Source organism: Calonectris borealis, chromosome Z (genome assembly GCF_964195595.1).
Source record: "Calonectris borealis chromosome Z, bCalBor7.hap1.2, whole genome shotgun sequence".
In the NCBI taxonomy this organism is placed as follows: domain Eukaryota; kingdom Metazoa; phylum Chordata; class Aves; order Procellariiformes; family Procellariidae; genus Calonectris; species Calonectris borealis.
The window spans coordinates 70,892,345-71,027,188 of NC_134352.1; the positions used below are offsets into that span (position 1 = coordinate 70,892,345).

The 134,844-nt window shown below is 40.9% G+C and overlaps 1 protein-coding gene across 1 annotated transcript; it reads right to left on the reverse strand.

Moving 5' to 3' along the window:
• Positions 1-5,218: 5,218 nt before the first annotated feature.
• GHR (growth hormone receptor) lies at positions 5,219-93,804 on the reverse strand. The gene is made up of 9 exons (XM_075137502.1): positions 93,716-93,804; positions 75,279-75,358; positions 22,240-22,369; positions 19,607-19,767; positions 18,386-18,564; positions 13,320-13,491; positions 11,100-11,190; positions 8,292-8,361; positions 5,219-8,033 (listed from the first exon to the last, which is right to left on the reverse strand). The coding sequence occupies exons 2-9, from the start codon at positions 75,346-75,348 to the stop codon at positions 7,071-7,073; spliced, it is 1,836 nt and encodes a 611-aa protein (XP_074993603.1). The 5' UTR covers positions 75,349-75,358; positions 93,716-93,804; the 3' UTR covers positions 5,219-7,070.
• Between the last annotated feature and the right edge of the window lie 41,040 nt (positions 93,805-134,844).

The following is a 134,844-nucleotide window of genomic DNA, read 5'->3' on the forward strand; positions in this document are numbered from 1 at the left end:
CTGTGATGCAGGATGAACTAAAATAACAGGAAGGTAAACACTAGGTAAATTGGAAATGAAATCTTCTAAAATGTGTATCATTCTGTGACTCTGTAAAAACCTGGATTTTGTAATCTCCAGAAGGGTCATTAGGGTCAGATCTAAAAATCATACAATCTTCTGTGTTAGCTGTACCACATGCTCAACTTAAAATGGTTTGCCTTCTGAAATAACTTCCTAAATTACTACAAATGGAAAACCAGCTCACGGTATCATGCTGTCTACAGGTTTTTGTCTGGAAAAGCCTATGTTCATCTGTAGCATAACTTTTAATAAAATATTTAGCCATATGGTAATTGAAGGTAGACAGCATGTTCCAGCACTTTGTTGCACAGACAGACTGGTACATGCTGTTTCCAAGAGGAAAAAAGCCCCTCATATGTCATTAGAGCCTAAGAGACCTTTGCAGTCATTTAGCTGGTTAGAACAATATTTTTGTTTTAAAAGTCTCAACCATCACCCAAGCAGGAGTGACAACATTAATTTGTAGCACAGCTTGTTTGCTCTTTGTCTAAACACAGATGCTCATTTATGTTGACCTTGTTTAAATTTTCTCAAGCATATACATACGTACCCATGCCTAAACAGAAATCACATACCTAGACTAAATAATTTAACTACATTAATACAAAAGTTTAATCTATGCTACAGGGAAGAAAGTGTTTATCTTCAGGCAGATTCAGATATTCTTATGCCCTGAGTTCTTCAGTAGTCAAGTATTCTTCATTAGAGTGTACTCATATTGGAGTCAGTTTCAGAGAGAACTGAAATAGATTGTGGATTTTGATGATTTTCTTCTGTAAAATTTGAAGTCACTAGAATAATTTTCCCCTCAAAAGATTTTCACTTTACGAATTACTGTTTACTATTTATACTGCAGCCATGTCAGTATTCCAACTATGCTAAAGCTCTGTCCTGCAAACCACAGTGCGAGCCTACAAAAAACATTCTTTGCTTGGAAGCATTTAAGAGAGAGATATTCTGTCCAGTTTAAATAGGATATGACAAAGACAACTGATGAACCTTAGGGATGAAGAGCAATAGAGAAAGAAGGATGAAGTCAAGAGAAGTAATTTTATTGCTTCCATGGGTTCTTAAGTAACCTAGCCTGCATTCCTTTGCTTTCCCATTTACATCAGATTTATCTTGTTGTTGACATACTGATGGGTCAAACTGCTCTAATTTCAATTTTAAGCACAATTATAACAATTATATTCTTATAATTTATTTGTAATTTTGGATCTCTTGTACTTTTAAAGTAATGCTGAACTTCTGACCTAGTTTTCTTCTATTCCTAAAAAAATTAGGGTGGTAGTGAGTGTTTGAACCACACGAATGTGTGCATATGTGTCAGATTGGCAAGGAGCATATTTTCTTAAATACATCTAGTACACCATAAGAACATACTGCTTTGTTAGGGACTATATTTTCCAGAGGTTATCAAATCTTGTCTAATTGATCCTACCCAAAGGACTCCATTTGGACCGGATTTGGTTTGTTTTCTTTTGTTTCTTACTTTTCCCTCCATTGATTATTAGCCCTTCTTCTATGGAAGTTAAACAGTTGGGCATAGTCTTGTGAGAACAAATGCTTGTGTCTAAAGCATCATTTACTACATTATGGAAGCAGGAAGACAACTTGTAAAGGCACATATGCTTCGATTTTCTTGTATTTCTGTTTGTGACAGTGCTCAACTCTCAGTGCCAGGCTAAAAGCATGCGTTTTGCTTCTAAATAGTCATTTAATACATGCCTCAATGAAGTAAATTCAGAAGGTTGTTACAATTGATTGATCGGTGATTGGTAGAAATCAGCTAATTAATACTAATCACATTCTGAAGAAAGTGACACAACTTGCCATTACTTACACTATAAAAACAAGATACTTTGTGTCCCTAGAGCTTTTCATAAAATAAAAAGGTCATTCTTTGGCTGGTCTGTTCTTGTCAAATTGTATGAACTACACTTGAGTAAAATTTTGCATTCTTAAATACTCTAGGTTTACAAATCTAATTGCAGTCAACACAGGTCCTTGCCCAGAATTGCACATTCTTCCATCTGTAGTTTGGCTCAGGAAATTTCACTTAAAAGTTTTCATGGCATTTCAAGGCATTGGCAAGTCTTTCTGATTCCATCAAAAAATATGCCATAACAAAGAAAGAATTCGAACACATAGGTAAAAACTTAGCTTAAGGAATCCCACACAGCTAGGCCACAGATGGAGGACAGGGTACTCATAATGATCGTAACATACTGGGTAACAAGCATATGGCACTCAGACAGCTGTTGAAGAAGGGTTGGACCCACTCATTTGGTAGCACAGTTTCGCTAGGAATCATACTGTCTTTGGTAACTTACCAAGCTTGGGCCTTACTCTTCCAAGGAAAGTACATTTAGCTGGCTCACAGAATTAGTTCCTGAAGAAGTTTTCCATTCAGAAGGGCAAGGTTGGTATTTCCTTTGTTTGTAACTTGAGATTGTACCACTGTACGTGCTACACAGATAGCTGCTGTGAAATAGATCAGAAAATTTAACTTCTTAGTATGAGAAAGTTACCTGACACCATGTGGTTCTATACTTTATGTCTTTCTGGTATAATATTGTAAGGTTTCACATGCAAGTGAAAAAATATGTGAAATACATGTTCTGTTAATTTTACAACTGAAGAAAAAAGTGTGAGGAAATCAGTATCCTGGCACACCTAGGCCTCAAGTGTCTCTTATGGAATAGATTTTATTTCCTTCAGCATGAGCTCAAAAGCAGACCAAGGACAGTAGTGGAAGCATCATTTATAGCATCTGTGACAGGAAGCTACAGAAAGTTGTCAGCTCTTCAACTTTGCTTTTACTCCCACTAAGCCTTCTGCAGACTTTTATTCCTTCCAGTTTGGAGGAAGGGAGTTCAGCTATGTTCTCTCACAATTTGCAGCATGATGTGGAAGGATCCTCAGCTTTCTCAGACTAATTTCAGGAAGCTAATGTATCATTAGTCAGCTAAATTTCATATATTAGGATAAAGAAATTCATAATATGCAAAAGAAATACCAAAGCCTGTAGTGAAAAAAATTAAACCTGTCAAACATTTGTGTCAATTTACTAGATGCATCGATTTTAATAGCTGCATCCGCTTTTCATTACAACTACTGACTACAGTTGTTGTCATCCACACCACTCTTACAGCTCCACCTGCAGCTAATTTCTGTAAAGCAGAGATATATTTTCCCCCACTTCAAAGAAAAGGTGAAAGTAAATAAACAGGTTGATTTGCAACAATGTAATACAAGCTTTTTCTGTATCTGGCAAGCATCATATCTTGAAATAATAGGTTGCTGTGTTCTGTAGGAAAACAACGGATTGCCAGTATAAAACATAAAGTTCAGAGACAACTGCAAGTCTGACACTTGGATTTCTCTTCTAAACACCCACATGTGAACTGTACACAGATTGCAGTCATTAGGCATGTGATTACTTGAGCTGCACTGCTGCTGGAGGTGGGAAGGAGCTCAAGCTGGCTTTTCAGTCGCTTTAAGCTGACCTAGGTGATGGTTACCACCAAAAGAGGTCATTACACTATGTGCTGCAGACACAGATCTACCTCGAGCTGTGTATTCCTCCTGTTTCTCGTCTGCATGAGTGAGCTGCATGAGGAAGCTGTTTTCACCAAGAAGATATTCCTGGGAAGATCACTTTAGCTCCTTTCTCCTTTGCTCTTGGCCATGTGGTCCTGCTTTTCTTGCCTGGTGCTCATCCAGGACTTCGCTCAATCAGTTTAACTCATTAATCAACAAAAGGTAACCTCTGATACTTTGCTTTCATGATTTTGTCAGGTTTTAGAAAGTTGGATCAGCTCATGGAAGCGCCCTGGCAGGCAGCACTGGGCACAGGTAACAGTAGTGGGAGCTGGAGTACCCCACATAGCACTGTCTTCACTGCCATTTCTTAAAAGTCCTGCTGTGAATCCTCTGACTCCCACTGCAGCTCAGGTATTTTTAGAGCCTTGTAAAAGGCATAAGCCTGCTGAAGCTTACTTCTTCAAGCAGGAGGTATAAGCATGCATATTTACTCATCATGATAGTTCATTTGCATTAAGTTCTACAGAGGAAGTTGTTTCTACAGATAGTGTAAACCATAAGAGAACACCAATGCCCCTCTCTGGCTTACCTTGTCCAATAGTTCAGCTAAGGTGAAATTCACATCAACATCAAGACACCTTAATTAACAAATATATTTGGTGTCTGAATGTAAGCAAGATGTCCATCTTCCCATTCTAGTCTGAAGTGTGAGAGCCCTAATCAGCTCACCTGAAGCAGACACCTGTATCTGGTCAGCTAAGTAGCTCTTTAGACTATTAAGTATAATGGTAACTTAGACCTACCTGACACAAAGATGTTTACATTCCTGGAGCTGTTTTCTTCCACTGGGGATCAATTTAACTGCCAAAACATCGCCATCTACCATAACTCAGGCTTTTAGATAAGACAGAATCTACACAAGTCCTGTGCTGTTCTGGACCAGCACCTAGACGCCCAATTACATACCTTAAATGGCACTGGATGTCTGTGTAGAGGAAGCGAATCACACCCTGACTCCCTTGGGAAGAAATGGCTTACCCTTGTCTTGGTGGATTCCTCCCACAGCTCCCTCCCTACCTCTAGAGCGAGAAGAGAGGCAGCAGTACATTACCAAGTTACACACTGGCAGACGTTCAAGATGATAAGGCGTTTGCCACAGAGACAGACTATCTGATGTTTCTGACATTTCAGAGTTCATGTACTGCTAGGTTTTAACTATCACTACAAGTAACTATTGAGGTTTGTCAGAATATCTGATTTGTGGATTCAACTGTAGGTGTAAATCTTGAACTAGTGCAGCTTATTTATTTGCAGCCACAGGCTGTTCCAGCCAAAGGTAAACTGGTCTCCCAAAGTAGTAACACGTCTTGGCCCGTCCTGGGTACAGCATGTCCTATCTCCATCTATAAATTTAGGTCCGTGCTTCTATTTTTAACTATATACATATCAATCAGTGAAAACACTGATCTCATTAGGCATTTCTTCTATTCTAAGGAAAGCTGCATTCTACTTTATTCAATGTGAAATACTTGATTTCCCCTAATAAAATCTCTATTTTCCATTAAAAAAAAAAAATTATCTGCAATCAAACACATTGTGTCAGGACAGATCAAAGACAATACATTTATTAAACTTTGAGAAAAACAAACAAAACACTGACATAAGGAAAGTTAAATAGAAACTGAAAGACACATCTTCTGACCGGCGTATAATGGCTTGTGTGACCAGTAAAGTACCAAAATGACATTCTGAGTTTGATTGAGGTATTTAACTATTTTTGGCAATAGAAACAGAGTAAGAAACTTCTTCCAAACACACACATAGGCATTACTTGTATTAGTGTCTATCATCTATGAAATTTTATATGAAACTAAATAATGTAGCTGTTAGAAAAATATAGCAGCAAATTAGCAGAATATCTAATGCACATTTACCATAAAGTACGTGCTAAACTTAAAAATCCCACCCAATAGTTGGGCCCAGTCCTGTAGCCCTTGGTCACAAAGAGAGCATCAGTGAGTTCAGTAGGAGACATCACGAGCAAGACCTGCATTCACTGCACTTCATACACTTCTGTTCAGGTCAGAGAAGAGAAATGAATGTCCCTATTTCCTTTCTAAGAAGAACCCTGCTATGATGAAACCATGGCCTAGGAAGGTAACTTCTGAAGCAGTAATAGTTCATTGCAAAGCTCCATCAAGTTCTTAATATAGGTAAGAACAAAGACAGCTTTCCCACTGAGTTTCAGTTTTCTCTCCTTTCCTGCTGAAAGTCTGCCTAACATGGTCAGAGGAGATGCTGTTAGGCTGCAAAAACAAAACCCACTTTTGAACAATACTGTATTCAATTCCCTTGTTCCACTGAAGTCTTTTAATCCTGTTACATCTTTAAAAATGAACTGCTGGCTAACTCCTGAAGTCCTAATTTTATTTTTTTAATCAAGACTTTATGTGGCGCAAACTAATAAATCTAGTGATACCTTTGGCAGTAGGAGGGCTTCAGAAGTTGGTCAAATGTGAAGAGATTATGCTGCTAAGTCACCAGAGCTTATTCATGTGTTCTCAAAAATTTTCAGTGAAAGTATAGTTTATATACTGTTTAATACTGTGGTCAACAAAATTTTGCTTATAAAAAGTGTATTATTAGCATTAACCAGAATCTGATGAAGAACAGAATAATTTGCCCCAAAATTTTGTATATTTTAATGTTTTCTACAAAACTTTAAATTGAATGTATATTTCTATATTAGTTACCATAAGAAAGTGATAGAATCAGTTACTTTAAGCTTCTACAATATTTCAAAATTTCTCTACAGGTTTCTTTGGAGGTATAAAATGGCTCTGTAAAAATCTATGTTTTCTTTTTGCTGCAAACAAAACTTTTATAAAACAGAAAACTCCTTTTTAAGATTGCAGCAATTACATTCCTTAGATGGGTCGTCATAATTGAACTACAGTGTGTAGTGTAATAGAAAATGTTTATGTCTTTATGACTAAAATATTAAAATATATTTTATTAATTTATATAAATCAAAATAGAGGTGTTATTTATTCAAGCTACTTTTGTTTTTTCACCTATATGTTCAGTTCCCAATTATTGATATAAAGATCTCTGCCAACAGCACGGTTTTTACTAAATTCTTAGACTTTATACCACCTGATTTTTAGCTTTATCAAAATGCATGATTTACTGTACATTAAACATAGTACTTTCAATGTTTAGTATCACAAAAATCAACACCCACAAGAACAAGACAGTCACGGCTAGTAAAACAGTCTCAAGACAAATTCATAGATAATATTTACAGAACACAATAGGAATATTTTGATGAATATTTTATGTTGCAACATTTCAGATAAAATTATAAGAACCACGAGAAACTTTTAGACTTCATTTTGGTTTCAGCATACAAGCCCAAGCTGACTGCTGTGAAATACTGCACACACCTCGTCAAAGAAGAGCTACGGCATGATTTTGTTCAGCTGGTCTGTGCTCACGTAGCCACAGGACATATTGAATTCCTTGTCTGGCACAGGCAGTGCAGTTGCATTGAGCACAAGGCCTTGTGGAGAGTGAACGATATGAATAGACGTATAGTCTGGGACAGGCATCTCCGAACTTGGGGTTTCTGCTGTTGAAGCTCCAAGATTGACACCGGTAGTGGTAAGGCTCTCTGTGGTGAAGTAAGCGTCCTCGTTACAGCTTTGCTCCTGAACATGCGGCTCATCCTCTTCCTGGGAAGTCACAGCAATACATTTTTTCACATCTGCCTCACAGAAGTAGGCGTTGTCCATGGTGAAGTTTTGTTCTGTGCAGCCTCCACACTGCGCTCTCCCCACCTTGGATTTCTGCCCTGGTGAAAGTACAACACTGCCTGCTGGAGTAATATCACTCACTTGCGCGTAAAAGTCAGTGTTTGTCAATGAATTCTGGGTACTTAGCTGGGTATGGACGGATGGACTAGCTGAGTCAATGCTGTTTGCAAAAGGTGGCCATGGCTGGCTATTTTCCGACTGAGTACTCATACGTGGTTGTTGGGTGTCTGTGTCGGCAAGGCTTGGAAGTGACTCATCATTATCTTTTCTATCAAGGCACAAGAGATCCTCTTCTTTTTCAGTTACCTTTTTGAACTGATCAATATCAGAGATGGCATCACATGTGTCGCTTGCACTGAAGTCCGTCTCTGGAATATCTGGTTCACAACAACTGGCCCGTCCAGAATCATCATCCTTCGCTCCCAAGCAAGTGTGAGGTTTCAGATGATCTTCACTCAGGAGCCTATCGGTATCTGAGACTCTGTTCTTTTCATTAGGGTCTTCTATGTCCAACTCAATAAACTCAACCCACAAGTCGTCATTGTATAGCTGGGTCTTGTAGTTGTCATGGCTGGCTAAGATGGAGTTCACTTCATCTAGCTTTCCTTTCTATAAAGCAAGAAAAAATAGATGTTATAAAGGAAATAATAAAAATGCTTGTGCTTTTTATGATGTTAACTTAAGGAAAGGTAACTGTAGCTGATGTAAGCATTGTAAGGGGTTTTTTATTATTTTATGAAAACTAATTCTGTGGCAACTCCTCCCACATCATAATTTTTTCCTACAAAATTGTTCTGCCTGGGACAACAATTGTCACCTGCTACTACCACCATGATTCCCACTGTAGATTTTAAGGCACAATATTACCTTCAAGAGATCGGGGTCAATCCCTTTAATCTTTGGAACTGGCACAGGAGGCAAAATCAGCATTTTTAACCTGGAAAAAATAAATCATGGCTTTTAATTGACAGTCGTTCTTTTTGAGGAAGTTAGAAAGAAGAGAGCCTTACATTGCGTTTATACTTAATTACTTCAAAACTGAAATGTTAGAAAATTCCTTTTCAAATAGTCCTAAGGAAAAGAATGATTGTTTTCTCTCACTGCAAATAAAAAAAACAAGTTTTCTGCAGCCTTCCTTGTTGAAATCACATACATTTATGTGGGAATCCATGTTGGAGTCTGGTCTTTGATAATTTAATGCTCCATAGAAAGAGAGTAAATTCCTAGAGCTCTGTCAATAGTTTCCCTTTTTCCATAATTTTCCAAGGAAGCTGATACAAGCCTCAGTGTGCAGAGTGATGTTCTCAAAATTTTCTTCTGGGGGACACAGTAGTCTTGCATAAGCCCAATAAATGTAAATAGGGGAACATAAAAAGGGAGTTGGTGAAAAGAGGAAATTATTTTAGAACTAATAAATAAAACAGAAACACAGCTGCAAAAATTTAGGCTAATATTTTGCCATCTCTATGACACTTCTGTTTTCTGAATTATTAACATAACAAGTAATATGTAGTAACGACAGGGTTTTACCGTTGTAGAGAAAGGCTTATGCATGTATGTACTGTGGAAACACATATTATTCTAATCCTTCATAAAGTGAATTTCTAATTCTTTGAGGGGGCAAAAAATAATTAAAAAAAAAGAAAACCCGAATAGAAGGATGATTTTCCATTAATAATAATCCAGCAATAGCAGGTCATGCCTATCTCCTCCATTTTACCTCCCTGCTTGTTTTGCAAACAGATAAACTGTAGTTCCCAAAAGGAAAAGTCAACATTCTCTTTATAATGGATTACTTGCTTATTTTAGAAAGTAAACTGTGGGAATGGTAGATCCAAATCCAAATATTAGTTTTGCTGCATTGTTAGTGACCTTGGTAAGGTCCAGAGAGGATCAGAGGAGTCTTTAGGAGCACTAGAGAGAAATTTAGGCACCTTCTGCTTAACTATGGAAGGCCCCAATTCCCCAGCTGTTTTTGTTTTTGGCAGACCTTCACAGTTCTGCCCAGCAAGCCTCAATGAGAGCCAGAAATCCACTAATTTTCCACCTAATCCCTGGAGGGGCTGTGTTAGCTGTGCACTGGCTGGGCTCTCAGGGTACCATTTTAAGACTTGCACTTACAGTTGAATCCACAAATCAGCTATTCTGACAGGATTGGGCACTGCTTCTAACAAAACAGACATAGGATTTTACCAGTTGCTGCCTGGAGAAGTCATTCAGGAGGGAAAACTACGCTCTGCTCCTTTCTTAGCCTTGCATAATTTAAGCCTGCATCTCTCAAAAGAGTATGGCCTAACCTTATGGCATCTGTCCTAGGGAGCCTGGTTCAGATCTTGTGAGATCAGAATTGAGGAAAATATGAATTGGTATCTTTTCAGATACAGGAGGAGACCAAGCCTGGATATTTTGCATTATGGGAAATCTGTGCAGCTGGCTCTTCTGCAGAATACATTGCCACTCCCACCACATCATGCACCAGTTTGAAGGAAAGGGTGCAGGCCCACAGGTCCGGAAAAACTTTCCAGATGAAGGGTCCTCAGTGGAGAAAAGGCTCCTCCAGCAGTCATGATTAGCATGGAAGATATTAACTTGGAAGATGTTAACATGCTCTGATCAGAGACATGCTTCAGCCCTCAGGATCTTCTTGTGACCAAGCCACTCCTTGCTCAGTGTGCTGACCTTAGTGAGCTCCTGGTCTGACGTGCGAGTTGTTCTTGCCCCATTCTGACACATCAAGCTTTTGTCACACATTGTATCAGGAGCCTTGCTCTTAACTCTGGGACCAGGATGCTATTGCAGGGAGTGGCTTCCTGAAATTAAGCTCTGCCAAAGCATAGTGCTGCTTGCCTGAGTTATTTTTTCAGAGCTGCTCCAACTGCACCATATTGTTTTCATTTCAATGACTTGTCCTTATGCTGGTATGTGCAAAACACCTCAGTGTTGATTTTCAAAGACCACTGACAACATGCATGTGTGCGCTGGGACTTGACCATGGTGTTGCTCCACGGTCTAGGACAGTACTGGTATGGCATCCAAGCTGAATTTTTCTGCCAAAACCTATCCCTGAACACACATATTAGGGGATGAATTAACTTTGAGACCATTTTGTCATTTTTATATACGTGTCATTGTTTCATTTTTACAAATGACACAATTTTATAATTTTTATAAATTACACAATCCTGTGCTTTGTTTTATTTTATTCCTGTTATTTACAGGAGCTGCAGTCTATCCGCAGAGACCAAATACTCCCCTATGACTCAAGCTCCTTCCCTTGGCTTGATGAAGAAATAGTCAGATTAGTGGAATAGTCTAAGAACAAAAACAAATATATAGGCATATGTTTGTGTGAAACTGCTGAAGAGTATGTGGGTAAGAATAGTATTTACAAAATTTAAATGGACTAAAAAACCAATCCCCTTCAAAGCCTAAGTAAATTAACTATGTAAATACTGTAGAATAAAATGTTCTGCAATCCAAAAGGAAGAGGAGCTGTCAACATAATCAGATTCCCGCTGCTGAAGGCCCGGTACGTACATATGCCAGCATCCATGTAGCTTATGAGAATGGGCAACAAGCTCAAAGTAGTTTCTAGTCCCTCAGATTTGAAACAGCTGAAGCACCCTATTTTGTAAGCTACAAGTACATAAAATCTGACAAATAAAAACTCTCTACCTTGGTTGTTTAGACAGCAGGATTAAGATCACTGTTACGGCCAGGCCACATGCTCCGAAGATAACAACTAAGAACCATGGGAACTCAATTTCTGAAACAGAAGAACAAAAACATGTTAGCAGGAATCTGCACCTCTGTTGCATCTTTAATTTCAACCTTCTCTTCCACCTCCTGAGGATTCCAGAGTGGTAAAAACTAATAAGAGAATTTTTGGTTACTTAAATGAGAAAGTTCTGTGTTAAGCAGAAATAAAAATACCCTTTTGGTCTCAATAGTTTCCATACTGCATTTGTGAGTCCACTGAGACTCCTTGCAAAAACAGACTGAGTTTTTAAATATAAACAAGATCGTAGGACAGACAATATATGTAGCAAAACCAGCCATGAGGAACATCCTGCCTGCTTGGAACATGCTACCAGTAGTCCTGACGGCATATAATACCACACCACAGACCATGTTACTGCTTGTTTGCCCAAGCTGAAAGAATATTATTAATAGCATACTAAATCATAGGCAAACTATTCTTCTCTCACAGAAACTAAAATATAGTAGTGTCAAAAAGCATACTACTCCTCTTTCTAAAGGCTGAACATTAATTATGTTGTGAACCACCAACCAACCAACGAAAAAAATTCTCCCTTTTATTTACCTTGCAGGTGGCTACAAAGAACTTAGCTCATTGAGAAATGCAATTTGGTAGTAATGAAGAACAATGCTGATAAATGAAATGTTTTCTCTTTTAAATACTGGCAATTCCATTATACTTAAGCTGACAATGTAGAATATAAAGTATAGAGAAATTTATTCTGGCTGTAGTCTTAGATGCTTCTCATTTGTTCCCAATTTTAAGTTTTCCATACAAACTTCACTTATTTTTTGGGCCAAGGAATACTGGACAGAAAGCTTTAGAATTCTATATATGAACATAAATATATGTTCTTTTGGAGAAAAAAGAAAAAATTCAGGTAACAGTTTTAGCCCTGTGCTCCCAGCGTACATTTTGAGTGGATGTGTTTTCAGGCATGAGTAAAGTCCTATCTGGATATGTCTGTGTTAGGCAGGTCCCTATTTTAATGGAGAACCAGTAACTCCTTCTGTCAGTGAGACCTGCGAATGTCCAGCTGCTTCAAAAAGCTAAAATACTGCATTTGAATTTAACTACTTCAAATTTTTAATACGGAGAAAATTTAAATTTTCATGCTGTGTTCCTAAAGATGGTATACAAACCAAGCAAGAATAAATTCTCAATCAAATCAGATCACTGCTGCTGTGTGAGATGTATGGATATGGATCAACCTGCAGAATCTGGGTTGTAGTGACTGAAGAAAACTGTGTTTGTAGGATGGCCTTAGATTTTCATGGTATTTTAACTTTGTTCATATGAAAACCTTGACAAATTAATGTAGCTGAGGTTAATAAAATAATGCCACATGTCCAGAACATCAGCTGTTCATATAAATTAGGAATTAAAACTAGTAAAATGAATAGTTAAAAAGGGGAATCTAGCAAGATTTTGAAAGATGAGAGTCACGGGTGGTTTTATTTAACACGTTCACTAATACCCTGAAAAATGAAGTGAAGCAGCTTGTTAAAATAATTCGCTGAAGAGCTCATATTTTGAAGAGTTAATTTAGTAGCTCAGAACTGAGAATGCTTTAGGAAAAGGCACTATCTCATTCTTTTAATAGAAAAAATATAGTGCTCAATGGCTGTTTCTTCTTCTGTCTTTAATGGCACTTTAAAAACCAGACAGAAGCAAGAATCACAAAAACACTTGCTGTCCTTGATAGTATCGGGCAGATCAGAAAAGCACATCATTCTGATAACAAACTTAGCAAGCAGTATAACACTTTAACAGAAGTGACAATTCTTCTCTTCACGACTGGAGTGCTCATTTTAGACAATGAAGTATGAGATTTAACTGTATTTTAGGTTCTCTAAGATGTGCAACAGCAGTTATTATTTCTGATTCTTAAAGCTATCTGTATTTTTGCTGTCTGATGAGCTGTGAAACTCAGCCTTGCTGAGTTTACTTCTGAGCTTCTATATGGAACTTGTACATTCTCAATCTCACCAAATGATTTTCATATAGTAGGCTGAATTATCAATCTATTCAAGCATACAACATCAACGATAAGGGGAAAAAAAAAAAACCCACCACCGACAAGACAAAAAGACAGCATGGTTATAAAAACACTTTACTGCACTTCGCTTATTTACCTTCAGCACAATGAACAAATTCAACGCCTGCTTGAGAGAAAGATATGTAAAGGATTTCACTGAACTCCCCAAATTTTTCGGAGGTACGTTGTCTTGATCGGACTCGTATCTCATAATCTCTTCCCATCTTCAGAGAGTACAGTGGAACCATTGTGGAGAGCCTGGGTTCTAACTGTAAAGACAGAAGGACTGTGATTTATTTGTTTGAGTTGTACTGCTTCTTGATTTCAGAATAAACATTTGAAGGCGTTTCTGGTACTTGGAACTGTAAGGATACCACGAGAACAGTTCAGAGAAAATTCACACCATTTACTTTTGACTTACTAGCCGTCAGGCTTTGCTGTGCTTCAGGGAACCAAATGCGGAGAATCCAAGCTCTCTGTAAATACAGTCAGTGAAGAAAAGCAGCTGCCCCCAGTTACATGCCATAAGTAGGTGGTGTGAACATCTCCCACTGATCTTATCAAGTTGGAAATCTTTTTTACCCTTATAACACAACGTTACTGACTTCACAATGCCAAAAACCTTGTTAAAATATCACGGGAGTCTTAAAACTAGTGCAATCTCCACTACAGAATGAATTCTAAAAAGCAAAATTATTTAAAGACCTTCTAACCAGATGTATTGCATCTTACAAATGTATTTATTTGAGGAACATCGCATAGCTCCCAAAATCTTCAACTATATATGAAATGTGATAATGGAGACTCTGTGAGAGCTGGCATCGGACTGTCGGTCTTGAGACTTCTGTATTAACTGCAACATACTTAGATACTGCCGCATATCAAACTCTGTAGGAAGTCACATTAGAGATCTTAATGTGTGAAATCTCTCTCTTCTTCTATTACTCCTCTAAGAATATGTATTTTAGCTCCAACAGCCCAACAGAAGTATATAAAAATAAGCAAAATGTGCTCAAAATAGAAATCCATGTGGCAGATGTTATATTCTACTTTTACTTCAGAATCAAGGACGATACTGGCAAAATTCATCATGGGCTAGAATTAAAACACCTGGAAAACAGTAGCCATTGGGGATTTGAAGGAACCTTCAATAATCCTATAATTACTGTAGCTGCATAATCTAAACTTGAGACACACTCTGTTGGTAGCTACGATCTGTGGAGTTCTCTGATCCCTGGGGGCTCCAGACTGAAATGTTCTGAGAACCGACCAGTCAGATTTTGGAGGAGGCAGTGATCCCAGGCAGACTGCTTTTCTCTGCTAGTGGTTGAGCACGAGATTGTGGAGAACCATTGCTCTACACCACAAAGGTTTTTAACACGTGAAGACTATCCAGTTGGAAAGTGTTGGGAAGGGAATACAATATATACTAGTCCAGTTTACTTATTTCATGCTATGAAGCCACAAAGAAATAGCACACTGAAGTTTTACAAGTAGTGGTTTTTTTTTGTTTGGGGGTTTTTGTTGGTTTTTTGTTTCTTTTTTCTGAGACAGTTAGTGGAGATTCTTAGGGATGCTGGACCACACAAAATTTTATGTACCCCACGCAATGGTGGCACTTGGAAAAAGCAGTACGCAGGCCAAAATAGAGCCCTGAAAAATATGAGGTAAAATTACTGTAGCTGTGTACCTGAAATCGCAAAAGTTCCTAAAGAATAGATAGTTGATTAATCGGCAGGATGTCTCTAGTCCATCAATGAACTAACAAAACTTTACGTAAGACATCTGGATGGAGCAAGACATACAGACTGGGGAACGGAATAGATAAATAGCGTTTGTCATATGGATTAAATAAATTAAAAGCCGTATGAAAGAGACATGATAAAAGATAACTAATAAAAATGCACAGCAGCATATAGCAACCTCATTTAAAGTATGTGAAGGGAGCTTGGAACCAAATTGCTGGGTTGCTGGACGTACTGCGTGCTGTTCAATCAGTGTACACAGAGTGATGTTTGTGACTGCCATACTAAAGACACGTGTGACAAACCTGCTGTCACGCTGAGCTGTGTGACTGCGCTGCCTGCACGAGTCTGGCCCTGTAAGAGGGGGTTAACACAAACTGCGGGGCACCTGTTTGTCACTAGTCAGCTGGAGCCCCCGGGACCCTGAGAGTGCCCACCGGGATGGGGCACCAGAGGCAGAGGCTGGCCCAGGCACGACAGGCAACACAGCAACCAAGGCAACGGCTTTCACCAACTTCAACAGAAAAATGGTGAAAACTGGGAGACGGGCAGTACCAGGGAAAGGTTCAGCGGTACCCTGGGTAGGCATAGCACAGGGTCGCGCACCCATGTCAGGGACATGGAGATATTAGGCTGTGTATCCAATGCAGTGCAGGGAGATGAGTGTCGCATCCCTCAAACGAGTAAGCCCTGTATCTCTCTCAGCCACAGTGCTGTATGGACACAACAATGGTGTTCAGCTCTGGAGTTAGTACTCCGTGCTTCCCTGCCCTCAGCATACTTAACTGCACTGTGAAATGGACGTTTTCCAGCAAAAATTCAACAAGATAATGAGAGCCAGCACAGTCCTCCCTGGTCCAGCACTGAGGACTGAGCTGTGATCACCAGTTTCATCCCATATTAGGTGAATCTGGGCCTGGGTTCTTTGTTTTTTTTTTAATAAGTCAAAAGATCAGGCCAATCTAAAATATGATAAATAACTAAAGGAAAATTAGGCTTTCAGGATTCCCTATCACACGTACATTTTTAGGCACTTCGTAGACAGACACTTCACTATGAAGTCATCATTCTTCACTACTGCTCAGCTAATGTGTGTTTTCATACCTTGTTTGAAAAACACAGCAGCCTCACAGGGTCTGTATAGCTATTGCTAGTCATGACTAGTAAACTTGGATAGGCATAAGGGGGGGACAGAATTTTAGTCTAGTAATGTAATGGGTAACACTTCAAGATAAGAGGGCAGAATTTTAAAAAGATACCCAGCAAGGAGCTAATAACAATGAAATTTTTTCAATCTGTGAGCTAGACTACATTTGGCTCTCTCATGAACACCTGCTATATGAGGGTAGGGATTTTGTTGTTTTTAGGAAGTTTCTCAGAAAATAATTTTGATCCTCTTATCACTATAACTTACTGTTATACTTTACTAATTAATCTTTTAGTCTTCTTTCAATTCGTAAGTTATCTATTTTTAGTAAATTTTTATTTTTAGTAAATGGATTGAAAAAAATGAATGCTATACATGAAAAACCAAGCAGGTTCATCCCAATAAGGGGGAGACTTAGCACAACTAAAGTACTATAAATTAATTTTTGTATCAGTTTTTTGTATCAGTTATATGTACAAAGCATTATGGTATATTTAAGCAGTCAAAGATTAGCCTTTGTGTAAAAAGTAGTAATAACAGTATAACTAGACATTTATCTCTTTACTGCTTCAATACTCATTACAGAAGATATTTGTAGTGAAGAATGCAAAGAGTGAAATCGTTGCTTCAATGCGGTTATTCAGAGTTTTGCTATTGTCTTGGGCCAGACCAAGATTTTGTCCAGAAATTTCTCTTTTATGCTCTGGTAGTGTCTCAGGGAATTACGCCATGTTTGTGCTTTTAAGCTGAAAGGCACAATAACATACAATATATACAGCTGCAGTACAACATAATTTATAGTACTATTTTTCTTAAGGCAAGTATAGTATTCAGCAATTCCTTATCTGTTTTCTGAAAGAAGAAAAGCTGGTCTTCAAACCTTTGCTTTCCTGAGAAGAACTATTCTCAAGGCATGCTGGAATTATTGCTTGTACTGGAGCAAGAACAAAGCTTTATTAGGGTATTTATATGATTGATATCTAAAGGCTTATAAAAAAATAAAAAATGTGCATTTTTAAAGAGGTATCCATATTGCCACCTGTTTTTGTAGATCCCATAAATACTCTGCAGATTTTCAGGTTCTTACAGAGTACTGATTTACTGCCTAAACTTAACTCCTCTTGTAGGCTTTAAAATATAGAGACTGCACAGAAAGCATAGCTTAAACCAGTATAGAGAGAAATTCAGACAAGTATTAGGAAAAAGTTATAGACATTATAGGCCTGTTTGGCTGCAGACTTAATAATAAGGAGTAGGATAAACAGAAAATGCTAACATTGAGAAGGATCAGAGGTGAGGAAGGGTCCAAGGTCTTTCACAGATGAAGGCAGGCAAACCAGTCTGACTATGTTTCAATTGGTAAATTTGCCTTTTGTAGATTAAGACAAATTCACAACAGTATTATCTGCTTTCCTTCTGTCAGTTAACTCAGTTCTTATTAAGAAGAAAGCAAAGGAAGGGTTCTGCTCTGAAATGAGATTCTTATTGCATTGAGCTGGTATTCAGGAAGAGTTCTCCATATGCAAATATGCCATGACACACTGGCACTTAGCCTATGCATTCAGGTAAGCTGGGTACAATTTCTTCCCCGTAATAGGAAAACTAACTACATGAGAAGTTAAGTTATTTTCGAAAAGAAAACTTAAAAGATTTGGGGTATATATATTTTATATTTTCATGGACTATCCATATATATCTAAATTTCCCATTGCTGTCTGGTATGAAATCTGTATGTCTTATCTATGTTGCATTATTTTTATTTGCTTATTGTATCAGACTTTAAATTATAACTCAACACTTCTCTTTCTTTTTTTTTAATCTACTGAAATGATAATTATAAATACTAGAACTTTACAGGTACCCTGAAGAATCTGGACTGACATGGTGACATTTTCCAAACAAAATATTCCTGTTCCAACTACTAAAAATACCATGCACTGTTTCAAATAGCTGAGGTCTAGCAAAACAAGAGAGAAATATTTTATTCTTGAAAAAACTTGTATATATCTGACTATGGCTACACTTTCTAATCTAACACAGGGATTTCAGGGTTTATTATTATCCTGCATGCCAACTATCTTGACACATAAAGTTACAATGTTTGCTAGAAAATGTCAGGAGAATATGGGTATATTGTTTAAGACTTGACTTAAAGTATCATCTAATTAGCAATTACAAACCTGTTGCTTTTCATAGTAGTACAAAAGTGTTAGGGACAGAGCAAGTCTGCACTGTACTGTGACTATTGTATAATAAATATTTGCTTCATACCTCCTTCCATTTTGTCTCATTAACTTCTTTGTACTGCAATTCATACTCCAGAGTAATCCATCCTTTCTGAACATCTGCTGTTGGTGGTGGATCCCATCTTACTTGGATATCCCCATGGATCCCAGTCTGACTAGTATTTAGCAGAGTCCAGTTAAGGTGGACAGGGGGATCAGGTAGTACTGTTTAAACAGAGTATTTGGAATAAAACAGCCAGTTTTCAATGTGAAACGATCATTCTTACTACACACTGTTAAATGATTTCAGGACTAAAAAAGCATTAACCACATATTTGCTGATTAAAATCTAAACCTATGAGTCAATGACAAAGTCAAAACTACAAGTTTTGTAACAAGAAGGCACCCTGCCCTTGGCGGTAGACATGCTCTGCATAAATCTCACCTGAGTGACTAATAAAGAAGACTAAGGATATATTACCTATTACGCTACATTTCCCAATAGCAGCTTATAAAACACCGAGACATAAACAATTCCCCATCAAAATTTAAATTCAGAGTTCTCACTAGAAATAAAAACAATAGTTGGAGTAACAAAGATAGATAAATCAAATATTTGGTAACTAATATAGAAGTACATTGAAAAACTATGGTATCTGAAAAATGAATCTAATTTTGCTCAGCTGAAGAGAGCAGTGGGTAATCTAGTCACTTGCAGGAATAAATTAATTGCATATACATACACCAGCGCTCTGAACAAGCAATAACGTTTGCAAAGTCCCAGACAGTCACAATTCATATTGCAATAAATAAAAATTATAGCTTAGAAATGGTAAACATCCTGATTCTGTAGATTAGTGTTGATTCAGGAACAAAAACCTGTTTTTTTCCAGAACTTTGCAGAATCAAGATTTTAACACTGTCCTTGCTCACACTGACCACAGGTATATAGCATCCATTAGAAAGGGCTCAGAGTGACAGCAAAGGCAAGCTCATCTGCACACATTTGAGAGACCACCGACAGTCAGAAAGAGAAATCACGTATTTGCTTTTATCCTTTAAGCTTTCTTCCAGTCTGGGCAATATTTTCTGGTGGATCACATTACATATGTTACAAAACCAAATCCCTTCCTACATATCATATTTTTTAGAAACTAACCTTTCTGAGAGGGAAAATTTAAATACAGTGTGAGTAATATGAATGCTTATAGCATCACACCTATTGCAATATAAAAATATAGAGGTAAAATGCATAATGGAAGCATACCTATTTCATCAACGCTGAAACATTTTTCATCAAATACTTCATCTTTATTGGCAAGCTTAACACAATACGGTATCCAAATAGAGGTGTAGGACGTGTTGAAATAACAACTGTTTTCTCCTGCAGTGATATAATCAGGGCATTCTTTCCAGTCTTCGTCATTCCTAGAATGACAACAAAAATGTAATATACATGAGAGAGAGATTTATAGAACTTACAAACTACAAATTACAGATGTTACAAGACATTGTTGATAAGGCATAACTTTTATGGAAGTGAGAAAAACATGTCAATATTGATTGTGATTTACAATGAAAGCAAACCACTATCCAAGCAACCTGCATAAATGAGTTTAGGTTCTCATGTACTGTTAGTGGCATTTCTGTGCTTTGGATGCTGCTTCCAAAAGCACAGTCAGAGAGCACATCTTGCCACGCTGGCAGGTGCTAATGACTACCAGCAAGGAGAAACTTAGGTAAATTTGGTACGCATTTAAGCAACCGTGGTTCAGGCAAAGCTAAACTGCAGTAAGATGCCCATCTGTGCAATGAGGTCTGAAACAGTGAAAGCCAGTCCTTACGGCAGATCAGTACTGCACCACCTGCAAAGCCAAGGACAAGGGAGTGCGTTGCCCTGGGGAGCTGAATCGGGGTGTAGGCACGGGAGCATTGATCGCTCACACGGGGAAGTGCCCAAGGGTGGGTGCTGCAGGAGACCTGGCACAAACCAACCCAGGACTGCAGGATGTGGACGAAGGAAAGAGAAATACAGGGCTTTTGAGTGAGGACGGGCTAATTCCTTGGGATACAAAACTTCTGAAACACAGGCTTGGAACTACTAGCAAGAAACCTCTTACACTTTTCCATTCTGACTTTGTTCAATAATTCATAAATGTTCTTTGTAAATAAAAGAATTGCAGCAGGAAATATCACATCCATTTCATCTCTTAAAAAAGACAAACCAGCAGAGTTTTAAAGAGTGGCATGAACTCTTAGACTGAGAAACAGTTCTACTTGTATAGGGTCATTTTCATTCGGCCAAGCTGAAACTAATCAGCAAGTTCAAAACCAAAAAAGTCTTCAGTTAAAGCAAAATGTGAACGACCAAGTTGTTAGAAATAGTCTACAGGAGAAGTGACAGACATTTATTCAGTATTTCTGAAGTCAATTTAGAAGAACAAATCTCATAGTGAACAGATCTGCTGTTGCTGTTCTTTATCTCGGTAATACCTCTCAGCCCAAATACAGACTGAACAGGGATCTTTTCAAAAATTACAGTCTTGGTTTGTTAAAAATACACCGTAAATGCCTTTCCTTACTAAGAGCCATTGAAGCTGTACAGAAGGAGGATTAAGCTAAATCAACTACGCCAAGTGCAGCCTTCAATACTGGAGTGGGTGCTTAAGAAGTAAAAAGGCAGATGCTACATAAATTGAGTAAGAAGCATTTCTGCCACTAAGCACAGGTCTTGTGCTTAGCTGATGAGACCAGACACTTTTCTAAAGGAAATGCTGTAGCTCTGCCAGAGTCAGGACTTGATAAAGGTATACGTGGTTAAGATACTATGACTTGTGTTAAGTAGGAGGCTGGGTGAGATGATAAAGTTCAGTCCTGAGCCTTAAATGTTGCTTGCACATTGAAACAGAAATATTTTTAATGTGGATGTTCAATTCACACCTTTTATTGCAGTATTCTAATTTCTAGGACAAAGATGAAATACGTGATCCACTCAATGTACGTGGTACTGCTTTATTGTTGAGTTGAATTAATTTTTAAAGTTTGTACCCTCATGGTACATGCCACTGACAACTGTCAGCTAAACATTTACACTCTAATAGTGGTTTTAACTTGGATTCCTATATTTCTGAGTGGTCTCAGAATAGTAAGTAAGAAAGCCAGCCTTGCCATTAGGCTTAAGTTTGCTACGCAAATGTATCATCACCAGTAGAAAGTGTCTGTAGATCAAAAAGTTTGAAACCCAGTACATGACATGGAACAGAAACTCACATCCTCTTATTCCTGTGAAAAAAAGGCCTGTTGTCCTTAATATCCATTACTGCTAATGCCGTATGTCCTCTTTCAGCCTAACCATTGTAACAATCTGAAAATTACAAAAGCTTAAGTGGAATGTGCATCAGAATTGAACAGGGCTCAATGAAACACAATCCCCAGTCTCAGAGCAGCCTTTTCACCTGGACCTGCACATTCGGACTTTAATCGAGCAACTCATCAATGGGAGCTTTATAAAGCTTTAATAAAAATTTGAAAGGGGCTTGTATCCAAACTCCACATCTGTGCACAGACATAACAAATCTAAGGTATCAACTGAAGTTCCCTATCAAAAACTCCTTTCCCAAGCCATACAGTGTTCAATTTTGGATTCTGCAACCTGGACCTAAATTTAGTAAGAATGTGTTCTTAATTATCTGCCAACTAATACTTGTCGCTGCAAATTGCTTAATAATTAACAACAATTTTTGACATTGAAAAATACGCACTTAAAACACAGTTTTATGCCCTTAAAAACAGTATGGCTCGTATCATAGAAAAAAATTATCAGCAATAAGCGAACAGGCATAGCAAAATATATGACTTCTCTCTCTTCTCCTCTTTCTTTTGTTCTTTCCATATTATTACCTTTTCATGTACAATAGTTGTATTGTTCCTGGAGCAGTGAGGTTATAAAAATTTCCATCAGTCCAATAACATGAAAATGTCTCCAGTTCAGGTGATCTGCACTTGCTGATTTGTGGCCACCGCAAAAGGTCTGTCAGGAAAAATGACAGGGCACAAAAGGAGACACGTTAAACAAATCCGTAAACCAGACTAACATTTAACATGCTGTTAAAATTGTTAATAAATAATTAACTTTTCCAATTCCTTATGTACAATGAGGCAAGATTTAAATTCTTATGTGCATATATGTAGATGACTATACCTGTAGGAAGCCAAATTTGAAAGATGGGTTGAGGCCTCTTTTGTGCAGGGTAGCATTGTTAGTATCACAGCCTGACACACACCGCGGGGACCTGCCAACCCTATAGCTGTAGTTGAATAGAATAGAATAGACTATTTCAGTTGGAAGGGACCTACAATGATCATCCAGTCCAACTGCCTGACCACTTCAGGGCTGACCAAAAGTTAAAGCACGTTATTAAGGGCATTGTCCAAATGCCTTTGAAACACAACAGGCTTGGGGCATCAACCACCTCTCTAGGAAGCCTGTTCCAGTGTTTGACCACCCTCCCGGTTAAAGAAATGCTTCCTAATGTCCAGTCTAAACCTCCCCTGGCGCAGCTTTGAACCATTCCCATGCGTCCTGTCACTGGATACCAGGGAGAAGAGACCAGCACCTCCTTCTCCACTTCCCCTCCTCAGGAAGCTGTAGAGAGCAATGAGGTCGCCCCTCAGCCTCCTTTCCTCCAAACTAGACAAGCCGAGAGTCCTCAGCCGCTCCTCACAGGACATGCCTTCCAGCCCTTTCACCAGCCTTGTTGCTCTCCTCTGGAGGCATTCAAGGACCTTCACATCCTTCCTAAATTGGGGGCCCAGAACTGCGCACAGTGCTCCAGGTGAGGCCGCACCAACGCTGAATACAGCGGGATAATCACCTCTTTTGACCGGCTGCTTGTGGTCTGTTTGATTAGTTCAGTACAGATATTCCTGAATTAGCCTTGCACTTGCTTTACAGAAAGCGTAGTACTGCAGAGCTCGGTATTAGACCAACACAGCTTAGTATGTACCCAGCTGAGCAGTTTTGCAATGTGTCCACTCATTAAGAGTAGCTACCTTGAACTGAGTTCAGGTTTTTGTATGCGACATTGTGTAGATAGAACCTTGCTCTGAGAGAGATAAGGACAGCTCTAAGCATGTGCCTGTTCTGCCACATGCTGCTTCTATATTCATAATTTCTGTTCTTTGTCAAAACTAAACGATGTAGGGCCACGAAATGACTGCTACAATTAGTCAGCCTCATCAACTCTTGTGAGAAAAATAAAAACAAAAGTTGTGGGTATGACTCACTCCTTTCAAAGTAAATACTTAACTTTTTCCTGATTTTTAAGGGTCTAATGCCAATGTTTCCTATTTGGCCTGGAAAGGGAGATCACATGCACATGGAAGCGTCTACCTCTCTTCACTGACTATCTGGGAAATATGATCATTTATTTAAGAAAATTTCTCCATAAGGCACTTAAAATGTAGTTATTATTCAGGTGTTTATGATTGCTGAAATGATCCTTGGCCAGGAAATGACATGATGCTACTGGATCCTGCATGCGAAATTCTTTGCAAATATTTTTGCAGTATCATGACTCTGAATACCAGAATTTCAGACTAGATATAAGGAAGAAGTTTTTTACGATGAGGGTGGTGAAACACTGGAACAGGCTGCCCAGGGAGGTGGTAGATGCCCCATCCCTGGAAACATTCAAGGTCAGGTTGGACGGGGCTCTGAGCAACCTGATCGAGTTGAAGATGTCCCTGCCCATGGCAGGGGGCTTGGACTAGATGGCCTGTAAAGGTCCCTTCCAACCCAAACTATTCTATGATTCTATGATAATATTTGGCACAAAATATTTACACTCAAAGTTGGAAAAAGTATTAAGGTACAGACATCCACAGGCACCAGATGCTTCCTCCTGCGCATGAGGGTTTTGTAGCCTTCCTGCATGTTGACTCCTTTATTTACGGTTGAGACAGTCACAGCCACTCAACACCAGAGCAATTTGTATTTCTTGTGCTTAATGGTTCAAACTGTGTGCTTTATATTATACGTTGCCAAGCATCCACATCAGGCAGTAACTAATACATGACTATTATGGATTTCTGTTTTGTTCATCCTGTATCATTGCCTCATTCACACTTTGGACACTGAACAAGGCCTGAACCTATGTTTGTAAATAAGAGATTTCGTAAGTTGGGTGGCTTACACCGCCCCGTCCCAAGCATTTAGAATTCTTCTTGCCAACCTAAAATAGCTGATGTTTGATTGGAAAGATTTAAACAGAAAGGTTTTTTTCTCTTTCTTAACCAGCATGTTCCATTTCACTGAACTTTAAATAAATTTCTTTTTAAAATTGAAACGAATTTTGAAGAGTTGCAGCAAATGCAAAAAATCACACTGTTCTTTTTCAGAAAATATTGAAACAAAACATTTTGACTATTGTACCTGATTTTATTTGGTATGGTATATTTGACAGCTTTGGCCTAAATCCCCAAATGCTTTTGATTGACCTTGATTTGAGCTTTTATACATTTTTACATCATTCATCAAACAATTTTCATGTGGTAGAAATCTTGATTAAAAACAGCACATGATCATGAAATTACAAACTGTCATAACATAGATCCAAAATAAAACAGAAGATTCAAGAAGTATTGTAACTTTTTAAATGTATGAATGTTCCAGCTTTCAAACTTGAACTTTCTTTTCTATTTAATTGAAAATCAAATCATTGTTTAAAAACAAAACAAAGAAAAATAAATGAAAGTTTCTGCCTTTACTTCAAAGACATGAGTAAAATTGCCTCAATGGCATAATACCTATAATCAACAAGACATGAGTCTCTCCCTTCTTCTATAAACAGATAGTGTGCAAGGAAGTACATGTTATGGCTTTTCCTGTTTCTATCCTCAGCTACGTGCATCAAGAACAAATATAGCTATTTTTAGTGACACAGGTTAAGAATTTGAGATAATGATATACTGGAAAACCCTCCTAAATTAGAATATTTCTGTTGATGCCTGCACCATATTTATAGCTAGAACATACACTATTTAAAGCCATGCAGACCATGTCCTCATCTCCAGGGGTAAATAAAGTCGCACTGTCACTTCTTAACATGATGAAATGAACTGAATGGAATCAAACTTCACTTACATTTTGAGAGGTCCAGCAGGATCTTAGATATAGGCTCTACAATGTCTTAATAATGAATTCTGTTGAATTCACCAGCTTTATATGCAAGCTAAATTAAAGAGTGAAAGATGTACGAACTCTTCTAGGAAAACGGATCATAACACAGCCAGAAGTGGCATCAGTCACGATGGAGAGGATTACCAGCGCACACAGAATACAGATTAAGACTTGGTCTCTTACACCCTATCTTAAGAGGAACATATCCCTAAGGTCCCACTTTCTTTTCCACTTCCTCGTGATGGGACTCTCAATTGTCTCAGGTGTTCCTTCAACAGGCACAAGAATTTCTGAGCAGGGAGCAGTTTTGTTTGGGATTCATATACTCTTGGTTTACCAGTTTATATATATATACATGTATATAATTTTTTTTTTATGACCAATTCCATTTGTAAGAAGAATTATCTTTTGATTGATTGTTTCCAGTTTTTGTGTCAAGTTTCCAGTCTTCAAGACCCCAGACTGGAGGAAACTTTGTCCTATTGGCTTGTATAAGGTTTGGCACTCTTGGGGTAGATCTCCTGAATTCCTTGTTTCCCACACAAGTCAATTATCAGCGTTGTACAGGACCCTGTGTGAGCTCCATCTCCTGAACAAACTGTACCAGAATGTGATAAAAGAACACAATAGCTCAGCTGAATGCATTTAGGCATAAAGGCAGCAGGGTACTGAAAGTAAAGGCTGTCAAACTGAGAATTTAAATAGACTAAAAAAGCAAAACAAAACATGGATACACACTTGCTCTTTTCCTACCTGATCCAATAAGTTCCGGTCAAATTGTCATGAATAAAACCACTTCCTTCATTCAGGATAATGGCTTGGCTGAATACGCAGCTTCAACAGTAGAAAACATGGAAAAACTGGTAAATCTGTGGCTTCCACTGTGACTACTAAGAAAGTTTGGTAGAAAAGTTCCTAGTCCTGCCCCTGGGTTTAGTCGAAGGTAAATGTTCAGCTGCCGGAACTGTGCTGCAAAAGAGTAAAATCTCTTCACGTTCTGCTCTCGTTATGTTATGACCACAGATTAGCCATGGTCTAAACTCTGTCTCAGCCAGAAGAAACTCTGCCAAAACAGTAGCTAAAACAATAGTGTGGTTTAGGGAAAGAATCAGGAATGCAGATGTGCCATCCCTTCTGCTTACATTTGTTTGTGGGTCACCAGCCCGCAGTTTTCCATTTAGTGTAGTTTCAATGCTATATATTCTTTAATCTTTAAAAAGAGAATACGGTACTGTAACTGCAGCTTACTGGAAGTTATATAGAGATGGACTTCAAAACAAAAAAAATCCTAAAATCTAGAGGTGTCAGAAGGCTAATTCTTTAGAGATTAAGTTCCCTTGTTTTTTTTGCTTAAAAATAAAATTTAACTTTAAAGGGAGCTAGCCTTGAGTGTGGAAGAGTGAGGAACTGAAGTTTCAGAAAATCAGCGAATCGGACAGAATCAGAGAATGGTTTGGGTTGGAAGGGACTGTTAAAGATCATCTAGTCCAACCCCCTTCCCATGGGCAGGGACATCTTTCGCTAGATCAGGTTGCCCAAAGCCTCATGCAACCTGACCTGGAACGCTTCCAGGGATGGGGCATCCACAGCTTCTCTGGGCAACATGGTCCAGTGTCTCACCACCCTCATTGTAAAAAAATTCTTCCTTATGTCCAATCTAAATCTGTCCTCTTTTAGTCTAAAACCATTGCCCCTTGTCGTGTCAGTACAGGCCCTGGTAAAAAGCCTCTCTCCATCTTTCGTATAAACCCTCTTTATATATTGAAAAGTCTCAGTATGATCTCCCAGAAGCCTTCTCTTCTCCAGGCTAAACAAGCCCAACTCTCTCAACCTTTCTTCATAGGAGAGGTGTTCCAGCCCTCTCGTCATTTTCACGGCCTTTCTCTGGACCCGCCCCAACAGGTCCATGTCTTCTTGTGCTGAGGACTCCAGATACAGTTGGCCTTCTGGGCTGCGAGCGCACATTGCCAGCTCATATCCAGTTTTTCAACCACTAGTATCCCCAAGTCTGTCTCCACTGGGCTGCTTTCAATCCCTTCATCCCCCAATCTGTAATATATTTAATCCAGTCATTGAGCTGAGAAGGCTGACGTATAGTCCTTGAACTATTTAACTGGTGGTGATACGGCCAATGCTACATCATGGTGCATGGGCTATATGACTTCCCATGGTAGGATAACATCACAGGGCCACCAGCAGGGATATCATGGCCTGGAGCTTGCCTTCTTTTAGCTTTTCAGGCTTTAGAAATGGGTCTTGTTGCTCTTGGCCACACAAAGATTTTTGGCATGTAGCTTGTAGAACCATCTTTGCAGAATGCATCACCACTTCTTCCATATTTAAGAAGAAATAAATTAACTAGAGACTATTACGATTTTGCTTGAATGCAGACAGAAACCATCAAGCACTGCTGGACAACATCCCAAAACAGCTCTTGATGTTACTGTGCCATACTAATCTTTAAGTCCCGCATACAGCCCTGTCTCAGTCTCTAAGCTCTAGCCACACATTCTATCTCTGTAAGTCCTCTAGTAGCTCTTCGTGCTAAGGAAGGCTGAGAAAAGTGATTGCCCCACAGGCAGTGGGAGTCCTAAAAGGCCTTACCACAGAAATACTGGCATAATTTATTACCGAGTTTATAACTGGGGTGTAACAAAATAGGTGATCATCATCTTGGGGCAAGTCCTACTGCCACCAGAGCTCTAGTACTTCTGCGGGAACAATGGTGATGTACAGAAACGTCTATTACTTGTATGGGACTTAGATACGTGAAATAATAATGAGGATATGAATGATCCAAAAAAATCAAGCTAACTAAACAGAAAATGAAAAAAGAGGATATATTTTTGCTGAACAAGAGGAAGTATTTCTGGTTGTGGTAATTTGGGGAGGTTTATGTAGAATTATCAGTTATCAGAGCTTACGATACCTATCGAACCTAGAGCAAACTTAAACTTACAGAAGAATAACGTGTTCCAATATGCAAATCAGTGATAGAAGAAACCTTATGCAACAGTATATATCTTCATATAATCCACTCTCAAAGCATGCACAATGCGTCATTGCTAGGGCATAATAGAGAAAGATGGAAATGGAAACATAAACAGGGGAACTAACTACATTTAAAATTGGAAACAGTTATGAAGACCTGGAGTGTTATTTACTGTAGTGCAATTTTGTACATTGAAAGTGAATGCTCTATCAATTAGGTTCTGCTCCTGAATCCACCAAGCTCAACAAATGTTGGGCAATTTACTTTAATAAGGGCAGGTTGATTCTTCTGGTACCAGGAAATTCTGATTCGTTCAAATTGTGCAGCAAAATGAACCACATTTGCTGTCAGTGGATGATATTTTAAATAGGTACAGTCTAGTACTAATAAATTGTCAGACATCACATACACAGAGAGCGGGATGCAGTAAGCGGAGACAACAACCAGGTCACTTCCTCATCAGGCTGCCTGCTAGTCTGACTCAGCTTTTGCTCTAGGTACAACCTGTCCATGAAGGGCCAACGGTAAAGTTCTGGAACAACTTTTCGGGGAAGAGAAGAGAACTTTGTTCATATCAGTAATAAATAAGATCCTTTTGCAAAAAGTACTCAACAGAAACAAAGCGATGTTTAGTAACTCTAAGATGCTATATCGCAGTGAAAACTGAAGGGACATGCTGCATAAAAGAACATTTTGCCCATGGAGTAAGTCTAAATATTGACGTAGTTCTTGATAAATACAGGTGTTTTGCTGAGGAACATGAAAGAGGCATATGTTTTCACCCCTGCATTGAAGACTAATTTGGTGACTGCTACTTTCAGCAATAATATGTAGGCATCCCCACATAACAGACAGAGGATGTGCACAGTGTTTTGAGGAATGCCAGAAGAATTTTTCAGCAAGGTTGCAACGTAATCAATGAACAAAAAATAAAAAAACAATCCTGGAGCTTGGTAACACCATTGAAGAGGCAATGGCTCTTCTCTTTTGGGTTGTTCTCTTTCAGAACAAACTTCTCCCTTTTTTTGTCAAGTGAGATGGATACAGTTAAGAAGAATAAAAGCCTTGCAGAAGCACAGCTTTTCCACAGCATCACAGTCCAATGGCTGTGCTGGTTTCCCACACTCTCTGTGCTCCTGAGTGTCCACAGAACAGCAATCGACGTGGCTCCGTAAGGGTACACACAAAAGTTACGTAAATAAAGCTCAGGACTGGGGGAAAAACAACAACGCAGCATCACTGAGTACTATTGCCCATGAGACAGTACAGGGACGAGGGAGGATGTGGTGTGCCATGTTCCATGATCTTTGGCATGTGCCTTCCAAATCACGCCCTCCCCTGTGCACGGTGGAATCACATGATTTCTCTTACAGGCAAGCCGTATCAGCTGGCCTGCCTACATGCGTAACATATAAAGGGAAGCAGAGCCGGAGGTCACAGTATTTGCAAACGAAAGGCAGTTAATGTAACGAGCCTATTTCCAATTATCTCTTAATTGCTTATATAGTTGTAACTCAAATTGAAATTAAATTTTCAAGAAAGTATGTATGAAAATAATAATGAATAATGCTTTTACCTGTTATGGCCATTGCTGTAGATGTTCAGTACTGACTAACGTTATGGGGTAGGGCATATGAAGAAATACGGAAGCGCAAATGAGGTCCCGTGGGCAAATAGTATGTGCAGTAAGCAAACATCACAAACGGCCTTCCATGCCCTTCTCAGAGCAAACAAATTCTACAGTACTGACAAAAATCTCCAACATCCTTCTTTCTCCTGCACACGTACCAGCAATTTCCAGTCTGAAGCCCAGTTCAAAGTTAAAAGCAAACCCATTGCTCACTATCATGCAGCATAATAAAGCCACCATGCAGTGGTGAGCTGAGAGACACAGCCCTTCTGAAGCCACCAGCTTCCCACCAGAGAAGGGTGCTCAGAACCAGGACTGACATTTTTCCAGAAAGACAAGCTCAAGTATAACCCAGCATCCCCAAACCGGTCTCCAAGCTGACACTCAGCGCCCCAAACTCTAAGAGGAAGATACTCAAGAGGATCTGGGGACTAAGACTGTTAGGTGTGAACCCACGTTAAGAACTGCAACTTTACAAGTACCTTCATGGAAAAGTCATGCTAGGGCATGTCCTGATGGTCCTTGCTAAATCTGACAACTTACCTCCCTTGTTTTAACATTAGCTCATTTCCTATAAACACGAAGCTGTGCAGAGCACTGGAGTGAGTACTTGCACAGGACAGCCATGCTTTGGTCTGACCGGGGGACAAGGGGGTCCAAGCCCGGAGCGCCGGCGCCAGGCAGGGGTGGCCGGGGGCGAGCGGAGCCCCGCATCGGGCCGGGCGCTGCAGGGCGTGAGCGCATCGCTGCGTCCGGCGGTGGCAAACGGCTGCGCAGCGGCGTTCAGAACGCAAACAACCGAGGTGCCAGCATGAGAACAATATGGAGAGTATTTTTACAAAGGAAAAGTTACAGCACAGCTAACGTCTGCAGTGGGAGTGGACAAAGGGAGCAAAAGCTGGGAGCACAAGATAAAGAAGGACACAGACACCGGAGGAAAAAAGGATGAGAAAAGAAGATTACATGTTTGGAAAGAAAAGCACGAGAGGACACATAAGTGAGTACGAGAGGAAGACAGAAAAGGGTAGCAAAAGACTTGAGGTAAAGGCAGAAGAAACATAATACTGGCAAACTGTAAATGAAATGTGGGAGCTGATGCAAACCTGCAATCACACTGTCACTGAGTTCAAATAGTGAAGGTGACAATATCTTGGTCTGGCACATACATATCCTCATAGCGTAGAGAAGAAATCGCATGTATCCGGGATCACCCAAAAGAGATACTGAGGTAAGAGACTGGAGGAGAAAGCAGGCGGCAGTAAGGACAGTGTGAAAAGAAACAAGCAAGTAATGACGCAGTGCACCTCTGTTTAAGGACACCTGCAGAATAATGACAGTGCAACAGAAAGACTGAGGTCTTCCTCACAAATCTAACAAGGTTTCAATCATTAGGTCCACTATAATCAGTGCTCCATAAAAGCAGGGCCATGAATTTGCCAGGTTTCATTAGACAGATGCAGCTGTGTATTGTCAATTACCAACGACACTATGGCCCAAACTCTGTATTTCATCATCGAAACAGTGCTGGTTATGCACAAATGCATCCTGATGTTTCTTGTTATTTATTCCCCCTCCACACCCTCGTTACATTTGAATGAAGTAACTCACGAGGGTACTGGCCCTCAATCTGGCCTTGTTCTTGACATTCAGTCCTTTTAATTCATGCTGCTTTTAGGAGACCAGAGTCAAGCTGTAAATTCTTGTACTTCCCATTGTTGAACTTTCAAGTTACTTCTCGCTTCTGCAGATTTTAACCATTCCTCAAAACAATGACTGCCTGATTTATGTGCAATGACACTTGCACACATAACCGAAAAATCCTACATTGTACTCTACAGAGATTTTCATGAAGTACAAATCATCAATCTCCATTTGAACTTTGAAGTAGTAGAATTTGGTGTGGTTTTTAGTCAAGTGAAGTAAGCTTTCTATCTACAGAACAACTATCTGAATGTCTTTGAAGGAAACTCCCAAAAGTCAGCAGCAATCTTGTTTTTCAGTCCAGAGGGAAGTTCCCCGTTACAGTCACCATACATCCATATAAAAACTAAGGAGACAAGAAACGTTGAGAGGCTGTTACTAGGAGGATCGTTTGTTACCTTCCACGCTTGGCATGAAACTCCAAGGGACATTACTGACCTGTCCTTTAGAGATTCCTCTGAGAAGTCCCGCTACAAGATCCACCTGACACAACAAGGGCACGTGCAGTGAACAAAAGTTGAGCCCTCAAAGCAATCTGAGGAGTTACTTTCCATACTCTGATCAGTGACAGTGAGACTGAAAATTATATGTGGCTTTGAATACCTGAAGACTGAAAGTCATGCTGATTCTTCACAACTCTTCATGGTGAGAACCACCCAATTTCATCTTTGCAGAGACTGTGAAGTATACAGGGGCTTATACAGTATTTTCACTCTTTTTGCACATTTGGATCATAATATCTTTTCTTGGGTCCCAAAGAAGACTGAATTGATTTGAGTATTTTAGAACATTCTGGCATGCAGTATTTCTCCTGTGCTTTTTCGAGTGCCTGTTTTATTACTGTAGCCAGGATGTTTACTCGTTCAGAGCTTTATTATTGCAGTGAATCATGAACTATGAATTACCAGCTTCAAAGAAGATCCAGTGAAATTTTAAAAACAAACTAGAGAAGAACAGAAGTATTGTTTTCCGCTCTGTTTATCCTCAAACTTAGCAAGAACCTGAGTCTTTGCAGTTTTGCAGTGTTCTTGTAAGAGCATCCTTTCTAGTGGGTTTCAAAAGGAAAATGACTGTGACAACAGTTCTGTCCCCCGCTTAAGTAGAGTTCTTGTAGACCTACCAGGATTGTCCTTTTAATAGTATTTAGAAAGCAACAATCTCCGCTCTTCATTGTCAGAAATGACGCCAAGATTTTGATATATCATGTAAAAATCCTGCTAATTTACAAACTAGTTTTCTTTGGAAAAAACAACCAACCAACCAGAATACCAAGCAGTTCTCAAGGTCGTGACTTACATACGTGCTTTGGATCCCAGCTGGACTCTTGTGCAGGAAAGGAAATGTATGTGACACATTTAAAATTACAAACAGGGAGTATCTGGTGTTCTTCCCAAAATGGGAAAGTTGCTGAGCTTGATACATTTTAACTTACTCTGAAATTCAGGATGATGTAAATACCAAATGAGAGAGAAATCATGCCAATGATATTAGACTGATGGAATTAAGTTAGCAGTGGAAAAACAACCCCCCCAGAAGTATTGGCAATTCAGCACTCGGATGAAGAAAGCACTAGAGAACATGCAAACAGGGAGCACTCATGACTCAGAAGGGAGCTGAGCTTAACAGAATAATACATATTTTCCTTCAGCTTTTATTTCTGTGATCTGGCTATGAGCCTAAAAGAATCTTCTCATCATCTGTATGGCGCTGAGTGGCCTGAAGTAAGCCTCCAGACTCATCCTTATTTTAATATTGCAGAGGAGATTTGGACAAAACAATTTCAAAAGCACAGTGGACAGATTTATAAAGGAAATATCTTTTTTTTTCTGACAGACTGCCAAAAGTGATTTAAGTTTTATGTATCCTCTGCTGAATTTGGCTTTCTTTAACACCCGTTCCCTCTTTGTGAGAAGCCAGTGCTGTCAGTCTTGGGCTTCAGAGCTTAGTTAGGGAAGAGTCACAGACAGAGGTGGTGGGGGCTTTTCTTCTCGGTACTTGAAATACAGGCTCCAGAGATATATTTGAAGTTTGATCACTATTAAAAAATGGGCCTTTCTCACTTGGCTTGCTTCCCATCTTCCTCCAATGTCTTTTCATGAACTAGTCTTTTCAAATAACCATAAGAGGAGTTTAGAGGGAAGCCCTGATTTTTTTCATTTTAAAACACAGCCATTTCCTGACTGGACAAAACAAAGAGCAAACATTCAAGTTAACCAAAGACCAACCTAGGTCTCTAGAATTACTGTTATATTAGTCTTTAGCATGCCTAAGAAGACTCCACTTCTGACAAAAGCATGGACTTTAAGGATAGTATGCCAAGGAGGGGCTCATTCCCCTGACTGATATTCATGCAGAAGCAGTACAGTTTTCATGGTTTATTTAGATTAACAAAAGATTAATAGGCACTGTCAATAAGGGTACACCTAATGATTCTTTAAAACAATCAAAGAAACATAGGTCAGTCAAAAAATGCTCTTGCATACCATCTATAATAGTACTTCCTTCTCCTCTAGGAGCTTCCCAATACGCACTTAAAGTCAGCAAGTTCTGGACATTCAACACACAATACATTAAGAGCTTTGTACATGCCCTCATTCCAGCTATCATTCAAACAATCATACATAATCTCCCTAAAATTACTGTGACATACGCACATTCCTCTGCTTTTTGCAGTGGGAAAACAGGGGAAGAAGAGAGGTTCGTTATGTGAACCCCAACTGGGTTTAGAAAGTGGGAAGGAAGAACAGTTGCCAAAGACAAAATGATTACTCAGAAAATCCTGGCACCAACAACTTGCTTTAATGTGTCAGACACTGCATTGCCAGTCAGTTAGGAAGCTCCGTTTACATTCAGGTTTCTAAACGCAGGTATTAATCACTGATATAATCACCTAGACACTAGGTATTACTACGAGATACGCCTTTCCTGCTCTGGAGACCCTGTAGCTTTGGAAAGCCTGAAGGCAGGTACTGCAGAACTCATCTCCCACAGTGATGGTGCGTCACCTCGCTTCTGGCCCAACTTTCCTTTTCTCTTCATTTTTCACTCAGTATCCCTCTGCTATTCTGTAGGTGTCAACAAATGTACCATCTAAGCCACCAGTCATTCTGTTGGTTTTGCTCCAATGCTTTACTAAGAGAAAATTGAGCTTACAACAGCCCGCAAATCACTTGCGTGCATTTAGCCAGATTTTTATATCTTGAGTACAGTATCAGCAACTGTGATTTCTTCTACATGCCTGTACAGTAAGAGGAAGAGTTTGCTACTCAGACAGGTCTCAAGAATAAAGTTATAATCACACCATTTCCTCAGCAACAACCACAAGCTGTAACAATACAAAATGACCAAAATTACATTTTTGGCACACTGAGGCACATGGGATTAAGTGATTCATTCCCCCCCTCTACAGGTGAGCAGAAAAACATGAGGGCAAGGGGGTTAGTCTTGTCTTTAAAACAATAAACAGAAATAGCTATGACGACAATTCATGTGAAAACATCCCTGAGTGATATTAAGTTTTACTTCAGAAAATTGTTCTGCTTCAGTGAAAAATTCCTCTCTAATTGGTGCTGGTTTTACTATTGTATGAATCAACATCAGCAGGTAAAATGGATCTACACAAGTGTAAGAGAGAGACAAAACCGAGATCCAGTTTAGTTTTGGGTAGAAAGTTATTCTATAATTTCCTACTACATTTAATGTTGGCAGCCTTATTTCACATCCCATGTGGTTTACCAATTTTGCTCAGAATATTTAAATTTCTCTAAGAAATTGCCTTTAAGGAAGTCTCATAGATGTTACGATGATGCCACATAGTCACAGGTCTTCTTCATTAATCCTGGTAGGTGCAAATACAGTGGACCTCAATAAAGAAGGATGTTGTCTTCTTCTTCAACAGGAAGACTTTGATAGCAATATTTTCCAAATTTGTGAAGGGTAGAATTTTAGTAATCTACAATAAGCATATGTTCATTCTTATCATATTTCTGAAGGATCTTTGAATTTCCTGCATTTTTGAAATCCAGGTTTTCACCATCATACTAAGTGTGGAATTTCCCATGATACAAACTGTTAGATCCTAATCCCTATGGACACATACCAACTGTACATTTTTTTATTGCTCACAGAAGTCTGAGAGACTCTCAGCAGTAATACAGAGAAACTGTTTGTGAGATTTTGCTAGTTGTGATTATTTTTTTAATAAAATACGCTGTCTTACAGGTCTCAAATTTGAAATGTTATGGATAATATTTTTCTTAGTCATGTAAATTAAGAAGTATCTCAGGATATACTGATATAATTTAAGAAAACAGAGACTGAATGGTAAGACTAGAATTAGAAAACATTAGGGCAAAAAGTAAATGCAAACACCTGATTTAAAGCAGCTAATGTGCAATGTCGATATGTGAAAGAAAATGAAAGCAAAACTAACTGCTTTGGCTCATTGTCAGTAATATACTTAAATAAAACAAAATCTGCTGAAATAAAAGATGAATTACCTGTTTGATCAGATAAAGGAATATCTGAAGAGGGAAAAACTAACGCTTATGATGACTAACCTAGCATATCTCCCACAGTATAGTATGTTTCTTGATTGCCGTTCTAATTGGGTTCGGAAAGTAATCTTAATTATTCCCATTCTTTCACTGAACAGACAGCTTTTGTTACAACAAGACGACTGACCTTCTGAAATGTCACCCTTTTACTTCGATCCAATTCTGTGATTATACAGTAAATCATACTGTCTCAGTTTATTTAAGCAAATGCTAAATCTTGATGGCTCTGCAGGGCCAGTGCAAGTTTGCAAAGGTGAGATGAATTTTACATTACGGCCCGTGTTTCAACAGAATTTGTCAGAGATGGCTGCAGAATCTTTACCTTGAGATTTACAGTGCTGAACCCCTCACCTAACCTTGAAATATCCCTGTATTTTCAGTCACTTCAGATGTTACGTTGAGCTATGAGCAGCCCAGAGTAAGCAGGCGGAAAAGGCAGAGGAAAAGAAGGAAAAAAAGGCACGCAGAAAGAAGACAAAAAACCAAAGCCATGAACTATAAATCCTAACGACACCTATACTTGGAAGCTGCTCCGTTTTAAATGCATGCTGTAGAAAGCAACTGCTAAACAGATACTAAAAATGAACCTAAATTTTGCGACTCTTTGTATCCCAAAGAGCTGTATTTGCAATGAGAGGTTTGCTTTTGCCTGAGCGGGGGTGGGAGCTGCCCGTCCCCGCACGAGAAGGGTGCCCGATTTCCCAGGCAGGCGGGGAGTCGCCCCGTCCCCCCGCCTCGGTCGGACACCGCCTGGGCCCGGCACCCCGCCAGACGGAGCCGCGGAGCGGGGCGAGGGGACGCTTCCAAGCCAGCGAGGAACAGCTGCTCGGTGCCAAGCTGACCTCAAGGGTAGGAGATGCGAAGCCGTTTCCAAGTCTGGACAGCGAGAGAGAGCCTCACACGAGCTCGACGTCAGGAGGGAGGCCAGCGCTCCCCGCTGCCTTACTTGGTGAAACGAACACTTGGCTGAGTGCTTGACTGAGCGTCGGAGAGGCCAGGAGCTACAGCAGGAGATTGGCTAAATAATTCTACATAAGAAGGTAAGATTTCAGCGACGTACACCTGCCTATGGACAGAAAGCCCATGTCCCAATACACATGTGGTTATTCAACTGAAATAAGTGACACCAATTCTTCTGTATTACAACCAGAATAATATTTATTCTGGTCTTCCAAAAAGTCAGAAAGTAAAACCTGCACAAATTGGTGTTTGCCCTAAGAACCAGCCGAGGCTCACGCACAAGCTGTCAGTAACGGACAAAAAAGACCCTCATATGAAACAAATGCTGCTTCTTTCAGAAGATTCAATCTTTGCTATTCTGGGTAGCTACAAAATTATTTTTTCATGAAAACGGATAAAAAGAGCGAGCAAAATCTTTCTGTGGAAGGCTGACATTCAAGAAACACTGCAGAAAGGCAGAAGCTACAGCAAAAGATTAAATCTCAAAAAGCTTGTGACAGAGGAAAAAGACTAGATGGTAAAAGCAAACAAACACTCCATAGAGCATGTTGCAACATTTCAGACCTACCTGCACTTACTGGCATGTCTCAGAAGCGAACTCATCAATAAAAGCCCATAATTTTTCTCTTCATCGTTGATTTTGAGGCTAGAACGATCCCGAACAGTCAGACAGGTTTACATCAACCATTAACGTTGAACCTCTCAGACTGTGAAAAACATGGCTTTGTCTCCTAAAATACTGCAGTAAAGACTACCAAAAGAGCAACACTATTTCCACGACAAAGCCCTTCCTCGGCCAATGTTCATTAGCGCTGAATGCTGGTCACAGCGCTGGACTAACCTCCGGAAAGCTGAGCTCAGCACTTCAAGCTTGGATGCTTATTTGCATCCCCAGAGACAAATTCTTCTTCAGCTTGCAGTCCTGCTGGCGTTAGCGCGGCAAAGCTCAACTGGAAGTCTCTGAGCAAGGCCCCACCTGTGACTTCCAGCACCCTCCTTTCATAGCTGGGCTAAAGGTAACGCTAGAACAGGGAATGCAGTTGTGCTTTGGGAAAATAATTATGCCTAGAGAGGCTATCTCGATTGCTTCCGCTGCTCTGAAACACCCAGCACTGCACCGCGTATAAAGGCCAGTCTCCAGAGGGAATATGCGAACTGCACGGGGGCCGTTTAAGGCTCAAGTCAGGATCGAAATCCGCAAAGTTTTGAGTTTATGGCGAAGTTCAGTGTTTCTCTCACCTTGTTTATGTCAGTGACCACAAAGTCACTGAATGACTTGAACCATCATATTCTGACGGTTACTCTAGAAATAAAATGCAAACAACTTCTGCTATGTCTGCACAGGACAGGTGTTAGGATGCATGATTAGCTACTGCGTGCAGACCTAGCACAGCACAGAGTCAGGCCCAAGACAATAAAAATACAAATAATACTAACTATTTTAATTTCAAAATAGGAAAAAACTGTTGGTAATTTAAGCAACATGAAAATCTTTCTTTCTCCAGCAGCTCCTAGCGTTGTTTCTTTTGAAAAGGTAAGCAAAAACATGGATCACATCTGACAGTGTCCAGGCAATCTCTTTGATAAATTAATCTTTACTGAAACAACAGGGAACTGAAATACATATCAGCTTAGTTTAAAAAAAAATGTCTCCAAGTAGATATATCCAGTAATGGTCCTTTAACTTATAATATTTAAGCCCTCCTTCTTCCCTGAGATAGAAAAGTAATAGAATAAACATGAGGGACTGCCACAGAGACAGAGGCCCCACCGGTGACACAGAAAATTCCATCCATATTTTACAACTTCTCTCTCCACTCCCTTTCTCACCAGCCAGCCAAGAGATGCTACGGCTTCAGGACTTGGAGAAGAGAGACGTGTAGACACGCTCTTCATACGCCTTGTCTTGGTGAAAGTCTCCAGATGTTACAGCGGAAGAGAAACGGCAACAGCCGTGAGAAGAGAGGACAACCGAGCTGTGAAGGGTCACGATCCTGATGACAGCGCTCAGGAGCCACGTTCCCCGCGCTGCAGCACATGTCACCAGGATCGGCTCTGCAAGGGATTTCTGAATACGCACTGCTGCTTTTGGGCAACGCAAACGTAAAATTAACAATGCAATTACAATCCACAGCTCACAAAGCCCTTCTTCACACTTACAGGACCAGCAATGAGTTTTGATACAACTGTCTGATGCAGTTTCATCATTATGTCAGGCTCCCAAGAACCTCATTTACTGACCTCCCGCAGTTTAGTCCCGTGGTTGCCCATGAAGGATCCAATGCTATCAGCGATTTCCTTAAACATATCAAGATACAGCTAAGAAACCTAAACAGTAAATCAAATCACGTCCTAAAATAACATATTTGCATTAAACAGGAGGGATCGTATGTACAATAGCTACAGGTTGGATAATCTCTTTGTGGGTTCCCTGCTAGTATCAAAGCAAGGGAGCGCAGGGAATCTTTCCGTGCTGCGATCTGTTGTGTCTGATCTCTACAAACAAGCCTGGCACCTCTTCTTTAACAATCCAGGCACAGTGTTGTCAAAACTCCCCCCACGAAACGCTTCCCAGAGTGCTATGGACACGTGCCGCTAGTGTTGCCCCAAAGCCTTCCTTTTTCTGGGTGGGCTGTACCACTTTTCTTCTCCCTGGGCTCCTTGGCATGCTTTCCGGGTGCAAAGACATGGATTCTTGCCTTCTAACTTCAAAGAGCTTAATTGATGCCTAAGGAAGGAGCTGAGGTGCTCTGATCTGCCATCTGCAGATACTGATCTGCTGTCTGGAGATACTGATCTCTCCTCCTTGACTGCAGTTCAGTCAACTCCTGCAGCAGGCACAGCTCAGCTGGCCATGCCACGGGAAGGAGCAGGCTCCCGGGCCACTCGCTCTCTCCTGCTCCAAGAGCCTGTATGACCAGGTGGTTCGCTGGACCAGGGAAGGGAAGCAGCTGGAAGCTAACACTGGGGGGCAAAAAAGGAGTATTTTCCAGCCAAATCGGTTCCTCACACCAGCTTCCCACGCGACTGCAAAAAAGCTTGTGCCGGCATGTGCGAGGCAGCAGTGAAGGTTTGGGAACGAGCAGCCAGGAGCAGATGAGCCCAATTCTTTCATTGGCAATGAAGTGCTTAATTCAGGGAAAAAACAAAACCAAACCCCACCCTTGCTCCTTACGAGGTGCCTACAGCTGAGGGCCAGTGATTCTGCACAGCTTAAAAATGACGCGGGAGCACACAGCGTGGAGTAAGAGGCTCAAGCAGAAATCCATTCGGTCCCTTGTCGTGACTTGTGGTGTGACTCCAGCAGCAGGAATGAGCATAAAAGACAAAAGAAATCAGCTTGCATGGTTTGCACTTGCCACACATGGACTTACGGAGAGTGATTTATACGGATTAAGTGAACCTGAAATTTTGGATAACATCTTTGTGTTGACAGTATAACCAGCTCCAGCAATTCTGGCTCCAACAAAGCAGAGATACGTGTATATTAAAGAGGAATAAGCAAGCCAGTTTGGGAAATAACAATAGCATTAAGTTTTATACAAGCTCACTACCCAGCTTTGCTTTGTTTGAAATTTGAAAAACTGAAGGTATTTTTTTCACTCCTTCTGGTTTTTTTGTTCTTTAGCTATACTTTTTAGCGTCTTCTACCACAAAGAATAAATGGAAATGTCAAGTTATCATTAAAAAGATGAATTTCAAAGTATGAATTGTTCCAACAAAACCAGGAACCAGAGAACATGGGAAATATCAATGTACACCTTATAAAATTTCCAGGTTAATTTCTAGATTATTAAGCTTGAGGTAAGCATCCAAATTAAATCACAACATTTCAAAGGAGAAAAAAGGAAAATTATGGTAGTCAAGAGACTGCAGTTATAACTGTAAAACAAACTCAAAAACTTTAGTAGTTTTTGGAACCTTATCTTAGCATAAGAGAAAAAATTGTTGGAAGATGGGAAGAGTAGTGAGAGTGGAGCGGGTAGATAGAGTGTCCACATCGACAGAACCGAGATATAAGATGCCAGAAACATGTTAAAATAAAATATGTATCAGTAGCAGAGCTAACAATGCCATCTGCTAAGTCTTCCTTACACATCCCACTACAAAATCTGCTATTCAATTGCTTGACGCTTTGCTATCATTTATTCGAGCTGACAATCTCAGTATCAGGCGCCTGTCTTTTATGGAAGTCTCCATCCGCTACTCCTAAGCAGGTTAGAGAAAGTGGTTTGCTCATGCTAAGTACTCTGGTGTTCTTCATTTTGAAAATAGCTTTTCAATTAGGAACACACCATCGCCTTGTGGAAATCTGCCCCAATTCCACTATGCACCATACTGAGGGCTTCACACCATGCCTAAATTTGCACTGGCCCCTTGCATGGGGCCCAATTTTATCACGAGGCACAGATAGGCTTATTACTTTTATTAAAGTGACTACTTATATAATGCTAGTGTAGGTCAGCGTAGGACTCGGTCTGTTGGCGAGATGTTTGTGCTGTTATCTGAGCTGGGAAACCAAATCCAGGATGATCCCTTTTGAGTCCTGAGGGCACAGAACATGGTGGCACATGTTGGAAATTCCTACGACAGTGGCAAAATGCTGACAGATTAATCTACACCTGGCTCTTGAACATGCCTAGTATGTCTCACCAAACTATAAATCAAATATGTTTTTACAAGTCGTCTTCTTTTAGAAATCACTCAACAAATATTTTGAGCTCAAATCAGGATCCTTTTTCTCATAAAAGTGCCAAGCCCTTTTCAAACCGTGTTAACTGAGGAGCAGATTAAAGTATCAGTTGCTTAAGCATCTAAAGGAGCAGCACTACAAAGAAGGAGTCTCTCTAATGCTGCCTTGCAGAACGTAAGTCAAAGAGCCATTACCCATCATCACTGCAGAAAGCCTGTAAACTTCTTCCAGACAGCTGCCATCACGTTTGACAGCAGTGGATTTACATGATGGGGCTCTCCGTGCTCTGGTCTGCCCTCACCCAGCTGCAGCGTGCGAGTCCTACAACAGAGTTAACCTCCCAAGATGAATCCACCGCGGTACGGAGGGCAGGACTGTACGTACGCACGCATGGACACACATACACATGACTTTTTGCCCCCTTCAGCAGAGTTGGAAAGGAAAATGATTTCCTATCCTAAACTGTTTTCAGACAAGGCTATCAAAAAACCTAAAGAACAGATTTTTTTGTGATTAAATAAGCTAGGACTTTCCAGCCTGGAAAAGAGACAGCTTAGTAGGGAGATCTACAAAACAAGAAAGAACAGAAAGGATGACCTGGAATTGATTATTCACCATCTCTTGAAATAAAAAAAAAGGAGTGCAGCTAATGCAACTAGTAAGTAGCAAATTCAAAGGAACAAAAGGACACATTTCTCCACTCAACTTGTAGTTGAGTTGTGAAAGTTCTTATTACATGGCATTTAGGATCCTAAAATTTTATACATCTGTATGTTCAAGAGGACAACTGTCAACTTTACAAGAAAAAATATTCAAAGGTAATAAATATTAAGGCAAGATCAATAAACATCATCGGGCTCCAACCCCCCCAAGACACACATCATGGAGGACGGCACACTATTCAGTGCTTGCTCCATTCTTCTGCTCTTCACCGTGCATTTGGTAAGCAACCATTGAAGATATGGGAGATAGGGTACATGGCTAAAGGAATTTTAAGTCTTCCTTGGCACAGCTATTACTGTTTTACAATGCTTTTGAAAAGAGAAGTCTGCAAGGAAGATAGACGTGAGTATCAACCAATGGTGGTTTAAAATATTTTTTCTTACTACAAAATAAATGAGACTTTATTTTATGAGTCAGCCTAGTTTTGTCATCCCTGGTCAGTAAGTGACAAACTTACTAAGACTTGCTATGTAACACAAACGTGATACAAACTTTCTCTTCTACTTTTAGTCAAAATACACTGGGCAAGCTCACATCAGTTCAGAGCTCTGTGCCAATAACTGCTATTCCATTTTATTGCCACAAGGAAACTGAGTTATGTACAATGTATATAAGGAGAGCTCAGAAAGAGGAGTATGGCAAGAAGAGCATGAAATTCACGGTTTAGGAAGGTGTAAAGTCCTGTCCTCTTCTCTTGAACTCTACCCTGCCTCCTGTCTGTAAATGACACCTCTCAGGCTCGCTTACAAGTTACTATATAAGAACCAGTCTGGGAGCGTAGCCAAGCATGGGGCAGTCTAAGCTACATCCCCTGTTTAGTCCATGGGCAAAGTAATTTCTTTATCCTTTTTTATAAAAGAAGACAGAATGTCGTATGGGATGACATACCAAACTGTAAGGAAAGGCAGCTTAATAAAGCCCTTCAGTCTGTAGTCATTTAGCACCAGTAAGAGTGATATTCCTGACCCTGTGTAGAAAACTCCTATTAATTTCTCAGTTACCAGAACGCACACAGCATTCATGGTGCTTTTTAGCTTGCTCCCCAGGCAGAGCTGTGAAAAGCAACGCTGACTCGAAGAACTGAACGAACAGAGTATTTCCTGAACTTTTGGCATGTGCTTATCCTGCTGCTAAGATTGTACCTGAGACAGATAGAAAAAGATTTATTTATTGCAGGTTATGGTCTTTTCCCCCTGCCTCCCTCGTAAATCTTGCGGAGCAGTTCATCCAGCATTAACACGCTCTGTGACTTCTACACTACACATGAAGATAGGGCAGAGGATGCATAGCTTTTGGGATCCAGTCACTGATGATATACCATGATCAGTCGGAGAGATGAATAGGTGGGCTCAACAAAGGGAAGGGGCCATCATGGCTTGTAAGTCTGTAAACTGCGAGAAGAGCCAAAAATACCACTCGTTTTCAAGCTCTGAAGAACAAAATGCACAGTATTGTTTGTGAGCGATGTGTGATAGTGCAGGAGGGCCAAGGACGCACTAGTAAGAAAATGTGATTAGTGGAATAATTTAATCCAAGTGCACAATTACCTTTCATAGATTTCCATGGAAACTGAGCACACTTGGTGCCAGGCTCCTAGGAAGGCGAGAGTCAAAGGAAAGGCAACGTTGGGATTTTTTAAGTCCAGTTCGCAAAAAGAGAATAACTAACGTTAACGTGATGGGAAGGTCACAGGACAAATCCCCTTTCACGCTGTTTCAGAACACTGAGGATCTCAGCTTTTATCACTTAACCTCGTGACAGAAAACCTTTTGCACTTCCCATTTTCTCCTTTTTGTCTTTTCTCATCCCCTCTTTCCCTCCTTGAGCTCTTTGCTTCCACCGATGAATTCCCTGCCTTGTTCCTCAAGGTGCTTTCCCTCTACCCTTATTTTCTTTCCTTTTCTCTTCGATATCCCACACTTGACTGCAATTCTGAGTTGATTTTCAACATTGTGCCTGATGGGTGAACGTGGGAGCGTGCGACGCACTGCTTGCTGAACGCCCCGGAGAGCAGGCTGCTGCCGAGGGACAGACCCCGGCGCGGTCCCAGGGTGCAGCTCCGTTTTCTGTTTGGGGCCAAAAGCTCCCAGCAAACTTCCTGAAGCAGGAGGGTGGAAAGTGGCTAGGTCAGCTCAAGCCAGAAAAAAAGAAAAAAAAGATTTATGAAAGGATCTACCTTGGCATCTTGAAGTAGTACAATCAGTACAACCCGACAATTGTGCTGCCTGCTCCACAGGGAACACTGAGCTTTTGCTATCGAGACAACAGAACTCAACTACCTAAAAAGTCATCAAAGAAAATACATTTTGGCAAACATTTGTGTGAATTCTGTTTTGCAATTTGAAGTGCAGAAGGGCCCATGAGAACTCTGCTATGTGACAGTGAGCACTTACCGGAGCATGTTTAAAGATTGCAACAATAAATACATCAAATGAACCTCACAAGTATTACAAATGAAAAGGTATCAAGTCCCTAAAATACTGCAAAGCTCCCTCCAAACTGCTGCCACAGAATCTTTATCATCCTTTGCAAAAACCTTGTATAATGCTGCTGTTGCAGCATTTAGCCATTTGTTACAGAATTTATAAATGGATTTACTTTTTGTCAGAGGCGTCCTGGTGAGAAGCCTCTTGTTGATACAGACAATGGCAATTTCTTCTATGAAAACCATCTTTTAAGTTCACATCAAAGATACATTGAATAGACATTAACATTTCAACAGCTTTTTAGAAAGCTGGCTTATAAATTAAAAATATGAGGATGACAGTGACTCCTGAGCAATTTAAGTCCTATCACTCGCAGTAAAAAAGACAAAAATTCATTATGAAATGAACAGAGGGTGGGACCAGCTCTACCATGATTACTCATGCTGAACAGGGTGTACCTAGACAATTCTCCCATGGGACCCTTTTGCAAAGTACTTTTGTAGTACAGGCCTGTTCAGACTAAATTGAGAAAAGAAATGTAATAAAACATTCCCTTTTTAACGCCTTAAAATGCTAATCTGTTGCTTCTAATGAGACCAAACTGGTGCGCTTCTGGTATAGTGCCTAGATGAATCTCAGTCACCTGCAGATTTACGTTTTCTTTCTGCAGCTCTAATGCACAATGGAAAAAAGACGTATGCACGTAGGAAGAAAATATGTAATAAATATGAGCCAACCCTCCTGAATGCCAACTCCAACAACACTGCCTGGATGAGAAAGGCCTAATTGCTGGCGCTCCATAGCTGGCTCGGACATGCGCTTTGCCAGTGGGATTTGCATCTCTTCAGTACGAAGCAGCAGACTGATGAGTCGAAGAAATGCAGTTCTAATTCAGGCTCTGGAAGAAAGCAGGCTGTAGAGCTTACGCAGAGCTTTTCTGTGCATTTCTTTGCCAGCGTGATCCTTTGTGTCTCAGTATCACCAACCTGTCATTTGCTTCTGACTTCTTGTCCTTATCACAGCATCCAGTCTTCAAGCTCTTGTGCTCAGTCCCACTTTTTCCATTCAGACAACCTTAATCTTTTCTTTGCTTGCCACAGTGGTCCTCCACTGTGTACAGTAAGTTGCTGTACAGATGCCTTCTCTTCCACACTGTCTAAACGAGTCCAACCTAGCTCCTTGGCTGCAGATCCATCGCACCTGCTGTCCTGCACTGCAGCACGCCCCTGCATGCAGGACTGCATGTCTCTTGTTGTCAGCTGAGCATGGACCCTGGCTGCTGCTTATCTCATCTGCCCTGAAATTACGCAATGCCAGATCACCTTTAGGGAGTATCTGCATGAACGTTAACAAGCCAGCAGCAGATAACACAGGTAGAGGCTGTACAGAGTGCTGATCCAACTGCAGGTAAACTTATTCTAAAGGACTATCCAAACAAAATTTCAATACTTTCAGGAACCTTCTCCTGGAATATAGAGAGGGTCACTCCAGGAAGGAGCCCCAAAGGCATGCAAGCAGCTAAGTAATGCAAACAGGCATCTATGGGGCCACTGAGACTCCTTCAGCTCACGTCTACACAGCTGCATAAATGCAACCCCTGCCCATGTCCCTTTCCCCCAGTTTGGTTCTTGTCCCCACTAAATTTGAACCTCCTCCACGCTGCCTTGGCACCAACAAGGGGGTCACTGAAGGCATCCAAGAGACAGGCTTCCTGCTTTCCTTTCCAGGGGTTGGCCACGTCCCAGCCCGCAGCAGCTGGCTGTGGCCGCTAAGAGAAACTCCGCTTCGTCTCTGCAGCCCTGGGACAGAGCGTGCTCAGACACCCTCCGTCAGCAGCACAGGCAGGCTCATCAGTGCTAATTGCCAGGAGAGCCTAAGCAAACTGTGATGTCAGGGTCTTTGGAGATTTTATTTACTAAGTGCAAGCAAGTTTCTACTGAGCACACACACACACACACAAGACTGAGAATTCTTGCGGGAGTACTGAAATCTGAGCACACTTTCACAAGCACAGTAAAAGACAATTCCCTGGTGAGCTACAGGCAAGCGGGAACATTTCAGTAGGAAGACTTAGGCAATCGTAATCACATGAAGTGTTAGCAACACTGCCCACAGTCATTCTATCATCAGTCAGCTTGGAAGCGCAAAGGAACACACAGAGTTGTGCTTATTTACGGTGCATTTATTTAGGAGAATGACAGAATAATTTAGGTTAGGAGGGACCTCTGGGGGTCATCTAGTCCAACCTCATAGTCAAAGCAGGGCCAACTTCGAAGCTAGGTCAGGCTGCTGAGGGCCTTGCCCTGTCCTGCTTCGAGTGTCACCAGACGGAGACCCTGTGGCCCCTCCGGCAAAACCTGCTCCACTTGCAGGCGAAGAATTTTTTCCTTACGCTCAAACGGGTCATCTTCTGTTGCAGTTCGTGACCACTGCCCCTTGCTATTTTGTGTGTACCTCTCAGAAGAAATTGGCTTGTCCATAAAAGCTCCTGTAGGAAAACAAACCCAGTTTCTTCAGCTTCCCCTTGTATATCGTGTGCTCCCGCCCTCTACCCATCCTAGTGGCCCTCCGCTGGACTGCCTCCAGCTTGCCAACAGTATTTCTAAGTATTTATAAAGCTCTCCGGATTGCACAATCCCGCAACAACACATTGACTTAACAACAGTAAAATAAATATTATGAATCCATTTTACAGATCCTTCATGATTCATTAAAGAAAATGATTGCTAGCAAAGTAGTAGATCTGGGCAGTAATTACAGCAGAGTACAGGACAGTTTCTGCAGGCATGTTCTATAATAAGGTTGAAAAATAAAGCTTATTTAAGAATATAAATATTAGGTAGAAAATGCCCCGAGGAGTTTGGTAACTCTAAAAAGAAAGAACTGAAAGCACATTTGGTGTAAGTACAGGTTACAAGTTTTCAGTTGCAATTCCCTTCTGTTAGAATATTCCACTTACAGCAAAGCCACATAGTTCTGTGAACTGAGATGATTTTGACGTGCTTCTGAAAAATATTTCAGAAAAGAAAGCCTCGTTAATCACTTTCTACACTTAGGAATTGGAAATACTCCTTGTGACCGAATGCCGGTCAGTTTGTTTCAATTTGTGTCTACAGAAAAGTTCTCCAAATTACCCAGCCCCCCTTGGGAAACAGCAACTGAAGAGAACTCCTCCAGCATAGCAAGGGCCGTTACCTTACCCTATGGCATTATTTTGTAGATGTCACATGGGGTTTTATGCATTTGTCAGGCCACAGTTGAGTTCTCCTTGCCCTCATGAAGCTGTCTCCTCTCTTTTCATTATGCAGAGAAACAATGGGGAAAGCGGGGACCATGTGGCAGCAGTTATGATATTCCCAAAGGAGAATAAAAATGATGTATTTCGGACAATGCTTGCCATTGCAAGTAGCAGGGCTGCCAACCTCATTCCCACATTCCTAACACCAAAAACTGTGTTAGTGGCTTGGGGAAATGCAAGGCCAGGCTTCCTGGAAGCATCCTTCCTCCACAGAGCACTTCAGAAGGGGAAGGAGACAGAAGAGCTGCATCAATACTTCTTGGTGCTACTTATCCATGTGACACCAAAGGTGCCACGGTACCCCCTTGGTCCTGCCGTTGTGGGTCAAGTGCCCATCGAAGGCTCTGCACTCCGATGTTCATTCATGACCCATAAGATTGATCCTACTTCTCCAACTATATTTAAAAACACATTTTAAATCTCTTTTTCAGATAATAAAATTAAACTATTTTGGATTAGGCTACAAAGGCTGGCAAAAAAAATTCTCTGAAAACATCAGTATTCGTAAATCACAGTCTATCCACTATGGAAAGGACTGTAGTCATGGTGCTGAGCAAGACTGACAGAAACCTTGCAACATAACTCCAAATGTTTATTGGTGGTACTATTCTAAAATAATAATAAAAAACACCAAAACAAAAAAATACTTTTGAGGATTAGCATTATGATGCATTTGAAATTGAAGGGCTAAGTAGGTTGAGATTGGTGCAAGCACATTTAAAGGCCCAACAACAATTTCAATTAAACATATACTGTCTCTTACTGTGTTTTTAACATCATTAGAAGGAATAAAAATAATAACAGTACAGTAGCAGCATTGCCAAAAGAGGTGATAGAAGAATATTTTCTCTTTAATTCTGTCTGCCTCCATGTTCTTTGTAGCAGGAAGGTTTTCTTTTTGTCTGTCTTGATAGTCATTACAATCTTTGCAGTTGCTCTGCCTCTTTTACACAACAATGTGATAGCAAGAGAAAAAACCAGAAAACGAAAATGCAGACATTACACTGCTAAAAAGCTTCTGGATTTGGGGACAGGAGGAAAATCTGTAAATGTTTTAAACACATTTTTGAAGATGAATTACGGAGGTGTCTCTTCTAACTCCTATGCATTTCTGACATATCTAAATAACAGATGAAGACTGCCACTGAAGAGAAGGGGGGGGTCATGTGCTTGATTTGCAGCGTTACCTAAAAGCCCGTAACAGCTGTCCCCTCTCCCTCCCTATCTTTACAAAACAACTGTTGAACTCTCCTAACAACTCCCTGCTTCAGCTTCACATGTTCCTTTCCTATCTGGCACGGTACCCTCTGCTACGATTTCCAAATGTCCTCTTGACACACGCTTGTGCACGTACTGCTGCATCTGCTACTAATTAGGGAGGGATATTTAGCCTGGTTTGAGAAAGAGGCTCTTCAGCAGGGAAAGGAAGCCTGGAAGTTAAAAACACGTTTTCACTCCATTTCTATTGATTTTTATACACACTGAAACAAAAAGAAAAAACCTGTGAACCTTCTCCAGAAGGCCAGCGTATCTGTGCAAACAGATTCAGATTTCTTCCTAAGATGCCGGAAAGTGATTTCTTTTGCTTTCCTTTGAACTCCCAGTCAGATTGGCATTTTTCCACATACCTGTCCACGATGGACCTTTTCTATCAACAGTTGTTAAAACTCTGTCTAGGCTTGCACAGACTGAACAACAAATTCATACTCCCTAATCCAGCCAAAAACTATAGTATGTCACTGTGGAACAGAAACAGCAAAGTTATCAACACGTCAGCAAATGTGCACAACGGACGAGAAAGCCCTTATAACCTACATTAATTTAAAAGGCTTTGCAAACATTTCAGAGCAGAGGAACAGGGTATTTAGTACCAATAAAAGTGTTGTGCTAAATTAAAGTACTTTCTTGTGAATGTTAAATCAGTAAATATGGTGCTGTTAATGCCACAACAACATTCCTAAAGGGTAGGTACTTCAAAATATAACATCTATGATATTCAGTAAGTTTGTACCCTGACTTGCAGAATGGATTTCAATATCCACAAGCAACAGAAAGATGTTGTCATCTATGTAACAGTCAGTAAAGGTGAGATTCATTTAATTCAATTTTAGATATCCATGATGTACATAGTACAGACAGCAGCCTTTACAATCAGCGGAGAGAAACAGATGCAATTCACGTAACATTTTATGGACATCAACTTAAGGATGAGCTGAATCATGTCTGAAGCGTGCCCATCATTCTTGTGTTACTGTCAGTCTACCTTCTAAAGCATCTCTAGCTACAGATGTCTAAAATTTCCCCAGAAATGTTAGATAAGGAAGATTTACTTTCAAAATCCAGTGACGATGTTTTACTGCAGACATCGGACAGGCCAACTGAAAGAAATGCTTTGCAGGACCTGAAATTACGGAAGAACTGGTAGGGAACATGAAGATCTACAGCAGCTTCAGCTGTGGAAACCATGAAAGTTTCAGAACTGGTGGAGGCAACAGAAGTTGCTGTAAGGGAAATTCTGGTTAGACATAAAGATTGGTTTCTTCCCCACAGTAAGGGTGGTCAAGGACAGCAACAGGTTTGCCAGAGAGTTTGTGGAGTCTCCATTGTTGGAGACATTCAAAACTTGCCAAAGCCCTGAGTAACCTGATCTAACTTCAAAATCAGCCCTGCTTTCAGCAGGCGGTTGGACTAGAGACCTGAAGAGTTTTCTTCTGATTTAAATTATTCTGTGACCGAAAGATTCCACGACTCAATGGGGACCACGCAGAACAGCTGCTTAACTGTTAACTAAGCAGGCTGTGGTTCTTCAGTTTAATACTACGGGGTTCAGAGATTCAACTTTGGATGAAAACAGTAATATTTGGAGATGTGGTGAGAACTTCTAGGGATTTTCAGAAGCAAGGTTTCGTCACAGAAAATCACTCCTGACATTTGAAGACACCAGATGATTTCTTCACTGCTGCTGCAAAGGAACACAAAATTGGTAAACGCTAAAGAAAAAAAAGAGAAGACAATCTTACAGGCTCTGCCCCTCTTGATGAGCCAGCATTATGCGGCTTTCATGGTACACAGCGTTTTTTAGAGCTTCCCTGAATTTGATTTCCCTCGTATGGGTATTCTTGCTCTTCCCCTTCGTACTTCAGCTCTCTTTTATGCATTTTTAATTTACTCCTGCTGTCCAGTCCATTCTTGACTTGAATTGCAACTAAAAATTACTTTATTTACTCATATTCATGTGAAGACAAGAGATTAAAATATTCAGGTGAATATGCAAATAGTTAACACACACACACACACACACACTTGCTGCATCTGTTTCCATCTAGTGGCCAAATGATGTTTAATTTTTCCTCATCTTCCGTACACTAGTCTTCTTTTTGTCTTATTCTAAAGAGTTTTACACAGTTCACAACACAGCTAGAAAACAGGTATCTGTAGAACAATGTACGAAATTCTGCTGACTCACTGCAGGTTTTTCCACCATAATTACATTTGGAAAAGGCTTCTTAGACATCTGGCAGCAAGACTAGGAAAATGACAGTTGCACATCTCTAAACCCATCAAGAGTATTTCCAACAGTAAATCTTACCGTCTCCCTGGAACCTCTTACTATTTCTCACAAAAGAAAACAAATCTGGTAAACATTATTTTAAATGCTTGTGCCTCTGTCAGTAAAAAATGGTGGCACTCATTAAGAAGGAAAGACCATAATTATGAGAACTCTAAGTCCTGTTGACAAATGGAACAGCTTATTACGTCCGGGACGAATGTTATAAATCAACAATTATGACAGTTACAACAGGCAGAGAGCTAGGGCTCACTATTCTGACACAGAAACAAACATCTCCAATTTCCATGACAATACTGCATGTAGATTCCAGTTGCGTCTGCTCATAAGATCATGTCAAGACATCATGAGCCTGATGGACTTAAGCCATGACTTGTTTTCAGAGTGGAATATGTCTACTTTTTAGAGAACCATCTTAACAAAGATCCTTAATTGTTCTCCAAAGTGTAAGCAAGACTGTCCAGCCTGTGACTGCAGATAGAAAGGTCAAATCACACACTCAGCATGGTGAGAAACTTACTGTTTCCTACACCTGAACAGAGTTTGTTTGCTTGTTTCTGGAGGCAACCTAACTCAAAGCATTAATACATTTTATGTCTTGCAACCCAAATTTCAAAAGCATAGGAGTGAGTTCCTACGCTGACTATGGTACGTGTAAAGCTCATATATAGAGCTTTGGATGTTCATCAACTAAAAATATTGTCTGCCTTGTTGTCACGTTGTTTTATGTTAAAAATATGTAGTCGCTACAAATTCCTTTTTTCCACTAGAAAAGAAAAAGCCTAAAACACTTTTTGCTGGAAGCCATTTTGCATTCATATGCAGGGAGAAGCAGTATCAGCCTTCTTCATTTATCCCTCCTTTTTCCAGAAAAGTTTTATACTCAGTTCACCTTTTTTAATTGCTCTGGTCTTCTAGTATTTTCTTCATTTGCATTTCCATGTTTTGCTCAGTGAGCACTCAAAGCCATGGATCCAGCAGAACTGGCGTCCTTCAGCACAGCTTACCGTTTTCTAGCTTCCCTGAACCACTTAACAATCCTGGCAATTTTCCCCCAAGCAGTAAAATAAATCCAGGAAGAGCCTTTAATTTTGAGTGTTGTTGGGTGCAAAGGGTTCTCAGCTCCTTACAGAATGAAATTAGGGCCTAACAGCCATACTTAATCCTTTGAAATGTGAATGTTATGTGAGAGATTAATAAATTACCTTTATAGGACTATAAACTGCAGTACAGAGCACTTGTAAAAATTTGTTCCTACAAGTATTTAAATACTAACGCAACTGAAAATCAGTAAACTCTAAACGTTGTTCATTCAGAATACAGATATGCTATTCCTACCTTTCAATTTAATACATATCAGATGATGTAAGTGTCATTACAATTACTAAAAGAGTCTTGCAACCTGTGTGGACGTATCTACATATTAGGCAGAGGGCTTGCTCTCTGTTTATGAAGTGGTTGGGTATCAGGTCTTCAACAGAGGTCACCTCTCTCCGCCCACCATCTCAGCCCGTCTGCGATCACACAAGCACAGAATAATTTAAATGGGAAGTCTCTTTGGTGGCTATCCAGTTTGCCTTCAAAGCAAGGCCAACTTCAAAGTTAGATCAGGCTGCTAAGGCCCTTGCCCAAGCCCACGTTGAGTATCTCCAAAGACAGGGTTCCTGCAGCCTCTCTAGCATGCTCCATGCTGAACCACTCGCTGGGGAAGAATCTTCTCCTGATGTCCAAGTGGACGTTTGCTGTCGCAGCTCCTGACCACCACCCCTTGTTCTTCTGTGAGAGGAAACTGGCTTCACCTTACACCTAACTGTCCTTGCTGTACTGATGACTGCAGAAAACAGAAACCTGACCTCCCTTCTTCAGGTTAAACAAGCTGTTTCTTTAGCCTCCTGTACACCAAGTGCTCCAGCCCTCCATCCATGTAATGGCCATCTACTGGATCGTGGTCTGTCGTTATGTCTTCTGCTGGGGTGCCCCACACCACAAAAAAAATGGACACAACACACCAGCATGGAACAGAGGGGAATGATCTCCTCCCCTGACCTGCTTGCAATGCTCTCGATAATGCAGTCCACTGTGTGGCTAGCCTTTAATCTCACCCATCACCATCCACCTCTTCTCCTTTTCTGCTTTCTCCTCTCTCATGTGGCATTGAGCAATCTTTCAAAAAGCACCCTGGAGTGAGGATCTGTACAGAGCACACCTTCATGAATTCACCATTGTTAAACAGCATGATCCATACCGTAACACTTTTTTCTTTGCACACTTTGCATATTTTTTTCAGGTTTCAGACATCTGTATCATTCCATAAACACATCTCTCTGTTTCAGAAAAGCCAAAGTATTCTCATAAATTATATGCGGTAAATAAGTGAAAATGTCAAGATGCTACTTGCCAGGAATCTTTGATCTCAGCGGACTAAGAGCTAATAAAATCTGAAGAGTGATACCAGCATACAAACAAAATCTCTCTACTTCATGCTTTCAGCGAGGGGAATAGTGTCTGAAGTTAAGTAAAACATAAAATAAAAACAAACACAACAGAAATTTTCTTCCACCCCTTCCCAAAACACCAGATTTGACTTGTGTACACAAGGATCTATTGATGTTCCCTTTCAGTAACTGAAAAGTCAGAAAAGGTTGTTTACAGTATTACTGGATCATAATCTATCAGTATAGTGCATACTTTAAAAACATCACCTTTATTACTGATATAATAGAAAAATGCAAAACCCAGTAAAATGAGAAACTTGGCTCTCTATTAGGATTTTAGGGTTTTTTTTTCTGCCAAGCCACCACATTCTCAACCACCACATTCCCCTTAAAATTTCTGGAAAAGTACTGTTTGTCTGTATCTCTGTTACCCTCAGCAGTTAAAGGAAAATAATACTTGTGAAACATGTTGTTGTGATTCTATATTAAATCTCTATTATGTATTTTGATATTCTCAAACACAAAGTCCTCTATAAGAAGCATACACTGTGGTCATTTTTATCTATATATATGGTTCGGCTACCAAATCTGCATTGTATATGAAGACACCAAGAGCTTTCTAAAGATCATTTATGATAACACGCTATACTATTACTACTAGTACTACTACTACTACTACTAAACTATTTCACTTTTAAATCAAATTGTAACACTAGTATAGGCTAGGGATTTTTTATTTTTAAATTACATTGCATCTTGCCTTGGATGGGTGACCAGGTCATAATCCTCCCGCAACTGTGGCTGGTGAGATTGCTTTAAATTAACGGGCACTAAAAACAATTACTTGAAAGCAGTTTGCCCTGTTAAAACAATGTAGTGATCCAAACCCCACGATTTTTTTTTTTTCCACCAAATGTGTGAAGGTTTTATCGATAGCTATTTATCCAACATCATGGTTAGCTGTACAACTTTGCCTTTAACATAAATGAAGAAATTGCAAAATAAGCCAACTGCACTTAGGAAAGAGTATAAACCAAAGACTAAACATTGATTTCAATAACTGTATTTTTTCCACATAATTCAAAAAGACAGAGAGAGAATTTGGATTTCACAAGGGACAGCAGGTTTGATACAATTCACTACGTCCTGTATTATCTTTGCGGGTAAACTGTTCAGTTGCTTATTTTTGAGAGGGAAGAAAAAAACCAACATAAAAACCCCACCCTTAACCTCCAATTCTCTAATCACACAAAATACAATAAAAACTAACAACATTAGATACCCATGCCTAAAGTCTTTTACGTCTGAAGTTTTTCCCTTAGAAGAGTTATTTTCAGTTCTCCAGCTACACCAGACAGCACCGGCTCGCTGCCAAGAGCCTGTGTTCTTGGACATGGCTGCAGTTCCCGAGGAGGGATAAAGCCTCCTCAGCTGGAAAAACCTGGCTGCAGAAGGAACTACCAGAAGAGACGCTAAGTGCTGCCCATCCTTGTTCTGAAATGTTCTGAAGTTTTTCTTCTGGTGTTTTTCCCCCCCCCCCTTTTTTTTTTTCCCCCTTCACTCTAACTGGAATGGTACTCATTTCATACCAAAAGCAGAAAAGGAGCCAAGGACTCCCTCAGGCTGACTAGAGACTTGACTATTTCCAGTATTTTCTGTGGAAATAGCACAAATTCCAGAATGCAGGAGGACATACCAGCACAGGAGCTGCCCTAATTCTGCAGTGTATTTCTATTACGCCCGCTCAACACCTGAACTTTCACTGGAGCATAATGATAATGTCTTTAAACTCTAGCATAAGGTTGGCAGGCAAAGGAAACATCCATGGAAAAGTAAGACTTTTGAGACCCTTACTCTTTTATTTTCTTTTAAAAATCGGCTGTGTAGTATTTGTCTCAACACTATTTTTGACTATGTTACTCCAGAAAGCTTGTATCAGATGCAATAATAAGTATAAAATGGACTAGATCCAACCAGAATTACTTTCACTATTCTGCACACACTGCAAAATCAGCTACGCCGGCGGGCTTCTTCCCTCCAGGGTACAGCTGGATGCAACCTGTGCGCTGTGATCAGGTGGTATCTGCACCCAGCGTCCCAGCTGCAGTCTGTGAGAGTGCACGTGAGAGACACCTTTGTTGTTGAGGGTGTTGGTTCTTCATTTCAGGACATCGATTTTAGGGGCATCTGAGGAATAACAGCTTGGGGAAGGCCATGCCGAGGAAGACCTCCACGAATCTCTTCCAGAGCTTTGGTCGTCCTTGCTGGCCTTCTCTGCATTTTTCCAGCTCTGCTGCACGTTTTTGGAGTGGGGACGAGCAGAGCTGTGATGAGCAGTGAGCTGACTTTCTCAGGGGACAGCCCGCCAAAACGGCAAAACCCAGGCTCTGAGTCATAATGTTCAGAGCCCGTGAATTTATGTGCCATGTTAGGGTCGTGTTTTGCTTACAAGCATCGTTCTACGTTTATCTACACTGAGTATCATTTGCTCATTTATTACCCAGGCACTTGTCTTGTAGGGCCTTTCTGCACCTCCTCAGATGGCCTTCACAGTTTAGCGGACCATGGGCAAACTTCTTGTCTTGCAAACCTCAGCATTCAGCTCCCTTGCAGAGTTGTTTATGAATATGTAGAAAAGAACAGGTCCCAGCACAGATGCCACCTCCCCTCACTGACTCCTGCTCTCTGTTTCCTAGCCTGCTTGTCCACGCAAGTACTGCCTCCCTTATACCTCTGAGGGATTAACTTTTCTTTACACAGATTTGGATGGACTCCCTCTTACTATGCTCGCTTCTTAAGTAGCTACTGTTTTATGTCTGCACACTAATTCAAGATTAAAAACACAAATCCAATCAATTGCAATCAATCAACTAGATTTTATATACTTTCCTGAACTGTTGTACTCTCCTACATGGCTTTGCTGGTTTGGCACACTGTGCCTGCTGGTTTTAAGGAACAGCTGTCAGCCTCCGTCCATAGAGGAGGCTCTGTATCTGACCCAAGAAATGTTTTTTTTTGGGCTTTATAAGTTTTCTAAACACTTTCATTCACTGATTCTGCATGCAATGTGAAATTAAGTGGAGGTCTTGGGAAATAACAGAAAGAGGTGAGAAACTACTTCAGCAGGAAGACTGAATCCTGTTCCGTGAAATGGTTGTGATCTACCCTGTCCTGGAAGCATATATTTTAAACTTCCCATACTATTTCATTTTTGAGGATGAAAGAAGGATTTCAGTTTCCATAGCTTTCAATACACACCATTTCAAGTACACCAAAAAAAATTTTAAATAAAAATGAAAACACACAAATGGAAAAAAACCTAGCCCCTTCCAGTAAGAAACCTCCCACAACACCAAACTGAACTGCCCAATATATATTTCTGTCTCCTCTAGAGAGATTTCGTTTGCTGTATTTTGCTGTGTTTTATGAACAACAAACTATTTTAAGCATCTAAATTGCCACATGATTCACACTGATGATAAAAGCCTGGAGAACATATTTGAACTTTGCACACATCCACCTCCTCTTGTTTTTAATGGTTTAGAACTGTCCTAATGTATTTACACAGGTTAGGCAGCTTAAAAAGCTGGAACACAGGAAACCTTTGGGCTAAGCTCAACATGATTAAAGTTCACAGTAATGGATGAAAAAAAAAATCAGAACAAGCCACAACAAAAAAAAAATCAAAAAACTGTTTTGCAAACCCTTTAAATAGCAGAATTTTGTTGTTCAAAACACAACTAAGTGCAATTTTCTCAGTTATTTGAAAAAGACTGTTTTATTACGATTTTTTCTTCATGTTTCAAAAGGTAAGTTTGGCAAAATCATCAAATATGACACCTACAATATGTTCTTATGTATTACATTTCATGCTTTAAAGTAAACCACGCTTCCTAAGAATCCATCTTCTTCAGTAAGGTATTTTACAAAGTGAAAGAAAAATGCAGTCAGTTAGAAACTCCCATTGTGCCCACGGTTCTACAATTGCAACTATAATATGACAAATATCTGGATACTTTTATGTAATTTCAAGGAATTGAAACCAGAGATTTATCTACTTAGAGATCTATAAAAAGAAAAATGTTTTAAGTGGCCCATGCAGCACATACAAAATATTAAGGAAACTCACCAAAAATACACATAACAGTGAGACAGGCTACTTTGAGGGTGGAAAAACAACTAAAATTATTCTTCTTTTAAATCTGCAATATTGATATTTCACTGAGAAAGACACTTTCTAGGATCATTAAAATCTTTTGTAGCTTGAACTGTCTTCTGCCTGCATTTAAGCAATTCGATTTAACTAATTCTTAAAATTCTTTAAGACCATTTAAAAAGAGTAAAAGTTTTATAAAATATGTTTCATATTCACATGCTTTTAGTAATGTCTTTTCTTCATTAGTAAATTACTCAGACTAGAAAAGCGAGGTAATGCGCAACAGGCAGCTACACAAGGAGATGTTTAATTTGCTACTTTCACTTTCAATATTGTTAGTTATTACTTTCACAATGCTACGTAAAGGATTTTAGTGGGATGTCAGATTTCCCAATTTAAATCAAAATTGTAATTTAAGGAAATACGAGCATACAAACAGTACGACAATTAGACGGCTATCACTTCTCAAAATCCCACTAAGTATCTAGTCACCTGCAGTCATCTTCTCATCCTTGAGAATCCAAGTCTACATTAGTACATCCATCATAATCAAATTAGATTAATAAGATGTAGAGTCTCCATCTTTTCAGACTAAAAAGAAAAACCTCGAAACAAAAACGGGAGGAGAGCAGGGGAACAACCTAATGAAGACGCAAGGCCACAGAGTTACGGGATCGCTGAGGCCCAGCCCTGCGACACCTGCGGCTCGTCCTTTATTTAGGAAAGGACCTGCTGGCGCTAAAGGTGCTCACGCACACCACGGAAGTGCCAGACAGGAACAAGTGTTTGCTTGCTGTCCTAAATGATGTTATAATTGACATTTATATTAATCCAGGCAATATTTGGGTACGCAGAAGGAATTGGCAGGTTAGGCTGTTTTGAAGGCAGGGAGGAAGCCAAGCATTGTACTCTAGTGCTGGTGTTTCTTTCGTCTCTCTAAACGGTGCCAAATTCACAGTCCAAAGCAAATGTGCAGCTCAGCCAGTGACAATGCAGCCTTTTCCACAACATTTCATCAACATGTTTTCATGTGCTTTACACAGATCCTCTCTGAAAGGACGGTGGTGCAGCTACACTTCGAGAAGTCCTTGTTCTGCTGACGCACTAATAGCGAAACAATTACCTTTCTTCACCCTAGTGATTTTCTAATGCAGCTGCTAGCAAGCAGCTTGGCTTCAATAGCATAGCTAAAAGCTTTCAGAAACTAAGCAGCTTAAGAATAAGTCAAAGTTAACCTGTCAAAGAGTGTGTCTAGAAGTGATACAGGTGCTCGCTCAAGCCCCTTCCACAAGCACCTGCTGGTTAGCAGAAACCATGGACCGGTGGCACCCCTTCCCCTCTCCCAGCAGAGATGCCTCGGTCACTACTTGCCACCATGGGTGTCTGGGTCACTTGCAGCTTCTCCAAACTTCAGTCACCTGAACTGAGATTTTATAAATCAGTGTGTGTCTCATGACAGAAGTTATTTTAGAAAACTTCACACAGGACAACACAGCCTTTTCTGAACAAAAGAATAGGGGAAAATAGGTTCATAATTCAAAACAAAATACTTTCTGCTTTGAAAAGCTCTAGCATTTCCATTTTTATGTTTGGATCATATTATTCCGTGAGGAGAAGGCCTGCAGGATCACACAGGCAACAACTAAAGAAAGAAAAGTGAAAATGTCTTAGGACTGGCTGCACCTTTCTATATGCCCAGAGCACATCAATGAATTGAAGCAACTCCAAGCAGCACTCTGGGCATCTCAGCTGCTTGAGCAGCCCCATAGACAAAGTGTTCCAGGTGCTGCTGACGCTACCAAAATCTTTACCATTAAAAGCAACCTTTCATATCTCAACTTGACCATGCTTACACCAGGGAAGAAACATATATACACACTATGTGCATATGTTGACGCACAGACTGAAGAGTATGTCTGAACACAAGCTCCATTCAGATATAAAAGTGTGGGTGGCCGTTTCAGAGTTTCCCGTGGCAACAATTATTTATGGGCCCACATTAGCAGAAGTCCTTGCCTTTTGGAAGAAAAGCACAGTTTCTGCAAGTATGCAGATTTATGCAGAAAACAAATATGCGCTGGAGGAAATTTCCGAGTTTTCTCTGCTTGCTGGTGCTGTCCCCTACCTCTTGACAAGCACACAGCCACCCTCCCCTGCCTTGGCGGAGGAGGCAGCCCGCCAGCTTCCTGAGCGCTGGAAGAAGAGATATATTTTTCTATCGTTTTGCTCTGCACAATAAATGCAATGCTGTTGACAGAGGATATTGCACAACCTCAGCAATTTTATTACCGTAGTATCTGATCCACTCAAACCGATTGAGGAGTTTATCCTTAAAGTGCCTTCTCACTTTACAGCTGGGGAGCTGGGACACAGATATTAATCAATTTTCCAAGGACACAGAGGAATTTCTGTGGCACAGCCAGATGCTGAAAGCTCGTTTCAGACCAATGTCGTTATTACAGAACTATTACTCTTCCTGGAGTCCCGGGGATTTTGCCTACTTTAGGACAAGAAAGTGGCTTTGGAAGCTCACCCATTCCTGTCAGCATTCCTCAGCCTCATCTGGAGGGCTCAGGTTATTGCCACCCCTTTGCCTTTCTGCTGAGACCCGTGACAGGTACGGCTGCTAGTGGCAGCTCAGGTAACTGGGGCACGTTTCCTCCAGGAAACAATAAAAAAAAGAAAATGATGATTTCACACCAATCGTGAGAGAAACACCTACTAATAAAAAAAAAAAAAAAAAAACAGGCTTAATCAGTAAAACAAATCTCACTTCTCACTCACATCTTAGCCCTGAAATAAACACTTGAGAACTCAGGACGGCCTAAGCGCTCCCCCAGCAGCTCTCCTGACATGTCCCATACATTGGGCTGCAAGGATTCCAGTACGCCAGCTCTGCTCCTCTTAGGGACATGTCCATCCTGTAGCCATCCCAAATACAGAACAATTTTTATTCCTTACCTATGACCTAAGCCTTGTCCTGATTTAAAGGAAGGAGGATTTGTTCTTACGCATTTTTGTAAAAATCACACGTCTTTCTAACATGCTGCATTTAAAAGCTACGGTGTATTATGTTAAGAACCAGGAAATGCTGTGGGACTTCCCCACCTATATAAGAAGTCAGGGCAACTTACCTCTAGTAAAGTGGAGATATGATGGATTCAGGGCTTTTCTAAAAGTAATTTGTTATTAGACTACAGCAGCTTTTCATAAACTGCAACTGAATGCATGATGGGATTCCCATAGGCAAGCAGAACATAGAGACCATTTCTCTTTAAATCCAGGAGTCACATCAGTGTAAGCCATATATTATTTTTATCGGTCCTCACTTCTGTTCTTAAAGAGGGTTAAGAGACACATACTGAGTCCGATATTCTATTTCCTTTAGGGATAGCTATGACTTTGGGAAAAATAATGCTGTTTCTAGAAAGCCAGTCTGTATATACAGGTATCTCAGGATTTTTGGAGATCTTAATCGTATTTCACACATCTTTGCAAGTTGCTGAGATGTAAAACCCATGAAGTGCAAAGCACTGTCATGGTCATAACGCATGTTTCTTAAAGGATTTCAAGGGGATATAATGAAATTAAATAGCAAGACTTTAACTGTTGACACTTCTCTAAACAGGAAGAAAACAGAGCCTCATTCTCTTAAGAAAAATTGCACTTTTGGCTTAACAAATTGGAAGAAAAAACATGTTGAATTCCAGCAGTAACAAGGTCTCATAACTGAAAAACAGCATTTAACGATAATTTACAATCAAGTCTTCTGTTATGAAGTCGGACAACACAGACCAAACGCTAGCTCCGATAGATGTAATCCTTGCAGAGTCTTTCCTGTAACTAGAACTGCTACTTAAGTCTATTAGCTAGATAAACTGGTGTAGCAGAATATGAAGTCTTCTGTACTGAGGGGATAAGATAACATGTCAGACTGGGCGCTCTGCAAGGAGAATATAGTTATTTTGAGATGGTCAGCAGTTCTGGAAAGAAGCCCTCACCTCCTGCAGAACACCAACTGGAAGCTGTCACTCACTTATCTCAACAAAACATTCACATGATTGCACCACATGCAAACGTGCCCGATTCTGTAACGCATGTTCCTCTTGGTAAAAAACAAATGTTTCTTGACTTGGGGAGGAAAGAAAGGGCAACCCAGAGAAAAACCTACTTCAAACAACGAGAAGTGTTCACGGCCTGGGAAAAGTAGATAATAGCAGCTGGATATTTTGGGCAACCACATTAAATTCTACTCGTTTTGTCTTTGCTACCTCTCTTAACGTGAAGTCTCCATCAGGAGGGTTCCGCAATATTATTGCAAGTATTTTTGTAGACAAGGATGTAACTCTATTTAAGCGGCTTGGCCAGGAATGGGAGGTTAAACAGTCTCAGCTGTGACAGCTGGATACCCTGAATTGCTCCCAGTGCATCCTTTCAAGAGCAAAGTCTTGCCTTCTACCTCTGTAAAGTATGGCATAATCCAGCCAGGACTTCAATTTAGTTCTGAAAGGCCCCTAGGTGCGTTGAAAGGTATGTGCCAACAGTAACAGGAGATACCTTGGGTTTTTCTGATTAACTTCTACAGCTTCCTATTGTGCAAATGCTATGGAGTCAGAAAGGAAAGATAATAAGTTATTGATCTCACACCCATTTCATTACTTGTGGAGCTGCCCTAGACGCAAGTGTTTTTCCTGTGAAGTGGCTTGATAGATCTTCACAGCACGAGGAGCTGAGCTCTGGAGCCAAGTGGAAGCATCCTTGGATAACAGGGCAATTTCTGACAGATGAGGCAGTTACCTTCAAAGCTAACTAAACTAGTTAGCACGACCAAATGTCCCCTACAAATCCACTGAAGAGTACACTGAAGAATGGAACGGTTCACTAGAAAATAAATTATGTTGTTCATGTACACACACCGGCATTTCTCCACATAGTTCACCAGTGTTTTATACCGCCTTTTTAATAAACCACTCATATTTCCTTTGCCCTGTGAAATAAATGGACTTAATTAAGCGGTGGAGAATAATCAGACCAGTGACTTATACTTCCACACACCTCACTGGGATAACCCCAAATATCAACACATAGCCTATGACAGAAAACACTTGTGCATTACACTCCACCCTCAACCACTTCTGGTGTAGAAGCCCTCTAAAATAGACACTAAGAACTTAAAAAGGCATTTCTTTTCCTTGCCAAACCATGAACCACTAATAATTTCCATTCCTTTAATAATTACTTTTAACTTCCAGAAACACTTCACTGCAAGCAAAGATCCACCCAGGATATATACAAGTGGATTAAAACAGATGGTTTGAATTATATCCTATACAACAGTAACTATAGTTGAAGTAATTATATTGAGTATTAACTATTTGATCATTAACAGCAAATAATAACTCAACCATGTTAACTTGTATAGTTATTACCTATATACCTATTATTTGCTTCCCGAACACTTGCAATTTCCTGTTCAAAGTCAAAATTATAACATTATTCTTTGTTTCGTGCTTCAGTGATGAAAAGACAGAACACAAATTCAATGACATTATTTTACTTTGTACATGTTCTGGTTTAAGATGCAATATTTATTATGTTAACAGTTTTTCATGTTTTACAGTAGGCATGGGTGGCAAATGCTGAGTGCCTTTTAAAAGAAATACGATGCACATGGTGCCTGCCAGCCAGACATGTAATTGTTCTGGTTATTTTGTCTTTACAAAGTGAAAAACAGGGGGTTCTAGCAGATAGGGATTCAAGGGTAAACTCTTGATCCAAGTGAGTTTTCAAATTTGCTTCTAAAGTTTCTGTGTCAGCCCTAAAGCCAAGACTACACATCCCTAGGGGAACAATAAACAAACAAAATCCAGACCAAATACAGAATAAACATATTTCCTTCCAGCATGTTTCTCTGAATATGTTCCGGGTAACAGTTAGGGATAGCCCACAAAAGACACACTTCTCGGTCTGGGTGGATCCTTTGTGCTTCCCCAGCCAGACCGCACTCCATCACTCCAGCAGTGCAGTGCCGAGCGTTTGCACGCAGGGACGCCAGGCTCCAGCAGCCCCGGAGGGCTCCTGCCCTCACTCCCCTCATGCTCTCATCGCTCACATCCTCCTCTTTCTCTCCCTTGGCACCGTGCAGGACTGCACTGGTTTCTGTCCCATCCTGCCACGGAGCCTTCCAAGCAGAAGAGATTTCATTTCTGCTTGTACGGTCTGTGGAAGGGAAATATCCTTGGATGTTTCTGCTGTGGAAGCTGATAATTTGTTCCTTTGTTTCCCCTTTTGATTAATTTTTAATCCATGGAAATCCTTTCATTTTATCCCCTGGCATTTTTTTAAGGAACCTTTGCTACGGTGTTGTACCAAAGGCTCTCTGAAAATCGACACTGTAGGGACTGACTGCATGCGTGTTGGAATCTTTTTTTGTCAGTAGCTATGGTGACAGACCCTAAGTGTCTTTTGAAAGAAACATGACTTACACAGACTCCCAAATAAACCATATTTATCAATGCTTTTACCAATATACGCTTTTTTCAAGTTTCTTCCAACTTGCTTTGCCCAGAGCACAAACTTTCTGATGTGCAATTTCCTCGAGTCCTTTTTCAAAATTGATGTCAGGTTTGCTACACGCCACTTTGCTCGTGCCAAGGCTGATAAAGTGATAAAATCCCAATTACACAATATTTAACAGTTTCCTGTTGCATTCTTTGAAACTCCCAGGAAAATCTCCTTGACTGACTTAATGAGAGTGAAACACAGGACTGAACTGACATTATGCACAGCTCTTTAGATCATATACCAACTCTATCAGCCTACCTTACAGCTATTCTACACCCCTTAGCACAGAATTACCTACTTTGTAAAAAATTTTTAATTTCTGTAAAAAAAAAAGTCTTGTCCTTCAGGAAAAAGAAAGTCTTCACTGCATTATGCAAGAAGAATTCAAGATCACCTAGCAGGGTGACAACTTTCTAGAAGTTGCAGAAAACTAACCACTGATATTACTACTTAATTGTAGAGCATGCTTCTACAATGGGCGGGAAGAGAAAGCAAAGTAGAGAAACCTCTGTCTTGTTAAGTACCAGGACTTCTTCCAGATTCAGAAGCTAGAGAGTCCTTACCGGTAGTCTGTAGCTCTGCCTCTCACCTACAGCATCATTCCTAAGCTATTCTTCTTCCACAGTTCATGCTGAGCACCTCTCCAGTAGCAGAGAAGGGAAACAGCCTAGGCTAAGTATTTTTATTCCTCAAAGGGAACCTTGCCAGAGCCTTGTTGTGCAGGGCCACACAATGACCAAACTCCTCAGCACTATCTCATTCCCGGTCCCCTTTCCATCACCCTCGGAAGTAGATAATCACCTGGGTACCAGTACTCTGCTGCAGTGTAACAGGGAAGACTGGGGGAGCCGCCAAGATAGGAAACAAGCAACTGGGGGACTCTCTGGAGCCCAACTGACCAAGAATTCTGTAAGGCTGGACCCAGCCATCCTTCACATGGTGGCTCCAGTTCCCAAAGTACCCAACTATGCTGAAGTGCTGCTGCAACCCTGAGAATCGTCTGGTTCTGCTGGGGATGGTGACCAGCACAAAGCTTTCAGAGTCACTCTGTGTGATTCAAGGATGGCAGCTTGTGAACTCCTACTCTAAAATGTTTCTCTTCAACTTATGATCCATTGGGACAGCTGAAGAGAACACCCAGGTATGGCAAAATATTGCTGAGGTGCCCACAATGCTCCCTCATTTATACTGGTAGGAACCAGACCTGTTCAGTGACAGCTCTCCAATTCCCAGTCACACTTTTATTCTGCTTCCAGTCTGATCCTGACTGTCACTTTCGAAGAGCACAGCATGGAAAGAAAAGGTGCAACATTGCAGACAGCCTCTTGGTTCTAAAAATCTCTTGTATTTTAGATCAGGTAGTGCAAGTTACTGCATCATGGTTTAAATCAATGAAAAAATGTCACCCCTTCCCATGGTCATTTCATTGTATGCTATGAATGTGCAGTAACAAGGGTTTCTTTTTCTTTTTCCTGTTACAGATGGGTGGTATTGAAAGCAATTTGCCTTGTGTGTGCTCCACTGCATGGAATATTCATTATACTCATGCAATATGCTTTTATAATACAGATTAGTATTTATTTGCTTGAGCTACTTTTCCTTCCCCTGATGCACAGTCTGTTTATTAACTGAGTTCATTTGGCTAGTGCAGTACAAACTGTTTAAATAACTCACGTGAAATATACAACTACATTTAAAATATCAAAACAGGAGTTAAAGTAAAAACTGTAGCTAGGAATTTTCTCACTTGTTAGCTTCTTAGATAGTGGCAACAAACTGCTGTGCACATTTTTGCATCATCTCCATCATCTAATCTTTCTCTTTAAATACATGGACTTAATTGCATGTGTGGTCAAAAGTGGCCTCGCTGCTTCTCCTCCAAAAGCAAGCCACAAGTGGCCACGGTCAGCCAGCAATTTTGGGTACAGCTCAGCCCTGGTAAAGGAGGAACAATTCTGGTTCACAGGAGGAGCAGCGCATGTGTTGGTGGCTTGGATGCAGTCTATAGGTCTGCTTGGGAGACTGAAGACGTATACTAGGATTACAAGCTTTGCAGCTGAGAGGCAGAAAGACTGACTTCTCTTTCTGACTACACCTGGCACTAACTATAGAGGTGTGGCTAATTCTTGCAAATGACCTCAAACCCCAGCAATCAGAGGACAGCAAATTAGTGAGTTTGTGTTCAAAAGAGAAGAAAATATGATGGTAACTAAAGAGCAATGAAGGAAATATACACGATAGCAGGAATATTAAAGATAACAGAGATAACTGGATGGGATAACTAAGGCACGTACGTTATTTTGCAGGGTGTCTGACTGAAGCTGATTGTTCATGAAATGCTTTTGGCAGGCATGTGGGTGAAGATATACAAAGTCTTGAAAGTCTTCAGTAAATGCTGGAGTCACAGATGTGGGTTGGAGGAAAGGACAAAGACGATAAGTCTCTGGCAACCCAGATGTCCTGGTTTCGGCTGGGATAGGGTTAATTTTCTTCCTAGTAGCTGATATAGCGCTGTGTTTTGGATTTAGGATGAGAATAATGTTGATAACACACTGATGTTTTTGTTGTTGCTGAGCATTGCTTACACTAAGTCAAGGAGTTCTCAGCTTCTCAAGCTGCCCTGCCAGCAAGGAGGCTGGAGGTGCACAAGAAGCTGGGAGGGGACACAGCCAGGACAGCTGACACCAACTGGCTGCAGGGATATTCCATACGATGTCATGCTGAACAAAAAAACTGGGGGGGGGTTGGCTGGGGAGATGTGGCTGCTGCTTGGGAACTGGCTGGGCATTGGTCAGCGGGTGGTGAGCAACCGCATTGTGCATCACTTGTTTTGTATACTCTTTTATCGTTATTATTATTTCCTCTTCCTTTTCTGTCGTATTAAATTGTCTTTCTATCAACCCACGAGTTTTACGTTTTTTTCCGATTCTCGCCCCCATCCCAGCCGGGGGAAGTGAGCGAACGGCTGTGTGGTGGTTAGCTGCCTGCCGGGTTAAACCATCACACCAGGCCAGCATTTGAACCATTGGATCTACTCAGTTACAAGCCTAATCACGGATTTTTAGGGGCATAATTTAAGGCTATTATAGTGCTGAAAATTTCAGCACTATATTTTCTGTGTTTTCTTACAAAATACAGGCCTGTCTACAATTCATTTCCAACATGTGTCTTCCACTCTTAGAAATCCCAAATCCCTTCCTGTTAAAATACCATGTATGCTCCCAACACAGAAGAAAGACAAGGTGAAATCCTTCCTTCTCCATGTGAGAGCATAGATAACTGCCACACTGGCCCAGACAAATGCGTTATCTGAAATATACACTACTGGCTAGGAAGCAAGAGCAGTAAAAGTAACTCAGAGTGCACAGACTCAAGGCCTTCCCTCAGATTTTTCTGCTAGCCATCAAAGCCATGCCTAATCACAATGGAAAGTGATGATGGAAATACTACTTTGCTCTCTGCCAAGATGAATCTTCCCTCCAGCCAAAATGGCTTAGCCAGATCGGAGTGGTTTAACTTACGCTTCCCTGTGCCAAGCTTTCTGATCCTGGCTCCTGGAACAGTTTTATAGCAGTTTCTTCTACATAATGGAACATATTTTTTCCTCAGAAACTCTTAAACTTCTGGAAATAAGGCAACTATTCTAAAGGCTTTGTCTGCAGGTAAAAGTTTTAAATCCACATTCTCTCCTGTCCACGTAAACCAGGATGCACTAAGCTGATCATAGTTCTTAGTTTTTCAGGTTTTACTGGCAGCTCTGCTTTGGCTTGTGTTCCATACTTAGATAGCTGCATATAAGTGAGAAAGTAGGTAACATGGAGAAAGGCCGTAGCAAAGACACACCAATTAGAAGAATTAAGATAAAATGACCACAGCGAACAAATGACTACCAACTATATCATGGTACTACTTACTTACTAAGGGGAGGCAAGAGAATTTGCAGCTTAAGGTAAGGAAGATTCTGCCTCTCCTCGTTATCTTTTGTCACTTCCTAACAAGTTTAGGATTGTTATATATGCAAATATGTCTGGTCTTCCCCATCATGAAAAAAAGTCAAGATCACAACCTTCATGTGTGAGAAATGGCTTGTCACTACACTGACTCCAATCTACAATATCTGGGTTCACCTAAATCACAAAACATGTCTTAGCCAAGACCCCACACAGCTATTGATCTTTTTTCTGAATATTTCAAGCCAAGCAACAAAGACCCTGGTACCTCCTGACTCCATGAAGAGATGGACAAGTTTCCCTTTCTCAGCAGAGAATATGCTGCAATTCAAAGGCACCTTCCTGCTTAGTCTAAGAACTCCTCCGTGTGTCACAGAAGTCAAATCCATGCCTTTAGATAACATTCATCTGCTACTTAACTTTATGGTGACAGCAAGAACCCAACTACTATCCTGTCAATCCAGTGAGAAGACCCCTCACCTTGGCTGTAGTAGATAACCTACACACACCAGCGCGTGGCTGAGCAACTATGACACTACGCAGAAGAAAGCACACAGAATTATGCATATCCAAACAAGGCAGTTATAAGGGTGAGCCTCAGTTCAAAATGAAGACCCCTATATTTAGCTCTCTTTATGCAAGGTAGGGCAAAATCCCGTTGCCTAAACATCTGTAGCTATCTCAGACTGCCTAGGATATTCTGCCTGCCTTCCAGCTTCTGCTTCAAAAGGCACAGATGCCCTATCTACAAGTCTCATGCAGATTTTTTGGGTACCTAGAGGATATCCATATGATTCATATATGGATGAATCTGATCCTTAGGTGTCCAGGCTCCCAATTGTCAATGGAGAGCTAGTCACTACAGTCCCTGGAAAAAAGAACAGCTGACGGAGTTGATTCAATTGCCTGAAAACAGATGTTCAGGTACATATGAGATGCCTGGCCTTAAGCTTTTTATATGGCGCTCTAAGCTTATGGCCACTCCAGAACGCTGCAGATGTCCTGCAGGTCCTATGTCAGCACTGTGAGTCCCATGCAGATGTTTCGGGTGCCCAGGGGTGTCTTCAATGACACTAAAGCCCTGTGCATGGGTTATGGATTCAATCTCCAGCTCTGTAATTGGGAGCTTTGATATCCAGTGCACACCTATACTTAGATGGTTTAATCTGGATATGTAATGCATGCAAAGCATCCAAGTACAATAAGTGAGCAGACACCAGTGTAACAAAAGGACATTTTGATGGAAATAAAAATTGGATTTGATACATCTTAGAACAGAAAATAATTAATCCTACTTCTTATATAAAAGGGAGGAAAACAGAGCATTTGAGCATAACATACAATAATTTAAAAAAGTTGTGATGGAAAAAAATAAATAAAATCAGATTAGATAAAATGAAAAATAAATTCAGGCTTGTAGCTCTTAAAATTATCATTGTACAAAAACAGTTCACTCAAAAATATTTTTATTGTGCTATCATTAAATATGAATGCCTCTCTAAACCTGCTTCAGAGGATGAATTAGCATAGCTGTAATAGTCTGAAATGAACTTTGATCTAGTATTAAAAAAATGATAGAAGACATTTCCCACTTCTTTTCACTGGGAAGAAATTAGTTTTGGAACTGCTTGAGCTTATGCATTGTTTTATTAATTGGGACTAATTCCCAGTTTATTCCTCTATGTCCTTGTGACCTACATGCATCAGTTGTAGAGAAAGAACAAGCAGACAAAAATTTATTTTGCTTCCTAAACATTTTGCCATCTGTGTCTGGAACAATTCCCCTCAACCACTTCTGTTGTCAGTACGTATAGTAAACCAAAATACCTAGGTGTATGCTGGATATGTATTTGAAACACTGCAGTTTCATCAATGTAAATATCTCAAACGCAAATTGTGTACGTGTACATGAATATAAGCTCTTTTTTTCTTGATCGACAATTAATGTTACAGACGTAGGTGATCTACTCATGAAGCAGTACTCTTTCTTGTTCATGTACCTAATTAACTGAATTAAACTAAACTTTCAAAATCACACAATTCCCCATCTTCAAAGCAACCTAAACTCTTAGAAGCATTAAGTTCTGTGGATGTAACAAAAATGTCATTAGCTGTGAAAATGGGCTTTACATTTTTCAATCCCTAGGGCCCAAAACCATCTACCTATGGTAATTACACACCTATTAGAAACTACCTTCCTGTTATTGTGACCTTTACACTTTCTTTCCAGCACTGCCTCTGTTCTGCCCTCACCATTGTATGGCAGGCACTTCGAGGACACGGACAGCGCGGGGATCAGTGTCCCCTGGTAGGAGGCTGCAAGTCCCAGACCTGCTCAGCTCTGAATTACACTTGAAGACCTGGTGCAGTAGACATGCTTGGTCACGTTCAGCATCACCATCTCAGAGATGGTAGGCACCCCATCACTTCACGCTAGCCACAGCCTCAGTTTAAGGAGCCAGCAAGCCAAGCTCTTTGCAAAAGGAGACTACAAAAACGAGCTAAATCAATGGAGAGCCTCCAGCAGAACTTGGCACCAGCCTGGAGACAGCAAAGAGGTGACTAAATGTCCAATATCTGGTCTTCAATGCTGTGCAGTTGCCTGGCCAACTGCTGCCTCACACCCTCTCTCCCGCCAGGAGGAAACACGTACGGGATTTCACCGTGTGCCAAGGGTGGATCCGGCCCCACGGCAGGGAGCCAGCACGAAGCACAGCCTCTTGTAAGGCTGGATGTAAGCTGCTTACTTTCAAGACATGAAAGCCTTCCGTGTACAAGTCAATATCACACTGTCTCAGTTACGTGCTTTGGTGCAAGATCAGCAAGTACGTGCAATTTTTTAACGTGCTGCCAGAAGAAGTACAATTACTGAAGTGGATTTTTTCGGGAACCATGACACCACAGATCCAGTCCCTTGGGCAACATACCAGATATGGTACAGGTATGGAGCACATCTAAGTTTATAGGAAGGCCTCAGCAAGACTGTGCTGGGCAGAGCTCTGTAAGATTGTCAGGATTCACCACCTGAGTGGGGTTGGATGCTCACGAGAGCTTTTGCAGGTACAAGCACATTCACAGGGGGGAAAAAAAGAACAAAACAGCTAATAAACAGATCTCATCTAATACTCTGTCCTAAATCATGCAAGAATGGCAAATGGATGTTCTCTCATGCGGTTATCTCAAATATTCCTGTTCGATTTACACTTTCTTGTCTGACTTTCTCAGCTGAGCATTTCCCCTACTCAGAATAAATGTGTACAGAATTAGCAGTTTAGTGTTAGAAATTTATTCTCAGGACAACAAAGCTACGTTCCCTTAACACACACAATTCTTTAATAATGCAGCAAATCAGGACATACATATTTAGTATTTTGTCTTGGATTTAAGCACAGGAACACAATGAAAATGTTCTTCATTTTTTGGTTCTGAAGGTAAGCTCATGGAAGTTACGATTTCATCAGCATAGACAAAGTCACAGAAAGGTGATGTTGTGGTTAAGTTTTATTTGTAACACAGATTTTTACTGAACTTAAGATATCTGGATCACACCTCATCTGCCAAGGATCAAAAAATCCTCATGTGCTCTTAAACCTTGAGAGAGAAATCAATTGATCCAGTAGACTGCATCTGAGCAGGGATTATTTTTGTCTATTGAATGAATGTACTGTAAAATGCAGACACTGGGAGGGAAGGATCAAGTCAGGACACATTCATTTTTGTTCTACTGACCATTCTGTAGGAGGCAATGAATAGAAGCTGGTACATGTATCATATTTCACTGTGAAATACTGACTAACCACATTTCAGCAGAATCAAGGAGGAATTTGCAAATTTTATTTCAGTTCATAGGTCTAACTAAAGAGATTTGTACACAAAGGAGGAAAAATGAGTATATAGCTTTATTCTGCAAATGCCCATCAGAAAACTACTCTTCTTTTAATCAAATTAGAAGACAGAATAGGATGCAAAACACATTAAATAAAGGCCCCACACTGTTTCAGCCCACTTCTAATATGAAAATAAACACTTCACTGCCCCACACTGCTTACACACTTCTTAATTAGGCACACTTATTTCCCATGGGACATGTAGGTAGCAGAATGAAAGTATTGCTGCAAGTATGAAATGAAAAGTAGGGAACAAAAGTGAAAACTTGATTCATTCATTGCCTTCAATGGTCGGATACACCAGGAACTCAAACCAAATTTGGTAAATGGTAAAGAAAAAGCCTTAACCAGCAAGGCTAACCTGGTGGTTAAGGCTTTTTCTTCTAACCTTGCTGGTTAAGGCTTTTTCTTTGTAGAATCTTATAGATTCTCTTCTTATAGAGGTCTTACAGATTCTTGTCCTTATAACACAGAGGACAAGCATCTAAGCCACACACATAGAAATAAATAAACAGAAACTTGTGTTTTCCCTATCCAAACCCCTTTTTTAATAAGCAAAAATGAACTTTATGGAAGAATTCCCTGAAAACTGATCATCTGAGTTCTAATTATATCATATTTCAGCTTAATGTCTCCATTAACAACAAAGTAATACCCCCTACATCTCTCCAGCGCTTCTGCAAATATGGGTATCCAAAAATTTTAAGTGTGCAACTCCAAGAAAATACAGAACTGTATCAGGGTGAAGGAAGCTGATGATACCTTTAAACTGTAGGACAGTTATGACTATAGGCAACTATGCCATAGCCCTTTGTTTAGTACCAGGAAAGTTTAGTACCTTTGTTCAGTACTAGAAAAGCTAAAGAAACATGGCTTGCAACTCTATAGGTATGTAATTTGCATTCAGTAACACCGAAGTATGGAGCTAAAGGAAAAAAAAACAAATTGAGAGATGTCAGAAATTTTCATTGAAAATTTTATCAGTTTATTTACAGTTTGTTGTGGAAGCTGTTTCCACCCCACTTTTTCCAAAATTACTCGTCAAACTGCCCTCTCTGACTTTCTCTGCTAACACTGATTTTGGCTAAGAAGCCAGGAGGGGCACCTGCTTACGGAGCCACCCTTCTGCGGCTGCTCTGTAACTCTGGGAGAAGCGGTGACACATTTGCATAAAACTAGTAATTATGGAAAACTGTTACTGCTTTCTTCAAAGGCCAGAACAAGACAGAGCAGACCAGGTTAAAGTTGCATTTGTTTACAGGAGCAGATCAAAACCAGCGTAAGTAGATCAGTCTGACACAACCTAAAACTCCCACTGGAGTTAATGGGAACTTTTTGTTCTGAATGAGTAAAAGACCAGTCCCAGAGGACCCACCAGCGTCAGGACAGGCCTCCGGGTGATACGGAAATGGTTCTAAATCACTGCTGGTTGCAACAAGAAAAAGCATGAAAGAAAGCTCATCTGGTCCAAGTACTTTCTAGCCTGGCATTTAATTCAGAAGATGGAAGAATTGAGGTGAATAAGGATGGGAAGGAGAAGAAATGTGGAAAGCCAGAGGTACATTCAGTGGATGTGAACTCTGGGCAGATCTGTTGAATCATGAACTCCACAGGATGTGCATTCAGAGCTTCTCCTCGCTAAAAAGGCTTCTGCTGGCTACCCACAGCCAGCTGGCTGGTTGAGGGTACATGTTCTTTTCAAATCCCTTTTATAACCTCTACTGAAGAATTTCGAAGTGTGTTTCTTATGAAACTTGTTCATATTGGCCTCAGACCCAAAGTGCACAGTCTTAAAATGCTTCCTCTGTACTTCCAAATAGTTCTACAGTTAACATATGAATATACTAAAAAGACTTGTTAAGGAAAAAAACCACCAGTTCCTATAAAAAAAATTAACCCCATACAATTCTTTCATAACTTCAGTACCTGAGCAAAGAAAAACCAGGTATCTAACACCAACATTGATCCAGCTTGTTTACACATCACATATTTAATGCTGTCTATGAAATACACCTTCATTCTGCAACACGTCTCAATCTCATCCACTATCTTTACAACAAGCTTAACTGATGTATTTTTCACATTTCACATTAGGTACCCAGGTTACTGCAACCAAGGAACTTGCATAGTCCTGACACATAAAATATCAAAATACTCTTTATATAAAACTATATATATATAAACACAAACAAAGGCACAGAAGGGTATCATAAAACTTACCATCGCTTGCAGAAAGTGAGTCATTTGCACAGACCAGTGCCAAAATAAACAGCAGATGCCGAAGATCCATACCTCTAATTCTGTAATAACAAAAGACAGTAAGAGAGTTTTTTTATAAACTAGTTTTACTAACTAATATGACATGACTTTTAAACTCTTATCTAGTTTTACTGAATTTCTGATTGGATTTAAACCAGAAGTGTATTTAGTTTACAGTTTATTGCCTCATAAACTTGAGGCAATACATCATCTTGCAGTCTAGGACAGCGAGTAAATACTATTTTTGCACGAGAACTAGCTTATGGGTATCTAGTTCATTTAATATAGAGGGGGAAAGAATGAAGTATTGTCAATCTCTAGGCTGCTTCCAGAAGTAGCCACACTCCCCTCAGCAGCTTTTGGGGGATGGAGCCCCATGAGTAGCCTAGGTTAAGTGTGAAAGTAGGAAAAGAACAGTATGTCTTCCAAGGAACAAAGATATGATGATCCCCTTTCCAGCTCATGCTCCTCTGAAGCTGTATTCATCTTTGCATGCATGTGTAGCCCTTCCCGACTACATGCAGTAAAGCTGAGAGGAGTGATGCAGTTTAATAAGCCAGCTACCCCACCAGAAAGCCAAATGGCTGTTAGCAGGGGAACACCAGCTTAGTACCTACGGCCGCTGCCCGTGGCAGGCAGCACTCCAGGAGCGGAGAGGGCAGCAGTAGCTGTGGGGCTGCACGAGTGAGAGTAAGCCGGGCTAATTCTCTGGCCTGTTCCAGCCGGCACCCTGCACAACCCTGAGCACCTGCCTCCTGCCCCTGCTCGGCCGCGCTGCTTCGGGGGCTGCCGGGAGGCTGTCTCACGCTGGAAGCTTTGACCTGCGTCACTTCTGAGAAGGCACCTTCTGATGGACCCAAGCAGATTCACATAAGCCTTTACAACCTTCAAGCACACAAACCTTTACAACCCAAGCATAACCCAACGAGCCTTTACAAGCTCCCCAAAAAGCACACTCCTCCTTCTGCCAATTCACCTGCGCCACACACACGTAGCCTACAATCCCGTCACACAATCCTGTTTGAGGGACACTACTTTGCTCCTGCCATTATCACCAGCACCTGATAACAACGGGGAAGGGCAGCAGTTGGGATACGCTGGACTTGCGAGCAGTGCAGCCTTCTGCACAAAATTGTACCATGCTCCCAAAAGCTCATGAGGTCTCCATATGTTGTAGCGGGAAAACATACATACCATGGATTACTACCTGACCATTTACAACCATGCCAGTGGAGCACAGAGATTACTGGAGACCTTCAAAACCAAAGCTACAACACCAAAATGAACACGAATCCTGAAACAACAGTCAGGCAGCAGTTTCTTGTTCTGTGGCGCAAAACTGCCAAGATCCACTGACACCCCAGCTCAGTGAGGTGGGGGGGGGGGGGGTTGGAGAGAGAGAGAGAGAAATAGCTCCACTTTCACATTTGACTGCAAATTGGTATGACAAACCTTGATTCTACACTGGAGTGTTTTTAGTTAGACATTTTCTTTCTTCATCTAACAGGAGATTAAATCACAAGTGTCCAAACAACCAAGCCCACTAATGAGTAACAATCTTTAAGTGGGTGTTACCGATTAACAACCGATGTTGTCAAATCTGGGTATCAAAAACTAGTCAGTCTTCTAGTAGAGTTAGCAAAGTTTGAACTTAGTCAGAAACTGTAAAACACAAGCACGCCAAGTATGTAAAACTATGGTAACACTGAATTTAAAAGATAATTCCCTCCTTAATTTTCTTACTTCAAGAGAACAGATTGAATCACACCACAAAAAAACCTGAAACTATTACCAACTCTGGATTTCTCACTCATGCTGTTTAGTACAAAACTTGAAAATCAGAAGATATTTCTCACACCCTCACTAACACAACCGCTCACTAATTCTCAAGTTTCAGGCTCAGTACAGGAGGCATTTATTCCAACCAGTCTAGGCTAGCAGAGTCTAACCCAGAGCTGCAAAGGCAAGCCAGGAGATGCTCCCCGCCGCAGGCACACCACGGCGGGGATGCCCAGCTGCACCACCCGGGCACCCTGCGGCCAGTCTGAGCGGGCACGGGGCAGCTGCACAGAGAGAAGAGCCGGAGGAGCTCTGGGGACCTGCCAGGCACAGGCCAGGGCTTCTCCCTGGCCAAGCAGACATCTCTCCAAAGATGACTCCTCCGTTCCCAAGTGGACAGGGAGGAAGGAAAGGTTACGGTGAAGCTGGAGGCGTGTTCGTGAGGATTTGGGGTGGCGCGAGGGTGAGGCAGCCTGGGGAGCAGGACCAGGAGCAGTGACGGCTGCAGCTGCTGGAGTGCACAGGGCTGGGAAAAAGTTCATAAAGCAAATCACAGGCCAACAATCCTCCTACTCTCGGAGAGGAGCTACACTGGCACATCACGAGGTTCATCTGAGATCAGCTAAATTTTCAGCTAGCTCAATTGTTCCCCTGCTCCATCTGTACTCTTGTTTAAAGGATTCTTATTGTCTCTTATTAATAAATCTTCTAGAGAAATGCTTCTCTGTATTTGCCAATTCCTCTCCTCTTACACAATTTCTAGCCCATCAAACAGCCCCCCCTCCCCTTCAGCCCTTCCACTTTCTCCCTAAAGTTTTGTTTTCTCTTTCACAGGCCTGAGCACAATGTCACTTTATTTACAATCCTCCTGCTCTCTGCCTGTTGCAATACCCAGGCTTCCTATGCTGTCTCCATATTCACACTTTCCTGTTCTCCCATGTCCACCAGCCTCTGATGATTTTCCTACGACTCTTCTCCAAGCTTTCCTACTTCTTCCTGCCTAACAACAGCCACAAGAAAAGCCCAAATCCTCACAGGAGTTCTGTGAGAACAAATGTCATCAACAGAGTCTGCCATTCAGAGCACATCTGCAAACACCGCTTCATTTTTCATAACCGCACCAAACAACTCCGTGATGGGACCAGGATCAGCCCCCACATGCAGCTGTCACAGCATGGCTATCCCCTCCATCCCTGTGCTGTGACCGGCAGCCATCTCAGCTTCCTCCCAGGAAGAGTGGTTTGACAGCTGGAGCACCAGCCCAGGAGCCTGGAAATATATCCCAGAGGTCAACAATCACATTGAACTTCAATAAGGTCTTGCTGCTGCAGATGAAAACAATCCTATTCCAGTACTGCTCTTCCTCTTGCGCTGGCAGACTTGTTTACATACCTGCACACAGTGAATTCCGTCAGAAAATTGTTCCAGTTAAAATTAATCCATAAACATTTATTGCAACAAATCTGTTTGCTGATCAAGTTTATCAGACTCCACAAAGACGCACCCCGGGAGCAGAGCCGGGGCAGCACAGGCATGGGAGTGAGCAGCCAGGGTGGACGGGAGGACACGGCCACTCCTCCAGCAGAAGCTACTACTTTGTTTAAGAGCAATTCTATAATTATTGGGAAAGTCCCTGCTAAGCCACAGACCTTGACTAAAACATCTAGCTCTCTGAAACAGGGCACAGGATTAATTTGCATTCCTAAACCTCAAAGGTGAGGTGTGGATTCTCACAAATGCCACTGTCTTAGCAAGGCAAAGCAAGAGTGTCTCTGCTCTCCCTAAATCCGCATGGGATTCTCCATTGAGTTATCCGTCCAGACAAGTTACATGTGGGACAAAAATCCAACTGGTGTACTCTGAACATGCCCAATACGGACAGGACTGAGCTCAAAAATGGTAACTGCTCTCATTTGAAAATATGGACGGGCCATGCTCCACCCTTTGTACAACAGCCTCTGGAAAGGGCAAGTTGTGCCAGCCTCCTTGGACCTCAAACCCAGAGCCCTTGGGACAGGGCTCACACTCAAGGTCTCTCCCAGGCAAAAGGAGCTCTGCAAGGGGTGTGAAGCACCAGGGGTGTGACCTCTCTGCGTCCAGCACATACACTAAAAGCTCTGCTGGGCTGCCGCTTCTGGAGGCATCAGAGGCCAAGGGAGAGCTACACCGCCATGGTCTCCTGGGAGAAAACCTTGTGCAAAGCAGGAGCTGCCCCACCATGACACCACATTTGGTGGTACAGAATAAAATTTCTGAGAAGAATCCTCTGAAGTGCCATCTGCTCCACGATCAGACAACTACTGCCTTGCAGAAAGTTCTCACAAATCCGTCTTCTAACCACCCACTGCTGTTCCTCTAAGACACTCTTGACAGCTCACTGCCAACAAGAACAGTATTGTTCAGAGGCTGCAGTGTTAACCTAGCAAGAGACAGCTTCTCTGTCAGCTTTAGGATAAAACTGACCTTTTACAATCTAGTTATATCTACCTCCCAGCACCTATCCCTGAATGTGTATGAAAGACAAATGCCACTAATAAAGCCCCTGTTATTTAACAGAAAAAAAATTTCAGTGTCTGTAATATACACTATTCTAAGGAATGATAGTCTATATCTTACCCAACTCCAGCAGTTTGTAAAAATGCTAAAACCAGAAAAAAAATTACAGCAGCTGACTGTCCTCAAGCCAGCTGAAACTTGACCACAGGAACATTTGGCTAGAGGTCAGCTCAGGCTAATTGCTTCAGTACAGAAAGGGAGCCAGGAGTTAAAAAAAGGATAAAAAAAATTCTTGGCCCTTTTCTATAGCGATGTTGGAATAAGGTCAATCACAAGTGAATTTAAACACGACATCTCTCCAGCGGGACGTGAACATAGCATAAACAGGCAAAACCAGGCTAAGAAAATCCCTAAGAAAAGACATAATTTAGTCACAGCATACTGAGTGGTTTGCAGCTAGTCTGGTCAGGTAACAATATTAACTCTCAGAGTAAACCATGAGGAGTTTTGCTTATAAACAAAACCGTTGTTTGAAGTGAGATCTTTACATTTAGATAGCTCCTGAACCTGAAAGAACTTGAAGGAAGGAGAAGGACATTACACTCCAATAAACTGCGCCTATGAAGGGACTTCTGCTTTTGCCATCTCTGTTAACTCACTATACTCCAAATATGAGAGAGTTTTTTCCCCTGTAACCTCCTCCAGTCTAGCATTGCTTGCCAAAGCAGCACACGTGCAGCTAGTCTGGAACCAAAGGTGGCCTCTCTGCTGCAAACCGAACCACAAAATTATTGAGGGAAGGATTAATCTGAGGAGCTTTTCTGTACGTTTTCATTGCTACGTTTCATCATTCCATCAGATCACAAACAGGCAAGGACACGAGAGCATGCAATGCAGATGAATACACACCAATACATCCACCACCAAGTAAGAACAAGTGCTGAGAAGGGAACGTAACTTCAGGCTCTCCACATCTGTCCTGAACCTTGTTTATGCAACTACCAAATAGATATGTACATACCCCTGCAGAATTTTTCTGGGTGAAAGGCCTTTATTTTTCAGTGTGGATATTCCTTGCAAGCTATCTCATGGCAAGATTGGTGACAGCAAGAGGAAATCATCGTTCTGTGCCTGCATAAAAACATCGACACCAGTTTGGCTGATCATGCATAGCTGAAATCACTTTGCCTGCTTACCCTCATTCCCCTGAATGCCAACAGGACAGAGTCATTCTGCAGATGAAATGAGTTACAGCCCTTCCAATCAACACAATCTAAAACTGCCACGGGCCTGAAGACTTCTTTCCTTGCTTGCTGATATTACAGTTTGATTGAGTCATCAGCAGCACTTGGATAAATGCCTGTTTATATAGAACTCTTGTTGTGGCTATATACTCAGCCGTGTTAAGAAACAGAAATAACAAATTGTCACAGTGGATATGAATAACACACCATTCACCTAGTGTGTCTGGTTATCTGGTTATGGATATGAAAAGAACATGGAATAATACCGTAGAAGCAGAAATTATGTACTGCAAATTGAAAAAAAAAATTCTCATAAAGGGCACATTTCAGAAAAAAAACAAAAACACAAACCTGACAACAAAAGACAGCGCCACTGGAAAAGAATGAAGGACTCTGGCATAAAGCTACATTTATTATGCATGGTTTGATGCAAATTTGAGGATTATTAAAACTACATCATTATGACAAATTAAAACTATGGAACAGAGGCAATTTTATATTATTAATTAGAACTCTACGTAAGCTAAATAATTTATAATAGTTTTAAGTATTAAAATTGCAAATGGAATCTGTTAAAATAATTGCTCACTTTGGATTTAGAAAAATTGGTCATTTTTTTTCCTAAACAAACTTTTGATTTTGGAATAGAGACTATACGAAAGCTTCATTTTAACACCAAATTTATTTGTATCTCCATTGTAATAGACACCTTCAATACTTTTACCAGAGCTGATTTCTTTTTCCCATGAATAGATATGCCAGCTAACTACTCTGATTTAAACTGCATTTAAACTGGTAACAGGCCAAACGGTTATCAGTTCTTGGATGTGGTTAAGGAGCCCATCAGTGAATCCAGAGTTTGGACATTGCACTCGGCTTGTACTGAAAGCTGCTCTAGGTTAATCCAGCTATAAAGTCATACTCCAAGAACTGGGCTACGAAGTCCAAGGATGGCTGTGGCATATGGTGTATCAATTCTTTATTTACAATAAAATCTGTTATGCTTTGACAGCAGTAACCTAATGGACTAGGTACACAGAGGGAGGATCTTACCTTTAAGACTAGTAGATCGTGTCTGTCAGAAAACAATTGCTAAAAGAGAATTGAAGTTTTAGTATTAAGTTTCTGTCTACTGCATAGATAGGAAATTTTGAACTTGGAAAAGACTTAACTGGTTTGTTCGCCTTTCAGCCTCCAAAACACCTGAAAGCAGCAAAATAGATGCATCTCAGCTGAAAGAAATTGCACCATTTAGCTGCTATCATGCAGATGTGAATTGCTGAGCTTATACTCAGCTTTACATGTACTTGTATCATTAAGGAAGAGGATCCAGGCCTGTTTGAGAGTGCTAATTTTTTCAGGCTATAAATACTTTTCTCAATTACAGTGGTAATTTTTCCTAGGCTTTTTCTTCCTTTTTTTTTTTTTTTTTAAATTATTATTAATACTTAGGTAACAGTCATCCAAAAGATAAAATTCAGCTCTTTGCTTTGTTATTTGTACAATCAATTGCAAAGAAAAGTGAGAGAATTTATCTATATGAGCAAAAAGTATGTTCCAGTTTGTTTGAAGAAGTATAATGCATCAATTTAATGTCAAATATCATGACAAGAAAAGAAAAAAAAATGTCTGAGTCAGTATCTAGAACCAAACCCCTAATAATCTGTACAAAAAAATGTGGTTTTACTCAAAGAAAAACATGTCACTGAGATAATTATTCACACTTTACATGAAGATATTAAACGATATTTCCAGTGCTGTAAAACATTTCCGTGCCAGCGTGAAAAAAAAAACAAACCACACTTTTCAGTGTCTTGCTAGCATTAACGTTTAAATCCCGTCAGGACTCAGCAGTGTGGCCCCAATCTAGCAAAGTAGTCAAAGACATCTGATTTTAAGCAAGCAAGGTTATATATTTAAGATGAGAACATGACTAAGTAATTCCTCTAGCACAGCCAGAGTGCTTAGCTCCTTGCAGAAAATTATGAAAAAATGATGAAGCACAGGAATCGTAGTGGAAAGCAACCTATGTGACATTACTGGGAGTTTAGGCTGGAACGTGAGGGAAAACAAACAGGATTATTCACATGTTTAATATTAAATAACCTTCTTCTATGAGCTGCTGGATCGTCAGTGCACAGCAGGCCCGTTCCACTGTTCCAGTTGGCATTTGCTTTGCAAGTCTTCTCCTGTGTGCTAGTATCTGCGTATCACTTGAATTAAAAAGCATACTACCTAGTATTCGGGCAAATACAGTCAGTCAGGTTTCAGCACACGTTATAAATAAATCTGCATCTGATCTCTTGGAGCTCTTCTGTAACACGAAAACCCTGCTCCCCCTGATTTCCTGAAATTGGTCTCTGAGGTCTGAAAATGCTCAAAAATGATCACGCTCCAGCGGACCTTAGGTGAAACGGGGTTTGCTTAGAGCCGAGCCTTTTTGAACAAGCATCCTCAATTTCCTCTAATCGCCTTGAACCCAAACCTGCCTTTCAAACCTCAAAGACCAATTTCAGGAAATCAGGGGGAGCAGGGTTTTCATTTTAAATAGTATTTATACATAAAAAACATTCATTCCAGCAAAAGCATCTTCAAGAAGCTGTAAAATTTAAGTTCAAGACCCTGGTATTTATCCTAGGCTAATGGAACTACTTAACAGTCCATTACCATGGGACAAATTAATTACATGGTTTAATTGTATGCTAAATTATTCATGTGCTCCTAACCAGATTAAAGACTACATAACAAAGTCTGTATGGCATTTAGGAAGTCATTAACTTAAATAGCGGACTATTTTCCCAGTGAAAGCTGGGAAACGACAGACAAAGGACCTGAGCAGCATTTCTGGATGGCCACTCATGACTCAGAGAACTCACATATTTACTATCACTTGGTCAATATACAAAGATTAATCAGCTTGACAGAAGGTGTAACAGTAAACAATGCATTTTAAATTGGTGCAATTTTGTGCGTCCTGAAGTTCATATCAGTTTAAGATATGATTTATATTGATTTAATTTGCATCTGTAATTTACAGATTGAAGCTAACTTTAAATCTCGTTTAAACTGATGTAGAGTTAGCATATGAGCCCATCTATTCAACACAACTGTTTTTCAAAATAATTGCAAGTAAAATTCTCTGTTTAAGTAGTTCTCTGTAATGAGAAACAATATGATTGCAAATGCTTTCCATGTGTCCTCTGTAAGATCATACCAGCATTGTCCCCTGGCCCTATTCTCTGCTGATTTGGTGCTTTAAGTCCGTACAAATCTGAATATATAAACTGTGGGCACCTACCAAAAAAGTAGCGTACTGCATTTAACCACTGCATAAACCACTTTGTATAGCTATATACAAAGATTTTAAGCTAGATCCTTAATTGTGTAAATCATCACAAAGTTGAAAGAGATAATGAATGAGAACAGCAAGGGAGAAGGTTATTCAGTATTTTCAAATGCAGCGTTGCCAAAACAAGTTTTCATGAGGCAAATAACAACTTGTGAAGAAAAGCTGATCTCTGTTCAAACCTTCCGTAAAATCTTAAAAAGTCAGTTAACTTCTCCCTCCACTTGCATTGGTAAGATCTGCAAATTAAAATACCCAACTTTTAAGTATGTTTTGATGAAGCATCTCACATGCAAAAATAGACTATGTCCACACTTAACCAAAGTAGCTTAAAAACACATCAGCCTTTTCATATACCATCCAAACAGGTTCTCTAGAACCTTTGTACTGAACCAGTCACTTGTGATACACGTTTTTATGATACAGCTGTTGATGACAACTTCTAAGCCAAGAGCCATAGGAGGGATGCTGTTAAGTTACTATTTTAATCGGAGATTTTTCCAAGGTTAGTGCGTCCAGTATTTCCAAATACAGGGAGACAAATCACCTCATTTCACTAACTGAATTTATTCAAAGTCAATGTAATGTATATACTGGGTACATTGCTTTATCTTTTAAGGACTTCAAGCAACTTTTCTTCCAGATCACATTTTGAATCATGTCATAGCATTATTTTAGTCATTTCAATTAGCACAGGTCTTGAAACAATTCTTCACAAGGAAGGAACAGAAGTGGGGTTTGGTTTGTGTGCATGCGCTTGCACGCACTGAACACAAACGTATGCACACAGCCATACTGGCGTTTTGCTGAAACCAGCATTCAGCTGATTATTTGTAGCCCCATGAGAGAGGGAGGTTCCACCCCATGAGGCAGGTGAGCGCAGGGTAGAGACAAAAGATCTGATGAGGAAGAAGTATGGGAAGGCTTGAGGAAAGCCTTTTTCCCCCTGTTGGAGAGGTCAGAGGATATGTGACACGGGATCCAGGCTTGGAGATTGGGTTGGAGATGAGAAAGTGATTATTAAGGAAGTGGAGACAAATGGATTCCACAGCGGGTGATCAAGCCAGCCTGACCTTTAAGGGGAATAAACTGAACAGCCATGCCTGGTAATCTCTAGAGTTAGTGACCTGTTTAACAGTTACCAGTTTAGTGAAGATGAAAATCGCTCAGTTAATCTTCCAAGTGGGCACCTGCAGCTAGCATAGGAAGGCCTGTCTTCCGCAATAAGCAAGACAAAGGGAGATGCCAGGTTGCAATTAGAAATTCACATCAGAAACTGAAAGACCTTAGTCCCAATGCCCCACGTTTCCTCTAACAAAACCCTAACAACGAAGAAATTAAGAAATTAACATGATGAGACTGACTGCTCTTAGGTTCTACTATAAAGTGTACAGCAGCATTAGATAAATGACTTCTGCATAGATTATAATTTTCCCAACACTACTAAAACTGTGGAATATTACAGCAGACAGAGCTTTGTGTTTTGAATTGCCCTGATGCATTTCTATTGCAAAATAAGTAATAGAAACAGACATATTAATTTTAAAGGTAATTTGCCAAATCTATTTCTAAAAAGGTCTTTTAATGCTGTCAGACAATGTTTTCCATCAGCAAATCCTGAAGCAGTCTCCAGTGGGGGTCAGTGGCATTATCCATTTTACAGATGGGGAAACGGAGACATGGAAAGAGGAGCGGCTTGCCTGCATTTACACCACAGCCCAGCAGCAGAGTACGGCACGGACTGCGACCCTCTCCAGTATCTTACCTACCACAGGACATTACAGAGTCATGTGAATTTACTGCAGCCATCTTAGCATCACAAAATAAAGCTGTAGTAGATTAAAAAAAAACCAAAACAACAAACTAATAGTTTGCATTACGAGAGAAAGAATTGCAATTAAGAGAAAGACTAGCTCATCTGAAACACTCAAGCAATTAGCAAAACCTTCCTAATAAATGTATAGCTCCATTTTACAAACAATAGGAATGAACCACGCTCTTCAGCTATGGTGACCCCAGTGTGGATGTAAACCTCTCCTTCCACATCTACTACTCCTAACATGTCAGAGACTAAAACGATCAGTTCTGCACTGCAACCTTTGCTTTTAGACATCACAGATAAAATACACGAACTCTGAATTGATCAACTTAAAACGGAATACTCTGCAACGGGTGCTACAAAAATCAGAGCTGCTCAGTGCAAGGCCGCCTGGCTGGCCGATGGAGAGTGTGTCCACCTGATGCTAGGACTCCCTCCTCTGCAGGAACTCCATCACCTTACCAACTATCTGATTAAGAAAGTGAAACTTTGGAGCAGATTCAACTGTTTTTTATTAAAACAGGCTACTGCATTCACACTTCTCCGTTGCTGTTATTTTACACAGAAGCATGGGGAAATAAATGTTTACAGACAAAATTCACAAGATATCTGCCCTAAGGAGCAGCTCAGAGCCTGAGCCTTCATCCACTACTACCGCAAGTACTGCTCAGACTCAAACCCGTTTCGTGAGGGCTATTCACAAAAATAAATCCCGTACAAAGCTAGGTCTCAGGCCTTACATTAGATAAGTACAGTACATAAGTATTGTACTTACAGTACAATAAAAACGAGCAGACTAAAGGGGAGGACATTGCACAGAGTTTTGTAAAACCCTGCTGGGGGCTCTCCTGAAGCCTGTTCAGCAGTCTTGCCTCAATACACATTTTTATACTGAAACAGGGAGCAAGACTGCTTGCACAGGAGCCTGTCAGCAACAGTCCTAGCAATTGGCTCTCTCCCTTTAATCAGCGCATCAGTAATCATCCCACTCAACACTGGGTGCTGTGGACTAAACTGCAGTCTTTTTCGTCTCACCCGCGTGACCATGTGTGGAAACTATTGACATAGAAAGGAAAGAGTATGACTTCCTTTTTGTGGTTCTTACACTGAATAAGTTTAATATCACAGGGAACTTTATTTTTTGAGAGATAAAAGGCTTCCATTTTTAGAAAAACCTTACCATATAAAAAAATCTTTTTTCTTTTTTTTTTTTTAAAGAAATAATTAATGATGGTATCATCTGCTCCTGAAATATGTATGACACTTACCAATCACACTTGAATCCTGTGTAAGCAACCACATTCACGATAAGCATGATGAGACTGACTGCTCTTAGGTTCTGCTACAAAGTGTACAGCAGCATTAGATAAATGACTTCTGCATAGATTACAATTTTCCCAACACTACTAAAACTGTGGAATATCACAGCAGACAGAGCTTTGAGTTTTGAATTGCCCTGATGCATAAATTAGACCTGATTTTCAGTTCACTTATTGCATACAAGTTTTTCTTCAGCAATCAGACTTGATAAAAAGTGACTGGACTCATACATTAAAAGGAATAACTCGGTATAGTTCACTCAAGGAATATATTTTTCTGTTGCTGCTTTCAGAGATTTTAAAAGTGATAGTCTGCAAAGATTTTTGACAGCTTACCAACCAGTTAGCTCTGGTATATAAATTGATACAGGGTGCTTTAATCACATTTAGAAAAACCCCAAGTCTGTAGTCCTTTCATAGCTTAGAAAGTGAATCCAGATGTCAGCTGTTCTATGGGCTGCAGAGAACAATTAATTGCAGGATTACTTGGTGATCTATAAATTAGTTTCTTGGCTAAGAAGGGTCTGGTTTTGGCTAGCCTGGAATTGAGTTTTTATCCCCCTAGGAGAGCAGGCTTTCTTCCAGTCTCAGACACGCTGTATCGTAGACATGTAAAACTCACAGAAAAAGTACATATTGTGGGTTAGCCAGGTTTCTCCTGAATAGCTCAGCTGGTCAGGAGCTACCCAACAGCTGTACCCTTACAGAGTAGAAAAGTCCTCAAAATGTAAAGCTTGCAGTTGTGTTTTAATTCCCCTGTGCCTTTTTGTACCATATTAGAGGAAAGGTTTTTTTTAAGATTTTAAGTCTTAAGTAAAATATGTGCATTCCCTTGATATAGATACTCGTTCTCGAACTTGCTACAGATACTGCTAGGTAACTTACATACATGTTTGATAAAGGATCTAGAGAAGAGTTTTGAGCCTGAAGAGTTGACATATCATACTACGGAAACGTTAGGAAACTTGTATCGTACAGTGTGTGATTTTTTAAGCAGCTGTCTTATTTGAAACAACCCAAAAGCTATTTTTTTCAAGAAGAATTTGTCCTGATGGGAGTAGTACATTTAATTTACTCGTGTGGCTGAACGTCATCTGATACGGTAACAAGCAGCTGTTAGTAGGAGTTGTAGCACAACTTAATAGAGATGGTGTATAGCTTTATAGAGAAACATCTGAAAAAGAGGGCTAGCATTTCTTTCTGTAGCGAAAATTGGATTTGTTAAGTAGGTTTTTATTTATGGCATGTAGTTTATAAACCAGATCTAGCCCATGAAACGATGCCATCCAGCCTGCGTCAATTCTGTCTGGAGGAGATGAGAAATGCTTTTAAAGCCATGAAGGCTGCCTGAACCCTCCAGGTTTTTCTGCCAGCCACAGCCCAAAGGAGAGCTTGGCTTCCTCCTGCTGCCATCAGTGCAGGGAAATATGGGGAGCTGTGCTTTTCCAGCCATTGCTCCCCTCCCCTCCTTTTTCCTATTTCTTGATGTCTGCTAGTGATGGAAGTAGAAGGGCAACTGCCTTCATGAGGCAAAGAGATGGGAAGAGGAGAGTTGCTTGCAAAGCATGGGGAAAGGGACAAGTTGTTTCTCCTGGGAGAGGGCACAGAGGGTGGATTACCCCATCCAGTCTGATGTTGCTGAACTAACAGTGGGACCACTACAGCTAAGTGGGAATATTGAGTTTAGCCTTTCCAAAATCCAGATTTACTTCCCACAAACTACTGCAAAGATTGGACCACATGGACTAAAAACTAGTCACGCATAATAAAACCTACAGTAATATGTACAGTGTAAGACTTGACTTGCTGGAGTGCATTTTTAAAGCCCACTAAGCCATGTGTGGGAGGATAGGTTTCCATAGATTTATTTAATCTGATTCTTCTCACTGGTTCAGTGTAGTATATTTAGTCTGGAAAATCTATTTTTCACAAATAATTCTCAAACAGCGTATTTATGAGATACTTTACTCAGAAGCAAGAGCCAGAATAAAAGTGGCTACCAATGAGTACAGAGTATTTAAAAGAAAAAAGACTAGTAAGTAAATATTCTATGCAGTCTATTTAATCTTAACATTCCTAGTTTCCTTTCTATTTTATGCACAGTAGTTAATAAAATATGACTGCCTGTAGCCCTTTGCCAGGACATAATACCTGACTTTGCCAGACTTGTTCAAACTGAATCTTAACTTCGATTTCAGATCTGCAGTAACATGTGACTCAACAGAAGCAGAATTTAACAGCAAATTAAATTGTCCTCCTGATGACTGTATCATTAAATGCTAAAAAGCAAAGCCTTCAAATTGTATGATGAACTGATAAAGCAAAAGTATGAGGAATAGCCATAAAGCTAAAAAAAAAAAAAGAGTGGTTTGGGGTTTTTTTTTAGTTAAGTATATATGTCTCTGATCTATTCATAACACTATCAATCGAAGGATTTCGACCTGATCCCAGTCACGAAGTAGCAGACATAACCCACACATGGTGGATACCTACTTTGTGGTAGCCTAACATCACCAAACAAGTTGCCTGATGAGAAAAGTATTACAGCATGCTGTATTTAAACCGATGGATACATTTATTGTATTACTGGCATTTTCAGTTTAGGCAAGTCCTTCCCTGAACTTAAAAGGCTGTTCAAAAAGAGAAGCCCTGTATTCCTGTAAGTTTTTTCCAAACTGTGGAGAAACAGTCAATTTTATTTCCGTCCTCTTAGCTTTTCTCAGGCTCTCACAGCACCACAAATGGTTTCCGTACTCCCTATGTTGTATTCCACAGCAAGCAACTTAGCAGAGCTTTATTTAAAGGACAGAGAGGTGTGCTGGCCTGGTAGCTGGGTAAGTGTTAATAGCTAAAGAAATTACAGTTACTGGAATATTTTACAGCAGTTATTTTACAAACATCTCTGCTACTTTTGGCCAGATACTAAATTTTTTTCCAGCATATTCAGCAGAACTACCAGCACTGTCAAAATCTATTTAAAGCTGTTCCTCATGTGTTATCTTCCATTGGGATTGTAAATGTCAATGAGGCACAAATTACTCTCGCCACATCTATGGGTCACTTTCAGTATCCCAGACTTGAAATAACAAAGCATCTGTTTAATTTTTGAGAAAAGAATGCAACACATTCATTTAGGATAAACAAAAACCTCATTCAGAGTAGAACACTTTATTAATTGCAGCCTAGAAAATGTGCAGATGAACATTTCCCACTGTGTGTAATGCATTAAATGTCTCAACTTGACAGAAGAGCTGAACAGTAAACTTGCCTCCACATGACTGAGTCTGGGGCTGGTATTGCCAAACCTGTACTGAAAGGCAAATAGAAAGGCTAAGCCATTTACTGATCTACATGGGGACAGTTATCACATTTCCAATTCTTAATCTAAAATTAACTTGGCATAGGTAATACAAATTACAGACATGTCATTTTCAAGATATCTGGTCAGTAGAATCTCCCCTGCTCTATGATCACGTTATCCTTGGATTAAGTTAGTCACTCCTCCCTATGCCAAAATGTTCTTTATCTCTAGTTGGAAAATACCAAGTGAGAAAGCACGACAGAAATTATTTTTACCTCCCAAGGATCCACTATCAATTTCCAAGCCCAGGGTCACACTTAAACGTAAAGGGTTTGAACTCTGCCCTGGTAACACAGAGTCAATATCACATCAAATATGACAGGCGCTGTGTGAGTAATAGCATTTCCTAAGGATCTGAATGCTTTAGTCCCTTCAGGAAGTTAAGAATCATAGAATTATAGAATCATTAAGGTTGGAAAAGGTCATCGAGTCCAACCATCAACCCAACACCACCATGCCCACTACACCATGTCCCTAAGCGCCTCATCTACACGTCTTTTGAATACTTCCAGGGATGGTGACTCCACCACTTCCCTGGGCAGCCTGTTCCAAGGCCTGACCACTCTTTCACTAAAGAAACTTCTCCTGATGTCCAATCTAAACCTCCCTTGGTGCAACTTGAGGCCATTTCCTCTCATCCTATCGCTAGTTACTTGGGAGAAGAGACCAACACCCACCTCACTACAACCTCCTTTCAGGTAGTTGTAGAGCGCGATGAGGTCTCCCCTCAGCCTCCTCTTCTCCAGACTAAACAACCCCAGTTCCCTCAGCCGCTCCTCATAAGACTTGTGCTCCAGGCCCTTCACCAGCTTCGTTGCCCTCCTCGGGACACGCTCCAGCACCTCCATGTCCTTCTTGTAGTGAGGGGCCCAAAACTGAACACAGGATTCGAGGTGCAGCCTCACCAGTGCCGAGTACAGGGGCACGATCACCTCCCTGCTCCTGCTGCCCACACTATTTCTGATACAGGCCAGGATGCCGTTGGCCTTCTTGGCCACCTGGGCACACTGCCGGCTCATGTTCAGCCGGCTGTCAACCAGCACCCCCAGGTCCTTTTCCTCTGGGCAGCTTTCCAGCCACTCTTCCCCAAGCCTGTAGCGTTGCCTGGGGTTGTTGTGGCCGAAGTGCAGGACCCGGCACTTGGCCTTGTTGAACCTCATACAGTTGGCCTCGGCCCATCAATCCAGCCTGTCCAGGTCCCTCTGCAGAGCCTTCCCACCCTCCAGCAGATCAACACTCCCGCCCAACTTGGTGTCATCTGCAAACTGACTGAGGGAGCACTCGATCCCCTCATCCAGATCATTGATAAAGATATTGAACAGGACCGGCCCCAGTACTGAGCCCTGGGGAACACCGCTCGTGACCGGCCGCCAACTGGATTTAACTCCGTTGACCACAACTCTCTGGGCTCGGCCGTCCAGCCAGTTTTTTACCCAGCGAAGAGTGCACCTGTCTAAGCCGTGAGCCGCCAGCTTCTCTAGGAGAATGCCGTGGGAGACAGTGTCAAAGGCTTTACTGAAGTCCAGGTAGACCACATCCACAGCCTTTCCCTCATCCACTATTAGAATTAGAATTAGAACTATGGAATTATTAGCCTTCATTTACAAATAGGAAACTGAAACACAACGAGGTTACAGAGCGTGGCAGAACCCCTGAGAGAGCCCGTGGTGGAGCTCAGAAGCAAGGCCAGACCCCACGTCCAAGCTGTGTGCTCCCAGTGCTGGGCACGCTTCTGGCACTGCTGCTTGCAGAGGAATCGGGAACGGGCGGCTCAGCTAGGGATCGACCGGCTCTTGCTGGGCACGGAAAGCCAGCAAAACAGAGCACAGAAGCAGCTTTCTGTATGGTTGTGTTGCCATGTTTCAGCTATAAAATCAGAGAAGTCATTCATAAATTGTTTTTCAGGTGTGCTTAACTCTGTATGAGAAGGCACAGTAACCACGACAAAGGCGGCTTTGGTTGAGGAGGTCCCTGATGACTCTAAGTTACACCTACTTTATAAGCATTTTTACAAGTAACTTTTCACTATTCTGACCTTCTTATTTTCTTAGTGGAATTGGTATATCCTTAGACAAGTTTCCCAAGCAGAGATCCATGGTGCAATGAATGCATCTAGAGTTCCACCATCTTGTTTCAGAAGCATTAAAAACATGGACATCAGGTGGCAAGTTCTACCTATTGTTACAGCAACCAAAGCAAAAGGTCTCTAGAACTTCTCTTCTATTTAATGACATTACATTTGTGTACACTTAGACAGGAATAGCCAGTTAAGTCTCATAAAACTGCTATAGTACACAGACAGGAGCTGTAAAGTTTCATGCAGGCATTTAACACCAGGTAACAGCTTTCCAGTTCCACGGCATGAGCAATCATAGGTCCGAATCCCTTACACCACATTTGTTTGATTTAAACTTATCCCACTGTAATCTGATTAAACTTTCAGTAGTACATTCCAGAGATGAATTAGATTCAATACATACATTCAAACCAGATGTCATTTAAGTGTCATTTAAACCATGATTTGTTATCTACAATGTTCTGATACGCATTTTCACATTCTCTCTCCCTGGAAAAACAGAGATTTTTTTTTCTCCATTTGTTTCAATATTGCGCATTTAAAAAGTCAGGCAATTAAATAGCATTATAAATGAGAAATGGCTCATTAAAATACAGCGTAATAATTTTTCTCTGACAAGGAAAAATGGCTTTTAAGCACTTCTGCCAGTTACCAAGCCCTTTGTCTCAAATGCTGGCTATTGGAGATTGGTAGCAATGGGCTTGAAGCCATCAATTTAAATCCGGATTGAAATTGACAGCCTTAATTCAAATATCTCTGTTGTTTGGAGTAATAAAATAATGATGATCCCAATCAGAATTCTGTATACTGCATATTATCATTATCACCTTCTGTAGGAATGGATCATGGGATCTGTGAGGATTATCTGCAGAGCGCTACAGGATACTATTGATCGCTCTGCTTAGCCAACATTCATAATAAAGTCACTTGCAGGTAAGAGAAAAGTTATCACACTACCTCAAAGGTCAGCAGGGGATGGATGGTGCTTCACGCCTCCCTCAGCTCAACTGCAAATTGCGACCTTCTCCAGCCATCCCAGCACCTACACAAAATCAGGGGAAACAGAGACAAGAGATGAGTTCTGAACAGCAAAGGTCACTGGTGACAGGAAGGCGACATAACAAAACCTGAACGGGTGTCCTGGCACTGTTGTCCCTGGGGGAAGGTCACCTCAGGAAAGGTCACCAGCTGGGCAGTCTGCACAACGTCCCTGAGCCGAGCACCTGGGCGTCTCACTCAAACAGCAGCAGCTGCCCGAAACCCCTTCTGTCGCTGGGGGCTTGCCAAGCCGCAGGCTCCCACACTAACCTTGGCGTTAAAAGGCACGAACACAGACTTAAATGGCAAAGAGAAGTCAGGGTGACTGATCAAGACACGTTTTCAATGTGCATCCATGGTGGAAATCAGCTGGACTGGAAAAAAACTCCGAATCACCAAGAGAGTGTGGATGAGTAGTATCTCACTACTACTACTTTAGACAATAAATTACAGTGTCGTAACTTACAAACTGGTAATTTTAAGAAAGTAACATTTCCTTTTTCTCTAAAAGAACAGTGTGTAAGTCTCAGGAAGGTGGCATGCTGTTGAAAAAAAAGAAGTACGTCATTTGTTATGTTCAGAATTCCTAAGCACATTATCACTCCCATGATATTTGGCACAGCAGAAGGATCTAAAATGGTTTTGAATGAGTAGTACTTCTATATTTAAATAAAAATAATATCAATTCAACATGGAAGGTTACTTCTTCCCAAGGATGCAAGTCAGCTTTTTTACGCATTTTAAAAAGTCAGCCATGGTGCCCACATTAATTGAATAATTCATAATAATTTGGTTTCTAGTGGGTGGGACTATGAAAAGAAGAGTGGATTTCACAGTATCGGGCTCTTTAAATAATCAGGAAAAGAAAGCAGTCTGCAAAAACCCACAAATAACATCTAAAAAAATGCTGTATACATTCAGACTGAATGCCTAGGGCCACACTGCCCTAGCCTTAACAAGACGAAAGTAGTATTTTAAAAGAGAGTTTTCCCTGACTGAGTACTAGCACTGGCTTAAGAAAGAGCAGCAGGAATCTTGATTTGTACCCATAGAATTTTCTTCCTTCTATGTGTATCATTTTAATGTACGGATAGATCCCTAAACAACAAATAATTGAAACTAAAATGTGATTGTGAGTGAGAATTTCATCATATTTCTCAGGAATCCTTCTTCAGTGCTATGTGTAAAAGGCTAAGTGTCACCTCTGTATCTATATTAAAAAAAAAGAAAACAAACAACCCCCCTCCCAACTACTAAAAGAGAAAATCCTTGAACTGAACAGAGAGAAAAATTAAACAGACATTTGAAAATAATAGAAGGCATTTTCCATGCAAAAGCAAGAATAATATGCAATAGCCATCAAGGTTAAAATAAATCATCCTATGTGTGGCTAGCTGAAGTGAAACCTGTAGGCAGGGTTCTCTCCTGGTTCACATCTTGAAACAAGGACTAGACAGGTCCGTACATGGTAAGCCTTTATCTAATCTGCCCCATAATAGGCGCAGCCAAGTTCTAATATCCCTCTTTTCAGAAAGAGCCTGCTCACATTTCATCAGGCTAAGAATCAAACTGATTGAGTTTCCCATTTATATATAATTCTATAAAGAGTCTTATGTTGATTTGATGATTTTCGAAAGAACTCTTAATTTCAGAGAGAATAATTGACCAGTGAGCCACAACTCTCTGTTCCAAAAATAAAGGGCCAGCTTAAAATGAAACAAAGTTGTAAAGTCTAAGGCAGCTGTTGACTGAAGTGAGCTACCAAGGACTACTGACAAATGCCTGTTTCAAAGCACTCGGTAGGGTCTTAGCAAGTGGAAATGATCTCCATGTGACGAAGTCAGAATCCTACTAGGACAGGGAAAATTATTCCAGTAGCTTTTCCAAATATATTGAAATCTTGCTCAACAGCAGTAAAGATCTCACAGCTACTTTATGGGCGACAAAAGGGAAATGTCCTAACTTCTGATTACCTAATTGTACTCAGGACATTTTGTTTCACTCTTGGTAGCAAGTGGTGATAGCACAGAGACTGCACGCAGTGACACTGTTTGTTTGCAATACTGCAGTTTAGAACAAGCCACACAAGCATGACGACAGTTATATTTGCACTTGGCTCTGAGGTGCTACCTGAGGTAGCGAGCTAGATGTTTAAATGGCAAACAGCCTCCTTTTAAATGATTCTTGGAAAAACTGCAACTTCAGCAAAAGGAGAACATGGATTCATGTGAATAAACTATACAAGTGAGACTTTTTCAGAGACACATATTTTCTCAGAAATACCTTTGGTTATTCTAACCCACGTGGCAAATGAAAGGATTGCAGCACTGAGTTAAGACAGGGCCCATCCAGGACTAGTTTGCTTCACAAACTAAGAAACAGACTCAGATTCCTGACTCCCTTGATTGGGATGTGAGGATCTGTGCCCATCATATCTTCTCAGTATGTTCCATGCTAACTTACCAAAAAATAATAAACTGGAGAAGATGAGATGGACGCGAATGTGCCAAAAGATCTTTTGGTCTTCAAAAGAGCATCTAAGCTCTGAAGGCCGAGCACTGAAAAAATGTTAGAAAGGCTTTCGACACTGTCCCATGTAAAATCCTCATTGACAAATTGATGAAGTACAAACTAAGTAAGTGGACATTGAAGTGGACTGAAAACTGGCTGAAATGCCCGTCTCAAAGTGTTTCAATCAGTGGCACAATGTCCAGCTGAGGGCTAGTCACTAGTGAAGTAGCCCAAGGGTAAATACTGTTTAATATCTTCATTAATGACCTTTTTCACTGAAGAGGTGATCAAACAGGGGAACAGGTTGCTTAGAGAGGTTGTGGTGTCTAGAGATACTCAAAACCCAGTTGGACACCGCCCAGGGCAACGGTGTTAATGAAACCCCACTCTGAGCAGGAGGGTTGGACTAGATGACCTCCAGGGATCCGTTCCGACCTCCACGATCCTGTGATTCCATGATCTGCATGTTTAGATACGGAACTGAAAAGTTGCTGGCAGCAGACAAAAAAGAAGATGATATAAATGACTCGCTTTGGAAGAAAGATGGTAAACTAAGGACACCCTATGATTGCATGGGCTACTGAGGAAGGATGGATTATATCCAAGCAGACACATGACCTGGATTCACAAGTCCTAGCAGATTGTTTAGAAGTCCTGCCCCTCCATTATGCTGTGCTACGAACAGATGCATAAGATCATCTCTGGCATCTGTGATAAACTATTTCCAGAGTGTTTGCGCTTGTAAGATTTGGCCTAAGGAATCCTAATTTTCTCTTTATTGTATTTCTTCTGTATTTTACTTCTTTCCATTTCCAGTTAAACAACTCTTCTACAACTAAGCTCAAAGGAAGACAAAATATAAATTTGCCTGAGTTTTATTCTGATTGTATCTGATATGTATTTTATTCGTCCCTCCAGTTTGCATCAATTCTGATGTGTAGCACTTGCTGAGAGTCCCAAACTACTTTCTCCTGAACCTGTTTTGAAAATATTTGTCTCAAACAGAAGGAAAAAAGGGCTCTTCACATGCATTTTTAAGATTTCTCCAACGAAGTCATTCCATCCTTGATGGCAAGTTGAATATGATGCTCTGGACTTTCTGCAGTTAGCCCAAGTCTGAAATAGCAGTCTATCTGAGGCTTTATCAAAGCTAAGCTGAAAGGATTACCTCAGGTAGTTCTCTTTCAGCTTTATACATCCTACTATATCTTGTCTTTTTGTAAGAGGATGGCATTGTTGACTCATGATGATTTTCTGCAAAAGTGGAAAGCCTGGATTTTGAATAATATGATTCCCTTTCCTCTCACCATCTCCACTCCTTTTTGATTAAACATTTCTGAATATGCAAATAGAATATAAAAGGATATGGGAAAACAATGCTGTTAATTTTGACTAAAGACTAAAACTACTGCAAGGATAAAAACTGTGGTTCACGGAAGTAGGACTGTAAGAAGGCAGAAGAAAACATTTTTCCAAAAGGAAATACAGAATATTAAGAAAGTCACCTAATAAATGCATGTTGCCAAAATTGTCACTGCTCTAAGAAAAAACATAGCGTATGGGATTATTTGATAAACTATTAATGCAGAAATGTACAAACAAAATTTACTGGATCAAAAAAGCTCATGACTAACCAGTACCGTGGGTGAACAGTTTAGTGCTTTAAAGTACAGGGCTTAAAATTCAGAGATACAAATTTTATTTTAGGCTTACTGGTGCCTTAGTATGTAACTTGGGCAAAGTTAAAACCTCCATGGCTCTCATTTCCTCCCCACTTTTGCAAAAGGTGCAATCTACACCTTAGCACAGTGCTCTCAAGGACAAAGGAGGGAAATTTAGGGGATAGCAGCAAATTTACCTAATCTCCATCACTGCTACATTTGAGTTTAATTTGGCCGTTAAGTGTTGCAGGTGCTATCCTAAGCATTATTAAAGATCTTCATTTTTAAATGATTGTCTTTACAAGTTCCACAAATGGCTCACACTCAAAGAAAGCGTTACCTGTGAACCAGGATGGTGTCCACTCTCTTCAACCTTCTCTTCACTCAACAGCAAATCCAAAAAGCCCAGTTTGTTGTTATATCCCAAACCAGCTACTCCATTTCCTGCCTCATGGACTGCTCACTGAATGCTCCGTCACTTTGTTTCCCCAAAAAGTTAAGACTTAGCATTGTATAGGTTCACTTTCAGTTTAGCAGGGGTCAGATTTCCTCAACACAAGAAGAAAATACAACTCTTCATGAGCACCCAAAATTATGTAGCAAAACAGAATGATCTTCTCCTCTCTCAATACTTTTGAAGTTAGATGGTTCTAAGCTTTGCAGTCCTGAACTGCACTTCCTCAGCCCTTTTGCAAAGTCAGGGAATCTGGACATCACTTGACTATGCAGAGCAATGCCCGAAACCTACACCTCTGAATGTACAGCTGCAAGGTCAGCATGACCGGTGCCATCAACAGAGAGTGCATGTGAATAGATTAAGCATTAAAGAAAGGGATTTACAGAAGTTTGCTAAGAAGGAAGATGCTGAAGTCAGCCAGGAGTGAAAAGTGCAGCTGGGAGGTGCGTACGCACATAGGGCTGATGGGCTAAAACGTAGCCCCTCCACCCACTCTAGATCCCCAGCCACAGGCTGTTTGAGTTAGGCATCCAAGCCTCATCAGCTGTTCCTGAAATATGCTGAGATACTTGTGGCTTCAAATACTGCTGGAATATGAGTGAATGTAATAAACATGTTAAAAATAAATATTTTACTAATATAAAATATTGACCTTATTTTTGTTCATGAACAATCACTAATGCGGTCTCACGTAAGAGGCAAAGAGAGTCACCAAGATTTACATTTTAGTTGTGGCTTTTCTATTGCCTTCTGTTAGTTTTCTGGGATGAATTATTTGCAAGCTACATGTGTACTTTGTGTATTTTCATACTCTAAATATATTTCTTTTCTGGCTCTCCTCCACAATTTCAGATAACAGAGAGCTTTAATGTTAGAGAGCTCTCTGTTTAACAAAGCCGCAGGAGCTTGTTAACTATGACTTTTAATAGTAGTTTTCCAAACTCTATAAATTGCTTAAGAAAAAACATTTCTTGTTGATTTCAGTCTTTCTTTTCTTCATGCTTTCAAATATTTCTAGTTTCTAAAATCTGAATCTGAAGAATGACCCTACAAGAAAAAAGCTACTAGATTAGAAGAAAAAAAAAAATCTTTTAAAGTTCTCAGCTGAAGGCACTCAGCATTTTATTTGAGTCAAATATTTCATCTGGGCAGATCTCAAATCCAGCTGCTTATCTCAATTAAGACTATACATGGCATTAGTGGCCTATAACACCCATGGAAATAGAGACCCAGAAGAGATTTCCCATGTCACAAATTTTGGCCATATACTGCAATGACACTATATAGTCGCTATCATATTTTTCTTCAGTTCTATTTTAAAAGCAGTCCCCATTTGCTTTTGGCTAATACTCAAATCAACAAAAAAAGGAACACAGCTCCGGAATACCTCCCTGCAAGTCGATCACAGTGAGGAACGTGGGGAATCTGAGCACTTCATCCGCACCTCTCCACCATCTTCCATAAGACTGCATGGGCTTGCATATACGTATACATTTAAATTATAGGATTTATGTATATGGTATGTATTTGTATCACACATCTGTTTCATATTGTGAGTTCTTGACAGGGCTGTCATTTATTTTCTCTTAAGTCCTGCTTCTGATTTTCATGTATATTTTGCATCCACACTGCCTCTTTAGCTTGAAGTCTTTTTGACACGTCTCAGGAAAGGTGCAAGACAATGTGCTGCCCAGCTGATGCAAAACAGAGTCCAGCTGTAACAGCATCCCTATCAAAAATTAAGGTTTCTTTACATGTGGCTAACTAGGGAACAGAAAGTACCTGTGGCAGGAATTTTTTTTGGGGGGTGGGGTGGTCAAAGTTAACACAGGAGTGGGGTAGAGAATTCCTCCAGAGTGTGTTTTCCCTGAGGCGCCAAGTGAGAACATGTATCTTGTGCAATTCACATTTTCAGCCAATTATTTCTCTGCTGATTCAGGCTTGTTTTCTCTTCTAAAAATATTAAATCAACAATCTTAAATCAGACTCAGGAATTCAAAGAGGCCTATTTTCAGGGGTTGGCAGGAGGAGCACCACTGATGGCAGGATTCAGACAGCTTCCAGCCTCTAGCCAATAAGAGACTATATTAGGAACGTAAATGTACTTACGTATTTACATATATTCACTTCTGTAATATAACACATAAGTATTTCTCAGCAATTCTCTCATGTTTGGTTATACGGTACATGATAGAAATGCCGAGTAATTGCAAAAGAGAATCAGATAAACTCACTTAACACTTGGAATGAAAAGAAATGGAGAGTGCTTCCTCTTCCCATTTCAGTATGCAGATATCACAAGGGATCCCTGAAGACATCACCGTATGCCAAATCAGATAATCTCTAATAACTTCCTTATGAAACCCTTATAACTTGATGGTAAATGACATCATTAAAAAGTGAAGGGACTTGCAATTTTCTTGCACTTCTAAGGCATGTTTATCAATATGTTTGTAAATTTCATTGCCTCTGTATGAAAGAGAGCTGCAAGTTATCAATGCCCCCAAACTTACAACAGGAAAAAAACCTAAAGCAAAGAGATTTGGGGTTTTTATTTTTCTTTAACCTCAGATCATTTCAGAAGTTTTCATCATAATGGACTAATTGATGCTGACAGTAACTGAGTGGGAGATGTTACAGAGAATGCTCCTGGGCATAATAATTACTGTTTCCCTACAGAAAGCATGTGCATTTATACAGATGCAATTTATGATTCATTGTTCTTCCGCTTAATGGTAAGTTTAATGCAGAGTTCATTTATACTTCATCCATTCTTCTAAGCCTTTCCTCTGAATCCTCCTTTTTAATTATTGAATCACTAATTTAATGAAGCTCTAATTTATCTTGTCAGTGTTTAAGAATCTAGATTAAGGCATCAAGGGTTTCACTTTGTTACACTGTGAGTCTTTGAAAAGATTACTGACTTGCTGACTACTAATAAGTAGTTATTTCTGTAAGCAGTTCTGTACTGGGCATAAAGAAAAAGAAAGTCAATTTTCTGGAAATAAAATCTGAACATGATTTTTAAAAATAAAATACCAAACTCAGAATGAAAACAAGTGATCTATACAGATAAACAAAAAATAAGATATATTGAAAAGAAACATTGCTTTAAAAAAAAAAAAAACAAAAGAGCATATATGAAACAAACTTCAATTCAACTTGTTCTCCGTAACTCTGGTGCATGCTACCTTGCCTTGCCAAAAATAATGAATCAGAACAGTGGACAGCAGTTAGATTGCCAGGGCAGCACGAATTATACAATAGATCACTGTCAGACTGAAAACTCTCAACAATGGTTATAAAGATAAGAGAAAAGTATCATTTCAGCATTTGGTCACAGATCTGAAAAAAATGCATAGATAAACTAAGATTTATGCAACCTGCATAGTGCTTTGTTTCCTTGTAAAGTAGCACTAAGTCCTCAGATCACATGTTGATATCAGAACGTTTTGATAATTTTATGACTTCTAACTTTTGAGTGATCAGTGATTTGACTCTTTTATGAAATACATCTTACTTTGGTAGCTCACTACTCAGAGATCTAAAAAAAACAAAGAAACTGTCTCCAGCAGCTTGGGATGCAGCTTCTCACTGCAGTGAGTACTTTTCTCCAAACAAGCTCATGAATTTTGTATGAAAATTATTACATAAAGTTAGACTCAAATACCAAAGGAAGCTGTAGTTACCGTGCCACGAAGCTGTTGTTTCTGAATATTAGCCTGCTATACAGCCTGGCAGAGAGACGGAATCAGCTATACCTATCCACCTGTGAAAGCCAGTTCAAAGAATACTGAAGCAGAATGAGATTTTTCCTGTGCTAGTTTTTCCTGCCAGAAGCAATCCATTCCTGTAATGACGGCTTTAATGAGGACCATCAGGAGAAATCAGAAGAGTCTCACCACAACAAAGCACTGAATTCCTTTGATAATTCACATAGGCGAGCAATTTTCAAGCACCAGGCTAACAGCACATCCTCTTTTTTCCCAAACATACCACAGACACTCTCCTTCAGCTGCCACAATGACCATAGGATATGTAAAGATTGGCAGGTACAGTTAAATGTCATGCCCCTCAGGCCTGTCTTTCAAACGGAGTTCATGCTCTTGATGAATGGCCCCTAAGCATCGTTCAGCTGCCGGATGAATAGGACTTGGTGGCTGGGGACCTATCACATTTCCAAGAACTACACCTGTCGACAGGAAAACAGTGCATGGATAAGGACATACTTGAATGAGCACAGATGGATTCAGCTGTGACAGTGCAAGAAAGAGCTCAAATGACACTCACTATGCTTTAGAAAAATTAAGAGTGGAGGTCTAAAACAGCCTGGGAAGAGGCTGGAATGAAACGTGGAGAGAAATTAGGAGAGTAATAAAACATTAGTCACTATGTACATTTAGTTCAAAGGGACAAGGATGACTGCACAGGCAGGGTGAGAGCAAGACAAGAAAAGCCTGGTAGGGCAGAAATGTCGGTGAGAAGGCTGGATGTCATCTACCAGCATCTCCTCATCTTATTCACCATGAGCCAGCAGAAAGTCTAGGGCAAAAAATTCAAAATAACCAAGAAAGATCCAAAACAGAGCAATAAAATTCACAGGACGGTGCAGTCTGTACCATCAACAGCCCATCTCCAGGCCGACCCACAGGTGGGCCCTCCCCATGGGGGCAATGGCTCAAGAATAGCGTCATTCACACAGAATGGGTGGTGCTGCTCTGCCAGAAAGTAAGCACCTCCTCTGCCAGGCCAACCCATAAGAGGCCCAGCTTCTTTTCTAGGTATCCAAAAAGTGCATCAGGGGCATTAGGCAGAGCTCTGAATGAACTTGGTGTTCACTTTATGTCCCAACATTCAAGCTATTCTAAGGCAGAGCCTTAGAGAGAGGAGGTAATTATGGGCCACATCAATCTTCTGCTTACCAAGAGCTCTCTGAGCAGCACAGCTAAAAGACACTAGGGAGCTGCCTAAAAGCTTCTTCAGATGGGCAACCGTCTCAATGTGGCCATGAGGTCACCCGCCAGAAGAATTCGTCTAAGACTTTTCCCCTCTGCCTTCTTTTATTTTTGAGTAAGGAAGAAAGGAGTGGATTAATATTGAAACAACCTCTCAAGTATTAAGCAGATACACATTTTTTTCTTGTCTACTCTTAACTCCTTCAGCTCCCTCCTCTTGCTCTCCATCCTACTACTCCTCTCTTCTGCTTTTTCAGGCTTTCTTCTGACTTTCCACTATCTTCTGCCTCTGCTTTCCCATTACAAATGTGCTCAGTATTTCTCGTGTTACAAAATCCTTTGCCCTCTCAGCCCAGAACTATCATGAGTCTTTCCACAATTTCTACCTCAAACTCATCAAGCACAGTGCTTCCATTCGCTGGAGGTCTCATCCTCCAGTTTGGGTCCCTGACTCTGAAGGATGGATCTTTTACACCTCAACAAAGTTTCTCAAGATCTGTTTTTGGACAAAACTTAGAATCCAGATTCCACCCTCAGTGTCCTTTGCTCACTCTTCTGACTGCACTCCCTAAATCTTGTTTTCTGTGACTGCTTCCATGGAGCTTCTCACTTCTCTACTCACAGTGCCCCCTCCTTCCCCCTTATCTTTTGGAAATCTCACCCAGAAACACCAGCTTCACTGATATGTAAAATCCTCCAGCTGAGGATGCTCCTCCTACCTCTTAACCCAAATCCATTTCTCTTGTCACACTGAAAAATACATTTTGGGGTACATTGAAAATAACTATAAATTCAAATTGAATTTCACAGAACTGAGATGCAAAAATGTCTGCAAAAAACTTTTTTTACTTCCCCCTGAACTTAGTACCCACTCCAATCTTACACAAAAAAGGCAATGTTTTGTTTAAAGACATTTTTTATATTTAAAATTTGACCTAAATCTAATCTTAAAAGGTTAAAGGACACCTGAAAGTGAAAGATAACATTTAAAAGCCAAAGAAAATTTACATTCATTAACCCCTCCACCTTTTTAGATGTTTCAAGCAATTCAGAATTTTTTTTTTTTTTTTAAAAGAAAATTCTTGCCAGGAAATAAATTACTTGAACAGCTCTTGAAGCTACACAAAGCAGAAAGTCTTCAAGTTAGAGTTCATAAGCCACTGATCTCATTTTTAGCCAAAGACTTCATACAGCTGAAGCACACATGTAATTTTTTTCTATTACCATGCCAACACAAAAGAACGCCAAGACAAATTTGGTTGGCATCATATTAGAGACACTATCAATTTGAAAAGTCGCCATCTGAAATAGAGAGTTCTTTACTGAAAGTTACTTTGTTACTTTTATTTGATGCCAAAATAACAGTAAGTCAGGGCAATCAGAAGGGATTTCACCACCACTGCTTATACTTTGATCAAGCACAAACAGCTAATGCTTTTAAATTATATTAGCCTTCTTCACACTAAGAACAAAATCACACTGGCTTCTGATTAATCAAAACATACCAGTTACTGAACTGAGTTATAGCTTCTTTGGAAGCTATTTCTAAATATGCATTTATGAATATAAAATTGCAGTTGCCTTGTTTTCATAATAATTTGTATTTACTCTAAGAATGACTGCTGTATTTTTTTCTCTGAGATGAACACATTCCCATGCCATGTACTTAGGCAGATGTAAATTTCTGTAGAGTACCATTTTAACATGCATTTTCGATTAAAAAATCTTTAATCTTTCTTTCTTTTAAGAAAAGAAAAGCGGGTAAAGCACCAAGTAGATTCAAGGAAGTGTGGTAGGCAGAAACAAGAGAGTAGGAACCCAAGAACATTTCACATATTTGTGGCAGATGTAGACACTGGCATCTCAGAAATCCTGACGCTCATACATACATATCGCGGCCATATGATGTGCTCAAGTAGTATAAATGTCACAGGAAGGGTCAGGGCAGAGTTAAGCATTAGGAACGTCTTGTAACTGGCAAGAGACACTAACCCAAATACCATGCACTTCAGCCACCGGAATAGTGATTTTGACATTACTCATATAAGCTTCCCTGATTTTTAGACAGGGAAAACAATGTAGTAGGGCTATAAGTTGAGCCAGCAATTCAGTCACTTACCTGCTAAATTATTCCTTTTTCTTAGCTCAGAACTCATTAATCAAGAACTAATCCTCTGGCTCCACTTTGTTAAACACCCCAGGAAGAAATGAGCCCCAAGAAGCAGTGTGAACCCCCCAAAGTCACTGTACAGCAACTTCAGAGTATCTACAACAGGAAAGGGGCTTCCACAGAAGAGCCATCACCTTAGTCCTATGGATAACAACATCATGGATAACGTCTGAAGATGTAAAATGAAAAGTTTGAAAATGGAAGGTATTAAGACTTCATTTTTAAATTAACACTTATTTCCCTCTACACACTGCCTGAAGTCTTTAGAGTGATGTCTTCCCCTCCTGATTCTCCAAAGTGTTTACACAGGTAGCTCTGGGGTCCTGTTCTGCCCACCGATGACGGTGCATATGTGTACTTACACAAAGGCAGGCAAGGCATTAGTTGAGGTGTGTTGGAGTTGGAGTTCTACTTTTTAAAGGTAAAAAGGAGAAACACCTCTCATACAGCAAAGAACAGCACATATAAAATGCTATTCTCGTTTCCAGTGCTGACTAGCTAATTATGCATATGTGTAACATATGCACAGTTCCTAACATGGAAAACTGCCAGTGCTCCCTTATGCAGCAGTTATATGGAGAGGTGGACTCAGTTCTTAGCTATGAACCTGTGTAGTAAGAAGCACAACGATCCCAAAGATACTGCAATATTCAGGCATGTTCCTTCCTTCCACTCTTATTCCCCTGGAGTGCTGAGAGTAATGGTTTGTAAAGCACCACTGCAGTCTATTAGACAGATGGCTGCGTGTTCTCCCTTAGATCACTGGACAGAAAATGGGGGATTTGTAATGAAAAGCTGAAAGCTCTACTTCCCACAATTCCCTTGCATGATTTACAACAATCATGATAATTTAAAGCTGGCAACTGCAGACCGGAGTGCTTGACTACTATTGTTTTAGTAGCACAATCTAATTACCCATTTGGGGCTTTTACAATTATTTTGTTACATGCATATGTTATCACTTCCTAAACAGTAATATTACCAGATGGAGAAATTCAGCAGGGAGTAGCAGCAGGAACAATATTCTGAATATAATTCCTAATCTGATCCCCAGTGAGAAGTCCTTTATCATAATACGTATTTAATGCAGAAATACAATTTTAGAAACTTTTATGGCAATCCGTTCTTTCCCATTCCAGTCCTAGACGAGAAATGAAGGAAGGAAGGTCTTTAAAAATGAACATACAAAATTCCTGAACACTAAGATAATGGCATGGATGTTTAAGTAATCCCCCAGGCCCTTAAAACTTTAATTAATACTCCAACCTACAAAGACAACTACTGCCAAAGCTAAGACCAGCCAGATACCTGCTTCTTTCCCCAGTTAGCATCGTGAATTATGGCAAGACCCTTTTGTAAGCATGTGTGATGAATCAGCCAGAACTGTAAAAGGTCAGTCTTTTCCTACACTCTCCTACATTCACTTTTGTCAAGAGATTTGTCAGCAACATTAATAAGTTAATTCCAGATGACTGACATGCAGCTGTGAAGCATACAGAACATCATGATAAACATCACTTCACTCCTGGGCACTGTGATATTACACACAGCAAGAGGGATGCAGAAGAAAGCTTTCTTTATACATCGCCTTGAGGAGAAAAGGATGAATCACACCAAGTGGGCAGCCTAGCAGTATTTACTCTGTAAAATAACTATAAAGAAAAAAGCAGGGTCACCTGGCACTTTTACTAAGGAATTTGGATGTTTAATGAAAGACAGATTTAAGAATTTCAGGGAAGAAAGTTGATGCTTTGGAGAAATCAGATCCTTTCCTGTCTAAGCAAGGGAAACCCTAAAATGGCATCAGAACACTGGCAGACATCAGCCGTGTTTACACGCTATCCTGGCACAGCTGTGGGTGAAAAGTGAGCTGAACGTTTTATGTAGATCCTCACGCACTGCTCAAATCCTGTCTTCACAATCAGTTTTACTGTGGTTCTGACCCTCGAGAGACACCAACTCGTCAGAGGTGTATTTGCTACTTCTTTACTCTGGGCTTGAGATTTCATCCAGCCATCCCTGCAGCTTGCTCTTGTTACTCCCAAGTTACATCTGCCTAAAGCATTAAGGGGACAGCCCAGACCACCAATCCTTATGCAACTGCAGTCACAGAAATACGTCTTGTAGTACAACGGAGATTTTGCAAACAGTATCACTATTAGCTACCACTTAAATGCAGCAGCAACTGTATTTCTTGAAAATTTGCCTTCTAATTAAATAAGCTACGAGCACTCAAGAGCAGTTATCTCAGTGCCATGAGAAGTCACCAACACCCCAGTGAGCAGTACCAGCCTCTTCAACCGCCTCCCCGGTGCTGATGGCTTGTGAGCACGGGGGTCTGCTTTACTACGAAAACCAAATAGCTACTTGGAACCACCACTACCGCAAACACAGTGCACGTTTTAAAAAGTACTGCTATCTTTCAAAGCATCAACAGATACTGAATTTGGCTTTAACTGTATGAGAAGCCCGAAATGGTTGGGTTTACGCTAGAGGACAGATGTGTTGTGACCAGAACCCTGCTCAGCTGAAATTATAATGGAGACATACAACATCATACAAACCTAGCTGGCTTTACTAGAACAGTCTTCAAGTGAAAAATTAAGAATTCAAGTGAATTTCCCTTATTTTCTCTAAATTTTAAATATATAAATACTTAAGTAGTTTACATGACTGTCAAGTTTAAATAAATCAAGTCAATATGGGAAAACAAGAACAATACTTCCACCATTCAGAAAAAGATCTAATGATGAAGATAAGCTTTGCCTTTTCTTAACAAAAGAAAAGCACTTCTGCTTCAGGCAAGAAACGTGAAGATGGTCACTTGGCATGGGTGCACATGGCTTTTCTTTCTCTTATTGTAAATGAGTTTAACTGCCTATAAAATCTACTATAACCACAGAAGTACAAGTTCTAAATTAGAAGCTATCAGAATTGGCATGTAATAAAATATATTTAAAACAGCCTGATAAATTACAGAATAAAATGGTGGTTCTACATTAAAAAAAAAAAAACAACACAGACTAACAATTTAGCATGGTTATTGACAACATTTATCTGAGTATCCGGAGTGGTGAGCATCTTATCAGAAATACATTTCAAACCCAAAATGTTCCTTTGCCTGCAGCAGCGTAGCACGCTGGCTATTCACCCGGGCACACATCGGCTCATCTACAGACTGAATCTGCCGTGGCCTCTTGTGTCACATTGAGCCATCGGTCCCCTCACCTGCACCTCGCTCTTCTCCTCTGTCCAGTCTGTCCTGCCTGCCCTGAGTGTGCCGAGGCTTGCTACCCCTGATGCTGAACGTGTGGTGCTTAACACACTGCAGCTGTAAAAAACACACATCAAAAGCTTAACATGAAGACCCCTGGGTCTTCCTGTTCCAGACTCAAAAAAAACCCACCAAAAAACCAAAATGCCAACAATCTGCATGGCCATGAAATACCTAGTTACATAGCACTATTAAACCAAACTTTTCTGCACAGGCATAGCATCTTGTCAGCAAAGGCACAGACAGAAAATTATGCACTGGAAGGAAATGAGATAGTACGAATGAGCTCAAATATTACATTACGTTTCTGCATTAATAAATGTTTAAGCCATCGTATCACTGCACTGAACTTTCAGTGAGGTTGAAATAATCTGTCATCCCATTGCTGAAAGAATTAACCACTGTCCCCTTATTTAGAAAGTGGCATTTGTTTTTCCGGCTATGAAAAAAGTGGAAGGCTGAAGCCACCAGCCACAGTGGCATGAGATAAAGCAAAGGTCTGAATTTCCATTAGTTTAAGATGAACAGGATCAGGCCATAAAGTGTGTGAATTGAGTTGGTCTTTTCTTGTTCTTTTATATTTGTCATATACTTATTTTTTTCTGACTGAGAATATCAGAGTCCACGATCTCCTTAGACAATGTTTAGCTAAAAATAAGAGTATATAATATTAAAAGAGGAGAACGTCTCACAATTGTATGCATTATACAACTTAGGTGCAGCTCAAGAGCCTGACAAATAATAAACAAACAAACATTTTTCGGCTTCTGGAGACAAAGGTTTCATGCCCACAGAACTATCAGTGATTTTCTAGAGCAACACTTCCAATTCTTGGGCTTGTGATTTCTAGCCCAAATCTTGAACAACCTCGTGGTCTTTATTCTTTGCTGAGATCATGTATTTCAGGTATTTCAAAAGCATATGAAAAGTGTTCCACAGCGATGCAAATTATTATCCTTTGGTTTAATATCAGCCACAATTATTTTCAGGTGTATTCCCTTCCCTCAAAAAATCCTGCTATTTCAATATTATATTAGTAAAAATCAGCTTTTTTTATTTAGATAGTCCTTTCCATTTAGGCCATCCTGCTTTGAAAGTGAATTACTTGCTAGTTGCCAGCTTCAGAAGGGAAACACTACTTACAGAAAATGGCAAATTAATTGGCAATTCAACAGAGCTAAACATGGACAAGAAACCCCTTTCTATTTAAACAGAGAACTGTTCTTTAAGTGTGGGTCAGCCTTGGGTGATGTCTCTGTTGGAAACCCATTAAAAACAGCAGTTTTGTGTGATTCCGAAATTGTTGTTTAACATCTTACTTACAAAACTGCAGGTAAGCTTCTAGGTTACTACAAAAGGGAAACTTCTGGGATCATAATCACATTCTTTACAAGTCCTATGTAAATGGAAATACTTTGTAAAAGCACACTGAGCTATGCCTCAGTGTTATAGAAAAATATGTTTCGAGTGCAAGATATTGGAGATTGCTGTAAAAGGAATTTATAAACTTGGAACTTGATCAAGAGGAAGAGTGTAGACAGGATCAAGGAATTGCAAAAACAGAGTGAAAATTAGGTGAAATTAGGTACTAGGTGAAAATGCCTAGACAATCACAATATGCTATAACAGAAGCGAACTCCTCCTTCTCCAATAGCCCCCTCATTAGTCTAATCCTAATATTAAGTACATGAGCAGCCACGCAGATGCTCCTGCAGTACACCTTATGTAACACTCTTTAGTTGTGGCTCACCTCCAGGTTTAGGCAAGAGCAAAAAATTTTAGAAGCCAAATTATACATCAATGGAGGGGAAAAAAATTTCTTATTTCTTGCGGGTGATGAGTGGATTCACTGAACACTGAGTTAAATAAATTCAACATAGAAATTTGCAGTGTATACAAAAAGCTAATTTTCTTTTCATGCCTTCTTACAGATACCAGGAAATCAAGAACGCTCAAGTTCCACTACTTGCTATCAAGACGTCACTGGAAATCTGTAGACTTTCCTATTTAATCTGCATTAAATTTGTAAAATGAAGGGCTGTCCTAGTCAATCTGATTTTTTAAGTTTAGCAAAAAAAACATTTAGCAGGGACAGCTGGATCCAGGTTTCATGTGGAGAAAGTTCTTATAGCAAACCTTTGAAAAACAATAAACGAAATTTAAATAAAAGGAAGGGCCGCACACAGAATTAGTAAGAATATTAGGCAAGTGTACTCCAATTACCCAGTTTCTAACCCCCCACTTCTTCAGTGTACTCTCTGACAGCGTTGATCGGGCGACATCAGCAGTACAAATTGGCATCACCCCCTCCCCTCCCCGCCCTCCCCCGTCTCCATTCCAGGTCCCTGCTCCATAGATTAAACCAGAGGTGACGACTCAGAGAAGATTTAGAAGAAAAAAGATCCTCAGTAGTAAATGGTGTACATTGTCAAGTGGACTACCCATACAGAAATCCATGTGGAGCCGCTGCAAGAAAGCCCCCATCACACAGCACGTCAGCAGCAGCGAGAGTTTCCCCGTCTCTCCAGGCTTTCTCACTGTTACTCGCTTTCTTTGAGGATTGAGCCAGGCACCCTCGAAAGTCACAAAATGTAGCAGAACATTTGCTTTGTAAAAGAAATTGAAATTAAAATGCTGTTCTCTGCTATTCAAACTAGGTCTCCACCCAGTCAAGACTTTCCTCCTGTTCAAAATCCTTGGCCAATTTGGCCTTAGCATCCATCTGGACATTCCTTCCTCCATCATGATGGGACTCATGATGATTGCTGTTTTTCACTCAAAACGTCAGAAGCCTATCCACATCTTGACCACCGGCTTGCTGAAGCCACACTGACCTCCGTATGGAAAGGCAGAGGAGGAGCAAAAGGACTTGTATCACATCTCCCCATCTGGGCTGGGTCTAAACCCAGCCTGGGTCTAAACTAAACAGTGCACGGGAGTGCTCCCAGGCACATTGTCCCTGGAAGAGCATTTATCCAGTTCCCATGAAGTTTGGTTATCTCTAGAGCTAAACTGTTACCATGGTTCCTGGCGGATCCCTGGCTTGGGTCAAGTACCACAGTTAAGTTGTGCTTAAGAATTGTTTTTAAGAGCAAAACATTTTGATAGTGAAGAGGTGGGCCATTCTGTACCAGCTGGTCCCAGTGCCGGGAACAGATCCAGCATACTTAAGGTACCAATACTTAGCTCCCAGGCAGCCATTTCCATCCGCTGGGGACACCAATCTCAGAGGGATGCTGCAATGACATTTTTAAGGGACTGTGGTATGACAGCAGGAATGCTGCAGCCGTGCCTTACCTCTCCCAACAATCCTGCGGCTCCCCAAAATACAGCATCCAAGGAGGTTCCCATGCAGAAAGGACAAAAGGATGAAAACCAAGAGCTAGTGTTCGGCAAAAGCACTTGTTGAAAATATTGCTGGCATGGCAGGGTGCACGACTGGACAGTACTGCCTGGCCCTGCTTAACATCGGCACAATCCCATGGTGCTGTCAAGAGGGGATTCAAGTGAGGTGATGGGGAATTGCAGTGTGGAAGAGACAAAAATAATTTTTTACATCTTAAGAAAAATGCCGATTTCTCTACCAGTTTTGAATACTGTCAATCACACTAGCTGTCGAGCCATTATCAACGATCTGGACGAGGGGATCGAGTGCTCCCTCAGTAAGTTTGCAGACGACACCAAGCTGGGCGGGAGTGTTGATCTGCTCGAGGGTAGGAAGGCTCTGCAGAGGGACCTGGACAGGCTGGATCGATGGGCCGAGGCCAACTGTATGAGGTTCAACAAGGCCAAGTGCCGGGTCCTGCACTTCGGCCACAACAACCCCAGGCAACGCTACAGGCTTGGGGAAGAGTGGCTGGGAAGCTGCCCAGAGGAAAAGGACCTGGGGGTGCTGGTTGACAGCCGGCTGAACATGAGCCGGCAGTGTGCCCAGGTGGCCAAGAAGGCCAATGGCATCCTGGCCTGTATCAGAAATAGTGTGGCCAGCAGGAGCAGGGAGGTGATCGTGCCCCTGTACTCGGCACTGGTGAGGCCGCACCTCGAATCCTGTGTTCAGTTTTGGGCCCCTCACTACAAGAAGGACATGGAGGTGCTGGAGCGTGTCCAGAGGAGGGCAACGAAGCTGGTGAAGGGCCTGGAGCACAAGTCTTATGAGGAGCGGCTGAGGGAACTGGGGTTGTTTAGCCTGGAGAAGAGGAGGCTGAGGGGAGACCTCATCGCGCTCTACAACTACCTGAAAGGAGGTTGTAGCGAGGTGGGTGTTGGTCTCTTCTCCCAAGTAACAAGCGATAGGACAAGAGGAAATGGCCTCAAGTTGCACCAAGGGAGGTTTAGATTGGACATTAGGAGAAATTTCTTTACTGAAAGAGTGGTCAGGCCTTGGAACAGGCTGCCCAGGGAAGTGGTTGGGTCACCATCCCTGGAGGTATTTAAAAGACGTGTAGATGAGGCGCTTAGGGACATGGTGTAGAGGGCATGGTGGTGTTGGGTTGACGGTTGGACACGATGATCTTAGAGGTCTTTTCCAACCTGTATGATTCTATGATTTTCAGCAGAGGTGTAGTCTCACTAATAAACAGAAACTATTAACAAAGACCAAAACTGTGGAGGTCCGTAAGAGGGGATAGTGGGAACAACAGACAATAGAATAGAATAGCAGAACGGAAAATTTTGAGAATGAAAAAAATTACAAGCCTTTTAACAGTCTATAAAATCCCTAAGTTCAAAACTCTGTTTACCATACTATTGGATGTTCAAAAGAGCTACAAAATGTTTATCATTTTCTATTGTATTTGAAGTACTTTTCTGTAAAGGAGGGGATTTTTTATTAATCACATTTCTCACCAAATATATTACAGACTAATATATTACTCTGTAACACAGCTGGGAAAGATAAGCTTAACAATGGTTATTATTTATACAGAGCAATGGTAAAATAAAAGTGCGCTGTGTAATTTGTTCTGCTGGTTTTATGACTACATATGCCAGGACAAGACTTCTGTACTATACTAATGTTTAATTTTTAATCAACCGGGTGTGGGCTGAATTATTTCATTGCACTCCTTGTCCCTTAGAACTTTTACAACTGTAGCATCTCTCTATTGGTTGGATTAGTCACTTGTAAAGCACACGTTGAGTTATACATTTTGAACCACTCTAAATCCGTGTCCAGCTCAGATCCAGGACTGACAGAGCATTCCAACGAGCTGATAAACTTGTAACAAAAGATTCACAGTACAATTGTCCTGCCAAAATAAAGCTGGGATGCACAGAGTGAATAAGGGCACAAACCAGCCTCCAAGGCAGCACATACAACCCCTTCTTAAGGGGACACATTAAAATCAGAATCTAGTTCACTAAAAACTGTTACTTAAACTTAACTTAACCCAACTAAAATATGCTGCTAAATTGTATAGCTATTTTTCTATTTTCCATAGTTTGTCTCCCTTGCTGGTGTAGTGCTAGATAAAACTGTGCCATGCATACTAAAAATGATACTAAAATGCAATCAGAAGCACAAAGCAAACACCACCTGGCAATAAAGAGAGAATAATAATTATTAATTAACTAAATCTTTACTAAGAATCAACAATTAATTTATTTTTCCTGCATTCTTTTAGGCTCTACCGTTTTTCAGGTCATTTGTAACAAATCTTATCTTCCACTAAGCGTTTGTACAATGCCTAGTGCAAGTCGTATAAAATGGTAACTACATCACTTTTGAAGTAAAAATACACAAACGGGAAACAAAAAGAAGTACCCCTTCAAAAGCTGATTACTTTCCAAAAGTTAAGTAATTCAGCACTGACAATCCAACTACTGAAATGTATGCAAAGGGAGACAGAAAAACATGAGGTGAATGTCACCGCTGGATGATTTATGTCTAACATTACCCATTCTCTGACAATGGCAATCAAATCAAACCTCTGACTTCTAGGAGAACACTAAAGGTAAGAAGGATCAAAGCACAATGCCCATCCCTTTTGTAGACAGCCACAGAGCTGGCTAACGTCTGTACGATGGGACAAGAGTTCATTACTTGATGTCTGTACAGGGCCATGCAAATACAAAGCACTAATGACTCTCAGAACAACGGAGAGGAATGCCATCTCAGCCTTGCAACTAAACCCCATTTTCTGCACAGGTAAATAAACAATAATTAGTTTATAAAGAACTAATGATACAGAGAGTTAGGCAAATTCTGTGTCTCTATTTCTGGACAGCCTTTGGTCAACCTGGACAGAAAATTACATTTATTTAATATCCATATAACCGTAATTCCTGGGGCCATAATCACATGTAAAGTAAAAACCACCAAATGCTTTGCAAATAAAAAGGCAGACAAGGGTTTTGAGACTTTAATCTCACTCACTCCATCAAATAAAGAAAAAAAATTATCAGAAAACTGAGGCCAAATTAATGTTGCCTTTTTTTTTTTAAACTAAATTGATTGCAGCAATCAATAAATAAGTTTCAAAGAACTCTTTTAGTAAAGGCCAAGCCCAGCCAGCAGGTATTACATTAACTGTCATTATCAATTAGGACTCACCAGGAACAGACCTTATTTACAAAGCAAGAGTTCTGGGAATCCACTCGTGTGTTAAAAGAACCTCCGTATTTCTCCAGAGCGATGTTACCAAAGCTAAGTGCTGCTTCATTAAGAGCAGCGCACACATTTCTTAATGGAGAGCAACTCTAATAGTCTGAGGGAGTTCATCTTCACCATCTAGTGTGGGATATACACATTCATGTTGGCAATTTCAGAAATGAGACAAAACAGTTTGTTCATTTTTCTTCTTTTTTTTTCCTTAAAAAAAGTTAGGCTATCATAAATAAAGAATTAGTGTAAACTAGACAAACATCCTTCACAGTTACTGAACTTTGTTAGCCTTTAGCATCTTTAACTGTAGGAGGTTAAAAATTGCAAAGTATTTCACCTTCTGAGAGCTATCTCATGTCCTCAGTCCTATTCAAGCAGGCATTGATCACTTTACAATGGAAATAGCCAAACACAGGAAAGAAAAGAGGACAAATATTTCTGATGAGTCATTTTTCTCAATAACTCCTTCCCCTCCCTTCTCCAAATGCCTCTTCCAGTAGATGATACAAACATCAGAAACACATTTATTAAGTCAGCTGTACTTTCCAAAAGGTTGTCTTGTGATATTTTGATGATCACAAAGCGTGCAAGTTACACAGATATCACTGTAGCTGCATGCACCTCACCACAAAGGGAACCTATTTGCTACCAATGCTGACTGACTGCACAGTAAGAAACCAAACCTCTATTTTGGGTGATTGGGACATGAAGGATTTGGTTTTGCGTGCAATAATATGAGCCATAGGTGACAAGGAGATAAACGGCACCATTCCCTGTGAGAGGAGAAGGCTCTGGAATGCTGTTAGCATTTGCACTAAGACACGGAAAAAACATGCAAATTAATATATCAGTCTCTTTAAGGATGAAAACATCTTAGGTAGTACAATTAAAAAGGCAAAAACCCCTCCACCGCTATCAATTAAACATAATCATCTCTCTTTTTGACAAAGCCATTTATCACCACCCTGAAGGTGCCTATAAATCGCAAAGGGCAAAACTGCCTTCCAGCTCGGTGTTCATATCTCCCCCAATCATAAGTGGCATTGAGAGTCGGATGGTTTAACTGTTGCTTGAAGAAACAGTAGAAAGAACAGAAGGCAAGATCATTTCTTCACTTCTAAAAGCAGCTTAACTCTGAAATGCTCTGAAATTCCTGTACTTTGGTTAAGGTTTGGATAACGTCCTATTAAACAGGAGCACACTCTTTCTCCCAAAATAACAATTTAACTGAGAGAATTCCAGTAAGCAAACACAACTGCTGCTTATTTTAACAAGAAAACTCATTTTTTATATATAAACACGTATGACTCAGTCCTACACAGTAGTTTTACTACTAAGAACTTCCTGTCCCTTCCCTGCACTTGAAACAGGCTGTCCAATATTTCCATGCTAAAACATGCCTTGTTGCTCTTCCTCAGCACTGCCCAGACATGAAACGAGCCCTTTTCAGAGAGATGTATGCCTTCTCGTCCTGCACCAGTGATTTTAACAGTGGCTCATGCTTAGAAATCTCACTGCAGGATCAGGACCTAAGTAGTGTCCACACAGAGACAGCAACTAATATACAACGTGTGTATCTGTAAATCTGCTCACAGGTTGAGAAGGAAGATGTAGAGAAAGATGCTGTTTCTACTCTCTTTGTTTTAAGTAGCTGAGGCATTCATACACCAAAGACAGTGAATGGGATTGTATTAAGAAGTTACTTGACTTGCCAAGCTTACCACAGACATTCAACGTTCATGAGGCTGGCTTAAAACTGTGCTTAAAAGTTAGCTTTCTTATTTCTTCTGGGGCCTCAGCCTTTAGGATTCACATTTGCAAGATTCTGTAGGCAACAAGGAAGGCTATAAAGGCTTTCATTAAAAGGAAGAGAAAGGCATACTGCACCTCTTTAAAAATGAAATGCTTTCAGGCATTTTATAGCACTATGTGTAAGATCAAATCTCTACCAATGTGCTAAATAGACATGGAGGTATACAGGGAGTAAACAAGACAGAATAAACCTTGCTATACACATTCCCCTCTTCTCAGCCCCCCCACCCCAACCCTCCGAAGATGACATTATCAAGAAATAAGCAGGACCAACCAGAAAAGGGAGGCTCTACTCCTGACCAGGCATTTTTTTTAACAGTACTGAGCTTCACAATATGCAAGTGGACAGTGTCCTTTTTAAAAATCAACCCCTTTATTACAGTCAATTGGCTGTAGTAGAAGCTCATACTCATCCTCTCTCAAAAAGACACCAGGCTTCCCTTGATGAGCTTGAACATAAAGGGTAACATCGCTTCTGTGTACGCTCTTCCCTCCTGCCTGGTTTGCAAATTTTTAATTAAATACAAATAGCATTAACTTTCTCCTGTGAGTCATTTAGCAGGTTAAAAAGTTCACTTGAATATACAGTACTCATCTAAGTAGCCCATGGTGCAGAGTAATTATATCTGAGCTGTCACGGTGAAAATGGAATGCAAATTGATTAATGCTGTACAAAGAAAAAACATTATTCCTCAATACTGAACAGCCCCACCTTCCAAGTCTCTGTAAACCAGTCCTTATAATCTGGCACTGCCTCCTGTCGTTCCCATCCCCCCAAAACCAAGAAAATAACAATTAAAAGATAAGATAATCCAGCACCTGGACTGGGAGCCCAGCCAAGACAAAGAAGGCTGTTCAACGGCAGCTCACCTTCCGGCACACGTGCAGCCAAGGTCAACTCTAAAAGAAGAAAGAAGCTGCGATGTCCAAGAGGAGACGGGCTGGAGGACAGGGGGGCAAGCTGTGCCAAGGAGAGTGGGTGAAGGTCAGGAGATCACTACTGGCAAGCATTGCCTGCCGCAGCCCCTCCCAGCCGCCACCCCTTCCCACTTGCCCTACAGGCAGAAACTCCCAGCTGAACCCCACACTCATGTCCTACCTGCCAATCTCCCTCTCTAGGTATGCACCCCATCCATTCATCATCTCTGGTAATTCAAATATTCCCATCTGCCGTGCTAAAAAATCAGTAACATGCAAAACGTCCACTATCCATCCCACCAAGTGCTCTCACAGCAAAAGAGAACGATCACCCTCAGCACAATTAGGAAACTGTGATCACGTTCGATTTTCCAGGAACGAGCCCTCTGACAGAAAAAGGAATAAACAAGAAAATGTGTACAGGGATCATCCACAAGTTTAAGGGCAAAACTGTGCTGAGTGAGAGCAACAGCCCTGTGTACCCAAAAGTCAACAACCAGATTCCAAGTATTTTGGAATATGAACTCAGTATTTCTTTGGTTAACAAAGTTTACAAACCTGAGTTCATGCCAAAGACAAAGGGAACATTCTCATTTTGCAATAAACCTCAGGGAGAGCAAAAGCTCTTAGAAGGGCTCACCCTCCAGCCGCAGAAAACCAGCCTGCCGGCCTGGGAGCTGTATTTGCAAAGTTTTGTAAGTAGCAGCTAGGGCCAAAGGGGAAACTATACTGTCAGAAGCTTAGCTTGGCCACCACAGTTATCACCTTAATCCAGGAAAAAAGCAGTGCTGGGATCTTGACTGACTACAAACCAAACAGGACTTCGAGCATTTGCTCTGACAAAGGACAGTGCCAGCAGCAGGGCACCAATGTCACGCCAACGCAGCCATGGGACCTGTCCAGACCCACAGCAAAACCTGTTACGCCCACCCCTAACCTGGAAATAGAGATGGATTTTGTGTATTTCGCTAAAGCATTTTTCAGTCTGAAGCTTCTTCTAACAGACATTTATTTTGGGCAGTGTTCAAACAAAAACCAACCAAAAAAAACCCAAACAAAGAAGTGATTACATCTAGGGATTTCCCATGATTCAAGACAGTTTTCTCATTGTTTTATTACAAGATTAAGTGTCAGAGTGTCATATTCTACCGCTGACCAATATAAGTAAGGAGTAACAGGCTAGACAGCAGTTTTGGGGCGGGGGGAGGAGAAGGAAGAGGGGTTTGGGGTAAACCACAAACCGAATGTGAGTCAGTGACAAAATGCCATTGTTTCACAGGCACCAGGAATTCTGTAGCGCACTAATGGGAGCAGCACACACAAGAGGGGCGATTAGTTGCCCCACTCCTGGGTGCTACTGAACACCACTTTCCCTTTGGGCTGCTTCTCCTCTCCAATGCTGTGGCCGCACCAAAGATTGTGCAGAAGAGGGCAATGAAGATATGAAGTTCAGAAAACCTGACCAGTGGAGAAAGGTTTAGAGAGGCTTACAGAAGAGACGTGAGACATTTGGGGGAGCAGAGGAGGGAGGCAAGCGCAAAGTCTTGCAGCCTGGAGAGGCTGTTGCAGGGGAAGCTGTGGTCGGTGGCTCGCCGTGGCTGCCGTGCTATCACGAGCACCGACTGCAGTAGAAGGTTTGTTTAATAGCGTTCCAGCTGGGTAATTAAGAAAAGCAAAACAACCCTGCAGTGCTGCAGAGGCTCCGCAGACCCTTGGAGCTCACTCGGAGGTGCTCCGGGGCTCCGCTGTCCCGTCCACACGAGGGGTGACAGCTTTCCTACCCACGCTGCAAACTCGTCAAGGACAGGGAGGTGCGTCCGCTCAGCGCCTACCACGGCACCAGCAGCAGCAGCGCTATGTCCACCGTATCCTTTTCCGAGACTATTGCCTTGCACAATCAATACCTGGCATCAGTAAATAATCATTTAGTAAAAGTCTAGCTGTTTCAAGGCATTTTAATACCTTCATGAACATCATAAAAACAATGGTTTCTCTATAAAAGAAAACTGACAGCAGTTAGCCTAACAGCAAAAATCAGTTCAGTAACAGATCCTTTTGGTATGATGAAAAAAATCCAGTTGGCTCCACTCACACTGATGTATACTTCTACAGGAGGAGTGGAATTTTTATTTCTAGTCAATTTGTATCATTTTATGTAATACAGAATAAAAAGTATTTTAATTTATTTGAATACACTTGAAAATATTTGAACTTTTTTGAATTTATTTGAAATTACTTTTGTTTAGCTGTTTTCAACTCATTAAAATCATGCTTCATACTGAAAAATTGATTTCTATTTAGAATGTGTTTAACCAGTCCAGCATTTATGAGTTATATAGTCCCAGCTACTTCTAAGAGATGAAACTATTAGTCTAATTCAACCCAAAATGATTAACTGGCTTGGTTCCTTGAAAGCTTTCTTTTTCCAGAAAAATTACTACTTTATTTCATCCAGTCAGAGGCAAGCTTATAATGAAAAGCTTATATACTTCATTGCACAGAAGAGACTAATTATCTTCACTCTAAATTAAATATTCAAGGATTCCTTCACCGTCATACCTCATCAAGCTATATTCAAAATTCCCTTAAAACCTCGGATTTCAGAAAAATATTTTCCTACAGCTATTTTAGCAAGGCACAAAGAGGCAACTAATATCGGGGAGTGTCAGATTTCAGCAGGCATACGGCCAAGAAAAAACATATTAAAAGCACAAATAATCAGCATACAGCGCAGCCGCATGTGGCTGTATTTGTTTTGTTCGGCACTGTAAATTATCCTGCCATTCCTGAATGCCGCCTGCCAGTTCTCCAGGGCAGGTATCTTCATATTTGTTTAGCATAGTGGACTGAATTGCAAACTATGGCTATGACACTGCATTAGTAATAAATTATTGTCACCTGAGGCAAGAGCCTTTGCTCCTGATTATCGCAGCAGACGGCGCATACCAGGGAAATTCTGCACATACCATTGAAGAGCAGGCACTAAACTGAGGTGGCTGAATTAAGGTCTTAGGCTTATCATAGTCAGAAGTCCAGAAGGCAAATAATTCAGGTACCTAGTGCAGATACTTAATATTACAGCATGTAAGTACTCTTCAGCGACTTTAACAAACTTACGAGATCGCCCAGACATGCCAGCCACCACTAGGCCACGTTTCCCATCTGCTGCTACAGCTAAATCCTGCCCTCCCCTGCCTAACATTTGTCTTTGATCGCGATGCCCTGGCTGCAGAGCTCTCGGGTCCCCTGTCCCTGCATACACCAGCCTTTGGGCCACACGATGAACCTGGGCCACCGTGCAAGTGACTGAGAGCAGATCCCAGTGCCGCGCTTTGCCCAGGGCTCCAGCTGCCCCGCGGCTGCCTCTGGCCCCGGCCCTGCAACAAGGCTGGCAGCACCTGCTACGTGGGGCTGCCGAAAGGCCGCTTCGTGCCTGGCCAAGACCGACCCGGCTGTGGGCTGCTGCCAAAAGGAGCTGGCTAGCCCTTCCTGATGCCAAGGCAGCCCCCTGCCGCGGGCTCCCCACCCCTCCCGCCACCGGGCAGCCGTGGGACAAGCTGCATCAGCCCAGCGACAACCCCGCTCCCGGCCAGGGATGCCGCTCAGCCAGCCGACACCACGGCGTGCGCCGCAGCCCCCACGGCAGAGAAACGAGAGCCTCCCCAGTTGGTCATTCTTACGCAGAATACATCTGCCTTTAATTTTCAGCCACAGCCTTCGAATGTATGTCACATCTGAGCCTATCCTAAGCAGCCTGCGTACTGACACGTGCTCCACAAAGCTGCGTCACTCTTAATTGCGAGTTACCTTCAGACACAGGAACCACAGCTCTTCTGGGAGATAACAGGCTTCTGAAACTCCAGCACATTGTCAGGGAAGTCAAGTTGTCAACTGACAGTCAAGAGAGAATAGAATTCCAAGAAGCAAAGGGAATAACAGCTGGGAAACTCTTGTTTTTTCACTTGATGCAGTTTCTATTTACCACCACCCTCAGGAGAGTTATTGTAGCTCGCTGATAGTGTATCTCAAGGGTCAGAACTGCAAATCTGCTTCTGTGTACATAGGCATTTATGAATTTGTGTGTATAAAGTCTGGTATGCAAACACCATTACATTTTCCTTTGGTAAAACATGCCGCAGTATATAGAATACCTGCAGGGAAAAACCACACACTTGCATCCTCTGAAAATAGCCAAATATGCTTGATGACTAATTTCCAGTTATGAAGTGTCACAGTCTCGTTTCTTCAGGAAAAATGCTTACTGATAATAAGAAGTGAAGCGAGTTATTCTTTTGGAAAGGAACAAGTTAGTATGCCCACACATTTATTTCTCCCAGTAGTTTTCCACCTCACAGAGGGGTTTTTTTTTTTGTTAGCTTAGTTATAGAGGCATTTCAGCTGTGTGGTTAAAAAAAAAAAAATCAAATATATTTTCCTGTCTACTAAACATCCAGGAACATGCCAGAAAGTAATTAGGAATGACAAGCACATAATGACATGTGAGCTGCAAGTATTCAGTTTTTAGTCTGGAAAATTCAACACTTAACAATGGATATGGAATGCTTTTGCCCCAGCTCCTTTACGCATAGCTGGCATGACTAATTTGAAAAATAAGAGAACATGTGCCAATCTACTTTTCAGAGTTCAGACAACAGAGAAATTCAAACAGAGGAAACAAGATCAGACTAACCACACCAGGTACCTACATTAACTTTGCAGAGGAAGAACCAGCATATCAGAGGGCCTGCGGGTTAAGTTTCCACAAAGAGACTGGTTTGCACCTGGGGCCTGCCGGATTCCCATTTTTGCTAAAGAGCGAGCTTTTAGCCGTTCCGAGACTGGTGAAGAAGTGCTCATTTCCTGCAGATAGGTCATCATGTGGCAGAGACCCGAGTTAGAAATTAAGATTATCTAAAAGGATACCTACTGGTGTTGTTTGGTTAAGTTTTTCTGGATTTATGAAAACAACTTTTAAATAAATTTGATACCATAATCTGAATTTTCTGAAAGTATGCTGAATTTTGAGCAAATGCCTACATTTCTAGTATAGTATGGAAAACTTCAGAACAAGCAGATTTGCTAGTGAACGACAGGACGTGCCTATTGATACCTTGACTAGAAACTCTCCATTAATCTTACCAGAAGCAGAGTACCTCAGGCTCGGCTTGCTGATGAACAACACAGAAAAGTTTTATGATGGAAAAAAGTTGTTCTTTTTATTATGCAACTTGGCAGCAATAGGTTATCGAATACATATCTGTCCCAAATAATGTTGGCACTGTATTTCATTACTTAGCAAAGTAGCTGTGCAGGATATTATTGTCCTGTGCCTCACAAGGCAGGCTTGCTGCCAACTGGGTCATACAATAATCAACAAACCAGACTCCAGAAAGGATGCTACATTCCTCCCAGCAGCACCTACCACTGAAGCAATTACATATATTTAGTCAGTATAGTGCTGGATTTTCACTTCTTCATTAACAAAGGGGGTCTGATCAGCAGATAACTTTAATGGCCTGACTTCATACTTGGCCGTGACTCTTTAATTCATGTAAACCTTTCAGCTCATGCTACTGCTAAAGAGAACGGCTTGAAGAAAAGGAATAGCCCGTTTGTAGGTTCCCTGGACTCTTGGGTCAGATACATCAGCCGTGAAATACAAGCAGCACCTGGCTCATTACCAATTCCAAGACTGCATAAAAACTAAGAGCACAATACATTCAAAACAACACCCAAACACTCAACCAAGTATTCCTCTGTTCTAAGAGAAAGAAAAAAACAAAAACCAAAACAGCTGTAGTGGTCCTGCTATGGTTTGGAAACCAGTGCCATGAGCATAGGCTCTGAAGGCTCACGTCTGGCTGAGGTCTTTCCGAGCTCACTGCAGAGCCTCCCTCGCAGCCACGGCCAGGGATATGGCCCCGTTCCTAGCCGCAAGCTGCGTATCGCTTCCAGGAGCTACTGCTTGGGAAATGCAGACCAAATCTTTCACTCCGATCCTACAATCTATGCTACAATCCCTTTTTCACAGCTACATTAAACTCTCAAATAAAAGATGCTGTATGCATTCCCAGAGCTAACAGGATAGGTGACAAACACTTTCCTCATAAATATCATTCCTACCTGCTTGCTTGTCATTCAAAGGGTCGTCCACAGAGTATTAATAAACTCTAGAACAACTGGACCGATAATTGACTTTGAGTAATTTCAGAAAAATAATCCCCCCAGTGGTGACTGCTGTTCTCTCTCATTCAGCATCAGCATCTGGCAACAAGTGATTCCACTGAGTAATCTTGGCAAAACTTGGAGAGATTGTTTTGAATTTCCTTCACAGCTTCTCAATGCGCAACAGTATTAATAGCTGAAGATGAAAGACTACTGTTGTGGGTCTTCTTGATCCCATCATAATTATTTCTAATGGTCCATGTGGCACTTCTTTACCATTTCAACATTTGCTTAAATTTATTACAATTAAATGACTGTGTTCCACACAGTGACTTGCTGGTAGTAAGACAGCATTTAATGTCCATGGATAAGTCTTTGAGCTAAACAATGGCCAGAAATACTAACACTACATAAAATACATCTGAAGTTGTAACGCTATATGCAAAAAGTTCCCTGCCTATAGCCCAGCAAGGTCCTGTGTCACTCCTCAGAAAGGAGTTACCAGGATGGTTTTGAAAGCATTGTCCCTCACCCACCAGGCACACACGGGTCTACAAAAAAAAAAAAGTTGAGGGAATATGAGTGGTTCTGCTTGTTTTTACTCTTTTGAATGACAAACAACATAATAAATGGCATTAGTCCTTTTCTGTACTAACTGAAGTGCTCTGCTAAGACAAAGACAAAGGAATGAATGGTAAGCACAGTAGGGGTCAAAAGTAAGGCCCAAAGCCAGAGCTGCCGATAAGCAACTATTTATAATGTAGAACATCCAAAAAGGTCCATGCTGTTCACTTAGAAGTACATACCCTCCATTCTTGATCTCCTGTGTTAGAACTACTGTCTACTCTTCATGTCTCAGTCCCTTAATGCATCCCAGAAAGCTTATGCAAGGTAAAGAATCAATGCTAGCCCGTTCGCTGTGTTTTCGGTGCTTTTTTGTTGTTGCTTTTCAAATGTCTGAATTCCTCCAGTATTGTGTGGTTATAGCACCTACAAATGATCACCAGCCAGCTGCGTTACGAAGTGCACCAACAGAACAAAAGGCAGATTAATATTCATCTTTCCCCAGAAGATGCCTTACTTCTGTCCAGTAATTGCCGTAACAAATACGGTTGCTTGTTCAGGCTTCCTGCTATTCTCTGTTGGCAAGTTTCCTCCTCCGCCGGTGCCACACAGCCACCCGCTTCTGCAGCTCTGCTCTCTTAAGGGCACTTCACGCGTGGGCTGCATCACCTGCTGCTTCTCCTGTGCTGGTATCGGAGGAAACCGGCTGCTGAGATCACATCCATGAGCACAAACTCAGAGAGACTTCAATTCCTGCTCAGCAGCTGCCTGGGGCGAGGGCTGGGGACGATCGGGGATGTCGCCCAGGGCGGCTGTGCCCGCAGGCCGCTGAACGGGCAACGGCAGCCCCGGCTGCCGCCTCCTCCGGCCCCGCACAGCTCAGCACTTTTCCCGAGCTGGCTTCCATCTGCGCTGTCTGGAAGTGCTCCACAAGCCACAGCTTGTGATCAACTGCGCTGCTTCTGACCAGGAATTTTAATAACATTTTTTAAGAGCACCTATCTGCATTGTTAAGCTAGGGAGTAATCAGAGCATCTGGAAAATAGCAATCTACTAGGATATGAAGCAACACCACAAACACAGGGTTTTGCCAGTGCCCACCAGAGCCACCTTGCCAAAGCACAGTGATGTGGCAAGAGATAAAGATCGCTCATTCTTCCTGTAAAAGAAGCTTCTGTCAGTCCTTCCACGCTTTCTCTAAGCCACGCAATTCAGCAAAACCTATCCAAAAACTGAAAGCCAACTTTCAGTCAGAAGAGCTGGACTAAAGCGAAGGACGTAACTTTGCTAGGTCTATTAAATACAACGATAATGAGGCTCGACATGGATTGTATACAGCTCAATAACCTGGATGCATTTTTCTTCTTTATGGATTGTTCTGTTAAAGATGTGCTGAAATTTGACTGTATGTCCAGTAAGCTGTGGATCACAATTCTGGTATTTGGCTTTGTCAATTATTTAATACAACCGCTTAAAAAACAGTCAGAAGAAAATAAGAAAGCCTCCTACAGAAGCCCCTGCAAGTAACCTGCCGCCTTCTCCCTCATGGCTGGGACGGACACTGACGCAGCAGAGTTCAGAAGTGCTCCTCCCGCCCCTCCCCGTCGGTCACTCTGCACCCCCTCTGGCAGGCCAGCGCATGGTAACTCTTCCACAGAATCAGTCGATAACTCTAAGGAATGTCACCCTAGTGGGTTACAGAGGCTTTCAACCTAGAGAGCCTATAAAAAATGGCAACATAAAGGATGTTTGTATATACTGTAATATAAACATAAGAGATTTCTAAAATGGTTTGTACCCTGCTAGAAAGTGTTTAAGGGTTCAAAATTAAATAAATAAATAAAAAAAATTACTTGACTAAGCCTACTCCACTCTCATTCTCAGCTGAGCGAAGGTTTTGGCATGCGGCTCCAGGGGCAGAGGAGCCTGGCCACCCCCAATGGAGCAAACAAAAAGCCCCAAGAACAGACAGCTGTGTGACCTGCAGATCCAGAGGCCACAGCTCGCTGCTCTGCAGTACTGCCCAATCTGAACGGGAATGAATGTACTTCTCGTGCCAATCTTCAAGATGTCTGGTCAGTGCAGGTGTCCGAGACGTAGAGGGTGGGAGGGATGATTCTTCTTTTGCCCCTAAGGCATGCTTCGGCTTCATACGAACAGAATTACCAAGCCACAGCGTCTTGTCAGATCAGGCTCCTTGGTAGGAGCCTTTTAAAATCAGTTTAAAAAATCCAGACAAATAAATAACCAGTGAGACATACCTCTTCTGTTTCAGCCCTAACAACAAATGGTGCCAGTCATTTTTATTGACATCTTACATTTTTTTCACACTTCAGCATCAGTAAATAAAACAAAAACTGCAATATAAACAAACAGTATGTGTACCAACTGCTCACATATAAAATGAGTTCTTGAAAGACATCAGTTGTTTGATGCAAAAATACCATCTTTCCATTCCCTGTGTTTTGTTAGAGCTGCTGCATTGACAGGCTCCTACAAAACACTGCAACCAGTACGCCATTTGGAAAGCACAGCAATGCAAGCCTCTGGCAAAACGAGTCCTACACTACCAAAAGTATTTCTAGTCTTACCACACAGATCTACCCATAAAGTGGCATAATCATTACAATAATAAATTAAAAAAAAAAAACAGCATGAAAATATACTTCTGAGTGCAATTCAAGTTACATTTGCATTTCTAAATCATCTTGAGGGTTTGTTTTTTTACTGTGTTTTAGTCCAGTCATCTCAAACATTCTTAAACAAATCATTACACTTTTAAACATGCGCTTTTGATTACTGGTAATCCAGTAACTGGTAACATCCAGTTTTTACCTTAAAATAGTGCAAATAGTTCAGAGTCTATAACTTCAGTCTTTCCAACACCAGCCAGCAGTTCCCCAGGCTTTCATGTCCTGGTCTTTCTACTCACACATATTCCATTTTGTTTCAGAAACTATCCACAATCTATATGCAGTCCCTAGCTTTTTATCCCTCACACCGTAAAACCTCCTCTCCTTTTCTGCATGATTTAGCAAACTGAAACACCTGTAGAACATGTTTGCCCACTGTGGAAAACTTCTTCCCTCTTCTGAGATCTCCTGTGGTTAACCAGGCTCTCGGGTTCCTTAGGCTTGAAATAACATTCAAACGATAGGCCAACATTCTTTAAAAACTGAATTAAATCTGAAACTCATACCTCAGCATACAAAACAGGAGTATGACTACAGAAGCTTCTGTATGAAGATTTCCGTTATATTGTTCAATGTCAACGTGAACAACTAGTCAGGAGGAGTCTCTCCTCCTAAATCCTATGTTCTTTCTTTTTGACGGATGGACTTTTTATTCCCACCGGATCCATAAAGCTCCTTTGGGCTCTTACAGAGAGAGCCCTCCACCTGCAGTAGTAGAACGGGAGAGGAAAAGAGACCTGCAATGGTTTCCACAATACTTTTGGTTACTTTAATAAAACATTAACCTTTTTATAATTGGAAAAAAGCAATAGAACAGGCTACAACAAATGCATGGGTGCAACAGTAAACAGCATTACTTTTTCCATCATGGCATTAAGTGCATTCGTCTATGCCACAAGCTGGATCACAGATGTATTGCTTATTTCCCTTGTACATCGGATACAGGTCCTACACAGTTACACACAATAAGCCTGAAAAATCAATGATGTATAAAGCATCTTCATGCAAGCATTCTTGCTCTCCTCCTTGCCCTGATGCAAGTTAGGCAGGCCCCTCACACCACTTAAAACAGCTGAATGCCACCCTTCCTGAATGTCGCCGCCAGCATCCCTGCGGTCAGCCAAAGCCTGAAGAACAATCAAGCGGCATCCACTGTAAACACACTTGTGTGTGCCTTGTGGTGGATAAGTTACGTGCCACTGAAAAAAGTGCGTCTGGACCCGGTATAATCAAAGAAATTTGTTCTCTCAAAGCTACCTATTACTTCAAGGAAGTTAGCTATTCAAGCAAAATACTTAACTAAGAACCAGCTGTAACGAGGCACAGGCTGCTTTACAATAGTAACTGCTTTTTCTGAAATGATTTCTGAAGTGATATGGCCACCCTTATTAAACACACCTTAGTGCTGCTAGATACCACAGCTCATCACACGGTTCCACAAAAATAGCCTTCCTCACAGGGAGGTGGAGGGGCCATTTCTCCCCGTCCTGAGCTGCAGTCCCTCCATGCCGTACACGCTGTCCTGCACCAGCAGAACTGGCGGGCGTACAGGAGGCCAGCAGTGACCGTATCACGTAACGAGCGTCTCTCCTCTGCAGTGTTTGTTACCACCACCCAGCACGAAGACCCAGAGACTCACTGCTGCTCTCCAAAGGTCGGCAATCACAGCCAAAAGGCATAAAGCGCCATCTCACACACTCTCTCTGATCCTATTGCAGTAACATCACGGCCACGAGTAAGAACAGTTCATCCACACATACCGGACCAGCAGGTCGGCACTGACTGGAACAAGCAGAAGTCAAGTCTGAAAAGTTTTAGCCGCATGTGTTTCAGTGACATGTGTGGATGACCCAAAAACTGCAAATGGATTCAAGTAAAAAGAGCAGGATTTCCCACTGCACGCTGCAAATCATTCCTTCTGGTGGCTCAAGGCGCTGCAGCAAGCATGGCCCTAGCATACGCCCCACAAAAGCCAGGACCCAGCCTGGAATACCAAAGCCCCAGCATAAGCACAGCTCACTGGGCTTGATCTGCGCGTGCTGCAAAGTGCAGATGGGCTCGTGGCGTCCTGCCCACGCTCTATTCCGCCCTGTTTTCTTAACACCTGACTTAGTCCTTAGAGCTGCTCTGTGCCCGAATTCAAACTGTCAGTCATTACAAAAGCGATGGTTTTCTTGGGGGTTTCTTTGTAAGTAAAAGTTTCATAGCGCTCCCCGGATGTACCTTACTAGGCTCAGCCATAAAAATCAATCAAAGCCAAAGATACAGCAGCTCATTGCTTCCAATTGCTTTTCTCCTCTTGATCCACACCCCAGACCCTCCTTACTCTAGGCAGAACAGATAAAGCTTGGTCCCAAATGTAATCACAATCAGTCCTCTTCAGCTCATGCGAAGCAAGAGACAAGAACCACCATCTAGAAGGAACCCTGCGTTCTCTTCACTCACTTTTTACAGCATCACATAAAGCCACTAGCAATCTCATGAACAGTCAAAACACCACAGTTCAAGCTTTTTTGGATGATAATAGTATACCAGGCATCACTCAAAACAATTAAAAAGTAGATTCAGAACATGGTTCTTGAGTAAACACAATTTAATGTGTTTAATGAGCATTTAGTACCAAATTCAAACAACATTTGCAGTCATGTGATAAAGCAGAGCCCAATGCACCAATTCATTCTCAAGGTAACACTGACATAAATACCTGTGTGTGTGTGAAAAAGGCAGGCAAAAAAAGAAAAACCATGAAATATAGCAGAAATCAGGCTGCTAGCTGAACATTTGAGAGCAGCTGGGAATAAGGCATGCAGTTCGTGAAGTGAAGCAAAAACTGACAAGCATGCTCATTTAACTGAGACAGCTGAAATAAAATCTGTTGGCTCCTGGCCTACAGACTCGCTTTCCTGGTCAGACTATCGCTACCCAATCCCCAAACTCCAACAGGCACAAAAGGAGTTGTTTGGCTGTATCAATAAGGTTGTAGAGATGAACCACGTACAGATTAAAACCGAAAACTGTTGCACAGTGGTCAGGCACACAGACATCTGTTCACAGAACTAACACAGGTATGGTTTCTACCTACAGGGTACCATCAATGCATCCTAGACATCTACTGGAATATGGAGCCAGCCCACTGGGATTTGAACAAACCCAGCATTTTATAGGTGCAGCAGACTTTCAAGGCTAGAAACAGCCATTGGATGTCTCTACCTGGAGACGAACAGGCAAAAATACTTCTGTTCTCCCCAAATTCTAGGCTGGCTAGACCTGAACCGGCACCCCTGCAAAAGCTGGAGTACTGAGTGACTATATCGGACCGCAATGCCACGACAGCCTGAGGTGTAAGCCAGTAGCCAGTGAGCATGGTGCTGGAAGAGCTCCTAATAATAGGTCAGGAGGGCCTACTGAAGTTTTACCAATCTCATTTTCTCCTGAGGTAGTAAAACTTCAAACTCAATTTAAGCGCTTGAATGATGCAACATGACGGTTGTCATTAATAACCTCTTTCCAACTACTCCTCAGAGTTGTTGTGTGTTAGCTGCTGACAAACCTGTATTGCACAAAATTACTCTGTAGAGCATCTGAAATATTACTTTATGTTTGGACTGACTACTTATAAACTGAATTTGAAGACTGTAATGGATTTATGACTATTTAAACAGCTTTTAAAATTTTAGATGTTAATTCTCTCCATCCCTATTATGGTCCAGTGTTTAAATGGTACTCAAATGCAACTGATGATTCATATTTATCTTTTCATATATCATCTTTGTTCTAGGATTACGAGCAGTAAGCTTATTAAGTGATCACAGACAGAAATCTTCTGCCTTAATGACTGTAAAGCCAGTGAAGCATCTTCTCGTTGCATGTTCTGAGTTCAGTTTCCCACATTATGCACCACCCTAGGTAGTCACTTCTGCCTGATGCACAGGCCTAACAGGTCTAGCACTGCGATACCCTAACGCTCTGTCTCTCTCTAAATGGCTACAGAAAAGGAGAGACGGGAAAGCATAACTCCGTCCACACCAGAAGAATGGGTGCTGTGTTCACTCTCCTAATGCAGAGAGGTTAAAATTGTCTTCTAAATTAACCAGAGCTCCACATCCTCCCATCAGGGTTCCCCGCGCAGAGTTCGTGTCTCCACCACATCTCCAGCATCCTCCATGGAGCCCTGTATGACCTTCCCCCATATGACCACCACCCCACGCAGTGGATCCCTTCCACAAAACACAACCACTAGTTCGGACAAAAGACTACGTTGCAGACTGTATTGCTACAAATAGGAGTGTCTTAATAACTCAAAGTTTTAAAACTGAGCATGATTTAGAAGATACGGATGTCGGCATTGCAGTCAATGGATTTTTTGGAAAGTCAAGAGACTAACATAAATGTGATTAGCATGAATAGCATGACAGATGAAGTTTTAAAGCTCATAAATGCTTGATTACTGCTATAATCTTTCAGGTACTGACTACACGATAACAAATGAAGTGGGACAACCTTACACCTGAAGGGTTACTCTGAACCAAGCGCCTGTGCACGTGCATCCACATAATACAAGAATCTCATGCATCAGTGACCATTACTGCTTGAAGCAGAAGACTGTACAAGGGTGTTTTCCAGCAGTTATTTCTTCAGTAAAAATAATTTTAACTGTCCTTTACATCCTCCCAACATCGTACCTCTGAAATGCTCAGCAAACAGTAAGGAACATTACCTTATTTAGGTAAGACATTAAGTCTCATCCTATTGCAAACCATCCTGCTACTGTGAAGCGTTTCTGAAGTTTGTATTAACTTATCAATAAAAAAATAAAGTTTCTGGTGATGACATTCTTTTCAATAGAATATCTGCTTTCTAAAGGTCAGTAAAATATCATGCTTAAATGTACTTTCATTTCATAATCTGCAGTAAGTGCGATATGGACACAATCCATCTCTGTCAGGAGACAGCCTTTACAATGTACTGGGAAAAACTGTTTCTCATACATTGAGAACCAGCTCTTTGGTAAGAGGACGCTTGTTACATCGCTCACAAATTAAAATGATGTGTAAATAAACACCCACCTCATACAAAGAACTTAAATTGGGATTCATACACAATGAAGAAAGATTTCCCTTGTGATAAACAATTTAAGCACAAAGTGTTCCTTCAAGTCCTGACACAAATCTGCTCCTGCCAAGCTATTATCTTGTTGCGTCAGCCTTTCGTCTTCACCACGACTGTAGTGGCAGCCCCGCCGCCTCTCTGCCTGCTTTCCTCACACTGCCCTCTTCCCAGAATTACCATCCCAGCTCCGCTGGGGCAAAGATTCGTCTTTCCTCAGATCAATATTTGGCGAAAAAATAAGGAAGACCCTTTTAGTTAAAAGGAACCTGACCCTCTAGCGAACCCATCATTTAGGGACTCCCATGTGGACTGAACAGACTCATTGTTGCACTGCTGGTATCCTTGCCCTTCCTTTCCCCACCAACTTCTTGTTATTCCTACAATTTTTATTTATTTGCAATGCTTTGAAAATGTTTTGACACCTACCTTAAGATTGCAAGAGCTTCAACTGGGCTGAATGCAAGTGCTGTCACGCCTGATAAAACATTTTTTTTTTTTAAATCAGACCAAAGAAAAAGAAAATTAAAGCATCTGTGCCTACGTTGCTTTCTCAATAACAAATATTCACAGCTCCCATTTTGTCCATAGAAATCTGGTATTTCAAATAAGATACACAATGTTGTATTTATTCAGCTCGATGGTTCCATTAGTAGCGCAAGATAAATACTAGCTTTGATAAAAAACGATTTCTAACAGAAATGTACATATTTGTACATCTGTCAAGGGAAAGAGACCCTGTGAGTGAAAGTTATACCCTAAAAGAACCAATATATATTATACTTCCTCAGCCTCCAGATCATGGAAAAGAAAGGCACCAACCCAGAAATAGGGGAATTGCCATCAAAGATTTATTTGAGCTTTCCCTACTGGAAATGGGCTCAAGAGGTCACATACAGTAGCACATGCCTCTTCAGTTAGTAAAAATGTGCAGATTTGAGCGCTGTACATCTCCCCAATACACCCAGCGTGGCACAGACACCCAAGCGCTCTCTGGGAGCAGCGGTGCCGCGCTGCACGGTGCTACAGAAAATAACACCTCTATAGAGCCCCCAAGTTTATATATTTGCTGCATTGTGCTGTGCAGATACATCAACTCCGGAAGACGATGAAACAGCCCATGGTAATGAAAACAATGCTTGACCATACTCGGAGAATTTGGCTCCAAAATATTTGGAGGGTATCTATGACTTCTCCATACATTAGAGTAAGTTTCAGTGGTTATTTTCATATATTTAATAAAAGTACCACTACCATTTACTGGCAATTTTAGAAATTACTCCTCAGAAGCACTGCAAGCTGTCTTGTTTGTCAATCCTTTATAATTATGAAAACATGCTAACATCCTGAATTAATACGGCAAGTAGCAATTCTAGTGATGCGAGACTGAGACATGGTGGGGGTGAAAGACACCGCATTCCTATTTAAACATTTCAAGCTGTCTGAATAAGTTTCAGTAATACTTATATTTATCACTCGGAGCCACAAAACATCTCAATTGCAATCTACTCTAATCTCAGCATTTAAAATAGCATCTTTTAAATAAACACTGGTATTTAAATAAATCTTACCAAATCTTCTTATATTGATTTTATTCCCAACTACATTTTTCATCATTGATGTGAGCAACCAAGTCTGTGCTATAGCTAAGACTCTTTCAGATTTAAGTTAAGCACCCCTTTATCTGGTAAATAACTTCAATTTTTTTCTATCAGTAAACACTTGCTTAAAGCATTTATAAAATGGGATCCAACTCAAGCAGTGGGCTACAGTTTTTTTTAATTGCTTCATTCTTATTTCTGATCTAACCATGAACAGAAAGATGACCAGGTGTGGGTCTTTTGTAGTTGCTACAGGAGGAGGAAAGTGAAGCTGTGATTGAATACAGTAAGTTAATAATACACTAGATTCTGAACAAGATATACGCTACTGAAAAGATGAGTAAATAATACACATCCACACGCTTGATCTCTAGAATTAGCCCCGCGAGAGTTTGCAACAAATATCAACGAAGACGTTGCTGTGAGAAAACACTAGTTATTCCTCTGCAATAGCACCCTCTGTTTTGTATACTTCTGCTCAGAGTATTTGCAGTATTTGTTTTTAAAAATATTCTCTTGATTTTTTCTTCTCGTGCAACACTTACAGCAGACCACACACT

What these genes read in the sequence shown, in the direction of transcription:
- GHR (XM_075137502.1), bottom strand. Translation starts at nt 75,348, where the DNA reads ATGGATCTTCGGCATCTGCTGTTTATTTTGGCACTGGTCTGTGCAAAT. An exon ending in CAACTATTGTACATGAAAAG is followed by an intron (nt 19,768 to 22,239) that starts GTAATAATATGG and finishes TTGTCATTCTAG; the next exon opens with GAATGACGAAGACTGGAAAG. An exon ending in ATTTGTTCATTGTGCTGAAG is followed by an intron (nt 11,191 to 13,319) that starts GTAAATAAGCGA and finishes CTTCTGTTTCAG; the next exon opens with AAATTGAGTTCCCATGGTTC.